The sequence below is a fragment of the Oncorhynchus gorbuscha genome, linkage group LG12 (genome assembly GCF_021184085.1).
Source record: "Oncorhynchus gorbuscha isolate QuinsamMale2020 ecotype Even-year linkage group LG12, OgorEven_v1.0, whole genome shotgun sequence".
NCBI lineage: Eukaryota > Metazoa > Chordata > Actinopteri > Salmoniformes > Salmonidae > Oncorhynchus > Oncorhynchus gorbuscha.
The window spans coordinates 47,005,933-47,150,111 of NC_060184.1; the positions used below are offsets into that span (position 1 = coordinate 47,005,933).

The 144,179-nt window shown below is 43.2% G+C and overlaps 6 protein-coding genes, 1 long non-coding RNA gene and 1 pseudogene across 13 annotated transcripts in view; 4 read left to right on the forward strand and 4 right to left on the reverse strand.

The window, feature by feature from the left end:
* Positions 1-9,682: 9,682 nt before the first annotated feature.
* LOC123990381 lies at positions 9,683-14,315 on the reverse strand (annotated as a pseudogene).
* A 4,785-nt stretch (positions 14,316-19,100) lies between these two features.
* On the forward strand, positions 19,101-32,781 carry LOC123991716 (delta-type opioid receptor-like). The gene is made up of 4 exons (XM_046293366.1): positions 19,101-19,238; positions 19,506-19,764; positions 31,550-31,902; positions 32,062-32,781. Exons 2-4 carry the CDS (start codon positions 19,526-19,528, stop codon positions 32,589-32,591), a joined length of 1,122 nt encoding a protein of 373 aa, XP_046149322.1. The 5' UTR covers positions 19,101-19,238; positions 19,506-19,525; the 3' UTR covers positions 32,592-32,781.
* Positions 32,782-54,041: 21,260 nt separating this feature from the next.
* On the forward strand, positions 54,042-57,026 carry LOC123991074 (charged multivesicular body protein 5). Its single transcript, XM_046292251.1, has 8 exons — positions 54,042-54,211; positions 54,772-54,876; positions 55,078-55,124; positions 55,291-55,384; positions 55,491-55,562; positions 55,770-55,878; positions 56,211-56,326; positions 56,568-57,026. Exons 1-8 carry the CDS (start codon positions 54,143-54,145, stop codon positions 56,616-56,618), a joined length of 663 nt encoding a protein of 220 aa, XP_046148207.1. The 5' UTR covers positions 54,042-54,142; the 3' UTR covers positions 56,619-57,026.
* Positions 56,794-63,044, reverse strand: LOC123991076 (FAST kinase domain-containing protein 3, mitochondrial-like). Its single transcript, XM_046292253.1, has 5 exons — positions 62,994-63,044; positions 61,997-62,081; positions 59,375-59,549; positions 59,177-59,246; positions 56,794-57,776 (listed from the first exon to the last, which is right to left on the reverse strand). The coding sequence occupies exons 2-5, from the start codon at positions 62,027-62,029 to the stop codon at positions 57,752-57,754; spliced, it is 303 nt and encodes a 100-aa protein (XP_046148209.1). The 5' UTR covers positions 62,030-62,081; positions 62,994-63,044; the 3' UTR covers positions 56,794-57,751.
* A 2,016-nt stretch (positions 63,045-65,060) lies between these two features.
* LOC123991075 (myosin regulatory light polypeptide 9-like) lies at positions 65,061-70,403 on the reverse strand. Its single transcript, XM_046292252.1, has 4 exons — positions 70,255-70,403; positions 67,710-67,923; positions 67,073-67,234; positions 65,061-65,585 (listed from the first exon to the last, which is right to left on the reverse strand). Exons 2-4 carry the CDS (start codon positions 67,891-67,893, stop codon positions 65,413-65,415), a joined length of 519 nt encoding a protein of 172 aa, XP_046148208.1. The 5' UTR covers positions 67,894-67,923; positions 70,255-70,403; the 3' UTR covers positions 65,061-65,412.
* Positions 70,404-75,260: 4,857 nt separating this feature from the next.
* Positions 75,261-115,374, forward strand: LOC123991078 (M-protein, striated muscle-like). Of its 2 annotated transcripts, XM_046292254.1 has the most exons (37): positions 75,261-75,511; positions 76,277-76,498; positions 84,906-85,037; positions 85,179-85,353; positions 88,248-88,405; positions 88,728-88,820; positions 91,598-91,686; positions 91,921-91,962; positions 93,713-93,874; positions 94,092-94,253; positions 96,060-96,201; positions 96,628-96,827; positions 97,023-97,076; positions 97,357-97,481; positions 97,735-97,918; positions 98,324-98,498; positions 98,707-98,828; positions 102,241-102,437; positions 102,553-102,679; positions 103,013-103,197; positions 103,561-103,675; positions 103,839-103,995; positions 104,088-104,194; positions 104,348-104,392; positions 104,499-104,635; positions 104,819-104,963; positions 105,342-105,401; positions 105,497-105,564; positions 105,717-105,830; positions 109,911-109,998; positions 110,099-110,137; positions 110,322-110,427; positions 111,241-111,404; positions 111,618-111,654; positions 111,978-112,000; positions 112,161-112,216; positions 114,105-115,374. In XM_046292254.1, the coding sequence occupies exons 2-37, from the start codon at positions 76,341-76,343 to the stop codon at positions 114,351-114,353; spliced, it is 4,392 nt and encodes a 1,463-aa protein (XP_046148210.1). In that variant the 5' UTR covers positions 75,261-75,511; positions 76,277-76,340; the 3' UTR covers positions 114,354-115,374. The 2 variants fall into 2 exon arrangements, with proteins under 2 accessions (XP_046148210.1, XP_046148211.1); XM_046292255.1 differs by lacking the exon at positions 76,277-76,498 and having other exon boundaries at positions 75,262-75,511.
* Positions 115,375-128,710: 13,336 nt separating this feature from the next.
* On the reverse strand, positions 128,711-131,512 carry LOC123990337. The gene is made up of 3 exons (XR_006830633.1): positions 131,398-131,512; positions 129,585-129,674; positions 128,711-129,474 (listed from the first exon to the last, which is right to left on the reverse strand). It is a non-coding gene; the product is annotated as an uncharacterized LOC123990337 (long non-coding RNA).
* A 9,697-nt stretch (positions 131,513-141,209) lies between these two features.
* Positions 141,210-144,179, forward strand: part of LOC123991079 (phosphatidate phosphatase LPIN2-like) — a 44,589-nt gene continuing 41,619 nt past the window's right edge. For 4 of the 6 annotated variants that reach the window (XM_046292256.1, XM_046292261.1, XM_046292258.1 and 1 more), the window contains exon 1: positions 141,210-141,520. The gene's annotated coding sequence lies outside the window, so the exon portion shown is untranslated. The other 2 variants (XM_046292259.1, XM_046292260.1) reach the window with 2 other exon arrangements.

A 144,179-nucleotide genomic window follows, 5' to 3' on the forward strand; every position in this document is an offset into this window, starting at 1 on the left:
GCTCTACTGTTGGGACAGTTTTATGTTGGCCCTAACAGTTTGTGGGCACCGTTTGTCATCGTTATAGTGCAATTCATGTATTGTTTAGTATTGTGTTGGGTAATGGCTTTTCTGACATGCATCTACACATTTTGGGGGGAGTTTGTCCCATCAAGATATACAAGCAAAGATCGCCTCTTGTCGTATTAGTTGGAATTCAGATTTACCACACAGGGCATATGCATTTAAACGTGTGAAAGCAAGAACAAAATTTCAACAAGAGAAAAAAAAAGCCCTCCACTGGCGGGGGTTTGGAGAGCGCAAGTGAAGAGCCGTGCCTATGGTGCTTCTTCGCCACTATAATAATTCATTTTAAACAAATTCCAAATGCAAGCTTCATAAGTAAATGATCATTTTCAAGAAATTGTTACATACCAAAATACCAGTAGGCCTATGTTAGTAATTGTCTCTGGCTTCTGTCTCTGGCTGCGTAATCCATGTAGACTCTGTGCCACAAAATGAGTGACCAAACATTACAAAACCTGTCTAGATAAAGTCATCACTCATAAGTCCAAGTCGAGGCCCGAGTGTTGAGCCTTCAAGTCCAAGTCAAGTCTGAAGTTATTTTATTTCTATCAAGTCGAGTCTCAAGTCATCAAATGTGTGACTGGAGTCAACAACTCTTCAAACTAGAGCTGCAGTCCAAACATGATCACCATTAAGGGACATGGGCAGTTGTGAGGGGAAGGGTTTATTCTCCAGGTCTTTAACCGTTTTCCAGAACTTCTTGGGGTTAGACCCACAGAGGGAGAACTGTTCCTTAATAAACATTTTGGACTCTAACCATCTGCCTCCTGTGTCTGCATCTGGGTCTTGCTTTGTGCCCTGATAGTATGAACTGGCCATGACAGACCCAGCAGACTTGGACCAGCTCAGCCACGCTGTCTCCCTGCAGGGAGCCACCATTGGTAGGCATGAGGAGCTGTTACAGGACCTTCTGCAAGGGCTCCGTTAATTTTTTAATTGTATTTATTTATTTTACCTTTATTTAATCAGGCAAGTCAGTTAAGAACAAATTCTTATTTTCAATGACGTCCTAGGAACAGTGGGTTAACTGCCTGTTCAGGGGCAGAACGACAGATTTGTACCTTGTCAGCAACCTTCCCGTTACTAGTCCAACGCTCTAACCACTAGGCTACCCTGCCGCCCCATTGACGGATTGCCACAACCAAGGGTTTAAGGATATAGTGGAGCAAATCAGGAAGTTATCTCAGAGGCAGCCTGCCATCTCAGAGACTCCCCAACCATCCAGTAACTTTTTCCCTATTTGTGGTGAGTGTGTACAGCCTACCCCGGCTCCCTGAGAACCCGCTTACCTCCGGAGCGATAATTCTGGGGATCCTGGTACCTGCCAGGGTTTTCTTTCTCAGTGCTCTATTATTTTTGAGCTACAGCCATCTTCGTTTCCTTCAGACCGATCTAAGAAAGCGTATATTATTACGCTAATGTCGAGAAGGGCGCTCTCCTGGGCTACGGCAGTTTGGGAGCAACAATCCACCATTTGATTGTCTCTTTTCGATACCTTTCTTCACGGATTATCTGAGGTGGTAAAAGATGAGCTAGCTGCTCAGGAATTGCCGGTGGACCTCGACTCCCTCATTGCCCTAGCCATTAGAATTGATGGACGCTTAAGGGAACGCAGGAGTGAGAGGAGGTCTGGCCTCGGGCACACTCGTTCATCCGCTATGGCTCGCTACCCTTCAAAGGAATTTGGAAGTTCCCAAAGGCAGTTTTTCCGAGAGGATCTGAAGCCACCCGAGTTCCCTCGTGAATCATCAACGATGGGTGAGTTGGATACTCCTGAGCCTATGCAATTGGGAAGAGCCAGGTTCTTGGTTGGGGAATGCTCACATAGGCTGAGTTCTAACTGCTGTCTGTACTGTGGAGGGGCAGGATATTATATAGCTACCTGCCCTGTTAGGAAACCTTTGTCTCTGGTGGGTACAAGTACTCTGGTGAGCCAGACTGGGTGTTCCCTAATTCCCATCACTGCACACCTTTTTTGTGTGCTTTTGCTGTGGGGAGACCAATCTAAGTCTCTCGTAGTGCTCATTGACTCTGGGACAGATGAAAGTTTTATGGATGCTTATGGATTATGGATGCTACTATTGCTACTGAGTTTGGTATTCCCAGTCTACCTCTCTCGGTTCCCATGGATGCGAGGGCACTGGACGGCCGCTCAATAGGTGGAGTCACCCATAGTACTGTGCCAGTTTAAGGGTTTCAGGTTTCCACAGTGAGACCATACAGTTCCTCCTCATTGAATCTCCCTGTGTTCCTGTTGTCTTGGGATTTTCCTGGCTCCAAAAACACAACCCTGTTATTGACTGGACTATGAGCTCCATCCTGGGTTGGTGCCTATTTTGCCATTCCCACTGTCTTCAAGCAGCACAGCCTTCCCGAGACATCTTCCTCAGGACATTAGCAAGGCTTCGGATGTTTCTGCCATTCACACTGAGTACCATGACCTCCTTGAAGTTTTCAGTAAGGCACGTGCTACTTCCCTTCCTCCGCACAGTCCTTATGATTGTGCCATTGATCTTCTCCCAGGCACCACACCACCTCGGGGTCGGCTAAATTCTCTATCTGTGCCGGAGACCAAGGCTATGGAGGAGTACATAGAAGAGTCACTGGCTACTGGGGCCATCCGTCTGTCTGCATCACCTGCCGGCGCAGGGTTTGTCTTTGTGAAGAAGAAGGACAAGACCCTGCGTCCGTGCATTGACTCCCAGGGACTGAATGACATTACTGTTAATTGTTACCCCCTACCACACCTCTCCAGGGGCCACCATCTTTTCCAAGCTGGACCTTCGGATTATCTAACACCTGATTCGGATATGCAAAGGGGATGAGTTGAAGACAGCCGTTTGGACTCACCAATTCCCCCACAGTCTTCCACGTTTTTGTAAACACTGTTCTCCGGGACATGCTAAACCGTTTGTGTTTGTCTACCTTGACGACATCCTGTTTTTTTCCCAGTTCTTCATGTCAGGCAGGTCCTTCTATGCCTCCTGGAGAACCAATTGTTCATGAACGCTGAAAAGTATGAGTTCCACCGCTCTACAATCACCTTTCTGGGATATGTCATTGCTGAGGGTAATGTCCAGATGGATCCTGGAAAGGTGAAAGCAGTGGTGGATTGGCCTCAACCTACATCCAGGGTGCAGTTGCAACGTTTCCTTTTTCAAACTTCTACCGCAGGCCTGGAGGGCTCTCTTGTTTACTAGACTCAACTTCACCATTTCCTACTGCCCATGGACAAAAAATGTGAAGCCTGACACTCTCTCCTACCTATACAGTTCCTCTGCCACACCCTCGGTCTCCAAAACCATTCTCCCTAACTTATGCCTTGCAGCCACAGTGGGTTGGGGTATTGAGACCCTGGTTCACAAGGCACAATGCTCCCAGCCTGAACCTGAAGGGGGCCCGGCTAACTGGCTGTTTGTCACTAACTCAGTCCGGTCCCGGGTTCTGGAATGGGCTCATTCCTCCAAGCTAACTTGTCATCCAGGTTCTCGCTGTACCCTAGCATTCCTCCGACAACGTTTCTGGTGGCCCACAATGGTTCCTGATGTCTCTGCCTTCGTCGCCGCATGCACGATGTGTGCCCAGAATAAGACTCCATGGCAAGCCTCTTCTGGCCTTTTTCCGCCACTACTGGTCCTTCATCGTCCCTGGTCCCATATCTCTCTGGACTTTGACACTGGGCTTCCCCTGTCTGATGGCAACACCATCATACAGCTGCAAGTCTCTTGGGGTATGTCTCTATAAGCTTGGCACATCTAGCCACTGGGATTTTTGCCCATTCTTCAAGGCAAAATGTCATATGGATGTCATAAGGTGAATGCACCAATTTGTAAGTCGCTCTGGATAAGAGCGTCTGCTAAATGACTTAAATGTAAATGTAATGTAATGTAGTGGATCAGCTCTCTAAGGCTGCTCATTTCATCCCTCTTCTCAAACATCCCTCTGCCAAGGAAACGTCCCAGCTCATGGTGCAGCACGTCTTCTGGATTCATGGACTCCCAGTGGATATGGTTTCCGACCGGGGTCCTCAGTATTCCTGGAACACCCTTCCCTCGTCTGCCATGGGACTCACCCCATGGAGCACTCAGAAGGGGAATCAGCCTCCTCTCTTCCCAGAACAAGAACCAGAAGTCAACGTACCCTTGGCCCAGATGTTCATCTGCCACTGTCGATGTACCTGGAGAAGACCTCGGGTAGCACTTCTCGAGACCAACTCCAGCTATTGTCAACAAGAGGACCGCCGCCAAACTCCAGCTCCCCGCTAGCGCAGAGGGTATGACTGTCTACATGGGACCTGCCCCTTCGGGTAGTCTTGCAGACTGTGCCCCCGTTTCAAGATCCGTTTCCCATCTCTAGAATCCTTAGTTCCACCGCTGTCCGTCTCTTGTTACCCCGTACCCTCTGTATTCACCCTACCTTTCATGTGTCTAAGATTAAGCCCGTGTCTCACTATTCTTTGTCTTTTTTTCCCAGACCCACCCACCCCTTCCTGTGTCATTGACGGCCATCCGGCATACACGGTAAAACGCCACCTGAGTGTTCGACCACGGGGCAGGGGTTTCCAATACCTGGTTGACTGGGAGGGCTATGGCCCAGAGGAGAAGTGCTGAGTTCCCCCTAGAGACATCCTGGATCCAGGCCTCATCGCCGACTTCCACCACCGACACCCCGGTCAACCAGGTATGTGTCCAGGTAGGATGCCAGGTGGCGCCCTTGGGGGGGAGGGGGGTACTGTCACACCCTGATCTGTTTCACCTGGCCTTGTGATTGTCTCGACCCTCTCCAGGTGTCCCTTATTATCCCTGTGTTTCCTGTCTCTCTGTGTCAGTTCGTCTTGTATGTTCAAGTCAACCAGCGTGTTTTTCCCATACTCATGCTTTTCCATTCTCTCCTACTAGTCCTCCCGGTTTTGACCTTTGCCTGTTTTCTGGACTCCATTCCCGCCTGCCTGACCATTCTGTCTGCCCTGACCTCCAGCCTGCCTGCCATTCTGTACCTCTGGAACTCTGAACTGGTTTTGACCTTTTGCCTGTCCACAACCATTCCATGCCTACCCCTTATGGATTGTTAATAAACATCTTGGACTCTAACCATCTGCTCCCTGTGTATGGGTCTGGGTCTCGCCCTGAGCTTTATAAACATATATTTGGGGATTCTGAAATGTTTTGGAATAAATTACCAAACTATAAAACTAGCTTGCCAGCTATGGGTAATTAGCTACCTGACAGGAGTGCTAGCATGCTAGGTACATTAATAGCTTTAGGTTGATTGTTTTTAAGCTCAACTTCAAGATTTCCACCAAGAATGTTGCCTTTCCGATCAGCACTCTCTCTCGCTTGTTCAAGTGACATTTAAGATACAGTCGGATGTGACGATGTAAAACGTCATTCAAGGACTGAGGGTTTAGGGCAGAGGGCTGTCTACTTTAAGTTTGACCGCAGCCTAGGACAGTTACTGTTAACCATTAGGCTGGTATGTCATATGAAAACGAGGTCCGTATTCAATAGGGCACATCGTAGCAAAACTTTTTACAACGGAAACAAAAAAAGTGTTTGTTATTGGAAATGTTTACATAGTCCCTCCCTGTTTCAGTACGTTTTATTTTGTTTGGTGCCAAATTAATACAACCCTGTGTATTTGATCACTACGTTTAGACTAACTTCGACACGTTTTCTTCTCGACCCTGAATGCCATTTGTGTCGAAGAAAATGTGTTTTGCAGGACAAATAGATCACGGAGAAGGAGTTATTTTCAAATGTCAGGGTAAAAGCCATCTGTAATTCCCAGTCTCCAGAACTGTAAACCAATTTAGAAAATGGATGAGAAGTGATGGGTAATGTCCTGGGGTGAAAAACGTAATGTATAGGTTTTTGGGAGGAAAACACACCGTGATCTGAAAATTGTAAATGATGCCCCATGGTTTGTCTTTCTCTCTCCCTCTTCCCCTTCTCGTTTTCTCCCTCTCTATCTTTGATCTGCAGTTCTGCTTGATCTACCCCAAGGCCTGTCCCCTTGCTGATAATTATCTGGTCCCACACTAACTTTTGCTCTCCCCCCTCCCCATCCATCCTTTTCTCTCTCCCTCCATCCCTCTCCCTCAATTGTTGATGTATTGTGTGCTGTGCAGTGGGCATGCACTCTATGGTCCGATTGGCTCTAGCACCAGCCATAAACGTCCAGGCATCCCATAATGCACCGTCAGCGTTTTGGAGAGATGATCACCTGTTCTTCAGGGCCACATATCAAACAAGAAGCCCTGCTGACTGGCTGCACTAAGGCTAAACTCACCCGGGTCACGGCCACAACCACACATATTGCTTTGTTTACTGGGCATTTTGTAGTTATTAGTTTAGACATTGATTTGTTATGGATTTTTGATATACAGTGTACTGTAAGTTAGTGCATTTTACCGGTTGGTAAATGTGAAAGATGCCTGCATACTGTACTTATGAATGTCTTGGTGACATGCTCAACTGTTTTATTTTATCCAACTCGTGTGTCGTAATGCAAGTCAAGCATCTCCTCCTGTTGTGTCTTTGTCTTTAGACTCATTCGTTCAAGAGTAGATGATGCTTAAGATTTTCTTACTCTACTCCATATTACGTGGGAGACTGGTTGGTAGAGATTATGCCTGTAGATTATTCTTCATGTCAACCAACCATTCCTGTTGCGAAGACGCATTCAGGCCTAATGGCTATAAAACATGCCAGCATTTTCCAATTGAATTGGAAGATAGCCAATCGATATCATTGCTGGAAGGAGCTCCACACAGAAAACAGCAGTGAGTTCCATATTTAATCAAGGCAATTTGACACGGATTTCTGGACAGCTCTGTTAAGCAACAGTTCTTCACTTGACAGTTCTTCACTCTGTCTCCAGTGACTCAAACCATAGCAAAAATTAGCCAGCGACATCTTAACTTCCGCAATACCGATACTAAAGCGAAAGAAATCTGATGAAACTATTGATGAATTAAAACTGCTCAGTCTTGCTATACCATCTGCAGCTATAGGAGTATGTCTGGCCAAGCGATACTGAACTGCGCACAACCTCAAACTATTTTCACCCAAAAAGTCACAAACAAATAAAACATTTCATACTGTGCTATGATTGGTTAAGACCACCCAAATGGTTAGGTCATGGTCAGTTTGATACGTGAACATGCAGTTTGATACGTGAACATGCAGTTTGATACGTGAACATGCAGTTTGATACGTGAACATGCCAGTTATAGCTAGCTAATAAAGAGCTACGTTAAGAAATATCCTGAAGTACTGCATTTTATTGTACAAAGTGTTTAAAACAAGACATGGTGTTTAAAACAAGACATGGTGTCAGAGTAAAAGGTCTTACAAGATGGATTTTTCTGGAGTTCCTTCACCTCGAATGGACTGGGAGTCTACAAACTTACCACATGCATGGCGTAAGTACAAACAGCATGTGGAGCGAATGTTCACGGTTCCTCTGAAGGACAGAGGAGAATAGGGAAAAACAAGACATGGTCTAAACTCCCAAGGGTCTTGGTATACTCCCAAAATAAATCAAGACAGAACTCAACACACACACACACTCCCACACACATGACACACACACAGACCACACACACACACTAAATGTACATCTCAATTTGGGATCTCACTGCAATTCTTCCAGGGACTAGATACAATCATCAAATGACTGGAGCAGATTGAGATTGATCTTTGACCCACACTGTTTCAATAAACATCAAGATCATAAATTAATTTCCAGCAGCAGTAGATTTGTGGGAGGATAAAAATGTAAGCTGTTCTCCAAATTGGATTACTGAATTCACACTGGCAGAGTACTCCAGCCCGCTAGTAAGAAACATAATTTCAATGTCTATTCCATGTTGGTTCAATGTTAATTAATTGAAATGACATGGAAATAATGTTAATTCAACCAGTCGTGCCCAGTGGGATGAGATTGAAACCCATAGTCAGTGGACTATACCAACCAGTCAGCAAATACTACAATATTTGTGCAAGAGATGTAAATATGGTTTGAAAGATTAAAGGGGCAACCTGGCATTTTAAACATCAACAAATACAATGGAAACATCTTAGCTAGGCTAAATAGTTAATTGACACATTTAATGTCAATTCATCATTTTATGTTCCATGGATTGATCAATTACATGACAATGACAATCAATACGATTTTAGTTCACTGACAATATAACGCTTTCTATTTAGAAAAACAGAATCTCTTCACTGTATTTCATAAAACCTCTTTATAATCAATGTATTTTTCAACCTTTTGGTCTTTGTGCATTTAATCCATAGCCTTGGTAATGCAGCTCCCAATGCTCACAGGAACATTTGTTTTTCTGTTCAGATATACTTGTCAATCATCCTTAATCTTCATCAAACACACACACATGAGGACTGTTGGAAGATAGCCATAAGTCATGAATCATGACATGTGAAACACTGCAGCAGTACCACATTCTTCTGATTTGTAAGAAGAACCCTTCATTATTTTACATTTACATTTACATTTAAGTCATTTAGCAGACGCTCTTATCCAGAGCGACTTACAAATTGGTGCATTCACCTTATGACATCCAGTGGAACAGCCACTTGACAATAGTGCATCTAAATATTTTAAGGGGGGGGGGGGGTTGAGAAGGATTACTTTATCCTATCCTAGGTATTCCTTAAAGAGGTGGGGTTTCAGGTGTCTCCGGAAGGTGGTGATTGACTCCGCTGTCCTGGCGTTGCGAGGGAGTTTGTTCCACCATTGGGGAGCCAGAGCAGCGAACAGTTTTGACTGGGCTGAGCGGGAACTGTACTTCCTCAGTGGTAGGGAGGCGAGCAGGCCAGAGGTGGATGAACGCAGTGCCCTTATTTGGGTGTATTTTATAGTGCAATCGAAGGTGTTTGCAAATGATTTGTACAAACATATATTAATCATTGGCACACGAGTCAAAACAATGAATTCCTGTTGAGGTTTTGATTTATGCGCCGTGAATTTTGTAATTTGTCACATACGCCAAACACAACAGGTGATTTGAAATGCTTATTTATGAGCCCTTATCCAACAGTGCAATTTTTTTTAAGTAAGAAAAATGTGCTAAATAAACTAAAGGAAAAATAGTAACACAATCAAATATCAATAACGAGGCTAAATACAAGGGCTACCGGTACCAAGTCAATCTGTAGGGGTATGGGTTAGTCAAGGTAGTTGAGGTAATATGTACATTTAGGTAGGGGTAAAGTAAATACGCATAGATAATAAACAGAGAGTAGCAGCTGCGTATGTGAAGAGTAAAGGAATGTGAATGTATGTGTTCGTGTGTGTGTGTGTGTGTGTGTGTGTGTGTGTGTGTGTGTGTGTGTGTGTGTGTGTGTGTGTGTGTGTGTGTGCGTGTGTGCGTGCGTGCGTGCGTGCGTGCGTGCGTGTGTGTGTGTGTGTGTGTGTGTGTGGTGTCAATTTGCATGTGTGTATGTGTGTTTTCTGTTTGTGTCCATGTGTGTGTCAGTGTAGTATATGTGAATGTGTGGTTAGTGTCCAGTGAGTGTACATCAAGCCTGTGCAAAAAATAAATACGAATAAAATAAGGGAGTTAATGAAAATAGTCTGGGAAGTCATTTGATCAACTGTTTAGCAGTCTTTTGGCTTGGGGATAGAAGCTGTTAAGGAGCCTTTTGTTCTCCGGCTTGGTGCTCCGGTACTGCTTCTGGTGCGGTAGCTGAGAGAGAACAGTCTAAGACTTGGGTGGCTGGAGTCTTTGACAATTATTGGGCCTTCCTCTGACACCGCCTGGTATAGAGGTCCTCGGTTGCAGAAAGCTCCACCCCAGTGATGGACTGGGCCCTACACACTACCCTCTGTAGCTCCTTGTGGTCGAATGCCGAGCAGTTGCCATACCAAGTGGTGATGCAACCAGTCAGGATGCTCTCGATGGTGCAGCTGTAGAACATTTTGAGGATCTGAGGTCCCAAGCCAAATCTTTTCAGCCTCCTATCTTGTTGTGTTTTGACTATGATAGGTCCTTAGTAATGTGGACAATAAGGAACTTGAAGCTCTCGACCCGCTGCGCTACAGCAGCGTCAATGTGAATGGGGGTGTGCTCTGCTTTCCTTTTTCTGTAGTCAACGATCAAATCCTTTGTCTTTCTCAAGTTGAGGGAGAGGTTGTTGTCCTGGCACCATACTGCCATATCTCTGACCTCCTCCCTGATACAGTTCTGGATATATATTCTAAACAAGTGATTTGTACATTTTTTCATTTACATTTTAATAATTTAGCAGAAGCTCTTATTCAGAGTGACTTATAGAAGCAATTAGAGTTAAGTACCTTGCTCAATAAAACATGGACAGGTGTGTACCAAGTCAATTCAGGGATTGGAACCAGCGACCTTTCGGTTACAGGCCCAACACTCTTAAGCACTGGACTACCTGCCGCCCTAACAAGTAATACTGACATATGATAACTGTGTTGGCTTCCTTCCCAAAAGATGTTGCTACTGTATAGAGGGAACTTAACAGAAAGGGACTGACTTGGCAGCCCTGTAAAGGCACAGTGGCAGGGTTGAGGGAACCGTTCCTGCTGAAGAACTTGGTGAAGGCCTCTTCTAGTACATCCTGCTCTGGCCCACCTTGCTGATGAAGCCCAGTTGGACCAGCTCAACAGACAGTTCCTGTTCATTATCATTGGCTAACAAATCACAGCTTACAGTGCATTCAGAAAGTATTCACACCCCTAGACTTTTTCCACATTTTGTTGTGTTACAGCCTGAATTTGAAACTGGATTACATTAAGATTTTGTGTCACTTGCCTACACACAGTACCCCATAATGTCAAAGGGGAATCATGTTTTTAGAAATGTTTACAAATTAGTTAAAAATTAAAAGCTGAAATGTCTTGAGTCAATAAGTTGTCAACCTTTTGTCATGGCAAGCCTAAATAGGTTCAGGAGTAAAAATGTGCTTAACAAGTCACATAGTAAGTTGCATTGACTCACTCTGTGTGCAATAATAGTGTTTAACATCATCTTGGTACCCCACACAATTGTCTGTAAGGTCCCTCAGTTGGGCAGTGCATTTCAAACACAGATTCAACTATAAAGACCAGGGAGGTTTTTCAATGCCTCGTAAAGAAGGGAACCTATTGGTTGATGGGTAAAAAAAAAGACATTGCATATCCCTTTGAGCATGGCAAAGTTATTCATTACACTTTGGGATGGTGTATCAACACACCCAGTCACTACAAAGATACGGGTGTCTTTCCTAAATCAGTTGCTGGCGAGGAAATCAAATCAAGTTTTAATCAAATTAAATGTTATTGGTGGTATACATATATTGAGTAGATAGTATTGCGGGTGTAGAAAAATGCTTGTATAACGCGAGGGAGGACTGGTGAGGCCAATGGTGACTTTAAAACATTTGCAGAGTTTAACGGCTGTGACAGCAGAACACTGAGGATGGATCAACAACATTGCAGTTACTCCACAATACTAACCTAATGGACAGAGTGAAAAGAAGGAAGCTTGTACAGAATAAAAATATTCCAAAACACACATCCTGTTTGCAACAAGGCACTAAAGTAAAACTAAAAATGTTGCAAAGAAATGTTCTTTATGTCCTTGTCATGACTCCTACCGAAGGTGGCTCCCCTTCCCGTTCGGGTGGCGCTCGGCAGTCGTTGTCGTCGTTGGTGTGGCGTCTGTTTTCACCTGGTTGGTGAATAAAGAAGTAGCGCTACTCTGAACTCTCTGTCTTCTGCGTCTGACTCCTTCCTCCACTACACCCCGAGCATTACAGTCCTGAATACAAAGCGTTATGTTTGGAGCACACAACACATGTCTGAGTACCACTCTTTTTATTTTCAAGCATGGTGGTGGCTGCATCATGTTATGGGTATGCTTGTCTGGCAAGGACTAGGGAGTTTTTTTAGGATTAAAATAAAGGGAATAGAGCTAAGCAAAGGCAAAATCATAGAGAAAAACCTAGTTCAGTCTGCTTCCCAACAGACACTCCGGAGACAAATTCAATAACCTAAAACACAAGGCCAAATATACACTGGAGTTGCTTATCAAGATGACATTGAATGTTCCTGAGTGTCCAAGTTACAGTTTGGACTTAAATTGTCTTGAATATGTATGGCAAGACTTGAAAATGGCTGTCTAGTAATTATCAACGGCCAACTTGGCAGAGCTTGAATAATTTTTCAAATAATAATGTGAAAATACTGTACAATCCAGGTGTACAAAGCTTTTAGAGACTTACCCTGCAATTGCTGCCAAAGGTGATTCTAACATCTATTAACTCAGGGTTGTGAATACTTATGTGAATGAAATATTTCGGTATTTCATTTTTTTTGTTTGTTGCTAAAATGTTAATAAAAACATGTTTTCACTTTGTCATTATGGGGTATTGTGTGTAGATGGGTGATAAAACTATATATTTAATCAATAGATCAATGAATTCATGCTGTAACACAACAAAATGTGGAATAAGTAAAATGGTATGAATATTTTCTGAAGGCACTGCAGGTGTCTGTTCAGTTTGTCCTCCAGCTTCCACAGTAGTGTCAGATAATGTTTTGCACTCTCCTCCACCGGCTCAATATTACACTGCATCTGAACAACCTTGTATGTCCGTAGTTTAGCCAGACTGTTCTCACAGACTAGGCGTAACATAGTGAAGGTAAATTCAGGACACTCAAATTAGTATATGTTACGTTTGGTATGGTTGCGTAAGACTGAAGGTTACTTAAGGCAATAACGAAAGAAGGGTGGTTGGTCTGGGTGCATGGGTGGGCATATAACGCAAACCTCTAGCAATCTAAAGGTTGCGTGTTCGAAACTTATCACATACAATTTTAGCTAATTAGTAACTTTGCAACTACTTACTACTTTATTGCTACTTTGCAACTACTTAGCATGTTAGCTAACCCTTCCCCTAACCCTAACCCTTTTAGCTAACCGTTTCCCTAATCCTAATCCTAAACCCAACCTTAAACCTTTAACCTAACTCCTACCCTTAACCTCTAACCCCTAGAGCTTGCTAATGTTAGCGTTAGCCACCTAGCTAATGTTAGCCATGGACACATTGGAATTTGTAACATATCATACGTTTTGTAACTTTGCAACACATTGTACATTTTAAGAGTTTGTGAAATATCATATGAATTGTAATTCGTAACATATCATACAAAATGGATGATGGACATCCACAAATGAATACATACAGTACCATACGATACGTAACATATCACACTAAAGGGAATGTCTCGGATTGACAGAATAATACAAAATACTCTGAGACAATGTTGGTTCTGCGGGTTCTGGGGTGGGGGATTTGACAGAGGGGGTGACAATTGGGGATTTGACGAGGGACTACTGGGGCTGCTGGCGAGAGGGCAGCTCAAATGCTAGGTTGTAGATACCATTCCCGACATCCTCCAGGAACTTCTCCAGTTCCAAGTCAGGATACTGAAACAGCTTGCCCTGCACGCCTGCCTTTATCTCAGCGATGATGTGGTTGGGGTCCATGTTCTTAGTGTTCTCCTCTAAGGCATTCTCAGGGATCATATGCTGGTGGCTAACGATGCTGTGTGCAGCTAGCAGCTTCTACAGGGGCACCTAAAACAGAGCCTGGTGGAAAAGCAGCTCTCTGGCTGTAGGCCTCTTAAACAGGTCAGCCTCCAGAAACTTCTGAATAAACTCCCTGTAGGGGGGGATCTTCCAGTGACTGTATGACGTTGTTGATGCCCTCCTGAAATGGGAAGATTCTCAGTTTCCCTGGATTTCCAACACTGCCATCTCCAAGGCACACATCCCAAAGGTGTAGATATCCATTGCAGTGGTGACATCTACAACAGTTCCGTATTCAGGGGTGAAGAAGTACAGGTTTTTCTGTTCCTTTCTGCAGGTCTTCACACGGTTGTTGATGGTGTGTGGAGCCACTGATACTATCTTGATGAGTCCGTTGTGTTGGATGAAGATGGTGTCACAGGTCAAATGCAGAGTAAGTCTGCGTCACGAATGGCATCCCGTTCCCTATAGGACTCCCCATAGAGCTCTGGTCAAAAGTAGTGCACCATGGGGAGTAGGGTGCCATTTGGAATTCAACCTAAGAGATAGCGATCTAGGCTTCTTCGCCTGGCTTACTTTTGGGGATATCTTTATCAAATGTCCACTGTCACAAATTCAGGTAGACTCCGCCAGGTGACACGATCATTCATTTTCATGTGTCTGACTTGCCTGACGTTGTGAGAGCCATTTGTGATGTAAGCTGTGAAATATAGTTTCCTTAAGGTCAGGAAGATTTCAGAGCTTCAATCCAGAGATGACTTGAGCCTTACATCAACACCTACCAGAAGAACAAGACATGGGAAGTGATCTATATTGAACTGACAAGACATTCACATTGACAATTGATACAGTGGGAAAATAAATGACAATGTCATTTCCAAAAACTATATTACCTTTCAAAATAACCCTTATTCATTTCAGCCATTGCAGTAGAACACATTTACATACATTTTACATTTAAGTCATTTAGCAGACGCTCTTATCCAGAGCGACTTACAAATTGGTGCATTCACCTTATGACATCCAGTAGAACAGTCACTTGACAATAGTGCATCTAAATCTTAAAGGGTGGGGGTGAGAAGGATTACTTATCCTATCCTAGGTATTCCTTAAAGAGGTGGGGTTTCAGGTGTCTCCGGAAGGTGGTGATTGACTCCGCTGTCCTGGCGTCGTGAGGGAGTTTGTTCCACCATTGGGGGGCCAGAGCAGCGAACAGTTTTGACTGGGCTGAGCGGGAACTGTACTTCCTCAGTGGTAGGGAGGCGAGCAGGCCAGAGGTGGATGTACGCAGTGCCCTTGTTTGGGTGTAGGGCCTGATCAGAGCTTGGAGGTACTGAGGTGCCGTTCCCCTCACAGCTCCGTAGGCAAGCACCATGGTCTTGTAGCGGATGCGAGCTTCAACTGGAAGCCAGTGGAGAGTGCGGAGGAGCGGGGTGACGTGAGAGAACTTGGGAAGGTTGAACACCAGACGGGCTGCGGCGTTCTGGATGAGTTGTAGGGGTTTAATGGCACAGGCAGGGAGCCCAGCCAACAGCGAGTTGCAGTAATCCAGACGGGAGATGACAAGTGCCTGGATTAGGACCTGCGCCGCTTCCTGTGTGAGGCAGGGTCGTACTCTGCGGATGTTGTAGAGCATGAACCTACAGGAACGGGCCACCGCCTTGATGTTAGTTGAGAACGACAGGGTGTTGTCCAGGATCAGGCCAAGGTTCTTAGCGCTCTGGGAGGAGGACACAATGGAGTTGTCAACCGTGATGGCGAGATCATGGAACGGGCAGTCCTTCCCCGGGAGGAAGAGCAGCTCCGTCTTGCCGAAGTTCAGCTTGAGGTGGTGATCCGTCATCCACACTGATATGTCTGCCAGACATGCAGAGATGCATTCGCCACCTGGTCATCAGAAGGGGGAAAGGAGAAGATTAAGTGTGTGTCGTCTGCATAGCAATGATAGGAGAGAACATGTGAGGTTATGACAGAGCCAAGTGACTTGGTGTATAGCAAGAATAGGAGAGGGCCTAGAACAGAGCCCTGGGGGACACCAGTGGTGAGAGCGCGTGGTGAGGAGACAGATTCTCGCCACGCAACCTGGTAGGAGCGACCTGTCAGGTAGGACGCAATCCAAGCGTTTTTTCAGAAGGGGTGCAACTCTCGCTCTCTTGAAGACGGAAGGGACGTAGCCAGCGGTCAGGGATGAGTTGATGAGCGAGGTGAGGTAAGGCAGAAGGTCTCCGGAAATGGTCTGGAGAAGAGAGGATGGGATAGGGTCAAGCGGGCAGGTTGTTGGGCGGCCGGCCGTCACAAGACGCGAGATTTCATCTGGAGAGAGAGGGGAGAAAGAGGTCAGAGCACAGGGTAGGGCAGTGTGAGCAGAACCAGCGGTGCCGTTTGACTTAGCAAACGAGGATCGGATGTCGTCGACCTTCTTTTCAAAATGGTTGACGAAGTCATCTGCAGAGAGGGAGGAGGGGGGGGAGCGGGAGGAGGATTCAGGAGGGAGGAGAAGGTGGCAAAGAGCTTCCTAGGGTTAGAGGCAGATGCTTGGAATTTAGAGTGGTAGAAAATGGCTTTAGCAGCAGAGACAGAGGAGGAAAATGTAGAGAGGAGGGAGTGAAAGGATGCCAGGTCCGCAGGGGAGGCGAGTTTTCCTCCATTTCCGCTCGGCTGCCCAGAGCCCTGTTCTGTGAGCTCGCAATGAGTCGTCGAGCCACGGAGCGGGAGGGGAGGACCGAGCCGGCCTGGAGGATAGGGGACATAGAGAGTCAAAGGATGCAGAAAGGGAGGAGAGGAGGGTTGAGGAGGCAGAATCAGGAGATAGGTTGGAGAAGGTTTGAGCGGAGGGAAGAGATGATAGGATGGAAGAGGAGAGAGTAGCGGGGGAGAGAGAGCGAAGGTTGGGACGGCGCGATACCATCCGAGTAGGGGCAGTGTGGGAGGTGTTGGATGAGAGCGAGAGGGAAAAGGATACAAGGTAGTGGTCGGAGACTTGGAGGGGAGTTGCAATGAGGTTAGTGGAAGAACAGCATCTAGTAAAGATGAGGTCGAGCGTATTGCCTGCCTTGTGAGTAGGGGGAAGGTGAGAGGGTGAGGTCAAAAGAGGAGAGGAGTGGAAAGAAGGAGGCAGAGAGGAATGAGTCAAAGGTAGACGTGGGGAGGTTAAAGTCGCCCAGCACTGTGAGAGGTGAGCCTTCCTCAGGAAAGGAGCTTATCAAGGCATCAAGCTCATTGATGAACTCTCCGAGGGAACCTGGAGGGCGATAAATGATAAGGATGTTAAGCTTGAAAGGGCTGGTAACTGTGACAGCATGGAATTCAAAGGAGGCGATAGACAGATGGGTAAGGGGAGAAAGAGAGAATGACCACTTGGGAGAGATGAGGATCCCGGTGCCACCACCCCGCTGACCAGAAGCTCTCGGGGTGTGCGAGAACACGTGGGCGGACGAAGAGAGAGCAGTAGGAGTAGCAGTGTTGTCTGTGGTGATCCATGTTTCCGTCAGTGCCAAGAAGTCGAGGGACTGGAGGGAGGCATAGGCTGAGATGAACTCTGCCTTGCTGGCCGCAGATCGGCAGTTCCAGAGGCTACCGGAGACCTGGAACTCCACGCTATGTGAGTACCTGGAACTGACTGGTAACCTCAATGCATGTAGTAATTGAGTACTTATGTGTTCTACATTTACATTACATTTAAGTCATTTAGCAGACGCTCTTATCCAGAGCGACTTACAAATTGGTGCATTCACCTTATGACATCCAGTGGAACAGCCACTTTACAATAGTGCATCTACATATTTTAAGGGGGGGGGGTGAGAAGGATTACTTTATCCTATCCTAGGTATTCCTTAAAGAGGTGGGGTTTCAGGTGTCTCCGGAAGGTGGTGATTGACTCCGCTGTCCTGGCGTCGTGAGGGAGTTTGTTCCACCATTGGGGAGCCAGAGCAGCGAACAGTTTTGACTGGGCTGAGCGGGAACTGTACTTCCTCAGTGGTAGGGAGGCGAGCAGGCCAGAGGTTCTCTTCATATATTTTCTCAAAAAAGATAATTAACACAATTAAATGCTATACCTGTATGTAATACATAGTGTTGCTGAAATGCCATGACAGATTACCATTTTTTTTACAAGATACAAACTAGTTAACCCTTTCAAAGAAATTCTGAGAAATGTGTTAGGATGACCCCCTATCCCAGCAGATCAAATGTAACTTCCAGGAAAGCATTTTGCTGTACTGGTGCTTAAACAAAATACGAGATGATCTGTTCAACCAAAGGAATTTTTTTTTTTTGAGAAAGGGGCCTTGCAAATACGACACTTTAGAGTATGACTAAAAGCTCTTGGGGGGGGGCATGGTGGATGCCCTATGCACCCAAGGGGGCCAAGAGGATGAAGTCAAGTCAGAGTATGACTCAGTAATCATCAGTACTGAAGCAATACAGAATAAAAGTGCACCAATCGATTATAGACATCTATGGATATGATGACTGCTAAACATTTGAAAGACCTGTGCTTAAGTGCTTCAATCTGCTTCCTGTTGTTTTTGTATCTGTTGAACTTACTTGAACCGAGAACCTATCGTGCATCATATCCACTATGTAAATCACCGTGGGAACATTTTGGGCTGTATTAACAAGGTTTGACTTTCTCATTTGCTTTCTCCTCTGATTAGCTGTAATTAGTGTTTAGAGCTCATGGATCCTTGGCATCCCTCAGGCTACCAAGAAGACTACAAACCGAGACTGAGACCCAGCATTTCCACTCACATCAGTTGCAGCTTGTACATGCATTTCAGGACATACACAGAGTAGCCTATATTTACCTACGTTACAGGATAGAGGGTATATCACCATAGGTCATATTCATATGGCACAGCATATAATTGGTCACAGTGCATAATCACATAACGTACATACAGGACATCATCTTTGTCAGAGGGTACTTTGTGTGGCTAGTAATGAATGATTGGTTCTGTGCTGAAATGATATAGGGGCGGCAGGGTAGCCTAGTGGTTAGAGCATTGGGCTAGTAACCGGAAGGTCGCAAGTTCAAATCCCCGAGCTGACAAGGTACAAATCTGTCGTTCTGTCCCTGAACAGGCAGTTAACCCACTATTCCTAGGGAGTCTTTGAAAATAAGAATTTGTTCTTAACTGACTTGCCTGGTTCAATTTAAAAATATATATATATATATATATATATTTATTATTCATGGTTAATAACTTGCACAAAAAAACATTATATAGTGTGATATGATAAAGATACTATTATTGTGATTTAAATCATGTAATAAGGAAATGGATGTCTGTATTTTCTTTGCGCACTTTACCTCTCACAGTTGTGGGCTAGTCCATGGTTACATCGAACAATATGGTTACGTGGGGACGTTAACTATGCCTTGGGGTTATTGTCACTTCTCTGATGTCATATTTGGGCTCGATGGGGGGGGGGGTTGTTGGGTAGGCTACTGAGCGGGAGTGACTCGAGTCTCCGCCGAGCCGCGGTGCTGTGATTGTTGCTCACATACTCCACTCTACAAAGTGATCCAACAGCAAATATATTTTTGTTCAGCAAAAATTCCATATTCTACAAACACAAAAAAGGAACAGAAGGAACTGATATCCAGAGGGTAAGTTACCGAGGGCCCGGGTGGGTGTAATTACGCATTATGCATTACGTTTTAATTGTTAATATCACATTAAAAACAGGATTGATTTGACCTGTATATATATATGAATTTGAACGGCATATAATAAAAAGTTGGTTTAATTTACAAACTATTATAATTTGACGCATATCTTCAACTTTCTTACCGTTATTTTTTCTTCTTTCGGGCTTACTTCACGCATAGCCAACAGCCAGTCAAAGGCATATGCCCTTTTCTCCTTTTCGTTAGGTGGTCAAACATAACCAAAAATGGAAGCCACCCCGGTTGAAATTTTCAAAGACGATAAGTGCCACTTGGCGCTCGGCGAAGACTGTTATATGAATTCTACTTCGCAGTCTGGATTTGCAGCAGGTCACAATCTGACTTTGGACTCTGACGGGGAAGAGGAGTCAATGTCCCCGATAATCCCCATTATCACAGCTGTGTACTCCGTGGTGTTTGTGGTGGGCTTGGTGGGCAACTGCCTCGTCATGTATGTTATCATCAGGTAAGGTTTATTATAATTGATTTGCACACTCATCTCAATATTGCATTGATATCAATTGCCAATATATAGGCTATTGCCAAAGAGTTTAGGCAAATTAAGGGTTACACCAAGTATGCTAAATATACAACATTTCAGTAAGATGCCCATGCAAACACCTTACCACATTTTCGCACACAAAATTAAACTAAAAACTGAAGTTTTGAAACATTTGCAACACTTGTGAGCCACCCAGTGGCAGGTGCATGTTTAAACCTAATAGTACATGTACAATCACTATATGATTTGTTCGGCTTGATTATTTTTGTTTCAATCATAACATACTGTACAGCTCTATTGGAAGGAAAATACTTTTTTTTTACTATTGGGACTTTTTACAATTAGAATGCGACATCTGTTGGGGACAATGTTGAAAAGTGTTCTAAATGTGTAAATGAAATGTGCCAAGCCTATGAGAAATAGTGTTCTTTGGGCAGAGAGAAAGCGCATTAATTGCATTTAAAACCAGTGGCGCTCTATCATGTTGATAGGGTTGCTTGCACCTCGTTGGGTTTTATTTAAGGTGTGTAAAACAGATAAAACAGTGCTGGTGTCATACGCAGTGCACCAACGCCTCACAAAGCACTCCAGACTAGAGACAATTACCTCAAATCAGATTGATTGCACATTATCTTCCGGTGAGCAGAATTCCGTATTTTAGACGTCCATGGATGTCTGCGTCAGAACATGCTCGTTGGGCTGTCATCCACAGGGCCTTTCCGTCACCTCGCCAAGTTAATTCCATTGATTAGTAAATAGCGATATACTCTCAGCTCTCTGTTTTATGTAGCCAGCTCAGTTTACAATTGACATATTTTTTTCATCTGACTGATTTTTTCCCTTCTCATTAGAAGGAAATGTGCTATCAGAGCGGTGATTTAATCGTACAGGCCTAGATTCAATCAGATCGAGCGTTAACCATTGATAATCAGCATTGGCCGACATCCGCATAGCAGATGTTTTGGCCTTCCTTATTATCCCTACCGCGTTATATTTTCAAAACGGCAATTGTAAGTGTAGAATCTGTCGATGATAGGAATAATGACCGTGTGAAATGGGAGCATGTCCAAGGTATTGATACAAAAAAGCAACTGGCTAAACTAACTTCTAGTGGATCATGTGTATGGTAACTGACCAATAGTCTATAACGCTATACTGTATGTAAAATGCATTCAGAAAGTATTCAGACCCCTTCCCTTATTCCACAATTGTACATTACAGCCTTATTCTAAAATGGATTAAATACATTTCCTCATCAATGTACAACAAAATACCCCATAATGACAAAGCGAAAACTGGTTTTTAGAAATGTTTGCAAATTAATTTAAAAAACAAACAAACAGAGAAACCTGATTTAAATAAGCATTCAGACCCTTTTCTATGAGATGAAATTGAGCTCAGGTGCATCCTGTTTCCATTGATCATCCTTCAGATGTTTCTACAACTTGATTGGAGTCCACCTGTGGTAAATTCAATTAATTGGACATGATTTGGAAAGGCACACACCTGTCTATACAGAGTCCCACAGTTGACAGTGCATGTCAGAGCAAAACCGAAGCCATGAGGTCAAAGGAATTGTCCAAAGAGCTCCGAGACGGGATTGTGTCGGCACAGATCTGGGGAAGGGTACCAAAAAATGTCTGCAGCATTGAAGGTCCCCAAAAACACAGTGGCCTCCAGCATTCTTAAATGGAAGAAGTTTGGAACCTCCAAGACTCTCCCTACAGCTGGACCCCAACCAAACTGAACAATCGGGGGAGAAGGGCCTTGGTCAGGAAGGTGACCAAGAACCCGATGGTCACTCTGACAGAGCTCCTCTGTGGAGATGGGAAAACCTTCCAGAAGGACAACCATCCCTGCAGCACTCCACCAATCAGGCCTTTATGGTAGAGTGGCCAGATGGAAGCGATTCCTCAGTAAAAGGCACATGACAGCCAGCTTGGAGTTTGCCAAAAGGCACCTAAAGAACTCTCAGACCATGAGAAACAAGATTCTCTGGTCTCATGAAACCAAGATTGAACTCTTTGGCCTGAATGCCAAGCATCACATCTGGAGGAAACCTTGCACCATCCCTACAGTGAAGTATGGAAGTATGGTGTGGGGATGTTTTTCAGGGACTGGGAGACTAGTCAGGATTAGAGGGAAAGATGAACGGCGCAAAGTACAAAGAAATCTTTGATTAAAACCTGCTCCAGGGAGCACGTGATGCCGCTGAGCAGACGTTGACAAACCGAGCTCTTCAAAGTTATTCCATTTGTCACGCCCCCTGGTCGTAATTGTGTTTATCTTCATTTATTTGGTCAGGCCAGGGTGTGGCATGGGTTTTTGTATGTGGTGTGTTGGTATTGGGATTGTAGCTTAGTGGGGTGTTCTAGTTAAGTCTATGGCTGTCTGAAGTGGTTCTCAATCAGAGGCAGGTGTTTATAGTTGTCTCTGATTGGGAACCATATTTAGGCAGCCATATTCTTTGAGTGTTACGTGGGTGATTGTCCTTAGTGTCCTGATGTTCCTGTATCTGTGTTTGCACCAGATAGGACTGTTTCGGTTTTCACATTTTCATTATTTTGGTAGTTTTTCATGTATAGGTTATTAAAATAACATGAATCATCACAGTGCTGCATTTTGGTCCGACTCTCCTTCACCACAAGAAAGCCGTTACAGAATATGGTTGCCTAAATATGGTTCCCAATCAAGACAACGATAAACACCTGAGTATATTTTGGTTTAGTCAATATCCACTGGGCAAAGCAAATTAGTGGGCTTAGGCCCACTACCCCCCCATTTATGTTTCTCCTCTCCTGAAAAGAGACTCAAGCAGCCCTTACTGTGGGCAGTAAATATTCAGCCATAAATGTCTATTCACAACGTTTGTTTTCAACTTAGAGAGCTTGCAGGTTTTAGGTTACGCCAAGGTTTAGCACTTGAGCAAGATGGATAGCGAGCAACAACGTATCTCTACAATTGTATTCATGTTTGATTGTTGGGATTGTGCTTTTAAGTCTGACAATTGGGGTGGATGGGGTTTCTGGTTTTGTTGATTTTTCCATGTTTTTTGTTGTTTCTTTCCTAAAGAGACACATAGGTCACTTCAGTGTTCAAACTAAAGTTGAAATATTACCTGACTATTTACATACGAGAGAGAGATTCCCATTCGGTTATATATTTGCAATCCAATTTATGCTTAATCCAAAAGGTCTTAAAGGTCTTAACAGCACGATTAAGAGGAAAAGAGTCTTATACATACCTTAAGATATTAAAGGCTGACATTGTGTTTCTACAAGAAACACATCTTATAGCCAGTGAACACAAGACATTGAAGAGGGAATGGGTAGGACAAGTTTTTGCATCCTCTTTTAACCCCAAAGCAAGAGGAACTGAAATTTTGACAAGTAGACACATCCCCTTCTGCGTCAACAACACCATCGCTGATCCCTCTGGCAGGTTTGTTTTGGTGCAGGGGCATATGATTTCAGAGTCTTGGACCCGATTGAATATTTATGCTCCTAACTTCGATGACCATATGTCTTCATTCAGGCTGCTCAACCAGGATAGCTACTGGTTGGAGGAGATTTACATTTTTGTTTAGATACAGTTCTTGATAGGTCCTCTGATAAAGCCTCACTTCTTACCAAAGCCGGTAAGCTCACCATGCAATTCATGAAAGATCTTAATTTGATAGACATCTGGAGACAGTTGCACCCACTGGATAGGGACTACTCTTTTTATTCACACCCACACAACACACTCATAGATAACTTTTTTACTATCGACCCAACTGTTTCATAGAGTATTAGATATCGAGTATCTCCCCAGATTGCTTAGTGACCATTCTCCTCTGGTATTATCAATCTCCATTCCTACCAAGGTAAATGGGGCATATAGATGGAGACTAAATTCTACACTCCTGAAGCAACCTGAATTTTGTCCATTCATCAAGGAGCAGATCAATATTTTTTACTTTGACAAACAAACCCTCCGCTCCTGACAGTTACATTCTTTGGGACACATTGAAAAGCCTATCTGAGGGGAAAGATCATTTTCTATACTAAAGGGTTGAAGAGAAAACACGGTGTGGAACTGAATGTCCTTGAATCTGAAATCTCTGACCTAGAGAGAACCTACCAAAGAAGCCCGGCTAAAGATCTATACAGGCTTTTGGTAAATAAAAAACTGAAATATAATACTCTGAACACATATCAAGCTGAGAGGGCCCTCACTAAATCAAACAGCGTTACTACGAGCTTGGAGAGAAAGCACACAAAGTATTGGCATGGCAACTGAAAGCAGAGAAAAGTAAGAGGACAATTAATGCTATAGAAACTCTTACTAATGAGATATCTTTCGCCCCTACTGAAATTAATGATACTTTTAAGAAATACTACGAAGTCCTCTACACTTCCCAATCAAGCGATGATCTATCAGAGATCGACTCCTTTCTCTCCTCTCTCAACCTCCCATGCCTGGCAGAGGAAGACAGAGAGCGCCTGAGTGAACAGTTCTCAGTTCCTGAATTGTTGGGGGCATTAACTTCTTCGAGATAGGGGGCGCTCTTTTAATTTTTGGATAAAAAACGTTCCCGTTTTTTAAACAAGATATTTTGTCACGAAAAGATGCTAGACTATGCATGTAATTGACAGCTTTGGAAAGAAAAAACTATTGACGTTTCCAAAACTGCAAAGATATTATCTGTGAGTGCCCCAGAACTAATGCTACAGGCGAAACCAAGATGAAATTTCATACAGGAAATGGTACAGAGTTTGAATGCCCTGTGTTCCAATGTCTCCTTATATGGCTGTGAATGTGCCAGGAATGAGCCTGCACTTTCTGTCGTTTCCCCAAGGTGTCTGCAGCATTGTGACGTATTTGTAGGCATATCATTGGAAGATTAACCATAAGAGACTACATTTACCAGGTGTCCGCCCGGTGTCCTCCGTCAAAATTATTGCATAATCTCCAGGTCCATGCGCGTTCCATTTCTTCAGAGGAGAAACCAAACTGCCACGAATGATTTATCATCGATAGATATGTGAAAAACACCTTGAGGATTGATTCTAAACAACGTTTGCCATGTTTCTGTCGATATTATGGAGTTGAACAAAACGGAGCGATTTGTCCTACACAAATAATCTTTTTGGAAAAACTGAACATTTGCTATCTAACTGAGAGTCTCCTCATTGAAAACATCTGAAGTTCTTCAAAGGTAAATTATTTTATTTGAATGCTTTTCTTGTTTTTGTGAAAATGCTGCATGCTGAATGCCAGGCTTAATGCAATGCTAGGCTATCAATACTCTTACACAAATGCTTGTTTAGCTATGGTTCAAAAGCATATTTTGAAAATCTGAGATGACGGTGTTGTTAACAAAAGGCTAAGCTTGAGAGCAAATATATTTATTTCATTTCATTTGCGATTTTCATGAATAGTTAACATTGCGTTATGGTAATGAGCTTGAGGTTATAAATAGGATCCCGGATACGGGATTGCTCGTCGCGACAGGTTAAATCCATACCTTCTAATAAATCTCCTGGGAAGGATGGCTTCCCTCGAGTTGTATAAAGAATTTAGGGAGCTGTTGGTTCCCTACCTTTATGGAGTTACTTAAAAGGCTGGGGAGGACAACTGCTTTCCAGAGTCTTTCTCTCAAGCAGTGATTACTGTACTTCACAAGAAAGGGAAAACCCTGCTAAAGTGTGCCTCCTATAGACCAATCTCTCTCCTTAACACAGATTGTAAACTGGTCATCAAGATGCTATCTAAGAGACTGGAGTCATGTCTTCCCCTGTTGGTCAACCCGGATCAGACTGGCTTCATAATTAATAGATTGTCCTCCAATAATCTCAGAAGGTTCTTTGGTAGAATTCACCTTCACCTAACAAAAACAAAATACTTAGTGTCGCAGTCTCCCTCAATACCGAAAAGGCCTTTGATAGGGTTGAATGGCCATACCTCTTTCGCGGCTTGGAAAAGTTTGGTTTAGGTACCGTGTTTGTACATTTAATAAAATCACTCTACAAATCTCCTAAGGCTAGGATTGCTATCAATGGGACTACTTCCTCCTCTTTCCCTCTCTATAGGGGGAACAGACAAGGTTGCCCATTTAGCCCCCACCTCTTTGCCCTCGCCATCGAACCGTTGGCTGAGACTATTAGAACGTACCCTGACATACATGGCATTGAGGTGGGCCCCCATACCCATAAGTTATCACACTTTGTGGACGACCTTATCTTATTTCTAATGAACCCAGAACATTCTCTCTCTCACTTGCAGATCCTACTACGGTGTTATAGTTCTTTCTCTGGATATAAGGTCAATTTCGATAAAAGGGAAATCTTACCGTTATCTGTCTTTGACCACCATACCATCAAGCACAAGTTTACTTTTAGATGGTCGCCTATGGGCTTCACATATTTGGACATAATGGTGGATGGTAACCTGAAGAGCCGCTATAAACTCATTCTGGCCGGCTGGTTGCAAAAGGTGGAGGGTAACTTGTGTAAATTGATGGACTTGCCTCTCACTCTACTGGGTAGAATCAATGTAATTAAAATGAAGGTCCTGCCCAGATTTTTATATTTGTTTCTATCCCTGTGCCCGCAGCATTCTTTTCCTCTCTCGACAAGCTGACTTATCTGGCACGGCAAAACCCCATACGGTTGGCCTGGATAAACTGACCCTTGATTACAGTCAAGGGGGCTTAAGCCTCCCCAATTTTAGAATGTACTACTGGGCTGCACAGTCTAGGTTTCTGGCTCAGAGGTTTGACAATGGTCCCTCTCCTTCATGATTGAACATTGAAAAGTTTGAGGTAAATGATGACACTGGGGCAGAATTGTTTTACAAATGGGACAGAAAATCTATAAAAACCATCACCAACAACCCTTTAATCGTACATCCTGTCCTGGCATGTTGCAAACTGCATGAGCTGTTCAGACGAGAGGGATTTCTTTCCCCTAAAACCCATTTATGGAACAATAGATTGATTCCTATGTTTTTCCAGAATAGTACATTTAGACCATGGTCTGATAAGGGTGTCACTCTTCTGCAGCATTGTTATGAGGGAGTTCTTATGTCTTTTGATCAGCTGAAACAGAAATACCACTTGCCTAAACATGGACTTCTTTAGCTACCTACAACTACGAAACTTTATTAGGGGGACTCTCAAGGGACAATGGAACCTACCTAAGATGTCACCTATTGAACAATTCTGCCATGCAGACCAAACACTGTTCAAGACCATTTCCAATGGTTTACAATCCTCTTATGTCAGGATTAACACTGCCTGAGCTAGATAAACCCGGACTTAGATGGGAAAAAGATCTGGGTATTAATCTTAATGAGGGTCTATGGAGTGACCTATGCAGGGATGGTGTTACATCCACATTGAACTCCAGATACAGACTGATCCAGTTTAATTTCCTCCATCAGCTCTCTATCACCCCATCTAGACTGCACAAGTTCAAACCTGATATATACTCCCTGTGTTTTAGATGTGGCTCAAATGAAGGAACATTCCTCCATTCCACTTGGCAGTGTTCAAAACTACACGGTTTCTGGCAGGGGGTATGCGATGCCATATCCTCAATTCACAGGGTTGCATTCCCTTTAGACCCGGAGGTCTGTGTACCGGGTAACTTTACTAACTCGAATCTTAGGCAAAGCCATACTATAAAGCTAACAGAAATATTGCTAGCGATTGCCAAGAAATGTATTGCCTTGAAATGGAAATGGGATTCCCCCCCTGCCAGTTGCAATGTGGCGATCGGAAGTTCATAGTTATATCCCAATGGAGAAAATCACTTACTGCTTAAGTTAGAGACATTTTACAGAATTTGGCAACCTTTTATTGACTATGTGGAGAATCTCACCCTACATCACATTGATTGAATCTCTATATAATCTTCACATGATGTTTCACACATAATGTATAATATGTAGAATACAGCAGGTATATGATCCAATGTCTCATTATTATAATTTTTTATTTTACTCTTTATTATGACTTATTTATTGTATGTTTGTATATATATATATATTTTTACACTCGTCTGTTACTGTCACTTTGTCATAATGTTGTCTAATATATTTTCACTTTTGTTTTGAATGTTCTTAATTGGAAAATGCAAAAATAAACTACATTTGAAAAAATTTAAAACCTGCTCCAGGACACTCGAGACCTCTTACTAATGTTTACTGTCCAACAGGACAACGACCTTAAGCACACAGCCAAGACAACGCAGGAGTGGCTTCGGGACAAGTCTTTGAATGTCATTGAGTGGCCCAGCCAGAGCTCGGACTTGAACACAATCAAACATCTCCGGAGAGACCTGAAAATAGCTGTGCAGCAATGCTCCCCATCCAACCTGACAGAGATTGAGAGGATCTTTAGAGAAGAATGGGAGAAACTCCCCAAATACAGGTGTGTCAAGCTTGAAGCGTCATACCCAAGAAGACTTGGCTGTAATTGCTGCCAAAGGTGCTTCAACAAAGTACAGAGTAAAGGGTCTGAGTACTTATGTAAATATCATATCAAACATTTCTAAAAACCCTTTTTTGCTTTGTCAATGTGGGGTATTGCGTGTAGATTCAACAGGGGAAAATATATTCAATCCATTTTAGAACAAGGCTGTAACGTAAGAAAATGTGGAAAAAAGTCAAGGGGTCTGAATACCTTCCGAATGCACTGTATATATGGCTATAGCCATTTCAGATCTTAAAGATTATCTGGGATTCAAACAACAGCAAATGGCCACCCAACCCCTTTATGGGGCAAACAGCTGAGGAATGGGGCTTGAGAAATGTAACCACACTCATATGAGAGAGAGTGATGGATGCAAGGACTGACCATCCATGAGATCAGCATTTTTTGGTTTTGAAGCTTAGACAGTTGAGACAGCTACTGACAGTTGAATTAAACTTTTGAGACATTTATAAGTTGTCCTATTTTCTTCAAGAATCAATGGCAATATTCACTGAGTGTATAAAACACTAGGAACACCTTCCTAATATTGAGTTGCACCCCTTTCGCCCTAAGAACAGCCTCAATGGACTCTACAAGGTGCCTAAAGAGTTCCACAGGGATGCTGGCCCATGTTGACTCCAACACTTCCCACATTTGTGTGTTCTTTGGGTGGTGGACCATTCTTGAAAAACGTGAAAAACCCAGCAGCTTTGCAGTTCTTGAAAACACTCAAACCAGTGCGCCTGGCACCTACCACCTACTACCATACCCATTTTAAAGGCACTTAAATGATTTGTCTTGCCCATTCACCCTGGCACACACACAATCCACGCCTCAACTGTCTCAAGGCTTAAACATCATTATTGTCTCCTCCCTTCATCTACACTTGTTGAAGTGGATTAAATAGGTGACATCAATAAGGGATCATTGCTTTCACCTGGATTCACTTGGTCAGTCTATATCATGGAAAGAGCATGTTTGTACACTCAGTGTATAATGTATTTGAAAGTCAAAACATGTATTTACCAATCACAGATTGCCACTTTAAAGTAGAAATTGTTTAATGTGCCCAAACTAGTGTTTGGGACACTAGTTAAAAGTATAAAAGCTGCTAAGCTAGCCCTGCCAAGTGTCATTTTCTCCCCTAGTTACAGAAATAGTTTTCCAGAGATATCAAAAGACCTTGTATGATCATTTTTGTATTACTTTTAGTCTGCCCCGTGTTGTTGGGATTATCAATAGAATTGAAAATCACCAGGTCAGAGGATGGCGAGAAAGACACTTATTCCTGCGGACGAATGACAAAATCGCCCTCTAGTGGCCTCATGGGTGGAACGTTATTCATATTTTTCATCATTAATAAACATGATTTATTTTTTAAATGCTGAAAATCCAGTATTTCTGTGTCAAACGGTTTGGTTATATTTCAGTCTTTTGTGATGTATATAATGTCTAATATTAGGATAGAAACTCAAAATGTAATACATTTCAACTCTCTATCTGACATGGTACATGTGTATTCTTTTTTAAAGACCATAACCTGTGTGTGAGGTGTATACTTTTGTGTCAATGTAGATCTGTTTAAGACTACCAAGAAATCCTCTGTGTGACCCTGATTTAGCCCACTGCAGTAAAAGGTTTAACAGATGGAAAAGTTTTCCTTTGGGTTTCATTTCGTTCTTTCATCAGCTGTCGATAACAATAATCGCCTGGGTTCAAAAACCATTCGAAATCTTTCAAATACTGTTGGCATTTGCTCTAGTCTAGCCTTTTTCAAACCTCTCCACGGGGACCCACAGCCATTCTATGTACAGTGCCTTCAGAAAGTATTCCTACACCTTGACTTATTCCACATTTTGTTGTTACAGCCTGAGTTCAAAATGGTTGAAATGTATATTTTATCTACACACAATACTCCATAATGACAAAGTGAAAACATGTTTTCAGAAGTGTTTGCTAATTTATTGAAAATCAAATACAGAAACACGGCATCTCATTTACATAAGTATTCACACCACTGAGTCAATGCATTTTAGAATCACTTTTGGCAGCGATTGCAGAGTCTTTCAGGGTAAGTCTAAGAGCATCGCACATCTGGATTGTACAATATTTGCACATTTGATTCATTCTTCAAGCTCTGTCAAGTTGGTTGTTGGTCATTGCTAGACAGCCATTTTCAAGTCTTGCCATTGATTTTCAAGCCAATTTAAGTCAAAACTGTAACTAGGCCACTCTCGAACATTCAATGTTGTCTTGGTAAGCAACTCCGGTGTATATTTGGCCTTGTGTTTTAGGTTACTGTTCTGCTGAAATTGAATTCATCTCCCAGTGTCTGGTGAAGAGCAGACTTAACCAGGTTTTCTTCTATGATTTGTCCTCTGCTTAGCTCCATTCCGTTTCTTTTTTATCCTGAAAAACTCCCCAGTCCTTAACGATTACATTCATAGTCATAACATGATGCAGCCACCACTATTCTTGAAAATATGGAGAGTGGTACTCAGTAATGTGTTGTATTGGATTTGCCCCAAACTTAACACTTTGTATTCAGGATAAAAAGTGAATTTCTTTGCCACATTTTTTGCAGTATTCCTTTAGTGCCTTGTTGCAAACAGGATGCATGTTTTGGAATATTTTTATTCTGTACAGGCTTCTTTCTTTCACTGTCAATTAGGTTAGTATTGTGGACTAACTACAATGTTGTTGATCCATCCTCAGTTTTCTCCTCGCACAGCCATTCAACTCAGTAACTACTTTAAAGTCACCATTGGCTTCATGGTGCAATTCTTGAGCGGTTTCCTTCCTCTCCGGCAACTGAGTTAGGAAGGACTCGTGTATCTTTGCAGTGACTGGGTTTATTGATACACCATCCAAAGTGTAATTCATTTTGTATTACCCATCTACCAATAGGTGCCCTTCTTTGCGAGGCATTGGAAAACCTCCCGTCTTTGAAATTCACTGCTCGACTAAGGGACCTTACAGATAATTGTATGTGGGGCACAGAGATGAGGTAGTCATTCAAAAATCATGTTAAACTATTATGCACAGAGTGAGTCCATGCAACTTATTATTTGACATGCACATTTTTAGGATTGCCATAACAAAGGGGTTGAGTACCTACTGACTCAAGACATTACAGCTTCACATTTTTTATTAATTTGTAAAAAAAAATCAAAAAACATAACTCCACTTTGACATTATGGCATATAGATGATTTCAAATAGTATTTAAACTCAGGTATGGACCTTACACATTCTACCCTACATTCTTTACTCTATGCTGTTTCTGAAACAGGTATACAAAGATGAAGACGGCCACCAACATTTACATATTCAACCTGGCTCTGGCCGACGCCCTGGTCACCACGACAATGCCTTTCCAGAGCACTGACTACCTGTTGAACTCGTGGCCGTTTGGTGAGGTGGTGTGTAAGGTGTTCATATCCATCGACTACTACAACATGTTCACCAGCATCTTCACCCTGACCATGATGAGTGTTGACCGCTATGTGGCCGTGTGCCACCCGGTCAAAGCCCTGGATTTCCGAACACCCATCAATGCCAAGATGATCAACGTGTGTATCTGGATGCTGTCGTCGGCAGCCGGGATACCAGCACTGCTACTGGGGGGCACCCAGACCAACAATGGTGAGAAAGCATGCAGACACACACACAGTCATGAAGCACGCACACAAAAGAATGCATGCGCATGGATCCACACACGCACACATTTCCGAAGAGAACGTCATTAAAATTTTATGCACAGTTTGCGCTGGTTACTTTATGCTTCTGTCTCTCTCCCTCTAGGCACCACGGAGTGTGCCTTACAATTCCCGGAGCCATACGTGTATTGGGACACCCTGATGAAGATCTGTGTGTTTGTGTTTGCCTTCGTGGTGCCCGTGCTCATCATCACCGTGTGCTACTCCCTGATGGTGCTACGACTCAAGAGCGTGCGTCTCCTCTCGGGCTCCCGGGAGAAGGACCGCAACCTGCGACGCATCACCCGCCTGGTCATGGTGGTGGTGGTGGTATTCGTAGTGTGCTGGACGCCCATCCACATCTTCATCCTGGTCAAGGCGCTCGTGAGCGTTCCAGAGACCACCGCCGTCATGGCCGCCTACTTCTTCTGCGTAGCGCTGGGCTACACCAACAGCAGCCTCAACCCTGTCCTCTACGCATTCCTGGATGAGAACTTCAAGAGATGCTTCAGGGACTTCTGCGTCCCGACAAAGCTGAAGAAGGTGGACAAGGGGTTGGGTAAAAAAGGCACCGTAAGGTCCCCGGAGGCCCCAGTTCCACTGGAGAACCCAGACGGGACTAGAAAGCCGGCATGACTAGCCATGGAAGTGTCTTTCATTTCTCAAGTTGGAAAGGAAGACTCTAATGATCTGGGCCTAACCCAGGCGATATCAGGAATGTGAGCACAGCAGTGCTACTGTTCCTTTGTAAATAGCCTTCCACAAGCTTCCCACAATATGTTGGGTGAATTCTGGCCCATTCCTCCTGACAGAGCTGGTGTCACTGAGTCAGGTTTGTAGGCCTCCTTGCTCGCACACACTTTTTCAGTTCTGCCCACATATTTTCTATGGGATGGAGGTCAGGCCTTGTGATGGCCACTCCAGTACCTTAACTTTGTTGTCCTTAAGCCATTTTGCCACAACTTTGGAAGTATGCTTGGGGTCATTGTCCATTTGGAAGACCCATTTGCGACCAAGCTTTAACTTCCTGACGTATGTCTTGAGATGTTGCTTCAATATATCCACAGAATTTTCCTCCCCATGATGCCATCTATTTTCTGAAGTGCACCAGTCCCTCGTCCAGCAAAGCACCCCCGCAACATGATGCTACCACCCTCGTGCTTCACGGTTGGGATGGTGTTCTTCAGCTTGCAAGCATCCCCCTTTTTCCTCCAAACATAACAATGTTCATTTTGGGCGAACAGTTATATTATTGTTTCATCAGACCGGAGGACATTTCTCCAAAAAGTATGATCTTTGTCCCCATGTGCAGGGTGTTTGGAAATTGCTCCCAAGGATGAACCAGACTTGTGGAGGTCTACAATTTTTTTTCTGAGGTCTTGGCTGACTTCTTTTGATTTCCCCATTATATCAAACAAAGAGACACTGAGTTTGAAGGTAGGCCTTGAAATACATCCACAGGTACACTTCGAATTGACTGAAATTATGTCAATTAGCCTATCAGAAGCTTCTAAAGCCATGACATCCTTTTCTGTAATTTTCCAAGCTGTTTAAAGTCAGAGTCAACATAGTGTATGTAAACTTCTGACTCACTGGAATTGTGATACAGCGAATTATAAGTTAAATAATGTGTCTGTAAACAACTGTTGAAAAAATTACTTGTTTCATGCACAAAGTAGATGTCCTAACCGACTTGCCAAAACTATAGTTTGTTCACAAGAAATTTGTGGAGTGATTGAAAAACGAGTTTTAATAACTTCAACCTAAGTGTATCTAAACTTCCGACTTCAACTGTAGTAACCAAAAAAGTGTAAAACAAATCAAAATATATTTTAGATTCTTCAAAGTAACAACCCTTTGCCTTGATGACAGCTTTGCACACTGTTGGCATTCTCTCAATCAGCTTCATGAGGAATGCTTTTCCAACAGTTGAAGGAGTTCCCACATATGCTGAGCATTTGTTGGCTGCTTTTCCTTCACTCTGCGGTCCAACTCATCCCAAACCATCTCAATTGGGTAGAGGTCGGGTGATTGTGGAGGCCAGGTTATCTGATGCAGCACTTCAATCCCTCTCCTTCTTTGTCAAATAGACCTTACACAGCCTGGAGGTGAGTTGGGTCATTGTCTTGTTGAAAAACAAATGATAGTGGGACTAAGCGCAATCCAGATAGGATGGGGTATCGCTGAAGTATTCTGTGGTAGCCAAGCTGGTTTATTGTGCCTTGAATTCTAAATAAATCACAGACAGTGTCACTAGCAAAGCACACCCACACCATCACACCTCCTCCTCCATGCTTTACGCTGGGAACCACACATGCGGAGATCATCCGTTCACCTACTCACAAAGACACAGCGGTTGGAACCAAATATCTCTCATTTGGACTCGTCCTTTAGTAGTGGTTTCTTTTCAGCAATTAGATCTTGAAGGCCTGATTCACGCAGTCTCCTCTGAACAGCAGATGTTGAGATGTGTCTGTTACTTGAACTCTGTGAAGCATTTATTTGGGCTGCAATTTCTGAAGCTGGTAACTCTAATGATCCTCTGTGGCAGAACTCTGGGTCTTCCATTGCTGCGGCCGTCCTCATGAGAGCCAGTTTCCTCATAGCACTTGATGGTTTTTGCGACTGCACATGAAGAAACCTTTAAAGTTCTTGAAATTCTGTTTCCAACCCTACCTTGTCACAACATAACTAATGAATTCAAACGCATTAAGAACGAAATAAATTCCACAAATTAACTTTTAACAAGGCACACCTGTTTATTGAAATACATTCCGGGTGACTAATCAAATCAAATCAAATGTATTTATATAGCCCTTCGTACATCAGCTGATATCTCAAAGTGCTGTACAGAAACCCAGCCTAAAACCCCAAACAGCAAGCAATGCAGGTGTAGAAGCACGGTGGCTAGGAAAAACTCCCTAGAAAGGCCAAAACCTAGGAAGAAACCTAGAGAGGAACCAGGCTCTGAGGGGTGGCCAGTCCTCTTCTGGCTGTGCCGGGTGGAGAATATAACAGAACATGGCCAAGATGTTCAAATGTTCATAAATGACCAGCATGGTCCAATAATAATAAGGCAGAACAGTTGAAACTGGAGCAGCAGCACGGCCAGGTGGACTGGGGACATCAAGGAGTCATCATGTCAGGTAGTCCTGAGGCATGGTCCTAGGGCTCAGGTCCTCCGAGAGAGAGAAAGAAAGAGAGAAAGAGAGAATTAGAGAGAGCACACTTAAATTCACACAGGACACCGAATAGGACAGGAGAAGTACTCCAGATATAACAAACTGACCCTAGGCCCCCCGACACATAAACTATTGCAACATAAATACTGGAGGCTGAGACAGGAGGGGTCAGGAGACACTGTGGCCCCATCCGAGGACACCCCCGGACAGGACTACCTCATGAAGCTGGTTGAGAGAGTGTCATGAGTGTGCAAAGCTGTCATCAAGGCAAAGGGTGGCTACTTTGAAGAATCTCAAATGTAAAATATGTTTTAATTTGTTTCACACTTCTTTGGTTACTACATGATTCCATATGTGTTATTCATAGTTGTAATGTCTTCTATTATTCTACAATGTAGAAACTAGTCGAAACAAAGAAAAACCCTTGAATGAGTAGGTGTGTCCAAACTTTTGACTGGTACTTTTGACTGGTATGCAAGAAAGCAGGAGAAGGGGGTGCTGAGGGATTATTTAAGATACTCTTTGAAGGTAGGGTTTCAGATGTTTTCGGGAGATGGTCAGTCTGCCAAGACTCAGGCTAGGCACCTGAACCAGGCCAAATCTTTAGGGAAGCAGTCCTATGCTGCAGCCGCAGTGAGGATCCACCTCTCTAATCCTCCTACGGGAGGTAAGAAGGGTCGGCCAACCTAGGGCTCCCTGTGTCATGTTTTGTCATTTATTATCTTGTCTTGTCCCTGTGCTTCCCATTCTATTCGTTTCCCTCTGCTGGTCTTATTAGGTTCTTTCCCTCTTTCTATCCCTCTCTCTCCCCCTCCCTCTCTCACTCTCTCGCTCTCTCTTCTCTCTATCGTTCCGTTCCTGCTCCCAGCTGTTCCTATTCCCCTAATCAATCATTTAGTCTTCCCACATCTGTTCCCGATCCTTTCCCCTGATTAGAGTCCCTATTTCTTCCTTTGTGTTCCGTTCCTGTCCTGTCGGTTCCTTGTCTAGAATTCACCGTGCTGTGTTTGTGTATCGCCCTGTCGTGTCGTGTTTTCCTCAGATGCTGCGTGGTGAGCAGGTGTCTGAGTCTGTCTGGTTCAAGTGCCTTCCCGAGGCAACCTGCTGTTCACCTGCTGTTCAAGATCGAGTCTCCAGTTTGTCCTCGTCATTTCGAGTGAAAGTTGTGTTTTTTGTTTGTATTTACTTTACTGGATTAAAGACTCTGTTTTCGCCAAGTCGCTTTTGGGTCCTCTTTCACCTGCATGACAGAAGGAACCGACCAAGGAATGGACCCAGCGACTTCAGACGCTCGTTACACTGCCGTCGAGATCCAAGGAGCCATGCTCGGCAGACACGAGCAGGAATTGTCTGCTGCTCGCCATGCCGTGGAGAACCTGGCCGCTCAGGTTTCCGACCTCTCTGGACAGTTCCAGAGTCTACGTCTCGTGCCACCTGTTACTTCCTGGCCTGCCGAGCCTCCAGAACCTAGGGTTAATAACCCACCTTGCTACTCCGGGCAGCCCACTGAGTGCCGCTCCTTTCTCACGCAGTGTGAGATTGTGTTCTCTCTCCAACCCAACACATACTCTAGAAATCGGGTTGCTTACGTCATTTCACTCCTTACTGGCCGGGCTCGAGAATGGGGCACAGCTATCTGGGAGGCAAGGGCTGATTGCTCTAACAAGTTCCAGAACTTTAAAGGGAGATGATTCGGGTTTTTGACCGTTCAGTTTTTTTAGGGAGGCTTCTAGGGCCCTGGCTTCCTTATGCCAAGGTGAACGGTCCATAACGGATTATTCTATTGAGTTTCGCACTCTTGCTGCCTCTAGTGAGTGGAACGAGCCGGGATTGGTACATCCATTTCTTTGGCTCGTTTTCTGGAGGGACTCCACGCTCGTTTTCTGGAGGGACTCCAGGTTAAGGATGAGATTCTCTCCCGGGAGGTTCCTTCAGATGTGGACTCTTTGATTGCTCTCGCCATCCGCATAGAACGACGGGTAGATCTTCGTCACCGGGCTCGTGGAAGAGAGCTCGCATCAACGGTGTTTCCCTGCTCCGCATCGCAACCATCTCCCTCCTCTGGCTCAGAGTCTGAGCCCATGCAGCTGGGAGGGATTCGCATCTCGACTAAGGAGAGGGAACGGAGGATCACCAACCGCCTGTGCCTCTATTGCGGAGTTGCTGGACATTTTGTTAATTCATGTCCAGTAAAAGCCAGAGCTCATCTGTAAGCGGAGGGCTACAGGTGAGCGCAACTACGATGTGGGTAACCGTGAACTGCTCGCCATCCGCTTAGCCCTAGGCGAATGGCGACAGTGGTTGGAGGGGGCGACCGTTCCTTTTGTCGTTTGGACAGACCATAAGAACCTTGAGTACATCCGTTCTGCCAAACGACTTAATGCCCGTCAAGCTCGTTGGGCGTTGTTTTTCGCTCGTTTCGAGTTTGTGATTTCTTACCGTCCGGGTAGCAAGAACACCAAGCCTGATGCCTTATCCCGTCTGTTTAGTTCTTCTGTGGCTTCTACTGATCCCGAGGGGATTCTTCCTTATGGGCGTGTTGTCGGGTTAACAGTCTGGGGAATTGAAAGACAGGTTAAGCAAGCACTCACGCACACTGCGTCGCCGCGCGCTTGTCCTAGTAACCTCCTTTTCGTTCCTGTTTCCACTCGTCTGGCTGTTCTTCAGTGGGCTCACTCTGCCAAGTTAGCTGGTCATCCCGGTGTTCGAGGCACTCTTGCGTCTATTCGCCAGCGCTTTTGGTGGCCGACTCAGGAGCGTGACACGCGCCGTTTCGTGGCTGCTTGTTCGGACTGCGCGCAGACTAAGTCGGGTAACTCTCCTCCTGCCGGTCGTCTCAGACCGCTCCCCATTCCTTCTCGACCATGGTCTCACATCGCCTAGACTTCATTACCGGTCTGCCTTTGTCTGCGGGGAAGACTGTGATTCTTACGGTTGTCGATAGGTTCTCTAAGGCGGCACATTTCATTCCCCTCGCTAAACTTCCTTCCGCTAAGGAGACGGCACAAATCATTATCGAGAATGTATTCAGAATTCATGGCCTCCCGTTAGACGCCGTTTCAGACAGAGGCCCGCAATTCACGTCACAGTTTTGGAGGGAGTTCTGTCGTTTGATTGGTGCGTCCGTCAGTCTCTCTTCCGGGTTTCATCCCCAGTCTAACGGTCAAGCAGAGAGGGCCAATCAGACGATTGGTCGCATACTACGCAGCCTTTCTTTCAGAAACCCTGCGTCTTGGGCAGAACAGCTCCCCTGGGCAGAATACGCTCACAATTCTTTCTTCCTTCGTCTGCTACCGGGTTATCTCCGTTTCAGAGTAGTCTGGGTTACCAGCCTCCTCTGTTCTCATCCCAGCTTGCCGAGTCCAGCGTTCCCTCCGCTCAAGCGTTTGTCCAACGTTGTTTGTTTGTTTGAAAAGAGCGCACCTGGAAGGAGGGTGAGGTCTGCACTTTGCCGTTACAGGGCACAGACTGTGAGAGCCGCCAATAAACGCAGGATTAAGAGTCCAAGGTATTGTTGCGGCCAGAGAGTGTGGCTTTCCACTCGCAACCTTCCTCTTACGACAGCTTCTCGTAAGTTGACTCCGCGGTTCATTGGTCCGTTCCGTGTCTCCCAGGTCGTCAATCCTGTCGCTGTGCGACTGCTTCTTCCGCGACATCTTCGTCGCGTCCATCCTGTCTTCCATGTCTCCTGTGTTAAGCCCTTTCTTCGCACCCCCGTTCGTCTTCCCTCCCCCCTCCCGTCCTTGTCGAGACATCTGCACCTATTTACAAGGTACATAAGATCATGGACATGCGTTCTCGGGGACGGGGTCACCAATACTTAGTGGATTGGGAGGGTTACGGTCCTGAGGAGAGGAGTTGGGTTCCGTCTCGGGACGTGCTGGACCGTTCACTCATTGATGATTTCCTCCGTTGCCGCCAGGATTCCTCCTCGAGTGCGCCAGGAGGCGCTCGGTGAGTGGGGGTACTGTCATGTTTTGTCATTTATTATCTTGTCTTGTCCCTGTGCTTCCCATTCTATTCGTTTCCCTCTGCTGGTCTTATTAGGTTCTTTCCCTCTTTCTATCCCTCTCTCTCCCCCTCCCTCTCTCACTCTCTCGCTCTCTCTTCTCTCTATCGTTCCGTTCCTGCTCCCAGCTGTTCCTATTCCCCTAATCAATCATTTAGTCTTCCCACACCTGTTCCCGATCCTTTCCCCTGATTAGAGTCCCTATTTCTTCCTTTGTGTTCCGTTCCTGTCCTGTCGGTTCCTTGTCTAGAATTCACCGTGCTGTGTTTGTGTATCGCCCTGTCGTGTCGTGTTTTCCTCAGATGCTGCGTGGTGAGCAGGTGTCTGAGTCTGTCTGGTTCAAGTGCCTTCCCGAGGCAACCTGCTGTTCACCTGCTGTTCAAGATCGAGTCTCCAGTTTGTCCTCGTCATTTCGAGTGAAAGTTGTGTTTTTTGTTTGTATTTACTTTACTGGATTAAAGACTCTGTTTTCGCCAAGTCGCTTTTGGGTCCTCTTTCACCTGCATGACACCCTGCCCTACCCTCTATCTTCAGGTTTAACATTTGCCACCTCTTCCCCCCCTTTGAAGTTTTCACAGCAGTGGGAAGGCATGCCTCCGTTAAGACAAACCCCTATTCTCTGTGCAGGCGTCAGAGCTATCTGGCACTCCCACAAAGCTTTCACACAGCTTTAGCTTTTTCCTTGTCCCATTTTGTACAGCAATTGGTTCACACAGCCGGGCCACTATCTGCTTTGCCTCCCAATCTTACGGGAGCAAGTGGCTGAGGATATATCTTCGCTCTTGACAACACTCCTCCAAGAAGCAGGGCCAAGACATATTTATTACGTAGCTGTCCTACTGCCCATGATTAGGACGCTGTGCTGCAGCTGTTTCCTTCCTCCTCCTGCTATATTGCATGACGTCTTATGTCATAGTGCTGGCTGCTCTCTCCCGAGAGAGCTCACTTACCATATCTATCCAGACTGACTTGTTGCAGCCTGGTAGAAGCAACGACCATGTGAAGGGCCCTGGGAGACCCCATCCCCCAAAAATGGTGACACACCATTTGGGGTGGAAAAGCTCAGCTGACACACCCAGGAATAATTGGGTGATGCCGTATGCTTTCCCTCCTATGTTTCCTACCCTTCCCTCTTCCGTCTACACGGAGAAAGGGAATAGGGCCTTCCCCTCATCTTTGAGCCCCTCCGTGACTTTCCGGTCAGCAGTTACACCCTGCTTATGACCAGTCCTGACAGCTATCATCATGCAGGGTTTATACCCTAGTGAACAAAGCAATTCTCTATCTTTGGAAAGGAGTGCCAGCACCTTATGCATGCTCTCTGTTTTACAGTTCTGCCTTCTTCTTGTAGAAGTGGTATGACTAAGGAGATTGTTTCCTTCCTATACTCTGTTTTCCATTGTCCTAAGCTCCTTTACTCCTGCACAGTTCTGAATGGATTGCAAGTTGCAATATCCCTCCTCTACCCCTGCCATCCAATTAAATCAGGGGTGCCAAACTCATTCCACGGAGGGCCAAGTGTCTATGGATGTTTTTTTTGTTTACTTGACAACCAGGTGAGGGGAGTTCCTTACTAATCAGTGACCTTAATTCATCATTTAAATACAAGAAGGAGCTAAAACCCGCAGACATTCGGCCCTCCATGGAATGAGTTTGACACGTTAATTAAATAGTTATCTTGAGATGTGTTTATGACAAAACATCAATAATGATTGGAGAAGAGCTTTAAAGGGGCATTCTGGGATTGGTACATCCATTTCTTTGGCTATTCGATTTTGTCATGTCTGTCTCCACCAACCAAAATGTGCATGTGCAGAGATCTATTACCTCCTGTGGGATTCCAACACCCTTTTGGGATGAGCACACAAAAACCTTTGGATTTGGGGCTCGGGAAAGGCTGTATTCCAGCGGTCACCAGCCTTTTCTGAGTCAAGATCACTTTAGAGTCCAAAATCAAGCCGAGATCTACTAATAAGATCTAATAATAACAACACAAGCTTATCAAAACACTTTGCTATACTCATTCATTGCAGCTGCAGTGCTAGTTGTAGTGTGAGTGGAATTAGGGAGAACGTGCATTTTATGGCTTATAAAAAAAAGTATGGAACATTGCTGTGTTGACAGTGCTGAATAGCAACTTAAAGATTAACTTTCGTCTAAAAACAGTGGCTCTTTGCTGTATTCATTGAGTCTCTCTCTAGCTTTGGTTTTAAAAGCTTTTAAATCTCACAGTATCAACTTTGCTGTGCACACAAGGCTTATTTTTACAGCCTATGGCTTGAGGAAACTATGCAGACATGGTGATCTGAGCTAACTGATTGGCCAGTGGTAGGCCTATAGGTGCACTTGATTTGCTCTCTGGGCCTGCTGGGTATGTGGAGTTCTACTTCAGATGCATGAAATGGTTCAAAATGGGAACACATTGCCTTCCTGGCGCTAGGGCTGCTGAATCAAGTGCACCTACCGCCAATAGCGCTAAACAGGAAAATGTTTTATTTTTTACCCAAATGTTTAGCGATTGACTACGAATGCCTTGGAGATCAACCAGTTGATTGCGATTGACCGGTTGGTGACCACTGGTGTATTCTATGGAGTTGAGCCACAGGCCTCTGCATGATGCTGGGTTGGTTGAGGCAAAATATTTGCTAAATATGCGCGTCAGTCAGAAAATAATTTATAATTGTTTAAAGGTGAAATCCTCAGGGACATAGAATGGGTTAAACATTTTTACCTTGTAATATAGATACTGGTGAGAATTCACTCTAAAATATGTTAAGTGCTACAAGTTTTATTTGCTATTGTCTATAAATGTATGTAGTGGTACTCTATTTATTTACATCTTATTGACTGTTTATTTTTTCCCCTTTAATAATATATCTATCTATATTGTATCTACATATTTTTCTGTCTCTTTCTTTGAATTCCAAATGGCATCCTACTCCCTATAAAGTGCACTACTTTTGACAAAAGTACAGTATGTCAAAGGTCAAAGGTAGTACACTACAGAATATAGGAAATAGCAGTGGTGTAAAGTACGTAAGTAAAAATACTTTAAAGTACTACTTAAGTCGTTTTTTTGGGGGTATCTGTACATTACTTTACTATTTATATTTTTGGACAACTTTTACTTTGTTACGTTCCCAAAGAAAATAATATACTTTTTACTCCATACATTTTACCTGACACCCAAAAGTACTCGTTGCATTTTGAATGCTTAGCAGGACAGGACAATGGTCTAATTCACACACTGAAGAGCACATCCCTGGTCATCCCTGCTGCCTCTGATCTGTCAGACTCACTAAACACATGCTTCGTTTGTAAATTATGCCTGAGTGTTGGAGGGTGCCCCTGGCTTGCCATAAATACAATAAAAACAAGAAAATGGTGCCGCCTGCTTTGCTTAATAGAAGGAATTTTAAATTATTTATACTTTTACATTTGATACTTATGTATATTTTTGAAATTATATTTACTTTTAATACTTAATTATATTTAGTACCGAATACTTCTAGACTTTTACTCAAGTAATATTTTACTGGGGGAATGTTCTTTTACTCAAGTGACTTTCCATTAAGTTATCAAGTATGGCTATTGGGTACTTTTTCTACACGCTGGGGAATAGGTTGCTATTTTGGACACAGATTTGTCCTTCTGTATACTTCTAGGCCATATGTGCCTTTTACGGTTCAGGAGACAGTGGGATACATCTCCAGGCAAAAGTTAAGATTTGATACTACAACATGGAAACTGGTGTCAACTAACTTCCCCTTGAGCTAAATTTGTTGAATTATTTTTTTTTGTTTGTTTGAAAAGATGTTGGAAATGTGAATTCAACTGATTTTGCCTACTGGGAACATGGTCGTTAAGAAAATGAAGGGTTAAGCTTACCGTATGCTTCCCAATCGAAACAGTTGTTGCTACGATGGCCCAAGAGGGACAAACAACAGTAATATTGCCGTTTTTATTTCCTTTTTTTTTCTCCAAGTGAAGGTCTTTAGGGAGTATGCGAGTACAGACGTTCATTTCGCCTAGCTGAGTTCTGCTAGACGAACACCAAACCTATGTATGCGGACACCTTTACTGTAGGTGACTTGAGACAGGCTCTTGTGAAAATCCTGGATTTGAATGTTTTTTATTTTATTTATTGACACAGGGCTTACATATCTTTGACATCTGGAGCTATCTCCTGTATGTCAAGTTGCTAATTTTAGGATAACAATCATGTGCTGTTTATATAGCTTGCGCCTGGATGCACATATTCATATTTGGATATTCATATTCTTACAGTAGAGAAACTAAGTATATGCAATCTAAGAAAATAAAGACTGGTTTATTTGAATTTGTCATGCACGTGGTTGAATATTCAGATTACTGTATGATAAAATATACATAAATAAATACTCCATGTATGGTATGTGTATATATCTTTGGACAGACATCATTTTTTACAATGAAATGTACCCGTATTTCAATCATGTCAATAAGCATTTGATCTACAAGTCCATGCTAGGTAAAGCTCCGCCTTATCTCAGTTCACTGGTCACGATGGCAACACCCACCCGTAGCACGTGCTCCAGCAGGTGTATCTCACTGATCATCCCTAAAGCCAACACCTCATTTGGCCGCCTTTCAATCCAGTTCTCTGCTGCCGGTGACTGGAACGAATTGCAAAAATCGCTGAAGTTGGAGACTTTTATCTCCCTCACCAACTTCAAACATCTGCTATCTGAGCAGCTAACCAATCGCTGCAGCTATACATAGTCTATCGGCAAATAGCCCACCCATTTTTACCTACCTCATCCCCATACTGTTTTTATTTATTTACTTTTCTGCTCTTTTGCACACCAATATCTCTACCTGTACATGACCATCTGATCATTTATCACTCCAGTGTTAATCTGCAAAATTGTAATTATTCGCCTACCTCGTCATGCCTTTTGCACACAATGTATATAGACTCCCTTTTTTTTCTTCCTCTTGTGTTATTGACTTGTTAATTGTTTACTCCATGTGTAACTCTGTGTTGTCTGCTCACACTGCTAATCTTTATCTTGGCCAGGTCGCAGTTGTAAATGAGAACTTGTTCTCAACCAGCCTACCTGGTTAAATAAAGGTGAAATTAAAACATTTAAAAAATTTAAAAAACAGGACATAAATTCAACTCAATCCTAAGAGTTGACTTGTTCGAATAAGCAACGTTAGGGAAGTAAATGCTTGATAGTCAACTCCTTTTGTAAATGTTCTAACGCCCACCCTTTTGGAATGTACAGTATATTCAATTACTTTAAGATGTACCGTGTATCTTACATGTCATTCATTCTTAGAGCTATAGCATTCGTATAGCATGTGATATAACACGTGGTTCATTCTCAGAGCCGTACAGTACATAATAAATAGTTTTAAAGGTGCAATTAAATGAATGATATATAACCATTGATTCTTTGTCATGTTTTGTCTTATTTTGTCTTGTCATTTTGCTTTTCCCTCTGTTCGTTTTCCCCCTGCTGGTCTTTTTAGGTTCGTTCCCCTCTTTCTCTCTTCCTCCCTCTCTCTCTTCTCTCTATCGCTCCGTTCCTGCTCCCAGCTGTTCCTATTCCCCTAATCAATCATTTAGTCTTCCCACACCTGTTCCCTATCTTTCCCCCTGATTAGAGTCCCTATTTCTCCCCTTGTTTTCCGTTTCTGCCCTGTCGGATCCTTGTCTATTGTTCACCGTGCTGTGTCTGTGTATCGCCCTGTCGTGTCGTGTTTCCCTCAGATGCTGCGTGGTGAGCAGGTGTCTGAGTCCGCTACGTTCAAGTGCCTTCCCGAGGCAACCTGCAGTTCTTGATCGAGTCTCCAGTCTGTTCTCGTCATTACGAGTGGAATTATGCTTTATGATTGTAGATTTACTTTACTGGATTAAAGACTCTGTTTTCGCCAAGTTGCTTTTGGGTCCTCATTCACCTGCATAACAGAAGGATCCGACCAAGAATGGACCCAGCGACTATGGATTCTCTCTACTCTACTCTCGAGTTCCAGGGAGCGATGCTCGGCAGACACGAGCAGGAATTGTCTGCTGCTCGGCATGCCGTTGAGACCCTGGCCGCTCAGGTCTCCGACCTCTCAGGACAGTATCAGAGTCTTCGTCTCGTGTCACCAGCTACTTCCGGTTCTTCCGAGCCTCCGGAACCTAGGGTTAATAACCCACCATGTTATTCTGGGCAGCCCACTGAGTGCCGCTCCTTTCTCACCCAGTGTGATATAGTGTTCTCTCTCCAACCCAACACATACTCAAGAGAGAGAGCTCGGATTGCCTACGTCATATCACTCCTTACTGGTCGGGCTCGGCAGTGGGGCACAGCTATCTGGGAGGCAAGCGCTGAGTGTACTAACAATTATCTGAACTTTAAAGAGGAGATGATAAGGGTTTTGATCGCTCAGTTTTTGGGAAAGAAGCTTCCTGGTCCCTGTCTTCCCTATGTCAAGGTAATCGATCCATAACGGATTACTCTATAGAGTTTCGCACTCTTGCTGCCTCCAGTAACTGGAACGAGCAGGCGTTGCTCGCTCGTTTTCTGGAGGGACTCCACACTAAGGTTAAGGATGAGATTCTCTCTCGGGAGGTTCCATCCAGCGTGGATTCTTTGATTGAACTCGCTATTCGCATTGAACGACGGGTAGATCTTCGTCACCGAGCTCATAGAAGAGAGCTCGCGTTAACTGTGTCTCCCCTCTCTCCGACACTACCGTCTTTACCCACTGACTCAGGTGTTGAGCCCATGCAGCTGGGGGGTATTCGCATCTCGACTAAGGAGAGGGAACGGAGAATCACCAACCGCCTCTGTCTCTATTGCGGTTCCGCTGGTCATTTTGTCATTTCATGTCCAGTTAAAGGCCAGAGCTCATCAGTAAGCGGAGGGCGACTGATAAGCGCTACTAGACGGTCCTCTCCGTCAAGTACATGTACTACCTTACCGGTCCATCTACGCTGGACCGGATCGGCAGCTTCCTGCAGTGCATTAATAGACTCTGGGGCAGAGGGCTGTTTTATGGACGAAGCCTGGGCGCGGGAACATGACATTCCTCTCAGACAGTTAGGGGAGCCCACGGTCATGTTTGCCTTGGATGGTAGTTCTCTCCCCAGTATATTATATGAAACACTACCTTTAACCCTCACTGTATCTGGTAACCATAGTGAGACCATTTCTTTTTTGATTTTTTGTTCACCTTTTACACCTGTTGTTTTGGGTCATCCCTGGCTAGTGTGTCATAATCCTTCTTTTGATTGGTCTTGTAATTCTATCCTTTCCTGGAACGTTTCTTGTCATGTGACGTGTTTAATGTCTGCTATTTCTCCTGTTTGTTCTGTCCCCTCTTCTCAGGAGGAACCTGGTGATTTGACAGGAGTGCCGGAGGAATATCATGTTCTGCGCACGGTCTTCAGTCGGTCCAGAACCAACTCCCTTCCTCCTCACCGGTCGTATGATTGTTGTTCTGATCTCTTCAAGAAGCGTTTTGCATCCGCTTCTATCCTTGTTGCACCTGACGTCACTAAACAGTTTATTGTTGAGGTTGACGCGTCGGGGTGGGCGTGGGAGCCATTCTGTCCCAGCGCTCCGATACTGACGATGGGGTCCACCCTTGTGCGTATTTTTCTCATCGCCTGTCACCGTCGGAACGTAACTATGATGTGGCTAACCGCGAACTGCTCGCCATCCGTTTAGCCCTAGGCAAATGGCGACAGTGGTTGGAGGGGGCGACCGTTCCTTTTGTCGTTTGGACTGACCAAAAGAACCTTGAGTACATCCGTTATGCCAAACGACTGAATGCGCGTCATGCTCGTTGGGCGTTGTTTTTCGCTCGTTTCGAGTTCGTTATTTCTTATTGCCCGGGTACTAAGAACACCAAGCCTCATGCTTTATCCCGTCTCTTTAGTTCTTCTGTGGCTTCTACCGATCCCGAGGGATCCTTCCTGTTGGGCGTGTTGTCGGGTTGACTGTCTGGGGAATTGAGAGACAGGTTAAGCAAGCACTCACGCACACTGCGTCGCCGCGCGCTTGTCCTAGTAACCTTCTTTTCGTTCCTGTTTCTACTCGTCTGGCTGTTCTTCAGTGGGCTCACTCTGCCAAGTTAGCTGGCCATCCCGGCGTTCGGGGTACGCTTGCTTCTATTCGCCAGCGGTTTTGGTGGCCTACTCAGGAGCGTGACACGCGCCGTTTCGTAGCTGCGTGTTCAGACTGCGCGCAGAAGAAGTCTGGTAATTTTTTTTTCTGCTTCTGCTCCTGGTCTTGCTGGGTCTCAGTCTGTTCCCTGCCATCGCATCTCTCCTGTTCTTGTTCCTGCCCTTGCTGTGTCTCAGTCTGTCCCTAGTTGTTACTCTCCTGGCCTGTTTGGTCCTGTTTGCTCTAAAGCTTTCAGTTCTCTACCCGTGTCTCATTTTTTTTTTTTTGAGTAGTACCCTAGTTTCCCTTTTTATCGTTTTTCGTTACGGTCCTGAGGAGAGGAGTTGGGTTCTTTCTCGGGACGTGCTGGACCGTTTGTGATCTATGATTTCCTCCGTTGCCGCCAGTGTTCCTCCTCGAGAGCGCCAGGAGGCGCTCGGTGAGTGGGGGGGGTACTGTCATGTTTTGTCTTATTTTGTCTTGTCATTTTGCTTTTCCCTCTGTTCGTTTTCCCCCTGCTGGTCTTTTTAGGTTCGTTCCCCTCTTTCTCTCTTCCTCCCTCTCTCTCTTCTCTCTATCGCTCCGTTCCTGCTCCCAGCTGTTCCTATTCCCCTAATCAATCATTTAGTCTTCCCACACCTGTTCCCTATCTTTCCCCCTGATTAGAGTCCCTATTTCTCCCCTTGTTTTCCGTTTCTGCCCTGTCGGATCCTTGTCTATTGTTCACCGTGCTGTGTCTGTGTATCGCCCTGTCGTGTCGTGTTTCCCTCAGATGCTGCGTGGTGAGCAGGTGTCTGAGTCCGCTACGTTCAAGTGCCTTCCCGAGGCAACCTGCAGTTCTTGATCGAGTCTCCAGTCTGTTCTCGTCATTACGAGTGGAATTATGCTTTATGATTGTAGATTTACTTTACTGGATTAAAGACTCTGTTTTCGCCAAGTTGCTTTTGGGTCCTCATTCACCTGCATAACATTCTTGAAGAATATAGCTTGTGATTGAGCTTAGTTCAGCGATCATCCCCCCCCCCCCCATCACCTTTTAGTCATCACAGAGGCACATGCATACAGTTATATAAGAGCCTCTACCTGTGAAAACACGGAAGAACAAAACATTTTAAAATGCGTTTAGAGTTACTGACAACAAAAGACTTTGGGATATGATTCAGAAAAAGAAGAACAGTGATGATCATAGAACTTGTCCTCGTGTGTCATTGCAATTTTTGTAAATATCACTTTCATTCAGTTTTTTTGTCAAATGTACAGAAGGTGATCAGTGCAGTACTCAGTATTAAAGTCATTACTAAGGAAGTGTCTCTTCAAATGTGAACAGATCCTGTGGGGTTATGTCTGCTATATCTAAGGAGCTGAAGGAGTGCAATTAGGCCAACACTTTGTGTGTGTGTGTGTGTGTGTGTGTGTGTGTGTGTGTGTGTGTGTGTGTGTGTGTGTGTGTGTGTGTGTGTGTGTGTGTGTGTGTGTGTGTGTGTGTGTGTGTGTGTGTGTGTGTGTGTGTGTGTGTGTGTGTGTGTGTGTGTGTGTGTGTGTGTGTGTGTGTGTGTGTGTGTGTGTGTGTGCGCACACACAAAGTTAATGAAATAAAAACATAATGTCATCTCATCTACTACAGTACTTCTCATTGACTGGGACGAGCTTTTAATCATATTTATCTCTCAATTAACTTCTCCCTTTTACTATTACAAATATATAATAGATATCAAGGGCTATTTGCATGTAGACATTTAATTAACCTTCTAACTCTTTGGTGTTAAGTCCCCTATTAATGGGACTTTGAGCAGTTCTGGACCGGTGCCGACTGGCATTTTGGTTCACAAAGCGCTCTGTGAACATCACAGGGTCCAGTACTGTATAGTGCCAGAAAGCCCCATCTGTCTGCTTTCCACTACCACTGTCAATGGACCTGACTTGAAGTGTCAGGTTTCAAACCCGACATTTGCATATGAAGTGATGTGTCACATTTCTTGGTAAATCCACACAAATAATGGATTTCCTCTGCCTCTGAGCGATGGAGCCTGGCCTGGGAGATGGCACATTAAAAGGAACAGTCTAGCAAATCCATCAATCGTGTCTTCAACTTGCTGTGATATTACCAGACGGATCTAGAGCTCTCAGCATGAAAAAAATACTAAATAAGTTCGTAGAATTGAACACGAACACTTTCTCTTGGCCACAGAGGGACAAAATCACTGTGTGTAAAGCTGAAGTTGTAACAAGTCTGCAGAATGGTATCTCTGCGTCGCTCAGAGGACAGAGTGGCAGAAAATGCCCTGTCGTCAGTTATATGAAATTCGTCACTAAATATGATCATATTTATTTTACAGTTAAAAGAAAGTTGAAATCTTAGTTAGTTTTTAATAATTTGATTGTAACCATATAAAAAATCTGCAATTTCAAGCCCTATTCCCCTACTTTTGTATATGTCTATTTAGGAGGAAATCTACATTTTGCCATAATGTTCAAGAGGCTTTCTAAATGGCTCAAAATAGCTACATTCATATATATATATTTTTTTACATATAGGAAAAGGCTATCTATATTCCCACTAGTTTTGAATAAAGGATAGATTTATCAAGACTCCAGAGAACTGACATTTAAATAGTATTGGATTTATCATAATGCATTAGTGTACAGAACCCTATTTGTGTCGAAGAGACTCCAACAATGTAGACATGAGCACAATGACATGTCAAACCTGGGTGTACAATGGATCTAGATATGATCCATTTTATGTAGGCTAACAACTTTCAAGTGGTTGATCACAATCAGGTAGATGATACAAAGCTTTCTGCACACAGAGGCCAATCAGTCATTCGCATGGTTTCAACATCCAGTATGGTTATTTCTGGCTATTATGTAGTTCAGGTATGGATAACTTGTTTCATTTACACTTTGAGCCAAAACGTATTATGTGAATAGGGTGCTATAATAGTTCTGGAGCACATAATGTGTGTTACTGGAGCGTCACCTGTTGGAAAGCAAACGTTACTCTCTTAAAAGTATGTGGACAACTGCTCATCGAACATCTCATTCCAAAATCGTGGGCATTTACAGTTTTTCTCAACTGCTAAAACACAAAAAACCCATTGGCTGAACAAAGTTCTCAGTTGCCTGCACTCATTTAGCTAATTATGCAGTCTGTTGTCAATTTGTAAGTCGCTCTGGATAAGAGCGTCTGCTAAATGACTTAAATGTAATGTAAATGTTGTCAATACCTTAAACCATTTCACATGATAAAACACCATTTGCAGATCTCACTTCGATTTTTCTGCAAAACTCTAAACACATTCTCATTCTCAAAACACATTCTGCACTCTAATGCACATGTCATCCATACTGGTAAACACAAGTGGCAACAATCAAATACAAATAGAGAACATATGTCATTGATTGAACACAACCACTCAAAATTGATTTAACCTGTTTCAAATGATGCGACACAACCAATATAAGCCAGTTCAGAGAGCAAACAGGTTGTTGAAGGTGGAAAGGAGAAAGTCTGAGAATGGATACTGTAGTACAGTGCATTGTAGGCTGTATACTGTAGTACAGTGCATTGTAGGCTGTATACTGTAAAATGGATGAATTGTATGGCCCTGAACATTTTGCTTTCCATTTATTAACAGTACTGACTGCTCAATAGATTTTGACTGGTTGCAGGTTTATATCAACAAACAACAAGAATTACAGTATCACAGAGACAAAGGACAAGTTTGTGAGATGCAGGGTACAGTACTGTACAAATAGGGGTACAAGGAGGAGGAAGAACAAAAAACAAAATTGAAAAGAGCAAAGCAGAGTAGTAATATCTGATCAATTTTGAGCTACTATGATAGAACATGTTTTCGTTCATCAGAAGACAATGACGGAAAAATATGAATATTTTTTAGATTAAAAATGGACTTCTCCCGGAGAATTGTATGTTTTGAACAATGTGTTTTCTATTTTTCAGTGTATTGTTTACTGACTGCTTGAGAGTGTATATCATTTTGATCACTTTGTTTATGATTTGAGAGCAGTGTTTGATTTTGAACACAGGTAAAAACTGTTTTGAAGCGAATGTTTCATTTTGCAAGATGTCACGCCTTGGTCTTAGTATTTTGTGTTTTCTTTCTTTATTTGGTCAGGCCAGGGTGTGACATGGGTTATTGTGGTGTGTGTTTTGTCTTGGGTGTTTTGTGGGGTGTCTAATTAGTCTATGGCTGCCTGAGGTGGTTCTCAATCAGAGTCAGGTGATTATCGTTGTCTCTGGTTGGGAGCCATATTTAGGCAGCCATATTCTGTGAGTGTTTTGTGGGTGATTGTTCCTGTCTTTGTACCAGATAGGGCTGTTTCGGTTTTTCACGTTTCATTATTTTGTAGTTTCCGCTTGTATTGGTTTTTCCTTCATTAAAATTATATCATGAATCATCATCATGCTGCATTTTGGTCCGATCCTTGTTCTACCTCTTCATCAGAGGGGGAGATAGAAGAATGCCGTTACACAAGAGGATTCAGAGGTTATGTAAATAGTGCTTGAAGATGAGGTTTTGTGTTTAATGTTTTCAGGAAATGGAAGCAAGGTTTCAGAAATTGTGTTTTAGCAATTGAGAAAAACTGTAATATGGAGATTAGTAGGTGTGTCTAAACTTTTGACTGGTACTATGTGTAGGCTTATAAATGTGCCCATTTGTGGATCTGATAGTATTTCTGATTGACTTAACTCACTACCACTAATGGGCTGTGGAACTTCTCAAGGTATTTTTTTCTTCACCTCAAACAAAAAGTAAACTAAATCTGTTTTTACATCCATTGAGAATGACAATAGTTCCTCAATGTAGCATTTTTAAAAAATCTTTCCAGCTCTCTCCCTTTTGATAACCACTGTGCATGAAAGGGGAAGAAAAAAGATTACTTTTTATCCCATGCGCAAATAGCCTACATTTGTGTCTGTCCGGAGCACAATTTTGTTTTTTGTGTGAATTTTACCCCTTTTTCTCCCCAATTTCATGGTATCCAATTGTATTTAGTAGCTACTATCTTGTCTCATTGCTACAACTCCCATACAGGCTCGGGAGAGACGAAGGTTGAAAGTCATGCGTCCTCCGATACACAACCCAACCAAGCCGCACTGCTTCTTAACACAAGTGCCATCCAACCCGGAAGCCAACCGCACCAATGTGTCAGAGGAAACACCATGCACCTGGCAACCTTAGTTAGCACGCACTGCGCCCGGCCAGCCACAGGAGTCGCTGGTGCCCGATGAGACGGTCAAACCCTCCCTAACCCGGATGACACTAGGCCAATTGTGCGTCGCCCCACGGACCTCCCGGTCGTGGCCGGTTACGACAGAACCTGGGCGCAAAACCCAGAGTCTCTGGTGGCGCAGCTGACGCTGCAGTACAGTGCCCTTAACCACTGCCACCCATGAGGCCCGGAGCTCAATTTTATAAAATGTTGCAAGTTTGTTAGCACATGCTTCAGGCTGGACCAAATTGATACAATGTTTCAAGTTCCTTGCAGACAGGCCATGTGTAGCCAATGTGATTTATTTTTAATCAGGACATTTTCTACCTGCAGGCTGCAATGTTTTTGTTTGTTGGATTTATGTAGGCTATTTTCACATAGATGGCAACAAAGTTACGTACTTAGATATCTGAATTTAGATAACATTTGTATTAATTACATAAATGATTTTGAGATACGAATACTTTATTATAAAATAAATAAACTGCTCCACGAAAATGTGCATATGAAAATCAGAACTGGCACGCAGATCAGTAGAAAAGGGAAGACAAATTGGCACTGCAAATGGAAGTGGCGAGATGGGTAACGATGCTTTGACGGTGACTGTTGTCTGTGTGCAGAGGATCCCTGGTTCAAGCCCAGGTTGGGGCGAGGAGAGGGACAGAAGCAAAACTGTTGCATTTCGCTACACTCGCATTAACATCAGCTAACCATGTGTATGTGACAAATAAAATTTGATTTATAGTGCATTGTGTCACAATTCAGGGTTAGGGCGAAAATAGGTTATACCTAGGGTTAGGGGTTTTAAGGTAAACTGTTTTAAGGTTTATACGCGCTCTTGCTCCGCCCTGTGGCCTTCTGCGGGTACTACATAACTCATTCATGACACTTGTTAGGTTCATAATCTGAGGTAGCAACTGCGTCAGATCTACAGATCAAGGAACTGGACCTGTCCATTTGGTTTGCAACTCAGTGAACCTGCGCAGCAATTCGCTCAATTTGATGCCTACGAACAAACAGATTTCGGTGCATATCAAATTATCCAGCAGCCATTTAGAAACAACAAATCGTTAAAAAAAAAACTCGGTTTGAATTTAAAAATGTATTTGGGAGAATAGGGACATGTATTTTGTTCAGGTTTACACTTTTTTTCTGAAAAAAACATGTTTAACCATGACCATAAAATGTTTGATGGCTTTGCGCCAGCCATCGATAAAGCTGTGGGTTATAATACCGTGTTCCCAGGCGAAAAGTGGGCGTGCAATAAACTCGTTTTTATCAGAAAAAAAGCGTTGTCAAAAATCTCATGTGTCCAGTTTATTGTAGGGGTGCCCATGGGGCTGGGAATCAGAAATGTCCGGTTCGAGAGAGGCAGGTTTAGGTTTCCAGTGTTAGAGTAGTGCATAAATTGTCGTATGCTGCAGTATAAGGGCGTTTATACACCAGTTTCGTAGGTGGCAGAAATGCAACATTTATTGGATGCCAACCGCTGTGAAACCGAATCGAAGAAGAAGTATGTGACGTCAGCTCCATGTTGCTTCCGGGTTTGCTTTATTTTCCCTGACGTTCAGGTAGATTCTTTGTTGTTTTGAGTTATTGGATATTTATTTCAAAATGAACCGTATTTTTGGCCGAGGAAAACCGAAGGGACCACCACCAAATCTCACAGACTGCATAGGGAATGTAAGTATATATGGAAATAACTTACAGAGTAGTGTCAATGAGAAACAAAATAAGTTTGCTTGCTGGCTAGCTAGCTAACTAACTGAATGACAGCTGATTGTTCTAGCAACAATGGGAGAAAGTTGTGACAGCCCATTGGAGACCTATAGCTCATAAAATACTCTTTAGCTACTTAATGTTATCGTGAAAGTTAGTTTGATTCGCGTTTTAACAGTGTCCAAGTGACTTAGCTAGCTAATTAGCTAGATGACCAATCGTCAATCGGGAGTTCAGTAGGGTGATGCTGGTTTCCAATGTACGGTAAAAAAAAAAAGTGTTGCTCCAACCAGTTTTATGTTTGACCAAATCAGGTGTTAAGCAAGTGCTATTGACTATAAAAATTGATTGAAGGAAAATATAACATTGATTAAAAAAATATTTAAAAATCATTATAATTACCAATATGTATTCAAATAACTTTTTCTGTTACCAACATAAAGATTTTTGACTCTTACAAGATCATTGAAATATGAAAACAGTCTACATGGTTAACTTGTGCCCGTTCTTTCTCTCTTAATAAGGTTGACTCGCGAGCGGAATCTATTGACAAGAAGATTGCCAGACTAGATGTTGAACTGGTCAAGTACAAGGATCAGATGAAGAAGATGAGAGATGGCCCTTCAAAAGTAAGATTTAACCCTACCCTGAGTGAAGCAGATGATGAGCTGTGATAGTAGACATATGTTTACCTCAGTCATTCTATTACACGTGGAGGCTAATGCTGTTCTTGAACAAAACAATACACAAGTATGGCCCCACTTGTTCTCAGCAGTATCTAGCTAGGTCTGATGTCACGTGAATTGTTTCCTGTTTAATGTTTTCATCAGAACATGGTCAAGCAGAAGGCGATGAGGGTACTGAAGCAGAAAAGAATGTGAGTAACTTATGAAGGGAGCCTGTCAACGCACCAATAACCTCAAATCAGTCTGGACACATATTACATTAACCTAAACCTAATGAACCACATCAAGTAGCAGTAAACCGTCATGATATGAGCGCATAAAAACAGCTGTATTGATCATCTCAATCTTGTTTTTCAGGTACGAGGGCCAGAGAGACAACCTCACACAGCAGTCCTTCAACATGGAACAGGCTAACTACACAATCCAAACTCTCAAAGACACAAAAACAACAGTAAGGGGCCACAGTAATGTACTGACTGTAGCACTTAGTCACAATTTACTGTAGTTGTCATGCCAGGCTGTTCTCTGGGTTAAAAATCTCTGATTTTGCATTATAGGTTGATGCCATGAAAATTGGAGCCAAAGAGATGAAGGCGGCATACAAGAACGTGAAGATCGATCAGATTGAGGTATTTGTCTTTTTCGAGTCCTGATGCACTACAACACCATTTGGTGGTCTAACGTAGAAGTGCAGTAGTTTTACTACAGACTCTTGTCTTGAAAGACTCAACATATTTCAGCCATCTGATCTGGGTCATAATTCATCCGGGTAACGTGAATGGCCTATTGTGATTGAGAGATGTTTGCGTTAAGAGTTCCATGTTTTCCTGATGCAGGATCTCCAAGACCAGCTGGAGGACATGATGGAGGACGCCAACGAGGTGCAGGAGGCGATGAGCAGAAGCTACGGGACGCCAGAGATCGATGATGATGACCTGGAAGCAGGTCAGTGCTGTAAGAGTATGACACAGCCACAAGGGAGACAGTACACGGTTGGTGTTGCTCCAGTACAGGATAGGTCTATATTAGAACATTGCTGTAGGTCAATATTTCATAATTTCCCACCGCACTACAGAGTTTTGTTTTTTATTTTTATTTCACCTTTTATTTAACCAGGTAGGCTAGTTGAGAACAAGTTCTCATTTACAACTGCGACTTGGCCAAGGTAAAGTGCTGTTTACTTCAGCACAGTGATACAACAGCAATCAATGCAGTCCTTATGTCAATAGACTGCATGTATTAACTGCGCATCAATGGCTGTGTGCGTGTGATCCCAGAGCTGGATGCCCTGGGAGATGAGCTCCTGCTTGATGATGACAGCTCCTACCTGGATGAGGCCAGCAATGCCCCCTCCATCCCAGAGGGAATACCCAGTGACAGGGCACCAAACCGGGTACATCTCTCTCTGACCACTGTATTCATGTTTACCCAGTTTAGTCTTGAATAATTCACTGGGGCATTATGTTAAAAATCAATCACAACTGACACTGTTTCGTCAATACAGAAGACGGATGCATTGTTCGAAGGGTTCATTTTAGTTTTTAGGACATTACATTGGATGAAGACGCATTCTGCACCCATTTAGATATAACTGGAGTTTCCTACAAAATTGTCATTTATTGTCTGTTTTACAGGATGGAGTTCTGGTGGATGAATTTGGCCTGCCACAGATCCCTGCTACATAATGGATGGACAGCAGGCAGAAACCAATGGCAACACTCCCAACTCTTTTTCTTTTCTTTTTTTTTTAATGTATAGCCTTTTTACAACATACACTGAATATACCAAATATTAGGAACACCTTCCTAATATTGAATTGCGTGCCCCCTCCACATACCCAATCCCCCCCCAAAATAAATAATTATTCAACCTGTCTCCTCCCCTTCATCTACACAGATCAATAAGGGATCATAGCTTTCACCTGGATTCACCTGGTCAGTCTGTCATGGAAAGAGGCTGCTTTGTATACTCAGTGTATATCCGACTGACATGCATTACATGGTGGTGGACAGAGAAAAACAACTTGCCTTAATTAGGTTACCTTGATTGAATAACTGATAATGTCAAAAATATAAATAAAAAATCGATAGTGATGCTTGGCTATGTTCAAAATTATTGTTCTTTGTATGTACTTTTTTCCCCCTCCAAGGTGATTCTTGGTATTTAGATGTTCTAACTTTCTACTGCAGCGCTGTATTGCCAACTACCAATAAATATACATGTATTATATATTTCAAATTGTGGTGGTCCATCATGGTGGATTAAAGTAGAGAAGACTAAATAAGTAATATCACCCTACAATAGAACACTAGTAGTGTGTAGAATTACAATTACTCAAAAGATATAAATACATTATTTCTTTATGCTTTCTCTTCAGGTAGAAATGTTGGACAATGTGGCACTTTGAGATGACAAAAACAGTGCCCAAACTGTATAGTGTACAGTGTTATAGTTGTATGACAGCAACAAAGGCCTTATTTGAGACTATAGCTGAGGGGGAAGATGTTCAACAACCTCGGTCTAGTTCCGAAGCTTCTCAAATTCATAGTAAGAAATCTACAAACACAGACTTCTATTAGTTACAGATGGAGCACTGAGAGCAAAGAGTAGATCCAAATAAATGCTCTTTTTTTGAAAGAGTAGATGCCTAGAGACAGGCAGAACACGAGCAAAGGGGCTGAAATCAGAATTTACAGCAGACAGAACACTCAAAAAGATCAAATCATGGGGTATTGAGGGTTGCGGCATGCATTTCCGACCTGAACAACTTCATATCCCAGAAGCCTCATGGCCTCTTTTCCCAGCAGCTGTCTTGTGTTCACAGTAAACCTATTGTGGCTATCCTGCAAGTACACAACAAAGTAACAGAGCGCATACGCCTGAATAAAATAGCTATAGTAGAACAATTGTATCACCTACAGTGCATTCGGAAAGTATTCAGGCCCCTTGACATTTCCACATTTTGTTACGTTACAGCCTTATTCTAAAAATGGATGAAATCATTTTTTCTCATCAATCTGCACACAGTACCCTATAATGACAAAGTAAAAACACATTCAGATTTTTTTGCAAATATAAAAAAACATACCTTATTCACATAAGTATTCAGACCCTTTGCTATGAGACTTGAAATTGAGCTCAGGTGCATCCTCTTTCCATTGATCATCCTTGAGATGTTTCTACAACTCAATTGGAGTCCATCTGCGGCAATAACCAAGCCATGAGGTCGAAGGAATTGTCCTAGAGCTCCGAGACAGGATTGTATCGAGGCACAGATCTAGGGAATGGAACCAAAACATTTCTGCAGCATTGGAAGGTCCCCAAAACCACCGTTGCATCAATCATTCTTAAATGGAAGAAGTTTGGAACCACCGAGACTCTTCCTAGAGCTGGCCGCCCGGCCAAACTGAACAATCGGGGGAGAAGAGCCTTGGTCAGGGAGGTGACCAAGAACCGAATGGTCACTCTGACAGAGCTCCAGAGTTCCTCTGTGGAGATGGAAGAACCTTCCAGAAGGACAAACATCCCTGTAGCACCACCAATCAGGCTTTTATGGTAGAGTGGCCAGATGGAAGCCACTCCTCAGTAAAAGGCACATGACAGCCCACTTGGAGTTATCCAAAAGGTACCTAAAGACTCTCAGACCATCAGAAACAAGATTCTTTGATCTGATGAAACCCTATGGTGAAGCATGGTTGTGGCAGCATCGTGCAGTGGGGATGTTTTTCAGTGGCATGGACTGGGAGACTAGTCAGGATCGAGGCAAAGATGAACGAAGCAAAGTACAGAGATATCCTTGATGAAAACCTGCTCCAGAACCTCAGACTAGGGTGAAGGTTTACCTTCCAACAGGATAATGACCCTAAGCACACAGCCAAGACAACACAGGAGTGGATTCAGGACAAGTCTCTGAATGTCCTTGAGTGGCCCAGCCAGAGCCCAGACTTTAACCCGATTGAACATCTCTGGAGAGACCTGAAAATAGCTGTGCAGCGACTCTCCCCATCCAACCTGACAGAGCTTGAGAGGATCTGCAGTGAAGAATGGGAGAAACTCCCCAAATATAGGTCTGCCAAGCTTGTAGCATCATACCCAAGAAGACTTGAGGCTGCCAAAGGTGCTTCAACAATGTACTGCTTTGTCATTATGGGATATTGAGTGTAGATTGATAAAGGAAAAAAACGAATACATTTTAGAATAAGGCTGTAATGTAACAAAATGTGGAAAAATACATTGTTTTTACCTCTTGAAGATATCGTCGATGTCACTGGCAGGCAATACATATCCATCCTCATCCAGCTTTATTTCCAAATCTGAAACAAACAGGGGCCTGATTTGTCTTCGCACCTTTATTTTCAGTATAGGTATAACCATAACATTGTCTGAAGCATTGAATTAAAGGTTACATGTGTTATATCTTAAAATGTGCCGTCTGCATTACCGAGTGTGTAGCAGTATGGAGTGAGAACTCTGGAAGTGAAGTAAGCACGGGCCCCTAGTAGATCCACTAGTCCAGTTTTCACATAGTTGTAGAGGTGTCCGTCAACCGGCATCTCCAGAGACCGACCAGGAGTGAGGACAAACTTGACACGGTACATAGGAAGGAGCCTTGGGCCCTGGGGTTAATACTGGGTGTTAATGGTGAATCAGAGGATAGTGTGCTAAGATTGCAACACTGCAGTTGAGCAGAAGTGGCAATGCTATCATTGAAGCAGTTGAAGTCGGCGGTTTACATACACCTTAGCCAAATACATTTAAACTCAGTTTTTCACAATTCCTGACATTTAACCCTAGTAAACATTCCCCTGACATTTAACCCTAGTAAACATTCCCCATTCCCAGTTAGGATCACCACTTTAATGTGAAATGTCAGAATAATAGGAGAGAGAATGATTTCTTTCAGCTTTTATTTCTTTCATCACATTCCCAATTTGTAAGTCGCTCTGGATAAGAGCGTCTGCTAAATGACTTAAATGTAAATGTAATTCCCAGTGGGTCAGAAGTTTACATACACTCAATTAGTATTTGGTGGCATTGCCTTTAAATTGTTTAACTTGGGTCAAACGTTTCGGGTAGCCTTCCACAAGCTTCCCACAATAAGTTGGGTGAATTTTGGCCCATTCCTCCTGGCAGAGCTGGTGTAACTGAGTCAGGTTTGTAAGCCTCCTTGCTTGCACATGCTTTTTCAGTTCTGCCAACACATTTTCTATAGGATTGAGGTCAGGACTTTGTGATGGCCACTTCAATACCTTGACTTTGTTGTCCTTATGCCATTTTGCCACAACTTTGGAAGTATGCTTGGGGTCATTGTCCATTTGGAAGACCCATTTGCGACCAAGCTTTAACTTCCTGACTGATGTCTTGAGATGTTGCTTCAATATATCCACATCATTTCCCTCCCTCATGATGTTAACTATTTGGTGAAGTGCACCAGTCCTTCCTGCAGCAAAGCACCCACACAACATGATGTTGCCACCCCCGTGCTTCATGGTTGGGATGGTGTTCTTCGACTTGCAAGCCTCCCCCTTTTTCCTCCAAACATAACAATGGTCATTATGGCCAAACAGTTCTATTTTTGTTTCATCAGACCAGAGGACATTTCTCCAAAGAAGTACGATCTTTGTCCCCATGTGCAGGTGCAAACCGTAGTCTGTCTTTTTAATGGTGGCTTTGGAGCAGTGGCTTCTTCCTTGCTGAGTGACCTTTCAGGTTATGTCGATATAGGACTTGTTTTACTGTGGATATCGATACTTTTGTACCTATTTCCTCCAGCATCTTCACAAGGTCCTTTGCTGTTGTTCTAGGATTGATTTGCACATTTCGCAACAAAGTACAATCATCTCTAGGAGACAGACTGCATCTCCTTCCTGAGGGGTATGACAGCTGCGTGTTCCCATGGTGTTTATACTTACATACTATTGTTTGTACAGATGAAGGTGGTTCATTCAGGCATTTGGAAATTGCTCCCAAGGATGAACCAGACTTGTGGTGGTCTACAATTTTTTTCTGAGGTCTTGGCTGATTTCTTTTGATTTTCCCATGATGTCAAGCAAAGAGGCACTGAGTTTAAAATCAAATCAAATCAAATTTTATTTGTCACATACACATGGTTAGCAGATGTTAATGCGAGTGTAGCGAAATGCTTGTGCTTCTAGTTCCGACAATGCAGTAATAACCAACAAGTAATCTAGCTAACAATTCCAAAACTACTACCTTATAGACACAAGTGTAAGGGGATAAAGAATATGTACATAAAGATATATGAGTGAGTGATGGTACAGAGCGGCATAGGCAAGATACAGTAGATGGTATTGAGTGCAGTATATACATATGAGATGAGTATGTAAACAAACTGGCATAGTTAAAGTGGCTAGTGATACATGTATTACATAAAGATGCAGTAGATGATATAGAGTACAGTATATACATATACATATGAAATGAATAATGTAGGGTATGTAAACATTATATTAGGTAGCATTGTTTAAAGTGGCTAGTGATATATTTGACATAATTTCCCATCAATTCCCATTATTAAAGTGGCTGGAGTTGAGTCAGTGTGTTGGCAGCAGCCACTCAATGTTAGTGGTGGCTGTTTAACAGTCTGATGGCCTTGAGATAGAAGCTGTTTTTCAGTCTCTCGGTACCAGAGTTTGAAGGCAGGCCTTGAAATACATCCACAGGTACACCTCCAATTGACTCAAATGATGTCAATTAGCCTATCAGAAGCTTCTAAAGCCATTATAATGTTCTGGAATTTTCCAAGCTGTTTAAAGGCAGTCAACTTAGTGTATGTAAACTTCTGACCTGCTGGAATTATGATACAATGGGTACAAATGATACAAATTATGATATAAGTGAAATAATTTGTCTGTAAACAATTGTTGGAACAATTCCTTGTGTCATACACAAAGTAGATGTCCTAACCGACTTGCCAAAACTATAGATTGTTTACAAGAAATTTGTGGAGTGGTTGAAAAATGTGTTTTAATGACTCCAACCTATGTTTATGTAAACTTCCGACTTCAACTGTAATTAATATTGATTTGTAGTAACTCGTTACCTCATAGAAAGGGCATTCAAGCTTCACAGTCATGTAGAGTTGGGTCAGTTCGGCCAGTACAATCCGGTCAACCCCATGCCTTGCTCTGGAACACAAATTCATTTACAATTGTTAAACCAAAGATACTGCAACAATTGCAATTATGAAGAAGAGTAAAGTAAGTGTGGGGCAACTCCATGGTAATGGACATTTTTCTGTTTAAAATGTACCAAACAAGCCTCCCAAATGGCTCAGCGGTCTAAGGCACTGCATCGCAGTGCTTGAGGCATCACTACAGATCCGGGTTGAATCCCAGGCTGTGTGACAACCGGCCGTGACCGGGAGTACCATAGGTCGGCGCAGAATTGGCCCAGCGTCACCCGGGTTAGGGGAGGGTTTGGCTGGGGGCTTTACTTGGCTCATCATGCTCTAGCGACTCCTTGTGGCGGGCCGTGCGCCTGAAGGCTGACTTTGGTCGTCTGTGTTTCCTCCGACACATTGGCACAGCTGGCTCCCGGGTAAAGCGGGTGTTAAGGAGCGTGGTTTGCCGGGTCATGTTTTGGAGCATGCATGACTCGACTTTTGCCTCTCCCCCAGCCCAATGAGGAGTTGCAGCAACGAGACAAGATTGTAATTGAAATTGGGAGAAAAAGGGTAAAAAACTAAAAAACATACCAAACAAAAACATTTATTTCAATGTTTAACAAACCATATAACTATGCACAATGACTAGCTTTTATCAATTTCCAGACAATTTTACACAAACACATTTACAGGAAGAACTGTGCAGATACAAAGTTTGGTAACAGAATAAAATTATGTATAACCGTAATTATGTTATCAAACTTTAAATATTTAATTTTATTTAATGTGTAAATTGTTCAAAGTAGTCATTGTGTGTAAAGTAGTATTGTTAAACTTTGAAATCAATGGTTTTTGTTTGGTATACATTTTAAAGTGAGTCTCAGCATAATTCCGTTACAGTGGAATTGCCCTGTGGGCTTATCAATGAGAGTACCTTGTAATTTCTGGAAGAAGTAGAGGTTGAAGACCTTGGACACAAAGTTGACAGGGAACCTCTCTACCAGGATGTAGGAGTGCAGCAGGTTGAGGAGTACTGCATCACCTTGGTAACTGTCTCTGGGTGGGAAGTAAAAGCCATCTTGAGCACGTGTCTCTCCATGACCTCCACCAAGGAGTGTGCATAGCGTTTAGGAGGTCCTGGTAGCTGCCCTCCCCAACTCCTGCCTGCAGCAGTCCATATACAGCAGTGAGCTCTGCTAGGCTCCACTGGCCTGGCTCCTGCCTCTGTACCTGCTCCAGCATCCCACAGCCCGGGCCCTCCAGGGCCAACAGTGCATGGCCAAAGGTGCACAGCTGTCCCACGCTCATCTGGCTCCCATCCAGCCGCTCCTGGCACCCTGATACCAGCCGCACCACCAGCGTGCTCCAGGGGTCCACGTAGAGGTGTGTGCAGGCCAGCAGGGCAGAAACTAGCCCAGTCTCCTTCAGATGCCTACTCTAGCTGGCAGCACAGCACACTGAAGGGTCCTTCTGGGTCAGCCACGCGGTGCAAGGCTGCCGCTGCCATAGTGTCAGACGTGATCGCCACAGTGCAGAGGAGTGCAGGACCTGTCTGGAGGAAGAGCCACTGCCGAGGTAGTCCAGGAAGGCTTTCTCTTCTGCGACAGTGGGTCAGTGCAGCTGGCCGACTGACCCAGTGGCGTAGAAAGAGTCCTTGGCAATGGTGGACTAACTCATACAAGCTGGCTGACTGAGTCTGACAACAGTCTCTGGATACAGCGATCCGCTGAGGTCCATAGGTACGCCACACAGAGGCTCCCCTACCGGAGCACACAGAAGTCTGGAGATGCGACCCAGCCCACCTGGAGGACTGAGGTGTGCCCTTGTCTGCCCGAGTAGCTGAAGCCTCTGGATCACCTTTAAAGCCATGGTTCTGTTCCAGGACTCACCAGGTGGTTCCAACCTGCATGAGCATGAGAAAAGATGAACCTTCAAAGCACTGTTAGTTACCAGAACACCCTGAAGGCACAGTGAGGCCAAAACATTGTTCTTTTGCCCAATAAATTACTGGGAAATAGTGTGCAACTCTTAGTTTAGTTACCAGAATCACTACAGTAAAAGACTACGGTGCTTTGAAATATTTACATTGGATTGAAGTGTTTTCCATAACAGGTTCATGGAATGCCCCATTCATTTTGATGTTAATTAACCTTTGCTTGCTTGTGGTTATCAAACCACAAGCAACATGTGACTAAACATACCATGACCTAGCCATACTGTTAGAAAATTCATACAAATGTCAGCTTTTACAGTGCAGCCCATAATTTAACAGGGGATACCGCAAAACACGTGTAAGATCTAGTCACTGGTCCAGCGTGGTTCTGTAATGAATGTGCTCAGTAGTGATTGGCCCTTTTAATTTAACCAATGGGCTGGGTTAACATTCACTAAGCCACTAGGGGGCACTACAGTGCCAGAGTTACCAAAATAGACTCACTGAAGTTAGATTAAGTGTTAGAGAAAGTAAAGAACGTAAAGTTCACTAAGTATAGCAACAAAATAATTTACGAAACAGTTGTGCAAGCGGTAATGATTGTTAGTAAAGCAACAAATGTTACAGTATGGTTTGGTCTTTTTTGCTCTAACAGTGCCAGATGATTGACTGCTGCTATGTGCATCTTTAGGAATTAATGACGAGGATCTGATACTAAACTAATGTATCTAGACAACATCCAGGCTGCATTTACACGGGCAGTTTAATTCAGATCTTTGGCCCATCCTTTTTCCTAGATATTCCTCTTAAATGTGTTGTTGCCATCTTTAAGATGACTGTATATAGAGTTAACCGATTTTAGTATTATCTAGGAATTTCAAACTAACCCCGTCACTGTAACCCTCTTCGACACGTCCACACATGCTAGGTGGAAAGGGAAATGACTGAGAAAATTCCTTGTTGGGAAATAACATACCAGCACAGGAGGAAGGGAACCATCTGCTTAAACATAGCATATTATTTCAACAGTTAATTCATAATTTAACTAGGGTAAAGAACAGAGCAATATACAAGTTGATAGTCATTTATTTAAAGCTTATATTTATTATAAAATGTAAAAATACAGCTAGACCAGACCATTTGAGTAGCATAGGAGCTTGCTTCCAGAGTTGCATTTTCCATTTCACGTCACAGACAAGTACATTGTTTTGCAAATTCACCATCACCCGCTACAATTCTCAATACAGATGTGCAAATCTGGCAGCATTGAAATGGGACCTCAGATACAGTCAAAGCCATGGTTTCACCTTGCTAAACATGGATTTATTAGAGCGGAGACATGCAGCAAGATGGTCTAGCTGGGGGTAATAGAGTAGAGGGGTCAGAGAGAAACCATAATACGACTGGCATGGCTGTGGCCTTAATCATCCTTGTCCTTGGCTCCGTGTTTTAGGATGCGTGTGAACTCCACATAGTTGAAGTTGCTCTTTTTGTCAATGGGTGCCTCCCTGAAGAGCTCATCCACATCCTCGTCTGTGAAGCGGTCACCCATTGTGGTCAGCAGCTCTCTGAGGTATTCCTCTTGGATGACACCTGAGGACAGACAGGGTGATGCAGTAAGACAGGTATGCAAAAATGCCCATGTCATGGTTACTGCCATCGGTGGTGATGCATGAGTTATTCATTTGTTGACTCAACCAACCCATCAGCATTTTTTATTTTTGAATGCCAAGCATCTGGCCAACCAAATATGAAACAATAACATTAACCAAGACATTTTATCAAAGTTGACAGAAGCATATTTCTGTATTTACAATCCACAGCCCACTCAAGGGTGATATTTTGAAATTAAGTTTCAGGGTAGGGATACTAAAGGAATAAAACAAAGATGCCCAATGTGTATTTGTAAGCATGAATTTCCCATATGGACCAGAGCCCTCACCTTTTAGCCGAGTACATTTCTATGACAAATTCTGGGGCAGGCTAACTCAGGGCTAACCCCCTTTATCCTGAATAAATTCTTAGCCATGAGTTGGGGACCAATGAAATCAGATACCACAACGTGTTCCACAGATAGGAGCGAAAGGAGTGGGGAAAAAGCACGCCAAAGACAGCATTAAGTTGTTTTTTTTAAACACAAGCAATTCTACAAGCCCATTTAACACCACAAATTAAAATGACAGAGTGGCCCATTGATTGAATTTTCAACATTGTCTCAACGAAAAGTTGTGTTCGACTAGCCATGTGCAACATGCACCCGCAATTAATTACAAGCCTACTAGAAATACAAGAATTACAGGTCAGGCTTCAGCCATACTACAATGGATATTGCTCATCCATTGTAGTATGGCTGAAGCCTGACCTGGAATGTGTAGCTAACTGAAGCTGGCTAGCTTTATAAAAGCCTGAGTAGATCGAGCTTGCTTCATAGTATACACCTCTGGTTTAATCATTTTGGGAATAAACCCCTGGGAGTCATGGTTTACCCACCGGACCCAATGTTACCAGGACAGACCAAAAATCCAGTCTATGCAGCTAAGACAGACTCGTCAGGAATTGTATCTTCATAAAGAACCCCACAAACACATTCTCACCCTTACCGGTCAGGCAGATGGCATCTAAGAATGACGTCTGATACCAACAGGCTCAGCGAGCTTCTATCCACAAGCCATTTGACTGAGCACTTGAACCGGACTTAGCACCTGCTCTGATTCTCTGCACCTTAGCACGCACTTATGCTACAAACACCACAACTGCTGCCACCAGACCAATTATACTGCTCAATTTACACACTTGCCCCCCGCTACACGTGGAAATATTGGACTATAAATGGCACCTTCCTGTGTAACTTATTTTATTCTGCCATTTACTTGTCATTGTTGCATTGTCGAGAAGGAACTTGCAACTTAGCATTTCGTTAGACCATGCATAGGACTAATAAAACTTAAGTTCTACACAACTACAGCATCCATTATCAGTCTCTACAACAGTATGAATCAATACAGGCCGACACTGACAATATTCCTTTCCACTTGGAATAATTCCTTGAAGAAAAACCCAATGTTTTGTTATAGGCTTACCTGTGCCTTCTTCGTCGAAGCAGGCAAAAGCGTTTCTGATGACGTCCTCAGGATCTGTGCCGTTGAGCTTCTCTCCGAACATGGTGAGGAACATGGTGAAGTTGATGGGCCCGGGCGCTTCAGTCATCATAGCCTCCAGGTAATCATCAGACGGGTTCTTCCCTAAAGAACAAACAGTGCCACATTAGAACAGATTGCATTCAACGCTGTTAGTTTTACAATATTATTAGCATAAATTGTTTCAATCATATAAAACAATGGTAACAGGGTAGTAGGGAATGTTGGAAAATGCATGTTCTTTGTGAATGCGCGACGGTTTCAATGGAATGCCTCTCCTAAAAACCAACATACCAGGTGGGAGAAACCCAACCTTAGCCTGGGGGTAAATATACTGCATCACCTTACATAACAAACCTACACCATTTCAGCAAGACTGACTGGGTCCACAAACACTACAAAGTGTAACGCTAAGCATTGAACAAAAGAGATATGCAATCATTTAAAAGCGAGTCCAACACAAGCACACAAGAGATATCAGAAATCATCCAGTGCCTCAGTTTCACATTAATTCACTCAATGTTCAAGAGAAAACCATGGACAGATTTCAGCTCAGCTAAGGGGGGCTTCAGAGACTCACCTAGTGAGGCAAGCATGTCATGCAGGTCCTCCTTGTCGACAAACCCGTCACGGTTCTGGTCAATCATGTTGAAAGCCTCTTTGAACTCCTGGATCTGAGACTGGTCGAACATGGCGAACACATTGCTGGTAGCGCGCTGGGGACGCTTCTTGGTGGTCTTTCCCTTGGCCCTTTTGCTCGACATTTTGGCTGTTTAGTGGGTTTACCTGCGAGGCTGAAAAGAGAATATTCCTGAATAATACCATAGCACCAGATTTGTAAAATCCTAAAAAGTTACTTGCCCTTTCAATCAGACTTAGAAATAGTGTTATGATGTCAATGAAGTTCAATTCTAGGGACATAAACATTTGAGGATACATAAGGGTCTACAAAAACAAACAGGGAACCTGGCTCGTGTCATTACCCAAAATAAGATTTGACTAGTCATGCCCAGCTTTGTGGCTATGGGCTAATCTAAGTCGGACTCTGGCAAATTATTCCCCGGAGATGTGTCCTCACTGTGCTATAAATGGAAATGTTCTACTGCTGTGAAGTTTGTTTCTAGCTGTTCCCTTTGCACAGGATAGGAAAAACTACAGATGTGAGAATTCCCTTCAGGCAAGTTCAACACTGTCTTATTCGAAGAGTTAGAAGGCCCCTGCCTCAAATATGCTTCCCTTCCTAGCAAGAGGGAGCCAGTGGTCCATGCCCTTGATTCATTATTATGGCAACACGGCTGGATAAAACCGATTCAGTGACCTAATTTGAGGTTGAACAATGATAGGGGGACTGAATTCAGGCTGAAGTTCTTTTCAAGACCACATATCCTTTTCTATTGAGGGTAGGTGAGAAATCTAGTGATAGTCTAGGCATCATTAACATTCTATATGATATTTTGAGAAATAACTTAACCAAGCTAGGGCTATGTCATGAATGGGGCCAAAAACTGCTGCCAGCTGTTAATACTTGTGTAACCTAAAGTAATGTAGATAGTAGTATCGTAGAAATGAACATTAAGCACAAATATCAATTTACACAAATTTGGAATGACTATGAGCAATAAGCTACAGATAGACAGCTGACGTTGGGACTTGTGTCCTGAACAACATTAGCATGAACAACAATACTGGAATCTGCAGTTAGCCTTCAAAATAAAAGACACCCATTGAAACTGATGCAAACAGCTACAACTGTGAACATGCCACAATAGGACTAGATAATGTTCAAACTTTGTTTAGCGTTATAGAAATAGTTAGAATTTGACAAATGAAATCATGATCTAGTCCCACTGCATTTGAATACAGAATTTCATTGGGGGGCATACTTATAAGCACTCTACAGACTAACCTATGAATTGTTATCCAATGAAATGGGGTATCAGCCTACCCAGTGTCACAGAACACAACTTTGTAGAGTTTCCACAAATATTAGCATCTTAGCTCTTATTGCCGGACTCTGAAACAGCCACTGGAAGTCATGCTAGCAGATACCTATGGACCTCTAACACTAGTTAGAGGTAGTTTCGTGAGCCAATGCCAACTTCCTTCATACTGGACCAACAAAAATGGAATCCAGAAGTTAATCTGACTCATTGCCGAAATCCTGAGGTACCACAGTCAGCCTGTGTATGGAACATTAATATTGCAATGTACACCCTAACCTATGTGCACCCATGAAATTGATTATCACCCTACGCAGACACTCACAGAACTATGTAGAATTTCCACAAGTATTTGCATCTTAACTCTTATTGTGGGACTGAAATCAGCTAAATTAAGCTCAGTCAACCAATGTGCATTCCACAGTCAATGTCCAGCTATAAGAGCAAAGACACTAACATGTTGCGTAAACTCTACAGTTGTGTTTCTTGAGTGTCACCGAGTAGGCTGATAACCCATTTCATAGGTGCACAGACTGTACAGTGCATAGAAGTATGACATCAATGCAACTCTGAATTAAAATACACCCACAGCACGATTTCAGATTTTATTTTATGGGGTCAAACTAAAAGTAGCTTGTTGAACTTATAACATGCCAACCTTGGGTAGGTAGTATGATCAAGTCCAATTGTGTCATGATTTCACAATTTTTATCAGTTTGCATCAGTTTCAATGGGGAACTTTTATTTTGAAGGCAAACATCGATTCCACTGTTCATGCGGGTCGCAACACACTGGTGACGTTAGCGACATTGTTGAGATAACATTACGAATCCCAGGACGTCCGCTACGCCAGTTACTTGGTTTTGGTACACATTTGCGTCGTTATAATAATACTTACCCAGCTACCGTACGGTCTGTTATATGTCATTTAAAACGATAAATGTGCTAGTTAAAACGAAATGTCAATTTCTCCCCATGCAGGAAATACTGTAATTTTGGCAGCTAACCAGCCGATTACCAGTTTGCTAACCCCGCTAGCTAAATCAGCCAGAAAACACATACATTGATAGTAACACACGTGTAGCTTCGACATTTTAAGCTATATAACTGACAGTTCAAAAGTAGCATGGAATTAACAAGTGAAATAATACTTCTTACGTTCAAATAAGCATATATAAGACTTACCTAATTCCGAAAAAATGGCTAGTCAGTTAGCCCGTGCTGCACTCTCTCTCAACCACCGCCCTAACTTCCTAATAATGGTTTCGCATAGGAAATGCAGGCCAAACCAACTTCGGGAAATGGGGAGGACTTTACAATGTCTAAATCATTTGTATTTGTATTCAATTATACTTTGCACCGTACAATAAAATACATATTTAGATATGTCTTTAATGTTTGTTTTTTTTAGCTTTGACTATACATAGTTTATGTAAATGCTCGTAAATAATTTCATTTTTACTTTGGTAAACACCCACGAGGTAATGGTGTTTTCTCAAAAGACATTCTTGACAAATGCCCAAATACGGAGGAAATAAATGCATCTTCCTGTGCCTAATCATGAGTAAGATAACGTTGCTTTGGTGACACGATTTTAATTATATTAAAACTCGGATTTCACAAAACATATACAAAAATATAATGATTATAGTTAAGCCATTTTCGACACTTCTACACTAGTTGAGCCCCACCCCCTTGTCATAGGCCAAAGGAACAGCAAACATAATTATTCGAACTTATTTATTTGTACCTTTATTTCACCTGGCAAGTCAGTTAAGAACAAATTCTTATTTACAATGATGGCCTACCAAAAGGCCTCCTGCAGGGACTGTGATTAATAAATATATACATATAAACTCAGCAAAAAAAGAAACGTCCTCTCACTGTCAACTGTGTTTATTTTGAGCAAACTTAACATGTGTAAATATGTGTATGAACATAACAAGATTCAACAACTGAGACAAAAGAAGTTCCACAGACATGTGACTAACAGAAATGGAATAATGTGTCCCTGAACAAAGGGGGTGTCAAAAGTAACAGTCAGTATCTGGTGTGGCCACCAGCTGCATTATGTACTGCAGTGCATCTCCTCTTGGACTGCACCAGATTTGCCCGTTCTTGCTGTGAGCTTTTACGCCACTCTTCCACCAAGGCACCTGCAAGTTCCCGGACATTTCTGGGGGGAATGGCCCTAGACACCACCCTCCGATCCAACAGGTCCCAGACGTGCTCAATGGGATTTAGATCCGTGCTCTTCGCTGGCAATGGCAGAACACTGACATTCCTGTCTTGCAGGAAATCACGCACAGAACAAGCAGTATGGCTTGTGGCATAGTCATACTGGAGACAATGCCACCAGTCAGGATGAGCCTGCAGGAAGGGTACCACATGAGGAAGGAGGATGTCTTCCCTGTAATGGACAGCGTTGAGATTGCCTGCAATGACAACAAGCTCAGTCCGATGACGCTGTGACACACCGCCCCACCATAATGGACCCTCCACTACAAATCAATCCCGCTCCAGAGTACAGGCCTCGGTGTAACGCTGTCTTAGGCGTCTCACAGTACGGACATTGCAATTTATTTCCTTGGCCACATCTGCAGTCCTCATGCCTCCTTGCAGCATGCCTAAGGCATGTTCACGCAGATGAGCAGGGACCCTGGGCATCTTTCTTTTGGTGTTTTTCAGAGTCAATAACAGGCCTCTTTTGTGTCCTAAGTTTTCATAACTGTGACCTTAATTGCCTACTGTCTGTAAGCTGTTAGTGTCTTAACGACCGTTCCACAGGTGCATGTTCATTCATTGTTTATGGTTCATTGAACAAGCATGGGAAACAGTGTTTAAACCCTACAGTGAAGATCTGTGAAGTTATTTGGAGTTTTACAAATTATCTTTGAAAGACAGGGTCCTGAAAATGGGACATTATTTTGTTGTTGCTGAGTTTATATAAATATAGGACAAAACACACATCACGATGAGACAACACAACACTACATAAAGAGAGACCTAAGATAACAACATTGCAAGGCAGTACACATGACAACAACATGGTAGCAACACAACATGGTAGCAGCATAAAACATGGTACAAACATTATTGGGCACAGACAACAGCACAAAGGGCAAGAAGATAGAGACAACAATACATCACGCAAAGCAGCTACACCTGTCAGTAAGAGTGTCCATGATTGAGTCTTTGAATGAAGAGATTGAGATAAAACAGTCCAGTTTGAGTGTTTGTTGCAGCTCGTTCCAGTCGCTAGCTGTAGTGAACTGAAAAGAGGAGCGACCCAGGGATGTGTGTGCTTTGGGGACCTTTAACAGAATGTGACTGGCAGAACGGGTGTTGTATGTGTGTATGAGGGCTGCAGTAGATATCTCAGATAGCAGGGAGTGAGGCCTAAGAGGGTTTTATAAATAAGCATCAACTAGTGGTTCTTGCGACGGGTATACAGAGATGACCAGAATTATCCATAATAGTGCTATTTAACTACTTATAAGTTTGGTTGTTCATGGTATGAGCTACTGGTAGTTTACTACTATGATCCAATAACCATCTTTCAAATGAAAAAGCAATGCATTCATCCTGTTCCCAAGAAAGCTGGAATGGTTCTTAGTCTGTTGAACAGTATAACACTTTCTTCATCAGCAAGTTCAGCAGATGGGAACCACTACAATGACAGGAATGAGCAATGGCGAACACATCTTGAGACCATAATGTGTTCATGTTAACTGAAAGGAGACAGAGGGTCGCTGCACCAAACTGGGATGGTGAGGAGAGCTTAACATGGTTTCACATTCGCAAAAGAAAACAAGCTCTAGGCTATGTCTAAACAAGTAACAACAATACATTTTTTCAAGTATTTCTGGGATCCATGAAGACAAACAATAACATTAACATGTATAAAATAATAGTAAATCTCTAGACCATTAAACCAATACGAATACATGTGATTCAGTTCATTAATAGAAAAAGTCATTGAAAGTCATTGATTAGTGGATTTTGTGTGTTCTTCCTGTCTGACCAAAATCAAAGAATCTTGCCTGGAAACATGACCTAATATTGCACTGCCCATATTCAACCACTTGAGGGTACTAGTCTCATAGAGGGGACTAAAACAAAGTTTCCATTCATCATTACAATCAATCAACTACCAGTCGGAGTTTCACATGAAATCATTCTGACTTTCCATGTTCTAACACACCCACTCCTACCCACTGGTCAATAGTAGTGCACTATATAGGAAATAGGGTGCCATTTGGGCTCCCGAGTGGTGCAGCAGTCTAAAGCACTGCATCTCAGTTCAAGAGGTGTCACTATAGTACCTGGTTTAAATCCACGCTGTATCACATCTGTTTGTGATTGGGAGTCCCATAGGGCGGTGCACAATTGGCCCAGTGTCATCGGAGTTTGGCTGGAGTAGGCCTTCATTGTAAATATGAATTTGTTCTTAACTGACTTGCCTAGTTAAATCAAGTTGGGACACAGAACATAGTAGTATCATCCCAATGATTTACTGCAGGTTGTGATAGGATGAAGTCGTTAGCCCACAATTGTATCACATTCTTGGTTGGGAAGGCACTTGAGCTTTAAATGGAAGAGTGAAGAATGTTTTGAGGAAAATATCCTCCATATGAGTTATGATTGCCATGCTGTCAGGTAATTGGGGGTTATCTTTAGATTAGAGCAAATTATTGTAGTTTTAGTTGAAACCCTATTGAAAAGCAACACAATTTCCTTTGATGTTCAGTCACACAAAGACAGCTGGTCTTTTGTTATGTTGTATGTACCATAGAGATATGTGATTCAATATGACGTTCTATGGTAAATGTACCTCCATAGGTGTCTGATTGGTCAATGCTCTCTCTATCAGTAGGAACTACTGAAGATACCAAAAAATGCATTCATGATCTGTATTCTGGAAATAGCACTACGAAGACATGTGTATAGTGATGCAAGGAATAAGGCAAAGGCTAAAAGTGGATGACCGGTCTTGGAAAGTTGTTCAAGCAAAGAAAGAATCACAGACTAGTGGTTTTATAGTGTTTCGTGTAATCTGTAAGATCATTCATCGCCTCATAACAAAGCAGGAGCCATAACAAAGCAGGAGCCTTAGATATATTCTGAACAATAAATTATCAACATTTGATTAAATCTCCTACTTGGATGAGTCGGCGCTGTGAATTTGTACTTATTAACGCACTCTCAATTGTAATATTTTAATCTACCTTTGAGCAGTTGGGGGGGGGGGGATAAGTGTGGGGGTGACATCCTTCTGTATGTCGTGTTTTGTATTATTTGTAGAACTCAGGGTCTTGTTGTTCCTGTCTGCTCTTTTATGTTTAGATAAGAATTGTATACCTGTCTTGTTTTCCTATACACCATTCTTGTGTGTGTTCAAAAAATAAAGTCAGATCAAAGCAGGAGCCTTAGTATTCAATCACTACTCAGAGGATGTCACATTTGTCAGTTTCACATGCAGGGTTAAAAGGCAAGGAGTAGGGCTCCACCCACACGATAAAACATGGGGATGTGCTCTCTCTCTTTCATGCAAGCACATACAATGCTAACTGGCATTTGTTATATGTGACACAGGCAACAATAGCATGGCTATAGTTAGTCACAGACACATCTGAAGCTCTCTTAGTTATTGTGAGCAGCCAAGATAACCGCTAGTGAAGTGTAGGATATCGAACATTGGCACAATATGAGATGGAAATTACACCATGTATTCCTTTTTAAGATAAAGTCCAAGTTATGATGTCAGCCCAATGAGATTGATCAGAGTAGTATATAGGGCTGCCAGGCAACCAGATGTTGAGGTGTGAGGCCTAAAGTTACCTTTCTAAATGTGAATATGATACAATGACAAAAACCCTGATAGTCATTAATACATCTAAGGTCTTCTGTAAGAGGAAATACCCATGTTTAAATACCAAATGTATAAATTATTCCATTATTGGGACACTGATGATGAGTTAGGCTATACTCTTTCCAATAAGTGGTGTCAAAAATACAGTAACACTGACTGATGATGAAAGGCTACACATTGTTTGTACAGTAGGCCTTGTCTAAAATATAGGCCAACAGGTCGGTAGAGTCATTTTTTGGCGTTGCAAATAGTCGCACTCGTCAATGACCAACATATTGAAACGTCGCTGGAACTAAAGTTGGGTCTGCCGCTCTCTTCCTGGAGTTGCGATAGCTTCAATCCGCTCCGCACTCGTCTATATTTATAGGGTCTCCACGCCATAAAAGGACGTAACTGCGGTTTGGCTATTCCATAGAGTGCCAATATTATTTTTGTTGTGTAGACGGCTGCCCTGTCCTCTGCTACCGCACCTACCTGCGGCGTTGCCTGGATATCAAGCTTCGTTGACTTACACCTGGAGTTGGATCACTTTGTCCTTTGCTTGCAGCAGTTGGTGGTTTTTGGGCCTAGGTAAGTTATCTCGATACGAGTATCTGATACGATTTCTGCATCATCAGCTAAATAGAAGTAACCAGAGGTCATTTTTTCATAATTCGTTGTTGAGTATTTTATGTTTAGTGTGCATTTTGATGGTGTGATTGTTTGCAATGTGAATCCTGTGCCATGCCAGCCTCAGTCGCACACTGCAATTAGGAATTTCAGATTCACAGGCTTTTCTCATATTAAAATCATGCCCTATTGGATTGAACAACTACTGAACCAGTGCACCTGTTGCCCTCCACTCATGTCAGTTAACATCCTATGCTTATTGCCGTTTAGAACAGCCATAAAGTATTTTCAAAGCAATGGAATCTGGAAATGTATTGATTTCCATTCATAGCAAATAGGCCTAGGCTACACCAGTCAAGTTATTTGGAAAAACCCACAAAATATTTTAATTCTACATCTACCAAATCAATTTGGCTAATTTTACTATCAGAAAAAGTTGTGCATTTTATTCCTTATCCACTGATGTTGATAGTAGGCTACACTTGAGTTTTGTACAGAGCATGAAGATATTGATCTGGCACAATCAATATAATCCCCCCCCCAATCCAATGGAGACAATGAAGGTCATGACCTTTCCTCTGTGATTATTTCAAGTCGCATAATACAATAACAACAAGTATCATCAAGACAAATTGTAAATGAAACCGAAACATTAAAACAACTAATAGCTTACAAAAGTACATTTCGAAGCAATGCTTTAACTGTATTGAACAAAACCATTCTCAGACACTAGCTAGGCAGACTACAAGAGACTGAGAATTCAGTGCTCGTGCCAGGAACACCGTGCAGGATGTCTGGATCCATACCTTTCTACCAGAAACAGCACCGCCACTATGACCGTTGCTACCGCAGCAAGGAGGTGGAGTCGGCTGTTAGCCAGTACCAGTCGAGCAGCAGCAGCTATGCCACCCGCAGCAGAGCCAGTGCCAGTCTCAGTGCCAGCAGGGGGTAAGGAGGAACAGGATGTCCTGCAGCACAGTAGCTCTGGCCCATATCCATGCATCCCCTCCATGCTGGTGTCAGAAGATGGCCCTGCTGCCCTTGTAACCCCATCACCCCCACCCACCTTACTTCCTATCTCATACTTTTGGCAACTTTTCCCATGCCATCCATGGCCTCCAAATCAGTCGGTCATGCTTAGTAACCCTCATTTCTCTGCGTTAAATAATTACTCTTCTACTTCCTGCTTCTACACCTGCGGTATTAATGTTTGACCACTCCCAGTAACATTCTTCAACCTTCTGTTTTCTCTAAAACCATTCCACAAATATAATGTCTGTGAATCCTGCATGAAGTTCCAAGTAGCCTGTTTCATGGCTACTGTGTATATCGGTGTCTGTTGCACACTGCTCTGTCTGCTTTTGAACTAATGCACTTTTTTCTTTTAAGACAACCTTCTCCTAGTTCCCACTATAGTTCAGTTAAACAGAAATAGAACATCTCAGATTCACATCTGCTCTGTCGTCATAAATGTTTGGTGCGGGCCGGGTATAATCAAGCTTTAAAGGAATGCACTGTGTTGCATAATGAAGTGTTATTGACCTTTGCCATGACCTATAGACTGAAAAAACATCCTGACCCATGCATAACATGTGTTTAGGAATGTGAGCTGTGGTGTAGATTCTCTGCCCTAGTTGTCTAAACCCCAGTTTTAATGGTTTACTTCCTTGAGGACTTGTTTCCCTATTAAGATATTTTATTTTATTTCACCTTTATTTAACCAGGTACGCCAGTTGAGGACAAGTTCTCATTTACAACTACGACCTGGCCAAGATAAAGCAAAGCAGTACGACAAAAGCAACAACACAGAGTTACACATAAACAAATGTACAGTCGGTAACACAATAGAAAAATCTATATACAGTGTGTGCAAATGTAGAGGAGTAGGGAGGTAAGGCAATAAATAGTCCACAGAGGTGAAATAATTACAATTTAGCAATAACACTGGAGTGATAATGTGCAGATGATGATGTGCAAGTTGAGATACTGGGGTGCAAAATAGCAAGCGGGTAAGCAATAATATGGGGATGAGGTAGTTGGGTGTGATATTTACAGATTGGCTGTGTACAGGTACACAGATCGGTAAGCTGCTCTGACAGCTGATGGCTAAAGTTAGAGCGGGAGATAGATATAAGGCTTCAGTGATTTGATTTAAAAAAACTACATTGCAATTCGTTCCTGTCATTGGCAGCAGAGAACTGAAAGGAAAGGCAGCCAAAGGAAGTGTTGGCTTTGGGGATGACCAGTGAAATATACCTGCTGGAGCGTGTGCTACTGGTTGGTGTTGCTATGGTGACCCGTGAGCTGAGATAAGGCGGGGCTTTACCTAGCAAAGACTTATAGATGACCTGGAACCAGTGGGTTTGGAGACTAATATGTAGTGAGGGCCAGACAACGAGAGCATACAGGTCGCAGTGGTGGGTAGTATATGGGGCTCTGGTGACAAAAAACAGATGGCACTGTGATAGACTACATCCAGTTTGCTGAGTAGGGTGTTGGAGGCTATTTTGTAAATGACATTGCCGAAGTCAAGGATCGGTAGGATATTCAGTTTTACGAGGGTGTGTTTGGCAGCATGAGTGAATGAGGCTTTGCGGCAAAATAGGAAGCCAATTCTAGATTTAATTTTGGATTGGAGATGTTTAATGTGAGTCTGGAAGGAGAGTTTACAGTCTAGATAGACACCTAGGTATTTGTAGTTGTCCACAAATTCTAAGTCAGAACAGTCCAGAATAGAGGTCGACCGACTATGATTTTTCAACGCCGATACAGATTAATCGGACAATTTTTATTTATTTGTAATAATGACAATTACAACAATACTGAATGAACACTTATTTTAACTTGATATAATACATCAATAAAAATCAATTTATCCTCAAATAAATAATGAAACATGTTCAATTTGGTTTAAATAATGCAAAAAACAAAGTGTTGGAGAAGAGAGTAAAAGTGCAATATGTGCCATGTAAAAACGAGCGTTGAAGCTCGTTTGGATGTTTGTTAGCACAGTGTCCAAAGAAGGGCCAGATGTATACAAAATGGTGTCGTCTGCATAGAGGTGGATCAGAGAATCACCAGCAGCAAGGGCGGCATCATTGATGTATACAGAGAAGAGAGTCAGCCTGAGAATTGAACACTGTGGCACCCCCATAGAGACTGCCAGAGGTCTGGACAACAGGCCCTCTGATTTGACACACTGAACTCTATCTGAGAAGTAGTTGGTGAACCAGGCGAGGCAGCCATTTGAGAAGCCAAGGTTATTGAGTCTGCCGATAAGAATGCGGTGATTGGCAAAGTCGCAAGCCTTGGCCAGGTCAATGAAATGGCTGCACAGTACTGTCTTTTATCGATTGCGGTTATATCGTTTAGGACATTGAGCGTGGCTGAGGTGCACCCATGACCAGCTTGGAAACCAGATTGCATAGTGGAGAAGGTACGGTGGGATTCAAAATGGTCGGTGATCTGTTTATTAACTTGGCGTTCGAAGATTATAGAAAGGCAGGGCAGGATGGATATAGGTCTATAACAGTTTGGGTCTAGAGTGTCTCCCCTTTTGAAGAGGGGGATGACCGCGGCAGCTTTCCAATCTTTGGGGATCTCAGATGATTCGAAAGAGGTTGAATAGGCTAGTAATAGGGGTTGCAACAATTTTGGCAGATAATTTTAGAAAGAGAGGGTCCAGATTGTCTATCCCAGCTGATTTGTAGGGATTCAGATTTTGCAGCACTTTCAGAACATCAGATGTCTGGATTTGGGTGTGAAGAAGGGTGGGGGGGTGGCTTGGGCAAGTTTCTGCAGAGGGTGCTGAAATGTTGGCCGGCATGGCCAGCCGTAGAAAAATGCTTATTGAAATGATCGATTGCTGTAGATTTATCGGTGGTGACCGTATTTCCTACCCTCATTGCAGTGGGCCACTGGGAGGAGGTGCTCTTAATCTCCATGGACTTTAGTGTCCAAAAACTTTTTGGAATTCGTGCTACAGGATGTAAATTTCTGTTTGAAAAAGCTAGCCTTTGCTTTCCTAACTGACTGAGTATATTGTTTTAGGGAGCGTTTGACATTGATGAGGGGTGGTTGTTTGACCGCGGAACCATTACGCACGCACGCAATGAGGCAGTGATCGTTGAGTTCCTGGTTGAAGACAGCAGAGGTGTAAATAGAGGGCAAATTGGTCAGGATTATATCTGAGGGTGCCTGTGTTTATGGATTTGGGGTTGTACCTGGTAGGTTCCTTCATAATTTGTGTGAGATTGAGGGCATCTAGCTTAGATTGCAGGACAGCCGGAGTGTTAAGCATGTCCCAGTTTAGGTCACCTAACAACAGTACCAACTCTGAAGATAAATGGGGGGTGATCAATTCATATATGGTGTCCATGGCACAGCTGGGGGCTGAAGGGGGTCCATAGCAAGCAGCAACGGTGAGAGACTTGTTTCTGGAAAGGTGGATTTTTAAAACTAGAAGCTCAAATTGTTTGGGCACAGACATTGATAGTATGACAGAACTCTGCAGCCTATCTCTGCACTAGGAGGCTCAATGTTAATATGCATGAAACCAAGGTTTTTAGGGTTACAGAAGTCAACAAATGAGAGCGCCTGGGGAATGGGAGTGATGTTGGGAGCTGCAGTGTCTGGGTTAGCCTCTACATCACCAGAGGAGGAGTAGGATAAGGGTATGCTAAAGGCTATAAGAACTGGTTGTCTAGTACGTTTGGAACAGAGAGTAAAAGGAGCAGATTTATGGGCGCAGAAGAAAAGATTCAAGGCATAATGTACAGACAAGGATATGGTAGGATGTGAGTACAATTTAGGTAAACCTAGGCATTGAGTGACGATGAGTCTATAGGCATCATTTAAGCCTGGTGAGGTCACCGCATATGTGGGGGGTGGAACAAAACGGCTAGCTAAGGCATTTTGAACAGGGCTGGAGGATCTACAGTGAAATAAGACAATCCCTAACCAAAACAGCAATAGACTAGGCATATTGACATTAGGCATGTGTAGCCGAGTGATCATAGGGTCCAGTGAGTAGCTAGGCGAGCTGGAGACAAGCCGATTCAGACAGCTAGCAGGCCGGGGCTAGCAGGCTAGCAGATGGGCCTCCGGGTGACTTCGCAACGGAAGAGCCTGTTGAAACCCCCTCAGACGGTTATGGCGGCAGACCAGTCGTGATGGATCGGCGGGGCTCCGTGTCGGCAGTAAAGGGTCCAGGCCAATTGGCAAAGGAGGTATTGTAAGCCCAGGAATTGGCTGAAGGATCTCTTCGGCTAGCTGGGAGATGGGCCTAGCTCGAGGCTAGCTCCAGGCTAACTGGTGCTTGCTTCGGGACAGAGGCGTTAGCCAGGAGTAACCACTTGCTAGCTAGCTGCTATGATCCGATGTAAAGGTTCAGAGCTTGCTGTAGGAATCCGGAGATGTGGTAAACAAAAGGCAGTCCAGATATGCTCTGGGTTGATATCACGCTGTGCAGACTGGCTGGAATTGACCAGGCTGAGGCTGGCTGATGTCTGAGTTAACGGTGATGACCGCTAGCAGTGGCTAACTGACTACTAGCTAGTAGCTAGTTAGCTGGCTAGCTTCTGATGGGGGTTCAGATCCGCACCACATTGGGAAAGGCGGGTTACCTCTGTTCAGTCCGTAGATAGAAATTGAGATTAAAAATATAAATTATATATACGAAGAAAACGATATAAACACGGGACAAGACAAAATCGACCTCCGACTGCTACGCCATCTTGGATCGATGACCTTGGTTCATTGTTCAGCCAGTACATCCATTGGGGTCTTCCTCTCGCACTTAACAAATATGCTATTTTGCGTGAGTGCATAAGGCTTTTAGCATGCTTCTCTTAGAGCCTTCTACTGCGTTGTGATCTGGAGACATGGTTTGAAGTTGGCTATGAGTTAAAGTTGTATTTGGGGTCAGCAGCAGGTAGCCTAGTGGTTAGTGTTGGGCCAGTAACTGAATGGTCGATGGTTAGAATACCCGAGCCAACAAGGGGAAAAATCTGTCGATGTGCTCTTTCGCAAGGCACTTAACCCACATTTTCTCCAGGGGAAACAGTGTTTAAACCCTTTACAATGAAGATCTGTGAAGTTACTATGGCTGACCCTGTAAATCAACACATTTCACTGCACCTATCAAGTGTATGTGACCATAAAACCTTTTTTGGGGTGTGGATTTTTTCCACCTGTGGATTTCCCAGAACTGTTGAATTCAGCGGTCATTAATCTCTTTCAGTGGTTTGTTATTTGCTGTTTGAATTATTTCATTTAAGGAATTATTGATGACATATAGAAGTATTTACGAGACTATTCTGGCAATCTATGGCTGGGCCTAAAAACAGTGGTTGTGACTATATTGAATGATGTGTTGAAATGTTGGCGGTCTCACTCTTATGAACACCTGGCATCTCTAAATACCAGTGTGCCTTGACAGTGTGCATAGGAGGTCAAAGGGTGTCTGTGAAGCGAATGGTGCCTCATTTGGGCCTTTATGGTTGAACCTCATGCTGTCAGGAATTTACCCAGCTTTCCCTGCCTTATGATTAGTGACATCATTGGTTGAACCATAGTACTCTACCTTGTCACATAGAAATTTGTAAGTCGCTCTGGATAAGAGCGTCTGCTAAATGACTTAAATGTAAATATACTTATGGCAGGGAATAGAAATTGTGTATTGACAAGACTGATTCAAATCAAACCAAAAAGCCTCAGTAAGTGACATTTTCTCCCCTGTTGATGTTTGAATTGAATAGCATTTTGCTGTTCATATAGTCTGATGGTGACATAACAGAAGTTATGGAGATTTTCCTGGTATTGTGCAGACATACCAATTGTTCCATAAGGAATACTCATTGAATGGGGATTGCCTTGCCTGCATTCCCATTCATCCTTATTGTAATCTATCAACATTTATTTATTTATTGATCTTTATTTTACCAGGTAAGATTACTTATTTTCTTTTACCGCAATGACCTGGATAAGATTTACAGGGGGAGGAGAGGGGATAAATGAGCCAATAGGAAGCTGGTGGTGATTAGGTAGCCATGATGGTATGAGGGACAGATTTGGAATTTCAAATCAATTGAACTTTTATTAGTCACATGTGCCGAATGCAACAGGCGGTAGACCTTACAGTGAAATGCTTACTTTATGAGCTCCTAACCAATAATGCAGTTTAAACAAAATATGAGTAAGAATAAGAACCTATTAACCTGTCTCCTCCCCTTTACCTACACTGGTTTGAAGTGGATTTAACAAGTGACATCAATAATGGATCATAGAATTCACCTGGATTCACCTGGTCAGTCTGTCATGAAAAGAGCTAGTTTTGTTCACTCAGTGTATATTGTATGCACACATAGGAGATACATGTGGCACTGTTTCATATTGTCTAGATTTTTATTTATTTTTTGCCTATAAGGCACTGTACTGTTAATTACGTGTTAATTTACTTGTGAGAATCAATTTGGTGTAACCTAAATAATGGTTGTTTTGGATGTTTGTATTGTCAGGTGTGTGGGTTTTCAGCTGAGATCCTTTGTAAACTCAGCAAAAAAAGAAACGTCTTTTCACTGCCAACTGCGTTTTATTTTCAGCAAACTTAACATGTTAATATTTATATGAACATAAGATTCAACAACTGAGACATAAACTGAACAAGATCCACAGACATGTGACTAACAGAAATTAAATAATGTGTCCCTGAACAAAGGGGGGGGATCAAAATGAAAAGTGACTGTCAGTACCAGCTGCATTAAGTACTGCAGTGCATCTCCTCATGGACGGGACCATATTCGCCAGTTCTTGCTGTGAGATGTTACCCCACTCTTCCACCAAGGCACCTGCAAGTTCCCAGACATTTCTGGGGGGAATGGCCCTAGCCGTCACCCTCCGATCCAACAGGTCCCAGACGTGCTCAATGGGATTGATATCCGTGCTCTTCTCTGGCCATGGCAGAGCACTGACATTCCTGTCTTGCAGGAAATCACACACAGAACGAGCAGTATGGCTGGTGGCATTGTCATGCTAGAGGGTCATGACCGAATGAGCCTGCAGGAAGGGTACCACATGAGGGAGGAGGATGTCTTACCTGTAACGCACAGCGTTGATTGCCTGCAATGACAACAAGCTCAGTCTGATGCTGTGACACATCGCCTCCAAATCAATCCCGCTCCAGAGTACAGGCCTCGGTGTAACGCTCATTCCTTCAACGATAAACGCAAATCTGACAATCACCCCTGGTGAGACAAAACCGCGACTCGTCATGTGAAGAGCACTTTTTGCCAGTCCTGTCTGGTCCAGCGACAGTGTGTTTATGGCCATAGGTGATGTTTTTGCCGGTGATGTCTGGTGAGGACCTGCCTTACAACAGGCCTACAAGCCCTCAGTCAAGCCTCTCTCAGCCTATTGCGGACAGTCTGAGCACTGATGGAGGGATTGTGCATTCCTGGTGTATTCCTGGTGTAACTCGGGCAGTTGTTGTTGCCATCCTGTACCTGTCCCGCAGGTGTGATGTTTGGATGAACCGATCCTGTGCAGGTGTTGTTACATGTGGTCTGCCACTGTGAAGACGATCAGCTGTCCATCCTGTCTCCCTATAGCGCTGTCTTGGGCATCTCACAGTACGGACATTGTTTATGGTTCATTGAACAAGCTTGGGAAACAGTGTTTAAACCCTTTACAATGTAGATCTGTGAAGTTATTTGGATTTTTTCAAATTATCTTTGAAAGACTGGGTCCTGAAAAAGGGACATTTCTTTTTTTGCTGAGTTTATTTTTGGGGGAATTTATCATCCTCAAGTGAGGGACATCAAGGAGATTAACATTCAAAAGCTTGTTCAGTACATGAAGGCAAATTTGGTCATGATCGCCATGAGTTTTTTTTATTCACAGGACAGGACACCTACTCTCCTATGACCACAATGTTTAGTTTCATTCCATCTCATTGGTCTTTTTTCAAATGTTTAAAGAATTTGATGTTTCAAAACTGCACACTGGTGACTACAGACGATCGACCCGGTCTTAATTCAGTCTTTTATTTTGTCATTGCAGACATGTCATTACACAGCATGAACAAGCAATGCATATCTCTTATAGCTAGACCAGGTTTGTTGGCAGTCATCGCTCTGCTGTGCAAAGGGTTTTCTCTTTCTTCTTTGCACAGTTTGAGATATTTATTACAAACACAGCTAAACCCATCCAAGCCACCCTCCCTTGTTGATGACTAAATATACCCAATAATACAACCTTTCTCCTCCTCATCCAGCCCTTCAGATTACATTGGCATGACTTGATGTTATTACACTGAGTTAGGTTGACACTGCTGTATTGACATTATCCTCTGTCTTAGACTTAGTGCATCATACTCTGGGCTGGAGGAGAGCAGACTGAGCCCAATCCCCAAGAGAGCCAAGTCCACCTACCTGGCTATGGACAAAGAGAATCAGATCATCGGCTATGTAGTGCCCATCTTCAGGGGCAGGTAAACGAATCAACCACCTATGAGCCTTAGCGATGCGGAGTAGTCGGGGACATTTTGATTTCAGTGAGTGATTCTGACCAATGACCATGAAAATGACCCCACTGCCCACTCTCCTCCCTGGCTTTGCTCCGACCACCTTAGTCAGGAGTATGCCAGTGGGCTTTCAGATACGGAGGAGGCCCGGATGAAGGAGGGTGCTGGATACATGGCCCGGAGGAATCTGTTCACCAGTGGGTTAGAGATGGAGAGGACGGAGCAGACGTCTAGGAAGGTGTCCACGCGCCAATCAGCCGAGCACATCTCCCTGAGCAAGCGGGTTAGTGCAGGAGTTTAATGTCATCGAGGGAAGTTTTCCTTTATCCCATCACATTGAGGAATACGGCATAATGCACTCCTTCGTGACATCATAATGGGAATATTGAGTCTTTGTCATGTCATAGATGACAGTAGGGCTGTGCAATTAATCGAATTCACATCAAAATCGCAATGTTTACATGTGCATTATCCATTTTGCAGAAGCGTTCAATATTTTGAAACCCCACTCAGCTGCATGTAACAGGCTCTCCTCTAGCTGCAGCCCAATTTGGTGACCGGAGTATTGGCGAGTCGGTGTGTCGAAAGGAGTGGGTGTATGGAAAGCGAATCAGCTAATTGGGCATATTTGTTGCCCCTCAAGACTGTTTTATGGGTTTGATTAGGCTGCAGAGCGAAGCGAGTTGCTTCTTACTGGGTATCACGATCGTGTTGCCGGCGGTAGCTAACGTGCCAATTTTTTTTCTCTCACATTTTATGTCAAGTAGAATTAGCAGCCTACATAAGAAATAACTAATATTGATAACCATCTAGTTGTCACCTTGATTACATACAGCCTACTAATAAATGGGACAGAGTGCCCTTCGCTCCAGCTTGACAAGCACTACCGTCTGGCAATGGCGTGGGAAGTAGCTACCTAATACCCTAAATCAAGGGAACAGTCAAAGTAAGCAAACTGATGAAGCAACAGTACACCCATCAGTACTTTTAATAAAAACATGTATAGGTTTATAATGATTTGTGTTAAACTAACAGTGAAGTCCGACTCATCCTCTGGCTTCGAAACAGGGGTACAATCTCTCACGGTATGGTAGATCAATGTTAGGTTGTTTAATGGTAAGAAACGTAATTACAAAAAACACAGCTCAATCAAAACCGTCTGACCTATAGCAGAGCACTTTCGACACACCCACTTCTTTCCACATGCCCACTACTTTCCTTTCGACACACCCACTTCTTTCCACATGCCCACTACTTTCCTTTCGACACACCCACTTGCCCATACTCCGGTTGCAATATTTGACTGCAGCTACCCACTCTTCCCTCTTGTAGCTGCGTCACACAAAAACCCACCCCCTGTCACTCAAGCAGCGCAGTCACTCCTCCTAGTTGTTAGATTCACTCTAAAATTGCATGCTGTTTTGTTCGGTCAAATGCAGTCAACACATTGGGCGGATTAGATTATGCTCGGCGAAAGCGGGGAGGGAGGAGTGCCATTCTCAAATCAAACAGATCTGTGCCGCTCTGACATTTTGTCAACCAGGCAGCATGGTGCATCGCCCAGAAACATACAACATACACCATCTCTTTTTTTTTCTCCAAAGAATAAAGGAAAATTCTAACTCGTTTTCATTTGGAAGGGAGATAAAGCTTGAGGCCAATCACTTTTGCATGTGAAAACACAAAATTCAAAATTCTTTGAGTGAATCCTACTCATTACTCCACTTGCTTCTACGTCACTTTGTTTTGAGACGATTTTCGCGGTGTTTTGAACGGGGCACCTGGCTCGCGCCTGGGAGGCTGCCCAGTTCCAAAACGAATGCAATCAACTATTGCCCGGTGCAAATCACGCCTACACAGGTGGCAGGCGAGATTAATCAAACCCCTGTATTGTTCCAAACAAATATAAATAATTGTATTTCTAGAATTCCAACAGTTCGCCGACGTGTTTGGAATGATATCGCATGTCCAATCGCAATATTTGGTAAAACAAATCGCAATTCGTTTTTTTGGCCCATATCGTGCAGCCCTACAGTAGATGCCGGAATTCCTTTGTGACATCACATTGGGGAATGCTGGATAATGCTCTCCCTCGTAACATCATAATGGGGTAGTTTGACTTCCGACTGAACAATACCTTCTCTTGTTACACCACAGAGCGACATTATTTCCCTCATCGACAAAGAGAAGAGTATAAATGTATGATCTTAATTTGATCAACATTTTGTTTATTAGACATCAGTAAATGCAAACTTGTAATGTATTCAAGGTTTTAAAAGGCTTCTAAAATATAAAAGAAATGATAAATGAATGTTTACTGGTCATGAAAAGCATGCAGTATAATAGAGCTAAATGTGGAATAATCGTAAATACGTAGTTCTGACTATACTCTTCTTCAAGGTGATATTAAAACCAAGTAGTTATAACATTTATTTAACAATCCCTTAAACTGCACATAGTTATCAATAGTTTTAGCGGAGCTGGGGTCTCCTTGGCCCCCAGCAGCCAAATCAAACGCTCTGCACTGTTTTACACTGACATGATATTGATAATGACCTTTTCACCTTTATGACATCACAGAGAAGAATATTCACCTTTGTGACATCACAGAGGAGAATAATCACTAAATTACTATCATAGATGGGAATACCGTAAGAAATCTATTAGCAAAGTATCACAGGAAATGTATTTTCATAAGAGCAATGTTTCTTTCCATGGATTAATTATACTCTGCTTCCCCTTCCCTTGGAAGGTTACTTGTGCCCCTCATTCAAATGTTTATGTCAAGGCATATCCTGCCCCATTCACTCAGGAGGATCATAAAAGCTACAGTGCCCCTTGATTGGGGCACACACTGTACTTAGTCTATCACATTTCTGCCAGCACGTCATGCCACTGGGTGCTACATTCAGTGTTCAGAGAGCATTATAGGATGATGTTTGAGGGTTATTGGATTCAGCTCTAAGAAATTAATTGCCAAGCAAATACCTAGTAAATGCTTTGTTTGCTTCAAGGATGCATCGCAGATGTGTTATGAATTCATGGGGAATGCTTGTTTTCTACAGGCTTCTGGGGGTATAGTGTTTTACAGTTGCACCTGAGAATGTGTTATTGTAAAGGCTCTATAAATGCCACACGAAGGCTCTATAAAGGTTAATTGAACACACTGATCCCCAGATCTATGAGAACGAGGAGTACCACAAGTGTATGAATGAGGATAGCCTGATGCATGCCCCGGAGTTTGTGATTAAGCCTCGCTCCCACACGGTGTGGGAGAAGCAGTGTGTCAGGCTGCACTGCACCGTCTCCGGATGGCCTGACCCACGCGTTGTCTGGTGAGTACTGCACACTTAGGCACGCACACACACACCACCCTGGATAAACCTTGACATGACCAACTGATCACTAACACAATACACACCAAATCAATCCCTTATGGATAGAGCATCAGCAATTGTTGTCCTCTCAATCCTTTCCTCATGTCATTGCACTAAAACACTAAAAAACGCACTATACATCTCTGGTGTCTACCTAGCTTCTCTGTCTTGTCTCCTTGATTCTGATCTGTACTTTTTAAACTCTATTTTCCTCCTTTTCATAATCCTCTCTGCTTCCCTTGCCTTCTCTTGTCTCCTCCTGTCCTCATTTCACAACAAGGTACAAAAACAATGTGACAATCGATCCAATGGCCCGCCCCGGCAAGTATAAGCTACGAAGCAGCTATAACGTGCATTCACTCGAGATCGACAGGTAGGCACACCCCCAAAGCCACAGGGTCTTTCAGTATGTGTCAATCGTCCCAGAGTAGGAGTGCTGATTTAGGATCAGTTTTTCATTTTTAGATCACAATGTATTAGATTACATGGACAGTGGAGCTCTGCTCCTAGATCAGCATTCATACTCTAAGGTTGCTTTCACACTTTGGTTCCTTTCAGCCAATTGTTGTGTACTGAGTGCGGTTTGCTTAAATTTATGTGCAGTGTGAATGCTCCAAAGGAACTCAAACCCCTCAAAAGAACCCTAAAGCGAACCAAACTGAGACCATCTCGAGAGCTGGTCTGAGTTCGGTTCACTTGAAGTCTCCGGTTTGGTTCCCTTTTTTAGTAGAATGTGAACACAAAGCTTACCAGGTTAATTTATCATTATTCTCACACCTAGCACTAGGCTACTGCAACACAGTTTTCCCTGCTATAACCCATCAGATTGGTGCCAAAAACAAATGTGCAGGTTGGCAGTACAATTTGGAGTACACAATTTTCAATTAAAGCATTATTTAATCTGCAATTATTATTCTGCCATTTATCCTATTGCCAGTAATTTTACATGTAAATATTATATTTAATTATAATTTGTATATCTTATTTTTTAAAACTGAATGCAAACTATTAACTTCCAAAATGTATGTAGGTACATCTCTGGCTGTCTGATAACAGGTTCTGATGGTATGGCTTGTCGTGCACTGTGTATTTACCCAGAGTGCATTTTTTTGTTGTTGATTAATTTAACCTTGTATTTCAACTTTTTATTTAACGAAGCAAGTCCGTTAAGAACACATTTTTATTTACAATGACTGGTTAACTGCCTTTTTCAGGGGCAGAAAGACAGATTTTTACTTTGTCAGCTCAGGGATTCAATCTAGCAACCTTTCGGTTACTGGCCCAACGCTCTAACCGCTAGGCTACTTGGCGCCCCAAAATGAAGGGCATTGAGTGAATGTTGGAAAAATATCTAGTTTCCTTTCTAAACATAGCAATGTCACTGCAAACAAGACTCAGACCACAAAATAGGTGAAGTTAACTAGCAAAAGAGTTGAGTCCTCATTCAAAGGTAAGGGCAGTGTGAATACAAAGAAAACAGTTATTTTGCTTCTTTTGTTTTTACCCCAGAGTTCACTTTAAAGAGGACTGAGATCAGTTATTTTAAAGAAGAATATATGTGGAAACAACTTGACACTTCATATGGGCCAGGTCTTCTCTCTGTGGTGGCTCATTGCTGTGAATTAACAGATACTATTAAACAACAGCCATCTCTGGCCATGGTATAATTTCAGTATGATGTCACCACCACGTCCCTAAAGTCTCTTAAGGATCCGCCCCTTTTTTTTCAATTTTCGCCTAAAAGGACATACCCAAATTGAACTGCCTGTAGCTCAGGACCTGAAGCAAGGATATGCATATTCTTTATACCATTTGAAAGGAAACACCTTGAAGTTTGTGTAAATGTTAAATTAATATAGGAGAATATAACACATTAGATCTGGTAAAAGATAATACAACGGGAAAAAATGTTATTTATTTTGTATTTCTTTTTGTACCGTCTTTGAAATGCAAAGAGAAGACCATAATGTTATGCCAGCCCAGGCGCAATTTACTAGATGGTAGCAGTGTATGTGCAACGTTTTAGACTGATCCAATTAACAATTGCATTTCTGTTCAAAATGATGAATCAAGACTGCCCAAATGTGCCGAATTGGTTTATTAATACATTTTCATAACTGTGCACTCTCCTCAAACAATAGCATGGTATTATTGCACTGAAATAATTTTTGTAAATTGGACAGTGCAGTTAGATTAACAATCATTTTAGCTTTCTGACAATATCAGATATGTCTATGTCCTGGGAAATGTTCTTGTTACTTACAACTTCATGCTAATCACATTAACCTACGTTAGCTCAACCATCCTGCGTGGGACCCAACCGATCCTGTAGAAGTTCACCCCTTCATGGTGTAATACAATCACCCCTCTCAAGAAAGGTCATAGTAGGCCAGCGTGTGTGGGCAGACTGACAACCCTGGGAATGCTTGGATGGGCTCACACTGTGAACTCGTGGGACAGTGGATTTCAGTTGTTAGAAATATGATTTGAAATGTGTGAAATCAATACCCCTCTCTGACTGACACTGTATCTGTCGGTCTGTCCGTCCGTCTGCCTGTCCATCTGTCAGTGCCCTTTGCTCTGTTGTGTATTGACAGACACCAGAAAGCTGTTGGTGAAGGCCATACATTAACCGGGCCTTTTCGCAGCTTGCCTTTTTGATAACAAAGAGGACGTCAAAAGAGAAATTCTCTGGCGATAGAGGGATCCTGTTGTGGCTTGTTTTTTAAGTCATTTCACCAAGGACTAAACACTTAAGTGTCTCGAGCTGTTTCAGACCGAACAGCTTTTGAAGTTCTCTCATAGTCTCAAACTCAACCATATGTGTTGTATGTACTAAGCAGTATAGGTAATCCGCCATGGAAAGTTGGATAGCATGTTTCCATGACAGAATCTAACCACACATAACTTTCATACAAAAACCCATACCACCTGACACGTTATGACATCAGTGTCTATTTATTCCCAGAGTATTCCCGGCCTGGAGTTCTGGAGCATTTTACAGTCCCAGCTCACATAGCTGTGTGTTGATTTATATGGCTGAGTTGGGAGGGGTGGGGGTATTTATGTACACTTGAACCATTAGGAGACAGAAACCTGTGTGTATATGAGACATTGATTCAGCTGGTCTTCTCTCTCTTCTCGTTTCAGATGTGATTTTGATGATACTGCACAGTATCGTGTTTCTGCCATGAACAGCAGGGGAGAACTCTCTACCTTTGCCTCTGTCGTTGTTAAGAGTATGTTTATAAAGTATAGTTCTCAAAGTCTGGTGCTTCCACAATGAACTAGACAATATTCCCCAGTATCACCCCATTGACACAGTGATTTAACCTAGTTTACGATCTATCTTAGTGCTGCTTTAACTTGGTCCGGTTTCAAGTCTCCTCTGTGTGAAAGGATCACATATTTCTGTTGACTACAACACCGCAATAACATGCTAATAGTAAGTACCTGTGTTCATTCTACCCTAGGATTTAAAGGAGAGGTAGAGGAGGCTCTCCCCATGCCCAGACGTAAGTCAGAGGAATATCATTTATTGGAAAAATATACTCAATACTCATAAAATAATATATTTTATTAATACCCATCCATATGTATTTATGGATGTGTGCATACCACCTTACTAAACAGTATTAACATAACCTATTGAGAGTATGCTAAGCTGGAACACTGGTTTTGAGGAGGGGGCTGGAGGGAGGTGGTGGGGGGGACCTGGGGATGCTATGGGTGCTATTGCACGAACAGCTTTTTTTCGTTCCCTTGACGCTGGGCGCAGGAAAGTCAACAGACAACGAAGGTAACAGGGTCACTGAAGCTCTGCGCTGGTTTGATGACGTTTTGGTCAACTTGGTGAATTCACTGAGTGTCACTCAATGTGTGTGCACGATCCCTATTATGTGCATCTGTTTGGAAAGATCCTGTGATAATATCTTTCAATTGCCTGGGAAAGACCGATGGTTCAGCATGACCAAAAAAAGCACCACATTTGTCATGAACAGAATACCTGAACATTTTGGCAAGTGAATGGTTTTTGAAATTGTATGCAAGTCATAGAGCCTTGAAAGTTAAATACTGTAAACTAGAGTGACATAGAGAATACATTGAGACATATACACTGTAGTTTACAACCTGGATCAATGATTTGAGACTATAGATTACTGCACTTAGTAGTTGTTTAGTCACATTCATTACCCTTTTTTAATTCATGAACGGGACTTGGATTCTAAAATCGGACACGTGGGTTTGAAGTCTTGATCTCCTACTGGGTTTAATATGTCAAATGTGCATCACTGTCTACTGCATGATGTGACTCCCTCCCCCAGTTTCCCCAGTGCTGTTTGTACACAATCTGGTGTGACTCTTTTTAGTGTCTGAACAGTGTACTTAATGATGTTAATGGGGGTTTTGTGTTGTCCTTCGGGTACATGGTCTCCCTGTACACGCCTCTGTCTGTTTGAAGAGCTTGGCCAGAGTCTGTGTAGGGTTCTTTTTTTATTTCACTTGTTCTTGGGAGGGGAAGGGTAAAATGTAATGCTACCGGATAATATTTAGTTGCATCATCAATCATCCTAAAGTGTCTAAAATGTATTTTGTAGCTCAATAAAGTTACTATGGGAGAAGAATGAATGGGAGAAAATGCTATAGGCCAGTGTTTCCCAACTCGTCAGTACCCCAACAGTACATCTTTTTGTTATAGCCCTGGACAAACACACCTGATTCAATTCGTCAACTAATCAAGCCCTCTCAATTAGTTAAATTAGGTGTGCTTTTCCAGAGTTACAAAAAAAGTGTCCTGTTGAGGATACTCGTGGACACTGCTATAGGAGATACTGCCTTTGGTTGTTGGACACATGCAAAGAGACAGTGGCCAGGTAAACAAAACCAATGCATGGCTTTGCTGTCTAACCTTGTTCATAGATTACTCACAGGGAAGGAAATCAATGTGTTATTTTGGAATTTGGGTGAACTATCCCTTTAAGAGCATTTACTTTCTCTTTGTTCGTCCATCCCTTTTGATTTGAATAATAATGCAGACAGGTGTCTATTAAGGCAGCTCCCCGCACCTCTCTGATTCAGAGGGGCTGGATTAAATGCGGAAGACACCTTCTCATTTGAATGCATTCAGTTGTACAACTGACTAGGTATCCCCCTTTCCTTTTCCCTAAATTTGAGGTGTGTCACACAACGCATGCTGTTGCATGATGGGAACAAAATAGCAACCTGACCTCTAACCTTACGTTACTTGATGTTCCTTCCTGTCAGATGGCATCGTCTCTGAGTATGGCATCACCTTCGAGACCCACATCGTGGACGGGTTTGGCGTGTCATTCGGACGGGAGGGCGAGACCATGAGCCTGGGTGCCATGGTCATCATTTCCCCCAACCTGGCACGTTACCAGCCCGTGGTGCAGTGGTACAGAGACGGTAGGTGATGCCCCAGAGATCTTTGAACTCTTGGCGGAGGTTTAATAAGGTTACATGGACAGGGAAGATCTGATCCTAGATCAGCACTCCTATTCTGAGCTAGTTGATACATATGCCCCTGGGCTATGGGATTTATTTGAGATGCTCCTTGATGAGGAAGGCCCCTGACGATGGTAGGGCAGCCATTTTAACCTGATCTCGCTTCTTTGTCTATCAGATGTTCTTCTGCAGCCCTCCAAGTGGTGTCAGATGCACTGGAGTGGAGACAAGGCCACGCTGACCCTGACACACCTGAACAAGGAGGACGAGGGGCTCTACACCCTGCGCATTACCACCAAGACTAAATATGAGACATATTCTGCTTACGTCTTTGTCAGAGGTGGGGACCTTCACCATGAGCAAAACTGAACACCACTGCTCGCTGTCACATTATCACTCCTCAGTTGATTACATGCCTTGTTTACTGATTCGCAAGTTTAACTGATTTTATTTTTCTGTGTGTGTGTGTGTGTGTGTGTGTGTGTGCGTGTGTGTTTGAGTGCAGACAGTATGGCCACTTGTTTACCCCCTCTCTGTTTCCATTGGCCTGTCTCATGTTCTATAGTGTGATTAACAGTTTATCGTCAACGTCACACAGATATCTCACCAGGCACCAGATAACAATGTAATCATGGTCCGTGTGTGTGTTCTTATATATACATTGGAGTTGAACCATAGCAGTCTCTGGTTAAACTTACCTCCGCATATAATGGAACTCACTCATTATGATTATAGTAGAGTCAATCAACTCCTGTCGCAATCTCTGGCCTGGTTTTGTATAACATGGGGAAAATGATGCACGCTGACGCCGCCAACTTATTCATTAAGGTCCACTCTTAGCACCTTTTTTTCTATCTAGAACCATGTCCCCATAAGATGACCCTTTTTCGGTTCCATGTAGAACAGTGGAGGCTTCTGAGGGGGGGATGGCTCATAATAATGTCTGGAACGGCGCGAATGGAATTGCAAACATATGGAAACCATGTGTTTGGCGTATTTGATACCATTCCATCGATTCCGCTCCAGCCATTACCACAAGCCCATCCTCCCCAATTAAGGTGCCACCAACCTCCTGTGATGTAGAACCCTTTTTACAGAGGCTTCCTACATGGAACCCAAAGGGGTTCTCCTATTGGGGACAGCCAGCCGAAGAACACTCTTGGAACCAACCTTTTTTCTAAGCGTGTATTGACCTCTGTTGTTCCATGTTACTCATTCTCTTGCTAACAGATGGAACTTGTGCTCTGTAGAGTAGAGTGGATGGAAATGGGCCTTGCTCTCTCTGTCATGGTTCAGGGTTGCTCTGTAAAGGAGAGGCCATGTACAGTCACTCCCTGTGGACACAGAGACCCCATTGCAGTCGAGAGACGAACAAGGCCAGGCTATTCTCAGTGAGCTCAGATCTGAAATGGGTTTGGCTGGGAACAGAGGTAGATGATACTGTATATGTCTCTTCCAGGAGAGACTTGCCTGCTGAGTCTCCTTATAAGCCACAGGGCTTTCTTGTTCTCGCTCCGTCGCTCCATCTGTTATCTGTCTCTTTCACTCTCTTTATCTTACAGACGCACACACAGTAAAATATAATACCAGGCAGTATATAGTCCTACAGTATATACAGCTAACGTAGACATATACATAGACATACAGTCCCCAGACCACATAAGTGGCTAATTTTGTTTCTCACTTTATTGAAAGCATGTGTTCTGTCTTTTTAAGCATCACCTCTCTTCTCCCCTTTAACTGAGAGGCACGCTGCTGCTATTACTGGGATGTGTTTAACTTAAAGGCTAGTAGCATTCCTGGCACTTAGCTGTGGAGCCACGTAGTTCAGCAGGCGGGATACAGCACTATATGTTGGCACTGTATCAAAACAAGCCTCAATCAAAGCACTGTACACTATAGAGATCTTATCATGCACTATGGATTCTATATGTAATTCTATGCCTTTATAACTCAATACAAAAAAGTCAAGGAAATGTACATCAACTGTGTTCTGTACACACTCTGGTTGTGTGTTTTGTGTTAGTCTGATAAGATATTTTACTGTGTGTGTGTTTGCGAGAGAGAGAGCGAGAACTAATGAGAAGGGAGGAAGAAAATACTACACCAGCACATTTGACTGGCAATGTGTATGTTCCTGTATCAGATGCCGATGCGGAGGTGGAGGGAGCCCCTGGTGCCCCACTGGATGTGACGTGTCAGGACGCCAATAAGGATTACGTCATCGTGACCTGGAAGCAGCCGGCTGTGGACGGTGGCAACTCCATCCTGGGCTACTTTGTGGACAGGTCAGTACCATCCCCCATCACTACATGCCCGTTCTGGTAGGGCCCCTAACCTTAAGGTTAGGCTTCACAATGCCACCCGGATGAGAGACCTCGAGTGGAGTTGAAGGGAAAAACCCTTGGCTTATCATGACACGGCTAGGAGAACGTTCCTCTCCCTTTTTAGCGCCCCTTGTACCGCCATTCACTCCAGTTACAACTGCAGATAACCTAGAAGAAGAGGTACAGATGTTTTTCCTGATCATGTGACCTGACCTCTTAAAAACAAACAAACATGTGAAATGACCTCGTTATGGCTATAACAAGGGCCCAGAGTTTTTCCCGATCTTACCAATAGACCTAACTCCGGGCCTTATCAAGAAGCCCGTACCAAGTTTGTTACCGAATGTCTGATGGAATGAATTCTGTCTCTTTGCACCCTGTGTTCAGGTGTGAGGTTGGTACCACACACTGGAGCCAGTGTAATGACACCCCCATTAAGTTTGCCCGTTTCCCCGTGACTGGGTTGGTGGAGGGGCGCTCCTACAACTTCCGCGTGCGTGCCGTCAACAAGTCTGGCATGAGTCGGCCATCCCGCACCTCTGAGGTGGTGGCAGCTATGGATCCTGCCGACCGCACGCGTATGAGAGGTATGGTGGGCACCCCGATTTGGCATCTGCCCCTCCCTGTCTGTCTGTCTTCTCTCACATTGTCTTATGGTACTGCTAAAGTCTTGTGTTGTGAGTATGTAACTTTGTGATGTCTAAATGGTTTTAGTATTATGCATATCTTTTCTTGTTTGTAACTATGCATCAGTAACATTCTCCTCTTCCAATGGCCTTCAGGTACCTCTGCACCCTGGACCGGCCAGATCATTGTCACTGAAGAGGAGCCTGCAGGTAGGAAGGAAATGCTTTTGCACTATTCAATGATGATCAATACTCTCATGCTGCTATAGTTCTAAAAAAAAGACCTAGTGTTCTTTGATTGGAAGGATAATGAAAGCTCTAGTCTAGATCAATAGCCTGGTTGCCAGTCTGATGCTCTTGCCAACTCCTTGTGGAATTGTCACGTTTGGCTTAACAATGACACTGGAATAGGCAAGAGCACAAACTGATCTGGGACCAGGCTTTGAGATCAAACCCCTTATACATTATTTTTCACATTACTTCCTATCAGAGGGTGTAGTCCCTGGCAGACCCAAAGAACTGGAGGTCACTGAGGCCACCAAGAACTATGTGGTTCTGAGCTGGAAACCCCCTGGAGAGCGAGGCCACGAGGGCATCATGTACTATGTGGAGAAGGTGAGGAATAAATACTGAAATCATGTACCTTATCTGTAGCGTGACTCATCTGATCAACTTAACCATCACTATTATCCATAACAACCACCATATCAAAATAATTCAGTAAGTAATCATGATTCTGTTTTTTTTTTTTAGAGTTTCTATCTGGAAATAGAGTATTGTATACTGTGGTACTGCAGGTTTGGAGGGTTGGTTTTTGGAGTGTTTGGAGCCCTACTCCTAACTGCTTTGCGTTGCATTGTGTGGTTAGTGTGTGTCTGGTACAGACAGCTGGCAGAGGGTGAACACCGAGATCCCGGTGAAGTCTCCTCGCTACGCCCTGTTTGACCTGGCTGAAGGGAAGGCCTACAGATTCCGTGTGCGCTGCTGCAACTCCGCTGGTGTGGGCGAGCCTTCAGAGGCCACCGAGGCCACCACTGTCGGGGACAAGCTGGGTGAGGGGTCACACTTCACACGCCACCGGCACCAACCTCCGGCCCTGCAACACGAATACCTATGGACCGAATCCCAACATTCTATATAGTACAGGAAAAGTACAGAAATGTATCCACTCACTACTGTACTGTCAGCCGCTCTGGATACGAGCGTCTGCTAAATGACTAAAATGTCAAATATACACATGTAACACAAACCATCCTGTACATCCTGCATTTAGATCAATGCATCTATACCTCAAGTTAGGATTCTGTCTAATGTGCAATCCCCTCCTTATCAGTCTACCTGGGTTCTAGCAAGCTATCAATACACATTATAATTCTAATTGGACTCGCACTCATTCAAAATGGAATCCTAATGTGCTTTCATTTGATCTTAGTTGAATAAACCTCTCCTGTCCCCAGATATCCCATCTGCCCCAGGCCGTGTAGTTCCCACCAGGAACACTGACACGTCCGTGGTGGTGTCCTGGGAGGCTTCCAGGAATGCAAAGGAGCTGGTGGGATACTACATCGAGGCCAGCATCGTGGGCAGCAACACGTTTGAACCCTGCAACAACAAGCCTGTCAAAGCCACCAGGTACAATGGTCCTTCTGACTGTCCTCTCTGTTTCAATTGTTGTTTTACTGAAATGCTGACCGTAACTCAAATTTGGTGTTAAAACCGTAAATTATGTTGAGCTCAAGTTTGACAAGACAATTTCCTCACTCAAATGAAAATGTCCAAAAATGTATAAAATGAAAAAGCATGTCTTTCTCCAAGCGTTTCTGTGTCCTGGTACTCACAGGTTTGTCTGCCACGGGCTGGTGACAGGAGAGAGCTACGTGTTCAGAGTGAAGGCACTGAACACCGCTGGGCTCAGCGAGTGTTCTCAGGAGTCTGAGGCTATCAAGGTGAAGGCTGCTATTGGTGAGTGAGACAGAGGGTGTCATGGCACACCCTCACAACAGGATAGGATGGGTAGTGTTTTTTTAGGAAGACTATGATGAGCCACAGGCCTATACAAGGAACCTATTTTTGTTTATGTTTGATTAAGTACTATGAAGGGATCTACAGTAAGGTATGATGTTATGGTAGGACCAGGGAAGCCTCTTAGCTCTATGGAGATTTGATTGATTCTTCTGCATATTCTTCACTGTTTCTTTTGAGTTTATATGTTCATGATGAAAGAAATGCAATGTGCCCACACTGAACATGGGTTGAGCTGATGTGTTGTACCCTTCTATTTTTCTGTCCATCGAGACATCACATTGTCAGCTCTGTGTACCATCAGCATTAGACTCCTCCCACATGTTATTTTCTATGCCCCCCCTCCCTGCACAACTTGAGGCGTGGCCAGGGTCAGGAGTTGTAGACTTCCTTTAACTTGGGTCAGTGTGATCCAGCTCAGCGGTTGTTACAAACCAGCCCCCCTTGGTTCCTCTGTCACGCGCAATCCACCCCCTACCCAAACAACCAACCATCCCCACCCCTTACCTGTCCTGGGCACAAGATGTGTCAGCCACCACCACCCCACCTGTTGTTAAAGGTACCCCCCAGCTACGCCCAACCACCAATCCCCCTGATTTATGCTGTGTGTGCCTGTCCATTCTACTCACTCTCATCTGGGAATACTAGCTCTGGTCCAGGGCATTATTGCAGCTCAGTGATACAATGTGCACTAATGCCCTGGACCAGAGCTAGGGATATATACTAAACCTGACAGCCCTGCTCTTTTACACAGTTGTCCCATAATGTCAGTTTGCTCTGTGACTAACCAGGCTTCCAGCTGTGAGACGTCACTCAGTCATTGGCAAGCTTTGTGCCGCGCAGCAGGCTCTGTTCTCCCCACACTTAGTGACAAGGTCAATGGATTTCTCCCCACAGTCCATTACAACCAATAGCAGTTTGTAGATGGGCTTAGACCCATTTGTTGTAGTGTCCTACACGATGAAAGGTAAATAATACTCACAATTGAGGCGAGGTTAGTATTGTTAACCCCCCCCCCCCCCCCCCCAACAACAACTACTCCCTGGGTCTGACGATGTGGACGTCGATTAAGGCAGCCCCCCCTCACCTCTGATTCAGAGGGGTTGGTTTTAAATGCGGAAGACACATTTTCGGTTGAATGTATTCAGTTGTATCCCCTTTCCTTCCTTTGTTAGTGAACTTTTCTGTCACACATGTTATCAGAATATATTAGGAAAGAATAGCTGTACCATAGACCTTACTCATAACAATTTCCAATAGTTGTCTCCCAGTACATACACTTGATCAGTTTAGGCCAATGTAGTGCATATAATGAAATCCACTGGCATATAGTGTGGCTTTTTCATGAAGGGTTGGCACAAAGACCGCACACACACTCACTTTCTCCCCTCACACGCTCGTGCTTTGTCTTTTAACTCCGCAACTTGCTTCCTCACACAGATGTCACTTGTTGGTCATCTTGTCTTCATTTTTCATAGTCTGTCAGATGAAGATATTTTACTGCATTTGATAGGGTATTGGTAACATTTCTTGCTCTCTCTACCTTCTGAGTGTCCTGATTTGAGCTGTTTGGTTGTGTGAATGGTTGTTCTTCTTTGCCCGTGTAAAATGGCTTTACGCTTTTCTCTGCTAACTCCTTGTAGGGGGCGGTATTCCTCACGGTGTGTTGCCGGAGGGGGAGTTACCAACGGGTGGTAACGTGGGCTGACTAACGCTGGACGGGAACGCATGAGGCTGTTCAGTAACCCCCTTACACTACGCTGAAGTTCAATGCTCAGACTGACAGTGTGCCTGTGGCATGGGGCCGGGGGCCACTAGCTCAAGCTCCTCAAGGCTGCAGTAATTTAAAGCAAGGGAGGCAGTGGCCTGGTCAGAGCCAGGCAAAGACCTCCAATGAGGTTAGTGCCAGTGGCCAGGCAAACACGTAAGTCCTCTGTAGATGCTTCAGCCAAACAGGGGACACAGAAAGAATCAGCCCAGGACAGACTCAGGTGAGAACATGTACATTTTAGTATCCAGAGTGATTTTACAGTAGTGAGTGCATACATTTTTCTACTGGTCCCCGTGGGAATCAAACCTACAACCCTGGTGTTGCAAGCACCATGCTCTACCAACTGAGCCACATGGGATTACACTCAGTCAGGCCACGCCAACCCTTATATCATCTGAAATAAAAATGTAATCTTTTCACCTCAAGGATTTTTGTTCGCGTTTTAAACCGTTTTATTAATCTGTCTTGAAACATTTTTATCACTTTGGTAAGAAGGTAGAAGACTATTTTGAAAAAATTCTGCCACTGTAATATTAGTATAGTGGTCAGTTTGAATGCATGTGGTTCTACTGTAATATTCACAGGTAAATCATTAAAACAATATCTATAGTGAAAGTATTCAACTGGTAAAATTCAGTTTTTACCCTAAGGTGAGTTTCTGAACAGCTTTCCCAGGTTTAACTACACAGTCACGTGGCCGTTCAGGCTATCTACCTGCCACCTCTAGCACGGCTGCCTCACACACACACAGGGGCTTTTGGTCCTCCCTCCACACCCTCAGTGTTCAGGCACTGTGCTGACCACCTCTCAACTTACTGCAGCCTGGCTGGCTCACACACACTTTGGGCTCTTTTGGCCCACCGTCACCTTGGGAGATCAGTGCACATGAACACACAGGCACTGCGACATAGCTGGAGCTAGCCTATCACAGGGTGTCTCTGAAGTGGGTCAGCCAATCACAAGACAGAAATGGACACCTATAACCTGAGACCTTTTTGGTAGTGTACTTCCAAGTCAGATTCTTCGCCATACCCCCACCCCCAAATTATGGAGAACACCATGTCCATGTGACAGGTCAATTTATTATATGTTATATTACCCCCAACCCCCCACGAAGACCAGCCACTGAGATCATATGTGTCCTCACAGCTCCTGTGGCTAAAATATTATGTCCCATTCAGTCAAGGTCCCAGAAATGAGTGTCCCCAAAATTGTGTCAATGTGTTATGACATAGTGTCTGGTTGAACCATAGCTTAACGTTAAAGGTTATCTTACAAAAAGTATCTGTGACACAAACTGTATGGCATAATAATGTTAACTGACATTTTAAAGAACTGGTTGAATCAATGCTGTTTCATTTCAATGAAAATGCGTCTAAAATACGTCTATGCCCAGTGGAATGTTCAGAAATTTACAAGGGAATGAGTGCCCAATACTTGCTCTAAGAAAAGAGAATGTTAGCAGGTCTAAGTGATGGAAGACTAAAGCTCAACCAAGAGCATTAAGCTTCCGTCTCCCATGACTTCATAGTGTCAGAGTTGACACAGCATGATGCTAACTGGAGTCCTCTGCTGTTCCAGCGTCCCCTACTCCACCCTATGGCATCAGCGTTTTGGAGTGTGTGCGGGACTCTATGGTGTTGGCCTGGAAGCAGCCCACCTTCATCGGAGGTGCTGACATCACCGGCTACTTCGTGGACTACCGTGAGGTCATCAATGGGGTGCCAGGGCAGTGGCACGAGGCCAATGTCAAAGCTGTTAGCGACCGAGCCTACCGAGTGAGTCAGCCATTTTGCTTCTTTGTGATTTCGCTACCCTCTTTAACCTGAATTTTCAGCCACCTTTTTGTCATACCGGGAGAAAAGGGAGAATGATTTTTCACTGTCTGTCCAGGTGTCTGACTTGAAGGAGAACAGGAGGTACCAGTTCCAAGTGCGCGCTGCCAACATGGCAGGTGTGGGTATCCCGTCTCTGCCCAGTGAGACATTTATCTGTGAGGAGTGGACCATTGCTGTGCCAGGTGGGTAGTGCCACTAAAATTCACTCGCAAGCCTGATGAAGTATGATAATTACACTTTAACATATAACAATTAATAACACATCACAGTACAAAGATAAGTGTAAAAATAAATTTTGTAAAAATGAAATCATTGACTTGTATTATAATCTTTTGTGGTAATAAGACATTATTTCTGTACATTACCTTGTCTATGGTTACGTCCCAAATGGTAGCCCTATTGCCCCTGGTCAAAAGTAGTGCACTACAAAGGGAATAGGGTGCGAGTTGGGACACTAGCCTATGATATGTCCGTTTTCTTCAACTCTGAAACGAATGACCCCTAATTTCCCACAGGACCTCCCCATGATCTGCAGGTGACAGAAGTGCGCGCCAACACTCTGGTGTTGCTCTTTAAGCCACCGGTGTACCAGGGCCGTGACCCAGTCAATGGATTCTACGTTGACATTAAGGAGGCTGATGCTGAGGAGGAGGCCTGGAGAGGAGTCAATGAGAAGGCTATCTCCACCAACTACATGAAGGTCAGGACCCTATCCCCTCCAATCACTCCAATCACTAAAGTTTCCCCTGTAACAGATTTCAGCTGAAAATGCTAAATTGACCCAGGATCAGCGTCTAAGGGCAACTACACTATTTCTATCCACTTAGTCAGTCATACCATTGAGCATTCTAATTAAACATTTGAATCCAGATTGTGTGATGCAATATGGTGACATAGTCGACATGTAAATAGGATGTGATTGGTGGAGGTGTTTGTCAGTTAGAGGGTGCGTGTAAAGGGATTTTCAACACTACTGCTTTTCTATGTGAGAAAGTTTGTATCAGTAGTAACATATTTGGTGTATGTGACTAACATGTCTATAATGTGACTCCTTCATAAACAGATTAAGATTCTAAAGGAGGGGGAAACCTATGTGTTCCGTGTGCGTGCTCAGAATAAGGCAGGTGTCGGAAAGGCCTCTGAGCCCACAGAACCAGTCCTGGCTGAAACCAAACCAGGTAGGATGTTAAAGACCCCTCAACAGAGCAGGTGGGAGAGAGGGATGGACAGAATGACATTGTTATACCGGTAAAGTCATACCTTTATGTCATCCTGCACCTTTCCATATTTGTGTCTATTGAGTCTCTAGCCATATTTGACTCTTGTTGTGTTCTCTCTCAGGCACTACGGAGATTGTTGTGGACATTGATGATGATGGCGTGATCTCCATGAACTTTGCCTGCTCAAACCTGACTCCAGACTCCAAATTCGTGTGGTCCAAGAACTACAAAGAGATCACTGACGAAACCCGCATTACTGTGGCAACCAGTGGGGAGAAGTGTGTGTGTGTGTGTGTGTGTGTGTGCGCGTGAAAGAATATTAGGTTTGCTAACATTTCTACAGTAGCCTGTGTTAATTGTATCCCCTCAGGTCCAAGGCCATCTTTAACATGCCTGCTGAGGATGACATCGGCATTTACTCTTGTGCCGTCACCCACACCAATGGCGAATCCTCCAGCTACACCCTCTCAGCGGAGGGTGAGTCCCACTGTGTGTCCGTGGTACTGTAGCACTGTCCACGTTATCACTTTGGAAGCAAACTTAGCAGGCTAAGAGGTTAGCAGAGCTCCATTGCTTCTGGTTTCATTTCTAATCTCTGATTAATCTTTGTGACCTTTTTTTTGTTGACAGAGTTGAAAAAACTGCTGGAGATCAGCCATGACCACAAATTCCCCAGTAAGTAACATATTATTACCGACATTCTCAAAAATGTTTCCCGTTGTTCATTATTACATGTTCCTCCGTCCCTGCTCTCACGTACTGTTGCACTTCCCCCCCCCAGTTATTCCCTTGAAGACCGAGCTGGCTGTGGAGCTGCAAGAGAAGGGCAGAGTTCGCTTCTGGCTGCAGGCTGAGAAGATCTCTGCTAATGGCAAAATAGAATATGTGTTTAATGACAACACTCTCTCCCAGGGAGAGGTAAGTAGGCACGCTTTGGGACTGAAATGAAAAAATACTCTCCGACGTGTGTAAAAGAGGTCTTCTGACCTGAGACATCTTGGATGAATAAATAAATAGAATTTTAAACTACTGTAATTGATGTTCAGGTAAAGTATATTAGACTACTGAAAATGCTCTGTCTGTGGCCTTTTTTATTTTCAGAAATACAAGATGAACTTTAACAAGGACACAGGTGTGATTGAGATGATCATGGAGTCTCTGCTCCAAGGGGACGAGGGAACCTTCACCTTCCAGCTGCAGGATGGAAAAGCCACCAACCAGTCCAGCCTGGTGCTGATTGGAGAAGGTAGGATTAACTCCGGCTGTCCTTTTCGCCTCCTCCAATCACCTTCCATCATTCTCACTCTCGCCTGAGTGCCAGTTTGTGCTATCATGCCAACTCCTTGTCACGGCTTGACAAGTACAGCAATGGAGTAGGCAATAGCACAGACAGATCTGGGACCAGGCTATCACCCCTCTGTTATAAAGAAAAAAACAAGCCCAACTTCTGATCCATAGTGGGGTCTTAACATAATCCACTAGGGGGCAGTAAAATATTATTATGAATGAACTACATACAAATGTATGAAAATGTATTTGTTTAAATAATATCCACATCAATGTATGAAACACATGAAGAAAGATGAATATGATTTGTAGATACAGTTTTGTTTCCTTTCCCCAGTGTTCAAAGGGCTGCAGAAGGAGTCTGAGTTCATGTGCAAAGAGTGGCACAGAAAGCAAGGTATGGGATTTTTTTTAAATTAAGAAAATAGAATAGCGGTATGTTATGACACAAAATTGTAGACTACTGAATAGTTTTTGTTTTGTTTTTTGCAGGCCCTCATTTTGTTGAGTACTTGAGTTATGAAGTGACCCCAGAATGCTGCGTTTTCCTGAAGTGCAAGGTAGGAAAAGAACACACAAAGTGAAGTATGGGTTTTATGAAAATAGACCAGCTCAGCTCTGAACTTTCCAGATGAGATGGTATTACCAGGGTGCAGCCGGGGAACATCTGGACAACAACCTGAACATTATAGGTGTCTTTCGACTCCCGCAGGTTGGAAACATAAAGAAGGAGACTGTTGCATTGTGGTACAAGGATGGGCGTGAGGTCAAGGGAGACGGGAATCTCACCTTCACAGAGGGAGTGCTCAACCTGGAGATTGCTCAGGTGAGAGGAATTGTAATGTTTCATCCACCTCATACATGAGAAAGTACAGGGACTGTAAGACCATACTGCACAACACTTGTCTTTACAGCTTAGAGAGTATTGTTTTGCAGATTTCTGTATACTATTTGAATGGCTCTTGTGTACATTAAAGGCTAGATAAAGGTTGGAAAATATCATATTTCAATGATTATACGGCACATGTATTAACATACTACGTATTGAATATTTTAGTGATGTTATACAAACATTGTTTTGTTCATTTGCATACTGTATGTAACTATGAAACTATCATTGCACGTCTATGTTCATATATCATAAATACTGTACATGTTCCTCACACGTTATGGATACCATCTTCTGGCTACAAGATTCATTGGTGATAAGTTGAGCATCAGGTGGTCTAAAGAGGTTGAAGTTTATTATATTAAAGAAGTTTATTTGACAGTAATCTTTAAAAAAAAATGTCTTTATACAATAGCCTAATACGTCACTCTTAACTGAATTTCTCAACATTTCTCACATTTCCAGTCCCAGCATCTAACCCAACCCTATGAGGTGCTAGGTGTTAGGTGTTCTATGGAGAATAATGAATGACGTGGAAGGTGAATGTATAGAGCCCCAATTTGATTATACCACACTATAATGTAATCCATTTGCTGCTAGAAATGTGTTCCAACGTCCACTGAAGTAGCTAGCAATTTTACTAGGTAGCTACAGTAGTTGCCTTTGTAACCAAACAGACTTGTTAGTTTGGCTAACCAAATCATCAGTCCTTGCTGTAGAGGGGTTGGCTGACGGTCACAAAAATGATGCGTGCCTGCACATCAATGAGCCATGTGGCGTTATGATTCTGAACTGTCAGATAGCTAGCAACAGTGACAAGAAGTTGTCATGTGGGGAATCGTATGTGGCTCGTTTCAGCTCGTTGTAGCTTGTTATTGCTACCATGTCTTGTTTTGACTCGTGTCATGTTTATGCTAATAATATGGAAAAGATTCACTACTGTAGCTAGTTAAACAACAAACACAACAATGTATTTGAGACAACAAGTGCAAATGTATTTATGTTTTCAATAAACATTTGGAGACTTAATATAGTTTACATGAAAACAATCTAAGCCAACCCAGTCGGTTTTGTTGCTAAACAACCAACCTGTCTATTATGAAAATGTAATTTAACAATTATTGATCCTAACATCTTCAGAAATCGGTGATTCTGACAGCTTTTGGGGCACATTCTTGCCATGCTTCTGTAAATAATTTAACATCCTTATACAGTACCAGTCAAAAGTTTGGACACCTACTCATTCTAGAGTTTTTTTCTAAATTTTTACTATTTTCTACATTGTAGAATAATAGCAAAGACATCAAAACTGAAATAACACATATGGAATCATGTATCCCAAAAAATCTAAATATATTTGACATTCTTCAAAGTAGCCACCCTGATGACACATCACACCACCTCCTCCATGCTTCACGTTGGGAACCACACATGCGGAGATAATCCATTCACCTATTCTGTGTCTCACAAAGACACTGCGGTTGGAACCAAAAATCTCAAATTTGGACTCATCAGACTAAAGGACAGATTTCCGCCGGTCTAATGTCCATTGCTTGTGTTTCTTGGCCCGAGCAAGACTCTTCTTATTATTGGTGTCCTTTAGTAGTGGTTTCCTTACAGCAAATCGATCATGAATGACAAGAGTGCAAAGCTGTCATCAAATCAAAGGGTGGCTACTTGTATTTTGATTTGTTTAACACTTTTTTGTTACTATATGATTCCATATGTGTTATTTCATAGTTTTGATGTTTTCACTTTTATTATTATTTTACAATGTAAAAATAAAGAAAAACCCTGGAATGAGTGTGTTCTGAAATGTTTTGACTGTGTGCTTCTAAAAGCCAATGAGGAGATGGGGAGAGGCAAGACTTGCACTGGTTCAGCATCACAAATAGAACTGACTTCTATTTTAGCGCTTGGCATACCAGACGCTCATTGGCGGGCGCGAGCAGTGTGGGTGCAATGATTGAAAAACACGTATGTGTACATTTATTTTGCAACGCTCGCACACACAAAAGCAGCAAGGACTTTTCACAAAACTGCATTCAGCAAATGACGGAATAGCGAGAGATGGCTATGTACTGTCCCACAAAATTGCTAAACATATCAAGCCATTCGCTGAGGGCAAATTCATTAAAGAATGTTTAATTGACTCTGTAACAATACTTTGCCCCGACAAGAAAGAGCTGTTTGGAAATGTTTCCCTGTCAAGTTGAACAGTGACACGCGGTGTGTGTTGAGGACATCGTCACTGAGAATATGGAACAACAGTTTTAAGACAAGATTCCGCCTTTGGCCCTGGATGAGAGCAGTGATGCTCGTGACATGGCACAGTTGTTTGAATTTTTTACGAGGCAAAACCCCAGACTTTGAGATTACAGAGGAGCTTGCTTCAGTGCAGTCAATGAAGAGCACAACCTCGGGGAAAGATTTATTGGGGGAGGTTCATATAAGTGTGGTAATGCTGGGACTGCGTTTTGAGTGTGACCACTGACTGGTGACAGAACTTGACAGGAAAAAAAACGTTGGCCTTTTGAAAGGGATGCGAGATCAATTAGCTGAGCTGAACCCAGATCAGAAAAGTATTTTCCTGCATTGCATTACTCATCAGGAGGTGCTCTGTAAATGAGTTCTGAAAACAAGCCATGTTGTGGATGCAGTCACTAAAGTGGCAAAATCTTTAAACCACAGGCAGTTAGTCTCTCTGTTGGAAGAGACAGTCGGGTTGGAAGAGACAGTCGGGTCTTGCATATCTTCCCTGCCACAGAAACGTGAGATGACTGAGTTTGGGGAAGGTGCTTAAGAGGGTGTAGGAGTTTGGCAAATGAAAGGAAAATATGTGGATTTCCCTCAACTGCAAGATAAAGAATGGACTCGTGAATAAACTACAATTCCAAACTACAAGGGAAGGGACTTTTTTCACTTCAGATGTACAGCCTTATCAAAGCCTTCAAGGGAAAATGACTCCTACTGACCTATCAAGTAGAAGCCACCAATCTCACCCATCTTCCGACACTACTAGTCTGTTCCCTATCAGATGACCAGCGGAAGAAGTATACATCGCTGATGCGTGCTTTGAAAGTATAGAGTTTTCTCGTCGTTTTGAGGATTTCTAAGTGTTGGAAAATGACATGCTGTTGGTTTCCTCTCCTTCAACGTGGATAACGCTCCCACTGACCTGCAACTTGAGCTGATCGTTCTTCAGTCTGATGCAGTGGTTGTTTTGAATAGTTCTCCAATGTCACTGACGAGGTTGAGCAAAACTTTCCAAAGATTATGAGTCATGCTCAGGCGATGTTTGCACCAACCTATTCTATGTATATGAACAGACATTTTCTGTGAGGAACTATAACAGGTCAAGGCACAGATCATCTCTTACCGACTCACCTCTCAGCAATCCTGCGCATAGCGACGTCAAACTATACCTGACTTCACTGCTCTAGTCAATGCCCGTCAGAGACTTCACTCCTCACACTGATTGGGTTGTTTTAAATGTAATGTTGAGCTCTCCCTTTCTTGTGTTTGTGTATACCCGTTAACAAGAGACAAGAGTTCTGTCCGTGGTGTTGAATGCACAGTGTACTTTTACCTAAGTGTAGTTCATTGCATGTTTTAAAAATGAAACTTCCTATCAAAAGGAGAACATGGATGTGGTTTATTTCTGTGCATGTTAAAGTTAAATAAGTAGTATATCTGGATATGATTTACATTAGATATCTGTCAACACAGTCATGCACATTATGTATAATCATGTAATATGATTCTGGCCCGTTATGGCAAAAATATGGCCCTCCGTGGAAAATAATTTCCCTGCCAAAAGTGCTCATTCTGTCATCTTCTTGTTTTTTGTTTGTTTTGAGAATGCTTTTTTGCTTTCGCGTCCTATAAATGTGTCCTGCAGCACCCATAGCAGGGGAGAAAAGCTTGCCTTTTCGCTTGAGATTTTCATTTTCTTCATTTACAAAATGGTGGCTGTGCATTTTAGATGTGTGTCTCAAACCTAGCCTTCTCTTATAGATCTCAAAGAAGGATGCCGGTGTCTATGAGATTGTTATGAAGGATGACAGAGGGAAGGACACTTCTACGTTGAATCTGACAGAACAAGGTGACTAAACCCTCAAAGCCATACCTCATTGTCTGTACAGTAACGCCACAAGTCTGTCATTTTTACAAAGTTACATTATGGTCACATTTCTGTTCTCCAGGTTTCAGAGACTTGATGAATGAAATGTTCAGTCATATCGGTAAGAACATGTGTCACTGTCGTAGTAAACACATCTTTAATTTTTACTTGTGTTCAAAACATCCCTAAAGTGCCCCTCTGTAAAGTTGAGCTGTGTAACATTGTGCTGTGTAAAGTCTTTAATGTTGTACTTTGTAACTTCTCTATAATGTTGCACTGTGTAACGCCTCTGTAACCTCCGCTAGCCAACTCCTCCACCGCACTGAAGATCCAGAGCACAGAGGAGGGCATCAGATTGTACTCCTTTGTCAGCTACTACAACGAAGCGCTCCAGGTCACCTGGCACCACAAGTGTGTACTCTCCTTACTTCTCTGTGTTTTTGTCTGTCAATGGAGGCTGGTGGGAGGAGCTATAGGAGGACGGCCACATTTTAATGGCTGGAATGGATGAATTTAAACTGAGTCCAACGTGGTTCCCATGTGTTTGATTCTGTTCCATTAATTCCATTCCAGCCATTACAATGAGCCTGACCTCCTATAGCTCAACCCACCAGGTGTGTGTGTGCATGTAGCACAGAAAGTCTTACGACTCAACCTGAAGTGTCCCCACTTGCACTGCCAAATAGCTAGCTTTTCGGTGGCGCCAACTTGGTAAGACACTTTGGGATGTCGTTCACGTGTGCTAGCAAGGCAGAGGTCCTGGGTTTCAAGCCTCTGTGAGGTGAATCGGGAGGAAACTGTACTCACTAAGCAAGCAGCGTGATGTCAGTTACAGATGGTGCCGTGACCCGGATTTGCAGTTGTGCTCAGCTCAACACTGAGGCCGCTGTGTTGTAAGTTTGGGGGGTGAATGTAGTGCATGGAGATGTTTTGAAACATGCTCCTCAGCCTGAAGTGTCCCTACTAGCACTGCAGAATAGCTAGCTTTTCGGTGGTGCTGACTGCTAAGACGTTTCGGGAGAGCGGTCACGTGTGCAAGCAAGGCAGCGGTCCTGGGTTTGAGCCTCGGTGTGAGCCGAAATCAGGAGGAAGCAGCACTCGCTAAGCAAACGGTGTGAAGTCCGTTACGCGCGTGGTGTCTGCATTTGTGAGTATATTTGCAAGTAAAGTGTCTGATGCAGCCTATGTGTGTAAGTCAGTGACCTGTTTTCCTCTCTCTCGTAGGGATTCAGCGATAGCCTTCACAGACCGCATTAAGAGTGGTGTGGTAGGAGAGCAGCTGTGGCTACAGATCATAGAACCCACAGAGAAAGACAAGGGCAAATATGCCATTGAGTTCCACGATGGGAAGGGCGGTCTGAAGAGGACTGTAGAGTTGGCCGGCCAGGGTGAGACTACATCTGCTTCCCAAATCTCACCCTATATTCCCTATATAGTGCTCTAATTTTCACAAGGGCCCATAAGGCTGTGGTCAAAAGTAGTGCACTATGTTGGGAAAAGGGTGCCATTTGGGATGCGGCCTACATCTAGGTTTGAATTAGGCAGCTTCCCACCACACCAATGCTTTGATGGGCTTATTAAGCATCTTTTTTTTATTGCAGCATTTGATGACGCATATGCTGAGTTCCAGAGGCTCAAGTAAGTGACCTAAAATGTGTGGATTTTTGTACATCAAAAACACATTGTGTAAGCCTATCTACGTGTTCTGAACATGTCAGTAAGTACTGTCCTTCTTTTCATGTCATTGCTATTTTTGGTGTTCCTCCCTGTTTGCCCAGCCACTCTCTCTCTCTTTGCATGTACTGTTTAAATAGCAGGTAGTCTCTGATAGGACTTGAGGAAGGGAAGTGGGTAGACAGATGAAGTCTTTGCTTAGACACGCTTCCTGGCTCCAAACACATTCTCTGCATTCGTTTCTCTTATCTTTGTTCTTCAATTTGTTCTGTCTCTTCCACTGTCAGAGCGGCCGCTATTGCAGAGAGAAGTAAGTTCTCACTTTCTCTGTCTCACACGCACACACCTCAACTTTTAATAACGTTATTATAAGATGGGGATGAGAGGACTGCTCACTGTATTTTAGTGTGTACTGATATTTTCAAACTGATCTGAGCTCAGTGACCTAATTTTGGTGCTCCTTTTTTCAGATCGTGCTCGTGTGGCGGGAGGCCTGCCTGATGTTGTCACCATACAGGAGCTCAAGGTAACCATGTCTGGATGGATCTGTATCTGTCTATGCATGTCCACAGTCCCAAACTGGCCATGCAGGCTTGATAGTGTATGACACTACTATGGTTGCATCTGAAATGGTACCTGTAATAGGGATTTTCAAAGTGAATAAAAGAGCAGAACAATCACAGATGGCCAATCTGGTTTAATACAAGTTGCAACAGGGAGGCACCTCCAGAACAGAAGCAGAGAAAATGTCTAGAGGGCCCTCTCTGAGAAGGCCCTTTTTATATATTAATCACACAGCACTGAATGTTCTGTAAACACCAGCCTGTCAGGCTTGTAGGAAATCATAACATCAGCTAATACAGAATCACACAGTGTCACAGATACATTATCAGTGTGTCCTTGAATCTAGTCTGGTGTCAAACTTTAAACATAACTTTCAACACTGGCAGACATTTGATACTGGCAGTTAAACAGGTCAATACTTAGTAACAACAGATAATTTATAGACTAACGGGTGCAAACAGAGGTGTAAAGTAACGAATTATAACTCCTGTCGTTACTGTAATTGAATAGCATTTGTCTTGATGAAACTACGCTGGCGAGTAAATAATCTACCCTCTATTCTATTGACGAATGTACAATCACTGGACGAGCTCCGTTCGAGACTATCCTAACAATGTGAACAGAAGAACTGTAATATCCTGTGTTTCTCTGATATTTGGTGAACAAAAACATGGATAATATTCTAGCTGGTTATTCTATGCATTGGCAGGGCAGAATGGCAGTAAGCTCAAGGGGAGTGGTGTGGGTCGCTTTGTTAACAATAGCTGGTGCACAATATTTAATATTAAGGAAGTCTCAAGGTTCTGGTCTCCTGAGATAGAATGCCTCATGATAAGCTGTAGACCATACTATTTACTAAGAGTTTTCATCCATATTTTTCGAAGCTGTCTATTTACCAAAACAAACCGATGCTGGCATTAAGACCGCACTCAACGAGCTGTATATAAGCAAACAAGAAAATGCTAATCCAGAGGCGGCACTCCTAGTGGCCGGTGATTTTAATGCAGGAAAACTGAAATCTGTCAACTAATTTCTACTGGCATGTCACCTGAGCAACTAGAGGTGGAAAAAAAACAAATTTACTCCAGACACGCATACAAAGCTCTCCCTCGTCCTCCATATGGTAAATCTGACCATAATTCTATCCTCATGATTCCTGCATACAATCAAAAACACAAACAGGAAGTACCAGTGATGCACTCAATACGGATGTGGTCCGATGAAGCGGATGCTAAGCTACAGGACTTTCACTAGCACAGACTGGTATATGTTCCGTGACTCATCCGATGGCATTGAGGAGTTTACCATATTAATAAGTGCATTCTGTCTAACCAGAATAGAAGAGGAGTGGGAGGCCCCGATGCACAACTGAGCAAGAGGACAAGTACATTAGTGTCTAATTTGAGATACAGACTTCTCACAAGTCCTCAACTGAGAAAAAAGAGCCATATCTCAGACTGGCCAATAGAAATAAAATATGAAGATGGGCAAAAGAACACCAGTATATTTTTGACAAATCGTTTTTTTGTTTTTGTTTACATGCACGTGCCTTTTTATTAGTATTTTTTTTATTATTATTAACTTTTTGATTAAAATGTTAACTCCTGTTTCCATTCCAAGGGAATGCATCTCCCTGCACATACAATCATGTTTATTACATATCAAATACATATCAAATACAGGAAAAGGAGAACTCAAATGTCCCATTACAGTACCCTAGTATTCCCTACATAGTGCACTACATTTGATCAGAGCTCTTGTCAAAAGTGGTGCACTATAGACGGAATAGGGTGCCATTTCAGATATACTCTACTGTATATGTATGTGATCCCGTCTCTCTCTCCCACCAGGCCCTGAACCTGACCTGTAACATTTCAGGCGACCCCGTGCCTGAGGTCGTCTGGCTGAAGAACGAGAGGGAGATAGTGTCGGACGACCACTACATCATGAAGTTCGAGTCGGGCAAGTACGCCAGCTTCACCATTACCACGGTGAACACGACAGACTCGGGCAAGTACAGCATCCTGGTGAAGAACAAGTACGGCACAGAGAGCGCAGACTTCACCATAAGTGTCTTCAGCCCCGACAGCAAGAAATAAGGGAGACTTCAATCTTTGCGTAAATATCATGTATAAATAACAGATTGAGTCCTGAGCATTGGTTTGAGATGGTTTTTATGGTACTATACAAAGTATTTAACTCCAGTTTGAAAATGTGTATTGTTTTACTCTGAGCATGAAATGTCCAAAGGTTCAGAGAGAAATCAGAGAAGAGCTGTTTCAGCATTTTATCTTTCAGAATTACAACAACAAAAAACTATACTATACTAACGGTCCAATCGTCCTTTATCTTGACACAACTATGTGTTTAGTTATACATTCATAGCATTTTCCCCATGTATTGTAATTAAGGCTGTCAATCAGCTAACTCAAGTTAATGTTTTGTAATTTAAGTGCACACTTCTTTTTCACAACTAATCGCATTGTCTGAAAGCGTTCAAAATACACTGAAAACATCCCAAATACATCACCTATTCAGCTAAAAACAATGCGATGCGAAGTTGACATTTAGGTTAAAGAAAGTGTGCTTCATTCATCTACTTTATTTTGAATACTGTTACTTTGGACAAAATCAAAGACAAAATCTTAAAATACAGCTCAATTTGAGCAAATTCAGAATTTGTGATTAATCACAGCAAATCCTGGAATTAACTCGATTACATTTTTTCATTTGACAGCCCTAATTACAATATCCCACTAGGCACACACTGGTTGAATTAATGTTTCCACACCATTTCAATGAAATTAAGTTGAACCAACATGGAACAGACATTAAATTGACGTCTGTGCCCAAGGGGATGTTGCTATAGCTAAAAAAATATGAATTTAAGTACTTAAAAGGCACGTAGACAGTTTGTGTGAATTAAAATTACTCAGTACTTATTACATCACTCCTCCTGTCAGTGTAGTGATTTACTCCACCTCTTTGAATTATGACACCACGCCTTCTGATTATGACATCACTTCCCCTGACATGTAGTAGTGATTATGAATTAACTTCCTCTGTCCCATCTCACGAGAAGGGCTAATAAAATGGAGCATGTATTTCCTCACCACCTCAGTTTTCACTGCGTTGTTCCCTCTCTATGGCACCCCACTCTTCATTCTCCGTTCTCTTACCTCCACTCTTCACACTCTTCTTCAGTCTCCTTTTCACCAATGCACTCCTGGTCCCTCGTCTGATATTGTCTGTTGGTCATCGAGTCTCCGAAGGCCAAGAAGGCATCTATCAGGAACATACACACACACACTTCTCTTCTTACTCCAGGGATTCAAACTCCGCTCCTTGAGGACTGCACTCCTGCTGCTTTGTCTCATTTACACCTGGGCAATTGGGTGTATTGATACTGCAGATGTGTGGCCCTTGACGACTTGAGGACTTGACAACCCAGCTGCTTTATACCATATACTTTATACCATATACTTTGTCTCGCAATAGAATCAGCTAACTGTACCGTGTCTCTGTCCACACACACTTCCAGTGAGCACCGGTCCTCTCATCACATTTCTCTGTACTGAGTGTTTGAAAGGTAAGCACAAATCCCCTGAGTGACCCTCAGACACCCTTCATGTTATTGTTCATGACATGTTTTCTCATCAAGGATTGACCACGAGTAGGACCTTACACTGCCTGTGTCCCAAATGGCACCCTATTCCTCATATTACTTTTTACCAGAACTATGGGCCCTTGTCAAAAATAGTGCAATAAATAGGGAGTCTTTGGGAGGCAGACATTATACAGTGCATTCAGAAAGTATTCAGACCCCTTTACTTTTTCCATATTTTGTTATGTTCAAGCTTTGTTCTAAAATTGATTACATTTTTAAAAAATTGCTCATCAATCTACAAACAATACTGCATAATGACAAAGTGAACTGGTTTAGACCTGTATTTAAAACTATTTAAAAAACAGGAAATGTAACATTTACATAAGTATTCAGACCCTTTGCTATGAGACTCAAAATTGAGCTCCGGTGCATCCTGATTCCATTTATCATCCTTGAGATGGTTCTACAACTAGATTTAGAGTCCAGCTGTGGTAAATTTAATTGATTGGACATGATTTGAAAAGGCACACACCTGTCTATATAAGGTCCCACAGTTGGCAGTGCATGTCAGAGCAAAAATCTTCCAACAGGACAACGACCCTAGGCATACAGTCAATACAACTCAGGTGTGTCTTCGGAACAAGTCTCTGAATGTCCAGGAGTGGCCCATTCAGAGCCCGGACTTGAACCCGATCAAGAATCTCTGGAGAGACCTGAAAATAGCTTTGCAGCGACTCTCCCCATCCAACCTGACGGAGCTTGAGAGGGTCTGCAGAGAAGAATGGGAGAAACTCCCCAAATACAGGTGTGCCAAGCGTCATACCCAAGAAGACTCAAGTCTGTAATCGCTGCCAAAGCTGCTTCAACAAAGTACTGAGTAAAGGGTCTGAATACTTTATGTAAATCTTATATTTTTGTTTTTTTTACTTGCACATATGTCAGAGTCAAGGCCCGCGGGCCACATCCGGCCCGCGAGAAGGTTTTTTACGGCCCCTGGGATGATCTTGATTTATTATTAGAACCGGCCCGCAGACCGCAGCAAGCCGGCAGCCCGCAGATCTTTTACACGCACCAATACTACATTTCCCACAATGCAACGGTGACGCACCGAGCAGTAGGCTGCTTCATTTCAATATTTATTGGCACAGCAGTTGTCAGCATCACAGTAAAATTAACTTTCAGATACCCATCAAAAATGGCAAAACGGAAGGTGGACACTGAGAACCGGGGGGTTTCAAACAAGGTGGGAGTTGGAGTATTTGTTCACGGAGGTAGCTGGAAAACCTGTGTGTCTTCTGTGTGGAGAAAGTGTGGCGGTACTGAAAGAGTATAATCTGAGACGACATTATGAAACGAAACACGCGGACAAAAACAAGAATATGGACATGGAACAAAGGCTACAAAAGGCAGAGGAATTAAAACGAGGCCTCAAATCTCGACAGGCTCTGTTCAAAAAAGCCAAATCACAAGGCCAGGCTGCTGTCAAGGCCAGTTTTATTTTGGCAGAAGAGATCGCTAAATCAGCCCGGCCATTTACGGAGGGGGATTTCATCAAAAACTGCATGATTAAAGTTTGTGACGAAGTTTGCCCAGAAAAAGGCAACTCTTTTTAAATGTGAGTCTGAGCAGAAACACCATTGCCGAGAGAGTAGACCAGTTGTCCATCAATCTAAAAGAGCAGCTTGTGAAAAAGGGAAAAGATTTCATTGCATATTCCTTGGCTGTGGATGAGAGCACCGACATTTCTGACATTGCCCAGTTGTCAATTTTCATCCGCGGAGTGGACTCCAGCCTAAGCGTGACAGAGGAGTTTTTGGCTTTACGTCCTATGCATGGCACAACTACGGGGCATGATTTGTATGAAGAGGTGTCAAGATGTGTAAATGAGATGGAGCTGCCTTGGGAAAAACTCGTGGGTTTGACAACCGACGGAGCACCTGCGATGTGTGGACACAGGAGCGGACTGGTGAAGAAGATACGGGAAAGATGCAAGAGGAAAACGCGACAGGTGAGCTGACAGCTTATCATTGTATCATACACCAGGAAGCGTTGTGCTAAAGCCTTGAAAATGGAGCATGTAATGAGCATCATCACGCGCACAGTTAACTTTATCAGAGCCAAAGGTTTGAATCACCGCCAGTTCAAGGCATTTCTGACGGAGTTAGAAACGGAGCATGGTGATTTGCCTTATCACACAGAGGTGCGATGGCTAAGCCAGGGAAAGGTGCTTCAAAGATGTTTCGAGCTTCGTGAGGAGATTTGTCTGTTCTTGGACAGCAAAGGGAAAGACACAACACAACTCCGAGACGAAATGTTTCTGTGTGAAATGGCTTTTCTGTGTGACATTACGAGTCATCTGAATGCAATGAACTTGCAGCTGCAGGGTCGGGATCGTGTCATCTCTGATATGTACAGTACAGTGAAGGCATTTAAAACCAAACTGACTCTGTGGGAGATGCAGATGCGGAAAGAAAATTTGAGCCACTTTCCCAGCTGCCAGACCATGAAAGAGAAGCTCTCTACCAGTGCGTTCCCGAGCGCACAGTTGGCTGATAAAATAGGTATGCTTGCCGCTGACTTTCGACGCCGATTTGCTGACTTTGAAGCACAAAAAGCAGGTTGGAACTGCTCGGTAACCCATTTGCTGTTGACGTGGAAAGCTCACCACCAAACCTCCAAATGGAGTTGATTGACCTCCAATGCAATGATGCACTGAGGGCAAAATATGCGGCAGTGGGTGCTGCGGAGTTCGCCCGTTTCCTCCCCGACACAATGCCCCAGCTGCGCATCCAGGCTGCTCAAACGTTGTCTATGTTTGGCAGCACATACCTGTGTGAACAACTGTTTTCTTTGATGAACTTGAACAAAACATCACACAGAAGTCGACTTACTGCTGAACACCTCCACTCAATTCTGAGGATTTCCTCAGCTCAGAGTTTAAAAGTTACCTGCATTTCTCCTTAAACAAAGAACATTGATGAACTTGTGGAAAAGATGGGACACAAGTATCACCCTCAACCTCAAACAAGTGAACATTACTGTGCAATCACATATTTAGTTTTTACTCAGTTCAAGTTTAAAAGTTAAAGTTTAATATTTGTTTTCACTGCATGTTACTTCTCCTTAAACAAAGTGTTGTTTTTGATTAATAGATTTTTGCACTTTATTTTATTGTATTTCAATCCAATTATATTTTAAAAATATTTCAGTTGAGTGGATGATAGAAAATTGCTATTATTGTTTCTTTGAAGTAAATTTAGCCCACTTTTGCTAAAATAGAAAATATAGGCTACTGATGGTGCCTTGAATACCGGTTTCTTTCATTTAATGTTCATGTTATGGGGATTTTTATATAAAGGAAATTTGTCTTTTGTGTCTGGTGAAAATTAAAGATTACTGACAGAGCCATAAGAAAATATTGCTTTATTTATCTGATCATATTGGAATATATTTGTTAGGTTTTCAGTAGGTTCAATTAGGTTCACTAGACTATATGCGTCATTTAAAAAAATTTCAATGAACATTCGAACAGTCCGGCCCTCGGCTTGTAGCTAAATTTTTTATTTGGCCCTCCATCCATTTGACTTTGACACCCCTGACTTAATGCATTTGCAAAAAATTGTAGATTGAGAAAAAAAAACGATTTGAATACATTTTAGAATAAGGCTGTAAGGTAACAAAATGTGGAAAAAGTCAAGGGGTCTGAATACTTTCCGACTACACTGTAAACTGCTGTATAGGGTCTATGATGCAACAGTGCTCCAATCCCCCATGATAAAGGAAACTAACAACGTATCCGCATCTTACACACATGACCATGTTATGAGCGCTGAATAGAAAAAGTCTAGCGTGGGTGTCTGTCTGGGCCACCAGAAAAGATGGATGGTAGAAACATATCATGCGTTAAGTCACCAGAATATAATGAGAGCAGCCTGTCACATAACTCTAACATGTGGAGAGACCAGGATGTGGATTAGCCAGTATGAACCATATGACCATCGGTCTAAAACAAACATACCAGGGCCCGTATCCATAAAGAGTCTCAAAGTAGGAGTGCTGACCTAGGATCAGGTCCCACCTGTTCATATTCATTATAGTCTGAAAGGCTCAAACAAACTGATCCTATAGATCAGCACTCTGAGATGCTTTATGAATAGGGGCCCAGGTTCCAGTCACTTATCTCTGTTGTATTCTTAAATTTTTCGCTGTAGGCAATTCTATGTGGTAGAAAAGGCTTCTCTCTGCTTTCAGACATGAGCTAAACTCGCTTCGGAAGATGTTTTAGTGTAATTACATTTGTATGAATCACATTAGGAATGTTTTTCAGTCTGGTAAGTAATCTCAAATGCAAACAAAGTTGTCTTTGAAGCAGAGCACATTTGCAAACATGGCTTGATGAAATTGAACTTGTTATTCACGAGACACGTTTTAAAAGTAGCTAGGGAAAATGTGTTTGCAAAGTGTGTGGTGTGCGTGCGCGTTAACCCGAAAACCTTTTCTAATTACCAGTTGATTGTAACAGAAGTCAAAGGGGACATGGGAGTGACCTCCTATTTGACTGATGCTGAAGGAAACGTGATCATTGGTTCTAAAAGTAGACGTCCCACTGCATCAGAGAAGAAGGCAGTCAGTCACTGGGAAGAACATGCAGAAGAGAGAGGGTGAGGAAACAACAATGTGTGCAAGAAAACTAAGACAAAATACTTTTAATGTGAATAAATGCAGATTTTTTTTTTTTTTTTGTCCAGAATGGTAATATTTTTATTGGTCAAAAGTAGGCTACATGAAAAGTGCAATAGAGTTAATATAACCATGTGTTAGTGTGGGTTTTCAGTGATTTTTTTTTTTTTCACCCCTTTTTTTCTCCCCAATTTCATGGTATCCAATTGGTAGTAGTCTTGTCTCATCGCTGCAACTCCCATACAGACTTGGGAGAGGCGAAGGTCGAGAGCCATGCGTCCTCCGAAACACAACCCAACCAAGCTGCACTGCTTGACACAATGCCCATCCAACCCGGAAGCAAGCCGCACCAAAGTGTCGGAGGAAACACTGTACACTTGGCGACCTGGTCAGCGTGTACTGCGCGCGGCCCGCCACAGGAGTCACTAGTGTGCGATGAGACAAGGATATCCCTGCCGGCCATGCCCTCCCTAACCCGGACGACTCTGGGCCAATTGTGCGCCGCCCCATGGGTCTCCCAGTCGCGGCCGGCTGTGGCAGAGCCTGGACTCCAACTCCAAATCTCTAGTGTCACAGCCTTGGACCACTGCGCCACCCGGAAGGCCTGGTTTTCAGTGGATTTATGGAAGTCATGAAGCTCATCTGCATTCCTTAAGATCCTACATCTGTAAATTGTCTCAAAACTGTGTAGACTAATTTCTGATCAGCCATGAGTCAGGCCTTATTCACTGCTCAAAAAAATAAAGAGAACACTTAAACAACACAATGTAACTCCAAGTCAATCACACTTCTGTGAAATCAAACTGTCCACATAGGAAGCAACACTGACAATAAATTTCACATGCTGTTGTGCAAATGGAATAAACAACAAATGGAAATTATAGGCAATTAGCAAGACACCCCCAATAAAGGAGTGGTTCTGCAGGTGATAACCACAGACCACTTCTCAGTTCCTATGCTTCCTGGCTGATGTTTTGGTCACTTTTGAATGCTGGCAGTGCTTTCACTCTAGTGGTAGCATGAGAGGGAGTCTACAATCCACACAAGTGGCTCAGGTAGTGCAGCTCATCCAGGATGGAACATCAATGCGAGCTGTGGCAAGAAGGTTTGCTGTGTCTGTCAGCGTAGTGTCCAGAGCATGGAGGCGCTATCAGGAGACAGGCCAGTACATCAGGAGATGTGGAGGAGGCTGTAGGAGGGCAACAACCCAGCAGCAGGACCGCTACCTCCGCCTTTGTGCAAGGAGGAGCAGGAGGAGCACTGCCAGAGCCCTGCAAAATGACCTCCAGCAGACCACAAATGTGCATGTGTCTGCTCAAACGGTCAGAAGCCGACTCCATGAGGGTGGTATGAGGGCCCGACGTCCACAGGTGGGGGTTGTGCTAACAGCCCAACACCATGCAGGACGTTTGGCATTTGCCAGAGAACACCAAGATTGGCAAATTTGCCACTGGCGCCCTGTGCTCTTCACTGATGAAAGCAGGTTCACACTGAGCACGTGACAGAGTCTGGAGACGCCGTGGAGAACATTCTGCTGCCTGCAACATCCTCCAGCATGACCTGTTTGGCGGTGGGTCAGTCATGGTGTGGGAGGCAGTTCTTTGGGGGGCCGCACAGCCCTCCATGTGCTCGCCAGAGGTAGCCTGACTGCCATTAGGTACCGAGATGAGATCCTCAGACCCCTTGTGAGACCATATGCTGGTGCGTTTGGTCCTGGGTTCCTCCTGGGTTCCTCCTAATGCAAGACAATGCTAGACCTCATGTGGCTAGAGTGTGTCAGCAGTTCCTGCAAGAGGAAAGCATTGATGCTATGGATGGCCCGCCCGTTCCCCAGACCTGAATCCAATTGAGCACATCTGGGACATCATGTCTCACTCCATCCACCAACATCACGTTGCACCACAGACTGTCCAGGAGTTGGTGGATGCTTTAGTCCAGGTCTGGGAGGAGATCCCTCAGGAGACCATCTGCCACCTCCTCAGGAGCATGCCCAGGTGTTGTAGGGAGGTCATACAGGCACGTGGAGGCCACACACACTACTGAGCCTCATTTGGACTTGTTTTAAGTGGTTTTCCACTTTAATTTTGAGTGTGACTCCAAATCCAGACCTCCATGGGTTGATAAATTTGATTTCCATTGATAATGTTTGTGTGATTTTGTTGTCAGCACATTCAACTATGTAAAGAAAAAAGTATTTAATAAGAATATTTCATTCATTCAGATCTAGGATGTGTTATTTTAGTGTTCCCTTTATTTTTTTGTGCAGTGTATAATCTCAGAACCCAGTACTGGTAACGGTCTGTCACAAGAGACTAGGGCTTATCTCACTACAATGTGTCAGTTTAGTTAAACACCTTCAGAAGAAGTGGGGATAGCCTCAATGTCATGTTTGTCCTTTTTGACTCATACAGAATGTGTACAGTGCCTTGTGAAAGTATTCACCCCATTGGTATTTTTCATAGTTTGTTGCCTTACAACCTGAAATTAAAATAGATTTTTTGGGGGGTTGTATCATTTGATTCACACAACATGCCTACTACTTTGAAGATGCAAAATATTCTTTATTGTGAAACAAACAAGAAATAAAACCCCCAAAATTGAGAACTTGAGCGTGCATATCTATCCACCCTCCCAAAGTCAATACTTTGTAGAGGGTCTGCAGCAAATCAATGGACGTGGATGGTACTACCCACAACATATGTAGGCCTCCCTCCCCAGACAAGCTGGAGATACCTCTCCCTACTTCGTAGGGCATGACCCATATCCATGCAATGCTCTATCACTGCAGGGCCAATGGGTTTAGTCTCCGCCTCGAGTCTAGTGAGCATAGAGGAGACCTCCCGACCTACAATGTGTGGTGTCCTGCACTCAGGCAAGCCTGAGGCCTTGTAGTGTCAGCTAATGGTAAGGCACATGCCATCTCCACTACAGAATGTGTAGAGTCCCGCACCCAGGCGGACCTGAGACATGACAGTGTCCATAACCGCTAAGCACATTCCATCTCAATTTAGTGCTCCACTGTTAGCGGGTCCAGCCGAAGCCCGCATTCGATTCAAACCTTCGCAGTTTAGAGTTAGCTAAGGGCCGCGTGTTTAAACGTTTCACCAAAGCTCTGTGATCAGACTGATGCCAGTAGTACACTTTCATCAGCCGTCTCCCAGGACTAAACTCCCCCCCTCCCAGCCAAAGCCAGGGATTATTTTGAGACATCATTCTCTGATTGGCTTCCTGTCAAGGTCAGGATTCGTTTACAAGAGCCCCGCAGCAAATCATTGAGTCTGGTGGAACCCCCCCTCACATTTTTATGCTTGACCAAAAGTCCCATATTTCAGGACCGACTTCCGCCTACCGTTATCAACACCAAGCAAGACTCTCTTTGCGTACGGACTAGTAACGATGTAACTCCCGTTTTGGTTTGCATCATTAGCGACAACAGGTGACATACAGGGAGGGATTCGAAGAGCCCTGCTAGAGGGCTACCTCGTTATCTCCCTTACTAAGGCTAATGACTCCTTAAGAGAGTCATTGTTACTCCCACCATTTACCCGCGCTTCATTGAATTTCTTCACTTTGACATTCAGAGTACTGGGGAGAAATCGCATTGCATCAACAGTTCTAAGTCAACTGATAGGCGCCGATGAGACCCAACACGAACAGGACCGGCGAGCGCCGTAGTTGGGGAGATCTGCGAGGGCCCGGCGTGGTCCAGAGTCGCCGTCACCAACCACCGGATCCAAGCCCGCTGACGGACACCACCCTGACGAATCCGCATGCATCCACTTGCGAGACCACGCACAACAGACCGCGAGATGGGCCGCACAATGAACTTCCGGCGGCGAGAGGGCGACTGCTCCCCAGCCGCGACTTGAGTCCCGCTTCGCACCAAAGTCCGACCGACCTAGCCCTTAGAGCCAATCCTTATTCTGACATTACGGATCTGACTTGCCCACTGAGTGTACATTCTGAACCTTCTTTGAAGTCAGTAGGTCACATAACCAAGGAGCTACTGAAATGTAACATTTTATAAAAATGAATGTAAAATCGAGTGAAAATGGACAAACTAACTGGTAGTGGACATTCTGAACCTTGGTTGAGGTCAGTAGGTCACATGACCAAGGAGCTATTGAAATTCAAATGTAGAGAAAGGTTTGTACTTAGTTTACACTCCCTAACTAATTCAACTAGGAATACAAAATGTCGCTCACATTTCCAAATGTTAATTAGCTTTGGAAAGTGAATGAATGTCCAAATCGTGAAAATATGACCAGTGCAATTTTTCCTACATCATGACACTTATTTGGAGTCCGTGGCTCAAGTGGTTTGAAAGCTATTGAAGTTTGAAAGCGAGAATATCCTTCGATCATCCAACTTGAAACTCTTTACCTCGGTGCAGAGAAGATTTAGAAATTGAGACCCAGCTCCCGGAGCTTGAGAGAGTCTATGTAGAAGCACCAAGTTGAATGACATCATAAAACTCAAATATGAATACAATACTATTTTCTCTAACCAAGTAAATGCTATTAAAGATTAAACAAACACTGAGTTGGTGACAAACCGGGGAAAACTACTGGCACTCCAGCTGAGAGGTATACAGGTCAATCAATAGAGCTAGTCATAGAATTAAATCTAGTACAGGAGCTGTTAATACGGACCAAAAAGGAATTAACACGTTTCACAACGTTTTATCAAGACCTCTATACCTCAAAGACCACTGGAGATACCGCAAAAATGTCTGATTTCCGCCATTCCCTTTCCCTACCTAAATTATGCGGCGCTGCTCAAAGGGAGCTAAATGCAGAGAGCTTTCGAAGAGGTTGTCTCTGCAGTATGTTCCTTCCTTAATGGAAAAGCGGCTGGCCCTGAAGGCTTTGGTATGAAGTTTTACAAAGTTTATTCAGAAAAGGTTACTTCTCTGTTTAAACACTCCATTGAAACTTGCAGAATCTTTATACTCAGCTAATATCTCCCTAATATTAAAGAAAGATAAAGATGAAATAGATCCATCTTCATATCGTCCTATTGCCCTCCTCGGATTGAACTCTAGGTGTTTACCAAAATACTCCAACAGGCTAAATAAATGCATTCCGACTATAATTCATCATGACCAAACTAGTTTTATCGCAGGCAGATTTTCATTTTCCAACATTAGTCGACTGAATATCATGTATTCCAGACATGACAAAGATTCTAAAGTTGCAATACTTGCACTTGACGCTCAAAGTTTGGGTGAGTTTTGTCTCTTGGGTTGAAATACTCTATGCATGCCCGACTGCTTCAGTTTTCACTAATTACAATAAATCTCCTCCGTTTTCACTTCCATGTTCCTGCTGCCAGGGATGCCCCTTGAGTCTGTTGCTATTTGCCATTGCTATGGAACCCCTAGCTATCAGTATCAGAAGCCATCCTGCCATTGCACCTCTAAACATAGGCAAGGTTGATCACAGATTCTCGCTCTATGTACATCATCTTGTTGGTCTCACGCCCCGAAGAGTCACTTCCACTGCTGTTGGATCTCATTGAATAATTTGGAGAACTCTGGGTACACCATAAACGGGGATAAAAGTGAATTCATGCCTCCTAAAGGTGACTTAAACCCAGAGTTCCTTAAACGGATACCTTTTAAATCACTCGTGACTAAATGTAATATGTAGGGGTTATCATCCCTAAGGGCTCTAAATTGAACTACCTCAACAAGTTGAAGCGCAACATAGAGGCACGCTATTAAAATGGTTATATTCCCCAGATTTCTTTCTCTCTTTCAGAATCTGACTATATTTTTCAGTAAAGCTTTTTTCAAATCCTTGGATTTTATTATCTGCCTTTTGTGTGGGGATACAAAGTACACCGTATCTCTAAACATATAATCAAGCCCAAACAATTAGGGGGTCTGAGCCTGCCAAATTTTCAGCATTATTATTGGGCAGCAAATGCTAGAGCACTGACTTTATTGGCAGGATGCATACCCTGGCATAGTAGAACCCTCCACCCCTTCATGGCTCGCTATTGAACAAGATATACACAACATCTCTCTCCCAGCACTTCTCTTTTCATCAACTAACAGGTATTACGGCAATAACTTTATGCGAAAAAAATCATGACAAATTTGGTATCAAATAAGGAAAACATTTGGTCTCCCGGAGACCTCGGTCTGTACTCCTATTTGCCATGACCATGCTCCCCCCACTAACTGACGAAACCTTTTTATTTTGGAAGAGAAAGTGCATTTCTACTATTGCAGACCTTTACATCAATAATATTTTTGCCACATACATGACTGAAAAGGGGACTATTATAGATAACATTTGATTTATTTAACCAAAAAGGAAATACAATATATAACTGTTAATTACTAACTCTTGATGAACTATAATTGGATTAGCCGCGAATTACATTATTTCCCTTTTTACCACTGGACATTTAATAAAAATGTCCTCTTTAGTCAAAAAGCTTTAGGGTCAACTCTGTTCTTGTGCTCCCTCTGTCTCTCCATTTTTCAGGTGCTGTTGTCTGAAACAAAGTAACTGAGTGTTAGAACTCATCATTGGCCTAGTAACATTTATTTGAGGGGCACAGTCAGCTCGTGCTCTCTCACCATTTGGGCACACAGAGCTTGTCCTGTTTATCTGCGATTCCTCTTCTCTGGAGACTGATGTAACGTTACAGAATAAGAAAGTTACCTAGCATTATGGGATAGTGGTGAAGTAAAACAAACATGGCTGTACCCATGAAATAGACCCGTTCACAACTTAATAGGTTGTATAGTTACTAATGTATATTTAGGCATGTCGAGTAATTGAGAATTTGATTACTGGTATGTCTGACAGAAACAATGAAAAAGATGTGACCTACATTAGTAGCCTATAATACTTCATGGGGCCGGTGTTTATCGTTTTGTGTTGAAAAGAGTGAGAACATACCAATTGTTTGCGAAGATTCTCCTCTGTTGAGATCCGCTACACAGTAGCTTCAGATCAGCCACAGAGTCTAACAGTGATTGCAGAATGTCGAGGTCCTCAGCTGTGGTCGATGGCCTTGTAGCATTAAGGAGCCTCAGTTGCTCTTGCTGATTCGCAATTATAATGTCTAGCTTCATCAGTATCTGTGTCTGGAAGGCTTAGCAAGACGACATTGATTCGAACGGAGACACATAACACATAGTAATTAAACAAGGGGTTTAAGCAGAAGGGATTAAAGGGGAGTTGCTATTTTGACCAAAGTACTGTTAAATCACAGATTAACATGTACAGTACTAACAAGACATAATTGCATTTATCTCCTGAGACTGCACAGCACTTGTGGATGCAGATTCCTTTTGTTGGAGACCTATGAGGATGGATAGGAGGTTTAGCGTAAAGCAATTCATTCATGCTTAACAGTGCATTATGACATTTCAGAAAAAAAACAAATGTTTTGGTTGAGGGGAAAATAGAGAGGGATGTGTTGATACTGTTGGGCACTACTAAGGGAGGCTGACTGTGTAGTGTAACGGACATGTACAATCCTTACTGGATGCTGCAGGTAGTGCTACTCCACCAGTTGTTGTTTTGGCTGGTAGACCTGCAGGAAGTTGTAGAAGATTAGATAAAAACTCAGGTACGTGAATTCAATATGCCATTACAGTCAACACCAAAGATAAATGGACAGTGACACGTATTTTAGATCTGCACTTCTCCACCTCAGATTTGAAATGAATTGTGTCAATTTAATTTGATGATATCCTATATACACTATACAGCCAAAACTATGCGGACACCTGACCATCACACCTATATGAGCTTGTTGGACATCCCATTTTAAAACCATGGGCATTAATAAGGAATTGGCTCCCCTTTGCGGCTATAACATCCGCCACTCTTCTGGGATGGCTTTCCACAAGATTTTGGAGTGTGTCTGTGGGGCACAGTCATGCTGGAACAGGAAAGGGCCTTTCCCAAACTGTTTCCACAAAGTTGGAAGCACCCAATTGTCTAAAGTGTCTTGGTGTCCTGTAGCATTAAGATGGCCCTTCACTGGATGCAAAGGCTTAGCTGGATTTTATGCACCTGTTAGCGATGGTGTGGCTGAAACCTCTGAACTCAATTATTAGTAGGGATGTTCACATACCTTTGGCCATATAGTGTAGGTCACTGTCCAAAATGTTGGTTCCTCTCAATACTCACTGCATGACACAGTTTGTGGTTCACTGGACACTTTGGAGGCTTTTCCTTTTTGCGGGATATCTTTGGGTAATTACAAATCATAAGATGCATGATTTATTGCGTTGGAACAAAATTCTGTTCGTTGTGAAATAATAAATAATGATTCCATGTTAGACACCTTCATTTGTGTCCTGACATCTGGGTGGTAGAGGTAAACGTAAAGTTCTCTGGAAAGCAGCGTTCCTTAAATAACTCATCTATATCAGTTGCTAGATACAAAAACAAAACAGCGTCTGAGTCGGATTTGTTTTGAGCACTCAACTCTAATTTTTTGGGTCTCATCCGTAGACTCTCTCCGTACTGTTTCACGTGATTCTTGCGTAGGTGGTAGAAGAGGTTAGTAGTGTTTGAGCCTGTTGTCAGGACTGGCCAGCGGTATATTTTGCAGAGGGCGGTTTTCTGGTACGTGTCAGACTTTTCATACACAAACCACGTCCATGCGACCCCTCCTTTAGGTACGAGCTCTGTGTCTCCGTGCTCTGTGTCACATTCACTCTCCTCCATGTTTGTTAGTGTTGCACATTTCCTTCCACACGGCACACAAAGTGTCGTCCAATTGACGAAAAATATTGCCATAAAGAGTGTGATTTGCGACACATCGAAATAAACGATACAGTGAAACGATATGCGTTTTTCTATCGTCGGGCAATATATATCGCCATATTGCCCAGCCCTAGCATCACCTCTCGTCAGCTTCTTGTTGTAGCCTGTTGATGGCCAGTAGCACAGGAATCCCTGAAAGGAAAATGTACTTGATTGTCATCCACGGGCATTAACAGCACAGACCAAATATGAATTAGCTTAATGTCATGGTTCTATTTCACAGCTTCTAAAGAAGTTAGCACCTTCTTGGTGGTCACGATCCATGACTTAACCACTGCTGCCACCGTGACTGGAGTTTCACTGTGGAACTCCACCACTGCATACACTGGCGTCTGCAAAATGAAACAAGCCTCTATTCATTGAGCAGTTGAGTGACACATCAGAGAACTCTGTTGATTAGGCTACTCTGAAGACATCATTATACTGTTATTTCAGTATGGCACTTACAACCTCATACATCTTGTGAAGGATTCTCAGAAAAATAGCAGAGTCATCACTCTCCTTCACCATTTCAGCTGGTTTGTTTAGGCTTGCCAGTGGAAGGACTCTTATTGAGGTAGTCCCTGTCCTACCGTGGTACACCTCAATCAATCTTGAGACACAGGGCTCAGAAAATAATGACTCAAGGTCATGGTACAACCTGCAGAGGAACCCACTGCCCAGTGACACTTCCTCGCAGAACTTGTTCCCTGTCTGGAGCACATTGTCAGGCCTCCTGCATTTCACACTTTGTTGTTCCTTGGCAAACAGGTATTTTAACCACAGCGACAGACTCCGAGAGACGTCTGACAATCTGGGCCAAGGGACGGTGTCCAGAGCAGACCACCTTCTTTCATTTCTGATTGTAGTTTTCAAACTGAAAGCCAGAACACTTGTCCAGTCCACATTGAGTGCTGCTCAATGAGGTTTGGACAGACAAGTATACACATAGCCACTGAGAAGGTCAAAAAATGGTTATATAGGTCTGGTCTTAGGATGCCCGAAGTACAAGTTTGTCCGTGTACAGCATGAATTGATGGAATTCAGTGACTTTCCATCTTTTGATTTCATCTAGACTCCTAGGCTTACGAGCAAAGATGTTGAGCACTGCCGGTTTCATCCCCAACATGCGGGCACTGATATTCACAATATGACCCCTAGACATTCTTGTTTCCCTCTTTTCCGTGCATCCAAGTCAGAATCAACTTTTTTTAACCTTTATTTTACTAGGCAAGTCAGTTAAGAACAAATTCTTATTTTCAATGACTGCCTAGGAACAGTGGGTTAACTGCCTGTTCAGGGGAAGAACAACAGATTTGGACCTTGTCAGCTCAGGGATTTGAGCTTGCAACCTTTCGGTTACTAGTCCAACGCTCTAACCACTAGGCTACCCTGCCGCCCCAACTTCAATGTGACACCCAGACAAGCCTGATGCATATAGTCTACTGGGAAGGCCCTTCACCATGCCAATGTCCAACTCTATGAATGGAGACACCTGTTGGTGATGTTCTTGTTGAGTGTGCTCTCTAAATGACTGGTCAGTGCGTGCCTCTAAGTCTTCTACATCCTGATATGTAACTCATCCAAACCAGACTCCCTTCTGGCTGCATCTCTCACATCTGAAAAGTATCCTGAGAATAGAATGGATTTTACCATGGCTCTGGCTGGTGTGTCACACACTACACATGTCAGAAGGATTTTTACTTGCCTGCCCCTATACACCGCTTCTTCATCTCTTGTATGGTATCATTAAGAAAGTCTAGGTCATTCGGTTTAGAATTTCCACACGACAAAGCACGGACCAGGTTATGTTTTTTGAGCTCTTGAATAGGGTTAGTCCATCAACATTCAGAGACTCATTCAAATACTCAGTCTCATCTGTGAAGCAACTGGGACACTTGTCTTCTTCTTAAACATGTTCTTCTTAGTCAATGCCAGACTTAATTTCGACCCGCACATGTGTATCAGTTTTTAACAATGTACGTGCACTACATGGCAGATCATCAACTCAATGTTTTTTCAGTATCTTGAGAAAACCATCTGCTTAAGGTGTGCTTTGTATTATTCACAACAAACCAAGAGGCTAAGTCTTCTCTTCGAGTGGATTCCATCACTGTGTCATTGTCTGAGTCCCCATAAATGTCCCCTTCACTGATTTTCCCCATCATCATCGGCTCAAGGAATGTCCCCTTCACTGATTTCCCCATCATCATCATCGGCTCAAGGAATGTCCCCTTCACTGATTTCCCCATCATCATCATCGGCTCAAGGAATGTCCCCTTCACTGATTTCCCCATCATCATCGGCTCAAGGAATGTCCCCTTCACTGATTTCCCCGTCAATCATCATCATCGGCTCAAGGAATGTCCCCTTCACTGATCTTCCCATCATCATCATCATCATTGTTGACTCCATGCTTGTCACTTTCTCTGATGTTGTTTGATGTGTCTAAGTCATAAGGACTTGGTGTGCATTCCATAGCAATCTCTGACTCCGCAGGATCAATGTGCCTTTCTTGGCCTGGCCTATTTAAGCTACAGTCCTTTTAGTAGCTTTCTGCTTAAGGCAATCCATTTCCTGTTGTAGCAGCGTTTTCTCGCTTTATCCATTATATCCTGAAATAAATGTATTGGTTGTGTCATTGGGATATATACACAGTGGCTAGTGGGGTGCTTATTTGAGTAATTGGGTGGGTTAATTCATTTAGACAATTCAGATAATCGCCTTACGTTAGCTGGCTGGAGAAGGAAGACTTATGAAGAGTAAGTTACCAAGGGCTGCAGCTGGTTCGTTGATTGGCTGGTTGGCAGGCTGTAACTGTAGGCAGAAAACAGAGATTGCCATGTTTCAATTCAAGGTGACTTGATCTAAGTTACATAGAAACATCTGTGTCAGCGAACGCACCAGGGGCTTGGCTTGAGAAATCCGAAGCAGCAGTACTTGGCAAAAGGAGAATGATGACCCAAAGAACACAAGGCAAAGGGGTAACGACCGAGATAAAGACAGATTCAGGTTGGATATTCGGCTGTAGTTTTCCTTATGTCTACCACCAGCAGTTAGGGACCGTCAACATAGTGACAAATCAAATTTTTCTCATTTCAATAGCTTTTTAACCATTACTCCTAAAACTTTCAAAACTAGTTCTAGCTAACCCGATGGCATACACACATTGCACAAACTTTTTGTTGTTGTTGTCGATTACATCTCGCACTATTTAAAATGATTTATTTACATTTTTGAATTTCAATAGCTCTTTGGTCATGTGACCTACTGACTTCAAACAAGGTTCAGAATGTACACTCAGTGGTACTACACATTGCACACCTGTTAGTTTGTCAATTTTCTGGGGTGCATTCAACCCCTCCACTGTGGAGAGCTATGAGAGGTGTAGAATAAGTGGGGGGCCTCGGCCGTCGGGAGCCTCTTTTGGCAAGTGAGTGGAGCCGTTTCGTGACAGGGTTGGGGTGCGGCCGGATGAGTTGCTGCCCCTCTCCAGATGTGCACCGCATGTTTGCCGGGGAACCTGGTGCTACATCATTCGTAGACAACCTGATTCTGGGTCAGGGTTTCGTACGTAGCGATCTATTGAAAGTCAGCCCTCGATCCTAGCTTTTGTCGGGATGGAAGGTGTCTTCCACCACCTCCTTCGTTTACTTACGGGTTACACGGTGCACGGAGAAGGGCCAGGGGCCAGACACAGTGTGAGAGAGCCCAGGCAGGTGGGCAGAAGGCATTGACGTTGGGCTCTGGATAGATAGGGGACTAGGTGGTGGTCGCCCATCTGCCCGGTCCCGTCCTCTGGTGGGACTGTGAGTCAGGTTGGGACTTGCTGTGGAAGTTAAAAGGTCACCAGGTGCACGAGGAGGAATCCACCAAGGTGGGGAGCACTCAGATTCCGAGCAGGGGCGGCCGGACTCAGGGGCTGGGGGCAGCACTCAGGCTGTGGAGGTTGGGTTGGGGACACTGAGCGCATAAAAGTGGATGGGTCACCAGTTGCACAGAGCTTGTTTCAGGTTACCAGGTGCATAAGGAGGTCTCCATCAAGGTAGGGGGCACCCCCGAGTCCAAGCAGGAGCGGCCGGACTCGGGAGCTGGGGGCAACACTCGGGCCATGGAGGTTGGAAAAAATATTGCGGGTCACCAGGAACACAGAACCTGTTGCTGGTTACCAGGTGCACAGATCCAATTTCGAATTAGACATCTACAGTTCCACTGTCAGGAACCATGTGTACCTGTTAACCCATAACAGGCTCTGTGCACATAGTTCCTGACAGCAGGACTGTAGACATCTTAGAGTATAGCTTACACCCTCGAACTACAGACCTCCACACCTACACTCCCTATCCAGTCAACACCTCTCTCCCTTGGCCTTTGAGTATAGCTTACTCCCTGTAATTACCAAGGCCAAGGGAGAGGGGTGTTGAAAGGGTTGGGAGAGTAGGTGTGGAGGCCTGGAGGTCTGTAGTTCCAGGGAGTAAGTTCTACACTCTCAGGCCCAGGTAGAGGGCGGGCAGGGAGTGTAGTCATTGAGGCCTGGAGTCAGAGGTCACCAGGTCAATGGGGGCCTGCCCGCAGGTCAGGAAGGCCGAAGTGAATAGGTGTGTGAGTGACCAAAGAGCTATTGAAAATTAATGTAAAATTGTGTGAGATGAAAATTGACAAACTAAAGGGTGTGCAACATAGAAGGGTAGTCAGTGGACATTCTGAACCTTGTTTGAAGTCAGTAGGTCACATGACCAAGGAGCTAAGGTCCAAATTGTGAAAATTAGACCTGTGCAATGTTGTGCGCAATTTTTACAACATCATGACACTTATTTGGAGTCTGTGGCTCCAGTGGTTTGAAATCTTTTGAGGTTTGAACGCATGAATATGTGTCAAACAGTACCAAATCCCTACCTATTGGCTATGTTGGAATAAGTGTCAAATACGTTTATTTGAAACCTACTGACAACGTTTATAAACGTTGGCCAAGAGTTCCTTTTCGTATGTGTCAAACAGTACCAAATCCCAACCTATTGGATACATTGGAATAGGTTAGAAATACTTTTTGTCTTTTAAAAAGCTCTATTTTGGAATGTTGAGAGGATGTTTTTACAACATTTGTTTATGCAACACCAATATACAACATTTTCCAACTTAAGTTCAATGTTGATTAAACATGGACTCATTGGAAATGTGTAGTTCCAAGCCAGTGGTGGGTGCTGAGGGGAGAACGGCTCATAATAATGGTGAAAAGACTCAAATAGAAAGGCCTCAAACAAATGGAAACCATGTTGCCTCTCCTTAATGTCAATATGCCTTGTCCATTGCTGTTCTGGTTAGTGTTCATTGGATTATCTCACAGTAGAGCCTCTAGTCCTGCTCACTATACCTTATCCAACCTATTAGTTCCACCACCCACACATGCGATGACATCACCTGGTTTCAATTATGTTTCTAGAGACAATATCTCTCTCATCATCACTCAATGCCTAGGTTTACCTCCACTGTATTCACATCCTACCATACCTTTGTCTCTACATTATACCTTGAAGCTATTTTATCTCCCCCAGAAACCTCCTTTTACTCTCTGTTCCGGACGTCCTAGACGACCAATTCTCATAGCTTTTAGCCGTACCCTTATCCTACTCCTCCTCTGTTCCTCTGGTGATGGAGAGGTGAATCCAGGCCCTGCAGTGCCTAGCTCCACTCCTATTCCCCAGGCACTCTCTTTTGATGACCGTAATAACCTTGGTTTCATGCATGTTAACATTAGAAACTTCCTCCCTAAGTTTGTTTTATTCACTGCTTTAGCACACTCTGCCAACCCGGATGTCCTAGCCGTGTCTGAATCCTGGTTTAGGAAGACCACCAAAAACTTTGAAATCTCCATCCCTGACTACAACATTTTCAGACAAGATAGAAAGGCCAAAGGGGGTGGTGTTGCAATCTACTGCAGAGAACGCCTACAGAGTTCTGTCCTACTATCCAGGTCTGTACCCAAACAATTTGAACTTCTACTTTTAAAAATCCAACTTTCTAAAAACAAGTCTCACTGTTGCCACCTGCTATAGACCACCCTCTGCTCCCAGTTGTGCTCTGGACACTATATGTGAACTGATCCCCCCCCATCTATCTTCCGAGCTCATGCTGCTAGGTGACCTAAACTGGAACATGCTTAACACCCCAGCTATCCTACAATCTAAACTTGATGCCCTCAATCTCACACAAATTATCAATGAACCTACCAGGTACCACCCCAAAGCCGTAAACACGGGCACCCTCATAGATATCATCCTAACCAACTTGCCCTCTAAATACACCTCTGCTCTTTTCAACCAAGATCTCAGCGATCACTGCCTCATTGCCTGCATCCGTAATGGGTCAGCGGTCAAGCGACCTCTACTCATCACTGTCAAACAGTCCCTGAAACACTTCAGCGAACAGGCCTTTCTAATCCACCTGGCCCTGGAAGGATATTGACCTTCCTCACCGTCTTAAACTTCTTGATGCGCCCATCCCGTTAGTGGGATCATTTCCGTCAACATCCGCTGAATTGCAGAGCGCCAAATTCAAATTAAATTACTAAAAATATTTAATTTTCATGAAATCACAAGTGCAATATAGAAAAACACAATTTAGCTTGTTGTTAATTCACCTGGGGTGTCGGATTTCGAAAAAGCTTTTCGGCGAAAGCATACCAAGCGTTTATGTAATGACATCTCTCTCAGCAGAGAAAATATTACAAACAGCTAGCAGCCAAGTAGATTGGTCACGAAAGTCAGAAAAGCAATAAAATGAATCGCTTACCTTTTGATCTTCAGATGTTTGCACTCACAAGACTCCTAGTTACACAATAAATGTTCCTTTTGTTCCATAAAGATTATTTTTATATCCAAAATACCTCCATTTGGTTGGCGCGTTATGTTCAGAAATCCACAGGCTCGAGCGGTCACGGCCGGGCAGACACAAATTCCAAATAGTATCTGGAAAGTTTGTGTCAAACGTTGTACCGTAAAAAACATGTCAAACGTTTTTTATAATCAATCCTCAGGTTGTTTTTACAATATAATCGATAATATTTCAACCAGACTGTACCTTCTTCAATAGGAGAGAGAGAGAAAATGTCTGCTCCATGCTGTTGCACATGCAAAACGCTGTTGGCACCCAGCCATACAATGACGCGATGTGATCTTTCTCGCTCATTTTTCAAAATAAAAGCCTGAAACTATGTCTAAAGACTGTTCCCAACATGTGGAATCCATAGGAAAAGGGATCTGGTTGATATCCCTTTAAATGGAGCGAAGGCAGTCAATGGAACAGAGAGCTTTCAGAAAAAAACAGCACGTATGGGTTGGATTTTCCTCAGGTTTCCACCTGCAATATTAAATCTGTTATCCTTTTGTGACTAGGGGGCAGTATTTTCATTTATGGAAAAATAACGTTCCCGTAGTAAACGGGATATTTTGTCAGGACAAGATGCTAGAATATGCATATAATTGACAGCTTAGGATAGAAAACACTCTAAAGTTTCCAAAACTGTAAAAATATCTGTGAGTATAACAGAACTGATATTGCAGGCGAAAGCCTGAGAAAAATCCAATCCGGAAGTGACTCATTTTTTTGAAAGCTCTGCGTTCCAATGCGTCCCTATTGAGCAGTGAATGGGCAATCAACCAGATTACTTTTTCTCCGTATTCCCCAAGGTGTCTACAGCATTGTGACGTAATTTAAGCAATTGTGTTGAAGAATACACGTAAGCGGCTACATTGATGGCTCTGAGTGATTCTTGTGTAAAATACAGAGGTAGCCATTATTCTAATGGGTCCTACTGAAAAACCAATTGTCCCGGTGGATATATTATCGAATAGATATTTGAAAAACACCTTGAGGATTGATTATAAACAACGTTTGCCATGTTTCTGTTGATATTATGGAGCTAATTTGGAATATTTTTCTGAGTTTTTGTGACTGCAATTTCCGGGCGATTTTCTCAGCCAAACATGAAGAACAAACAGAGCTATTTCACCTACAAAAAGTATATTTTTGGAGAAAAAAAAGGAACATTGGCATCTAACTGGGAGTCTCGTGAGTGAAAACATCCGAAGCTCATCAAAGGTAAATTATTTAATTTGATTGCTTTTCTGATTTTCGTGACCAAGTTACCTGCTGCTAGCTGGACATAATGCTATGCTAGGCTATCGATAAACTTACACAAATGCTTGCTTTGGCTGTAAAGCATATTTTGATAATCTGAGATGACAGGGTGATTAACAAAAAGGCTAAGCTGTGTCTCATTATATTTCACTTGTGATTTTCATGAATAGGAATATTTTCTAGGAATATGTATGTCCGTTGAGTTATGCTAATTAGTGCCAGTCGATGATTACGCTCCCTCATGCGGGATGGGGAGTCACTAGAGGATTTATACTCACAGACAATATTTTGACAGTTTTGGCAACTTTAGAGTGTTTTCTATCCTAATCTGACAATTATATGCATATTCTAGATTCTGAGAAATGGGCAGTTTCATTTGGGTACGTTTGTCATCCAAACATCAAAATACTGCCCTCTACACTCAACAGGTTAAATAAGCATGCCCCATTCAAGAAATTTAGAACCAGGAACAGATATAGCCATTGGTTTTCTCCAGACCTGACTGCCCTTAACCAACACAAAAACATCCTATGGCGTTCTGCATTAGCATCGAACAGCCCCTGTGATATGCAACTTTTCACGGAAGTCAGAAACCAATATACACAGGCAGTTAGAAAAGCCAAGGCTAGCTTTTTCAAGCAGAAATTTGCTTCCTGGAACACAAACTGAAAAAAGTTCTGGGACACTGTAAAGTCCATGGAGAATAAGAACACCTCCTCCCAGCTGCCCACTGCACCGAGTAAAGGAACTCTGTCACCACCGATAAATCCACTATAATTGAGAATTTCAATAAGCATTTTATTCTACGGCTGGCCATGCTTTCCACCTGGCTACCCCTACCCCGGTCAACTGCACTGTACCCCCCACAGCAACTTGCCCAAGCCTTCCCCATTTCTCCTTCTCCCAAATCCAGTCAGCTGATATTCTGAAAGAGCTGCAAAATCTGGACCCCTACAAATCATCCAGGCTAGACAATCTGGACCCTTTCTTTCTAAAATTATCTGCAGAAATTGTTGCAACCCCTATAACTAGCCTGTTCAACCTCTCTTTCGTGTCGTCTGAGATTCCGAAAGATTGGAAAGCAGCTGCGGTCATCCCCCTCTTCAAAGGGGGGGACACTCTTGACCCAAACTGATACAGACCTATACAGTATCTATCTTTCCCTGCCTTTCTAAGGTCTTCGAAAGCCAAGTCAATAAACAGATTACCGACCATTTCAAATCCCACCGCGCCTTTTCCGCTATGCAATCTGGTTTCAGAGCTGGTCATGGGTGCACTTCAGTCACGCGCAAGGTCCTAAACGATATCTTAACCGCCATCGATAAGAAACAATACTGTGCAGCCTTTTCATTGACCTGGCCAAGGCTTTCGACTCTGTCAATCACCTCATCAGCAGACTCGATAGCATTGGTTTCTCAAATGATTGCATCCCCTGGTTCACCAACTACGTCTCTGATAGAGTTCAGTGTGTCAAATCGGGGGGCCTGTTGTCCGGGCCTCTGGCAGTCTCTATGGGGGTGCCACAGGGTTCAATTCTTGGGCCGACTCTCTTCTCTGTATACGCAGACGACACCATTCTGTATACTTCTGGCCCTTTTTTGGACACTGTGTTAACAACCCTCCAGACGAGCCTCAATGCCATACAACTCTCCTTCCGTGGCCTCCAACTGCTCTTAAATACAAGTAAAACTAAATGCATGCTCTTCAACCGATCGCTGCCTGCACCTGCCCGCCTGTCCAGCATCACTACTCTGGACGGTTCTGACTTATAATATGTGGACAACTACAAATACCTTGGTGTCTGGCTAGACTGTAAACTCTCCTTCCAGACTCACATCAAACATCTCCAATCCAAAGTTAAATTTAGAATTGGCTTCCTATTTCGCAACAAAGCATCCTTCACTCATGCTGCCAAACATACCCTCGTAAAACTGACCATCCTACCGATCCTCGACTTCGGCGATGTCATTTACAAAAAAGCCTCCAATACCCTACTCAATAAATTGGTGCAGTCTATCACAGTGCCATATGTTTTGTCACCAAAGCCCGATATACTACCCACCACTGCGACCTGTATGCTCTCGTTGGCTGGTCCTTCATATTCGTCGCCAAACCCACTGGCTCCAGGTCATCTACATGACCCTGCTAGGTAAAGTCCCCCCTTATCTCAGCTCGCTGGTCACCATAGCAGCACCCACCTGTTGCATGCGCTCCAGCAGGAATATCTCTCTGGTCACCCCCAAAACCAATTCTTCCTTTGGCCACCTCTCCTTCCAGTTCTCTGCTGCCAATGACTGTAACGAACTACAAAAATCTCTGAAACTGGAAACACTTATCTCCCTCACTAGCTTTAAGCACCAGCTGTCAGAGTAGCTCACAGATTACTGCATCTGTGCATAGCCCATCTAAAATTTAGCCCAAACAACTCTTCCCCTACTGTATTTATTTAGCTCCTTTGCACCACATTCTTTTTATTTCTACTTTGCACATTCTTCCACTGCAAATCTACCATTCCAGTGTTTTACTTGCTATATTGTATTTACTTCGCCACCATGGCCTTTTTTTGCCTTTATCTCCCTCATTTTCTCACATCGTATATAGACTTGTTTGTTATATATATAGACTTGTTTGTTGTATGTTTGTTTTACTATGTGTAACTATGTGTTGTTGTATGTGTCGAACTGCTTTGCTTTATCTTGGCCAGGTCGCAATTGTAAATGAGAACTTGTTCTCAACTTGCCTACCTGGTTAAATAAGGTGAAATAAAAATAAATATGTTTTTGATGTATTTGATACCATTCAACCCATTCCTCTCCAGCCATTACCACGAGCCCGTTCTCCCTAATTAAGGTGCAACCAGCCTCCTGTGGTTCGGACTGTGTTCTTTAAGAGGTGATTATATTAAAACCACATAGCTATAACATTAATTTAACAAACCCTTGAAAACGGCATGTTGTTAGTTGTCAATGGTTTTAATGGAGCTGGGGTCTTCTTGCCCCCCCCCCCCCCCCCCCCCCAGCAGCCAAATCAAACTTTCTGTTTACACCGTTTTGTGATGTTTTATTGATAATACACGGCCAGAGTAATGGTGTGTTCTTAAACTCACCCTGGCAATCTACTCCGATTTCAAAGCACTCTGGTTTGAGAGTGCCAGAGCGCTGAATAATTGATGAATGCCCAAACCCTGTTTGTTATGACATGTGTAAGCACACATTGGCAAAATGTTTTTATTAACTTGTTGCCAGTAACACAGTTAAAGGCACTAACCCTCTTGATAACATAAACACACTAACAAGCTATGCTAGGGCGAGTTAAATGTTCAGAGTTGTTTTCTCATTTGTGTTTGGATATAGCTAGCCTACTTTAGCCAGTTAGCTTGGCTGCTTGATTGCCGTTATGAAGTCAGAACAAATGGATCAACACAACTCCTCGGCCATAGCGTCCAGTGTGAGCTCCGAGGGCGAAATACACGGAATTTACGAACGGACAATCTGACAATGCACCTAATTTACACACGCCCAGAGCGCATTCTGACACCAGAGTGAATCAGTGTGTAACATGATATTGGTCAAAAACCGATTTGGAAGAGGAAGCGAGACATCATATACATCATATACAGTCAATGAATTAACACATTCGGCACATACTGGTTGAATCAACGTTGTTTTCACGTCATGCCAATGAAATTACGTAGAACCAATTTGGAATAGACGTTGAATTGACGTATGTGCCCAGTGTCAAACAGACCAGACCCAGCCCAGAATACTTTCGGTATTTGCGGGACCAGACCCAGCTGTAATACATTGTTGCCTATGGGAGAGACACCCCGTTAAGCAGACCGGAACTTACAGTTTTTTAATGTTAAACGGACCGAGTGGGATATCTTTATTTATCCATCTTTGACTATAACGTTGTATCACGTGGAAGAGCGGTTTACCTGGTCACATGGTCAGATCATAGTGCCGCGAGACGATTCAATGTCGAGCTGAAGTGAGCTGATTGTTGAGGAGATACGACCGTAACAAATTAGGGATACCGGCTGGCAAATGACTGTCTACAAACGGTACGTATGTATACAAGTACTACTCTCACCGGTGAAGTTGATAAGCTCCAGTTTTCTGAGAAACGGTAGGTTTTTCATAGAGCCTTTGGTGTGAAGCTCACGTTTGATTGGGCTATGTAGGGCAACACAGTATCGGCTTTATGCTGCTGTATGTAGCTATAAGGAAATGTTTTTTTTTTTAGGACTTCTGACGACCAGTTTCTGCGAGCTTTCGCTCCTGTAGTTCTAAATGGTTGGCTAATTTAATATACATACATATGTTTAAGCATATGTGTAGGTTAGGGTAGGCTTGTCTCTAGTTTGTCTGTCCTGGCGCATGAAGTGTAAAGCGTGGCCATAGATAATAACGCAATTTCAGGAAATGTGAATATCACCACAGCTAAATATCACACAATATTACTCAGAATAGGGAGGGCAAATTAAGGTGCTGCTGCACAGTCACTATGGAAACTACTTGTCAGTGTTAACTATTTCTAGAACTCCCGTTTCAATTGTGAATACGAGCATTTTTAGTCTCTCAAAATGGTTAAACTAGCGATCAATATGTGATCGTTCCAATAATCTGTGGATTTGCTTCATTTACTATAACCCTAGATTAAAATATTGAATAATTTTTGCCATCATTATTTAAAGAACTGCAATATGTAAGATTTTGGGTGAACCGACCAAATTCAAATTGAAATGAGAACTATGTCATTCTCATTGAAAGCATGTTTAAGAAGTGTTAGATGTGTCATATTTGCTCTTGTTCTATGCTTCCAGTAGTTTGTCTTTTTTTACTTTCGGTTATTGAAAATATATTTCACAGCTGTTTCTACACTTGTAGAATCATCTACGCTACGGAAATTAGGTGAACTATTAAAATGAATTTATATTATGCTTCTTTCCGAGATGTGGACAGGATGTGTTACTACTTACACATCCTTTTGACCTCAGATTGGTGATGTTAGTAATACAACTTTATAGCCAATGACACGATAATTTGCTTAAAACAGTTTAATATCATTGGTTTTGTACTGTTGATTTTGTCATACTGCGCTGGAGGTTGTTGGACTTTGAACTCTTGCTCTCATTTTCGAACTCCAATGGCACGGAGAAGTCAGGGCTGGCTCTCTAGAAGTCACTTGCCTCACACCGATACATGGATTTGAGAGTCAATTAACAGCCAACCCTTGTCAGTGTTAATATACTATGTCTGGTCGTGATTCGTTTTAAGTTAAATAACAAAGCAACTGATTTGTTTCTTCCCCTGTTTCTGCAGCCTCCTAGAATCTAGACCACTGTCTTTAGCTAATTCAATACCCAGAGTATGTCCCCAATTTGACTGAAGCGAGATTCCCAAAGGCTGGAGCGCCATTAGCCTTCTCGCCCGCTCCAATTTCTCTCCAGTAGGGGTCACTTCACGAGCTCAGGGCATGCCCGGCCCAGCATGCATTTGTAGTCTACTTGTATAGATTTTGCTGCTGTAACCGGTGTGAAATGGCTAGCTAGTTAGCGGGGTGTACACTAATCGGTGACATCACTGGGTCTGAGACCTTGAAGTAGTTGTTCCCTTGCTCTGCAATGGCCGTGGCTTTTGTGGAGCTATAGGTAACGATGCTTTGCGGGAGACTGTTGTCTGTGTGCAGAGGGTCCCTGGTTCGACCCCAGGTAGGGGCAAGGAGAGGGACGAAAGATATACTGTTACACTGCTATAGCCCCTTTAGCTACTGCCATGGAGATTGCATAATATTTTCATAAAGAAACTAATAAAACACACAGGTGCAAATTCAAGGTGACTTACAAAGATGAGGACCAAGAGTAAGAGAGGGAGTGCGGTGATGTAGTGTCCACCTAAACGATCATTGTGCGATCTGAAAAGACACGTATCCTGAAAGCATGATGGTGTACTTACTACATGCACATGCTAAAAGAAAGGAACAAGGTGGGTAGGTAACTGCACTGGATATCGATGCATCCCTAATCAATATGAGTGATTAACAAAATAGTGTTGCGTTTACCTTTCCACGTTGGCGACCCACTTGAAGCAAAATGCAACAATCCAAAATGTAGCTGTCTGTCTTCTACAAGTTGTCCTCTTGATAAAGACAAGTTGATGCTAACAACCAATTTTTTTGGCAGCTTTAGAATAAAAAATGGAACTTTCAACATTAATTTTTTTCCACCTTTTATTTAACCAGGTAAGTAGTTGAGAACAAGTTCTCATTTGCAACTGCGACCTGGCCAAGATACTTCATTTCCAATCGTATTCAGGTAAAGTTCAACCCACAACTGTGGCTTGTTGACGAGACCGATCATCCAAGCTTTACTTTTATTTGTTGAGAGCCACGCTTGTGTTAGCACTATGTTGGTCATGCAGCGAACTTCCTTTAATTTGTGCTAGGCTACTAGCCCAAGTGGCGAATGCTAGTTACAATTAATTTTGTTCTCGGATTAACTGTTTTTTTGTAGCCATGGAGCCTGTTAGTCAATGGCCAAGCACCTCAACCCCAGTACCCTGTCACTAACAGGCACTTCTCACCCTGGTAAGATGGAACAAGGCTCTGCATCCATCTGCCAAAAGGTCTACGCGTCTGCCACACGTTCTGGATAGGCGTTGAACATTACGTCCCTACTTCTGGCTTACCAGGCTTATTAGCTAGATAAGCATCATCTATCG

Bases quoted from the DNA above. Each gene is read 5' to 3' on its own strand.
- LOC123991716 (XM_046293366.1), top strand. From the start codon at position 19,526: ATGGAAGCCACCCCGGTTGAAATTTTCAAAGACGATAAGTGCCACTTG. The intron at 19,765-31,549 runs GTAAGGTTTATT...TTTCTGAAACAG, and splicing joins GTCATGTATGTTATCATCAG to GTATACAAAGATGAAGACGG. The intron at 31,903-32,061 runs GTGAGAAAGCAT...CTCTCCCTCTAG, and splicing joins GGGCACCCAGACCAACAATG to GCACCACGGAGTGTGCCTTA.
- LOC123991074 (XM_046292251.1), top strand. From the start codon at position 54,143: ATGAACCGTATTTTTGGCCGAGGAAAACCGAAGGGACCACCACCAAAT. The intron at 54,212-54,771 runs GTAAGTATATAT...TCTCTTAATAAG, and splicing joins TCACAGACTGCATAGGGAAT to GTTGACTCGCGAGCGGAATC. The intron at 54,877-55,077 runs GTAAGATTTAAC...TGTTTTCATCAG, and splicing joins TGAGAGATGGCCCTTCAAAA to AACATGGTCAAGCAGAAGGC.
- LOC123991076 (XM_046292253.1), bottom strand. From the start codon at position 62,029: ATGACTGTGAAGCTTGAATGCCCTTTCTATGAG. The intron at 59,550-61,996 runs GTAACGAGTTAC...TATTAACCCCAG, and splicing joins TTGAATGCCCTTTCTATGAG to GGCCCAAGGCTCCTTCCTAT. The intron at 59,247-59,374 runs GTAATGCAGACG...TGTTTGTTTCAG, and splicing joins TCCATACTGCTACACACTCG to ATTTGGAAATAAAGCTGGAT.
- LOC123991075 (XM_046292252.1), bottom strand. From the start codon at position 67,893: ATGTCGAGCAAAAGGGCCAAGGGAAAGACCACCAAGAAGCGTCCCCAG. The intron at 67,235-67,709 runs GTGAGTCTCTGA...TTTGTTCTTTAG, and splicing joins TGACATGCTTGCCTCACTAG to GGAAGAACCCGTCTGATGAT. The intron at 65,586-67,072 runs GTAAGCCTATAA...GTCTGTCCTCAG, and splicing joins CTTCGACGAAGAAGGCACAG to GTGTCATCCAAGAGGAATAC.
- LOC123991078 (XM_046292254.1), top strand. From the start codon at position 76,341: ATGTCTGGATCCATACCTTTCTACCAGAAACAGCACCGCCACTATGAC. The intron at 103,676-103,838 runs GTAGGATGTTAA...GTTCTCTCTCAG, and splicing joins CCTGGCTGAAACCAAACCAG to GCACTACGGAGATTGTTGTG. The intron at 105,831-109,910 runs GTGAGAGGAATT...CTTCTCTTATAG, and splicing joins TCAACCTGGAGATTGCTCAG to ATCTCAAAGAAGGATGCCGG.